Below are 141,362 nucleotides of genomic sequence, written 5' to 3'. Positions count from 1 at the left end.
AATTCTGGCCCAACTAAGCTAGCCCAATGGAACCTAATTGATTAAGGTTTGATCTCTGCTCCAGCCGCCAGTAATCACCACCGTCACCGCTTCCCTAGGGCCACGTCACCGCTTCCTTGCTGCCACTGCTCCGCCGCCTCAGGAGCTGCTGCCACCGCTTCAACAGAACGCTCCAGAAGATCCAGCTGCCCTCCACGCTACAACTCTATGGTGAGTCACACCATAGTCTGGTGACTCACCAAAGAGCCCTTTTGGACCGGTCTGAGGAGCCTCTCGACGAGGCCTATAAATGGCCACCATTTCCTGTAAAGAGAGGAAGAATCGGAGAGAACCAAAAACAGAGGGCAAACCACACAGACAGAAAGCAACGAAAATAACCGAGAGAAGAGTGAAGAGACTTACCAAGCGGCGTCGGAAACCAAACGTCGTCAAATCGCCGTTTAATCGAAGGTAAAAAACCCTCGGTTTATTTTAGATCTAGGGTTATCAGAGGTTATTAGGAAAATGGGGCTTGGATCTAGGACAAGGGAAATCGGGCTTCGATTTGGGTGGATTTTGTAATTTTCGGCCACCGTTCACGGTGGCGGCGGCGGCAATCGGTCGGAACACGACTGTCGGCAGGAACCGGAATCCATCCGGTGAAGAGAGAATCGAGAGAACGCTTCTCTCATTTTAGAGAGACAGAGGAAAGAAGAGATGAAGATGCTGGCCCTACGGGCCAGCCTTTGGGTATTATATACCCTTCGCCATACGGCGTCGTTTAGGAGAGGGGTGTGCGTGTAATTTTCATCAGGGGTAAACCCTGCCCGCAGCCATCCTAGTTTGTAATCCTTACCTTTTAGTCACTAAAATTGAATTTTGAACCTTTAATTCAACCTTCAAATTTTATTTTATTATGTTTTAGTCCTTACCTGTATTATCATATTTAGGTTAAATGCCTTATTTAGTCCTTCATAATTTTTATAATTTATTTTTTAACCCGAATTAATTAAATAAGGTTAAATTACATTATAGCATTAAGTTTTATTAATTCAAATTATGCCCTTTAATTTGATATTTACTTTTTTAGTCACCATATTTTGTTTCTTCATTTTGATCCTGATTGTTTTTATATATTTTGCAATTTAATATTATTGCTTTTAAATTTATTTTATATTATTTATTTTTAATATTAATTGTATTACTTTTATATTATTTATTTCATATTAGTCACATAAATAAATATATATACATATATATATTTTAAATAATAATGATATTTATTTTCAATATCAAGAAAATGGCAGTCTTAAACAACTGGATGTCCTATTCTGGTATTTTAAATAATTAAACATTATAAAATTATAATTTAGTTTTATTTAAATTATTAAAATTTTAATATTTATTTTTATTTATTATCTCGAAGAAAAGAGTTGTCTTAATGTCCTAGAAGCCCTTTTCTGATATTTTTGAATAAATAAATCTTACTATATTAAAAATTTATTTATTAATATCGAAAATGTTTTAGTCATTTATTTATTTTTTAATATCGAAGAAAAGAGCTGTCTTAAGGCACCTAGAAGTCCTTTTCTGACATTTCTAAATAAATAAATATATTTAAATTAATATATTTTCTTAAAAATTATAGTAATAAAATTTGAAATAACATAATTATAAATTAAATATATTTGAATTCTTAAAATTCTATTATTAAAGACAATTTATAATTAAAAAGTACCAATTTTGGGCGTTGTAGGGGTGCTAATCCTTCCCTAAACGTAACCGACCACGAATCCCTTTTATTAAAAAAAGAACGAATTTTGGTTATAAACGCAGATCAGTTCATCTTTTAACTGATGTTTTCTTAAAAACTCTTTTAAAGATAATTTTTAGGTATTTAACCTACCTGACCCAAAGGCCGATGGCGACTCCCAAAATTATTTATTATTCACATTATTTTCCCGCTAAGTATAAAAAATTCGTGCCCGGACGAAAACCGGTTACGACACTTGGTCAAAACTCTCTTGGTTATTGATAACTCCGTAAGGCTTTTTCACTTAAGTTATTATTTGTCAAGGGTTCATATCGGTCATTTTAGATTCATGTAGTTGCATTTGTGGGGTGTGTTATTTTACTTTGTTAAGGTGCTATATGATGGAAAGATGGTTGGTTAATGATGTGCAGGAAACAAGGAGCATAGGGCAAGTTGAAAAGAATGTTGTGGCATTACATGTTGCTGAAGTAGACTGCAATACCTTGGCATTTCTGGTGCAGAAAAAGACAAAGAGATATTTTCACAGAGGACAACTGTCAAACCATGTGCTGCTGCTAGTATCCATCTGAATGAGGTCCACTGCCACCTACAGAGATAAACTTTACATACAAGGAATGAATTTGGGGGTATGATGGATATTTTGAGTGTAAATTTCTCAATATACCCTTTGATATTTTATTTACAAGGACACCTCACAAGAGAGGAAAATCTTGGAAAATCATCATATCTTGATTTTCTCTACCTCCATTAACGCACAACAACTCTTCTTTTCTTCTTTCTCCATTTTTATTGGTGTTCCTCCATTGGTAAAGCTGGAGGGACTTGACTAGCATCCGAGAGGAGCTCAAGCTATAATCGTTCGTGGTGGCTTGAAGGAAGTGCTGTGTCGAGACGTTTCTTTGCCCGACGACGGAGAGTGCAAATAGTACACCTAAGGTGTAACTAGTCTCGAAAAAGTAAATGTTTATCTTCCTTGAATCGGATAAAACACTAAATTGTAGAGTCGCCACCAATCGTTTAATGTAATGAGATTGGTCAACAAAATGTTATATTATTCTAATAAAATTCTTGAGAATAATATTAAAATAATACAAAAAAGGGTTTGCTTACCAGAAAATGAGTTCGGGAGTCGGTTACGTGTGAGGAAGGATTAGCACCCTCATAGCGCCCAAAAAATTGGTACAGATGTTTATTAATTGATTTGTCTTTACAATAAATTAACAAATTTGTATTTAATTTAATCATACAAATGACAATTCTACTTAATATATCTATTATAAAAATAAATAATATTATTATAATATTAAAATAGATTAATAATAATAATTCAGAATAAAATAAGCACTAATAGTATAATTAATCCTATATTTATTTAAAAATTAATATATTTTAGGGTAAAATTATAACATATCTAAATTAATGATCCTTTCGAAAAGTTATGAGATATAGGTATTAATAATGTAATTTACCCAAATATTAATACAGAATTAAAATATAAATAATAAGATGTAAAGGACTAAATAGGTTATTTTACCCTAAAACATATATATATGATTAATGACTAATATAAAAATTAATAAAACTTGAAAACTAAATTAAATATACTAAACATGCTTTCTGTGACTAAATTACAAGATTACAAAGTTACAGGGACCCGGGGCATAATTTTCTTACCCAAAATTACACGTAGGCCCCTCCCCAAACGACGTCGTTTGGGAAGGGCATAAATAGGCCAAATTAGGCCTAAAATGCCTAAAGCCTCTCATTTCCTCTGTTTGCTTCTCTCTCTGAGTTCTCTCTAGATTTCCCTCGCTAGAGGGAAACCATCCACCGGTCGACAATCGTATACCGTCGTCAACCGCTGTCGCCGCCCACCACCCACGGTGGCCGAAAAACACAAGATACCCCAAAATATTCCTCTCTTTCCCCTAAAACTATATTCAGCCCTCGTTTTTCCTTAAAGAACCACACAACATCGTAGATCTGACTTATTTACCTTCGATGTTTCGTCTTTTCCGGTGGCGCATGAAGGCGCGTAGATACTCTGCTGACGTTTGGATCTCCGACGAAGGTAATACTTCTGTCACTCTTCTCTCGATATTTTACTGATTTTGGTGGCTGCCTTCTTACTTGTTCTTTCTTGTTCTCTTCTCTTGCAGGTTCAACCCTATTTATAGGGATCTTCGATGCACCCTTTGGTCCGGTTAAAATGTAAACCTCGGTGAGTCATCGGAGCTACGGTGGTGACTCACCCCAGGGGATAGTGAGATGTGCGGTGGAGGGACTGGGTGCATTAAATGCACCCAGATCTTGCAGATCCGGTGATGATGTGGCAGTGTCGTGGTATCTGATGGTTGAGGCAACGGCGGTGAGGGCATCATAAAACTATAACGGCGGGCAGAATAGCCCTAGGGTTATAATGAGAACCCTAGGGTTTCTACTAGTCACACTTGGGACCATTGGATCTCTCCAGATCCAACGGTGATGGTGCTAGCGGCACTGGAGATGAATGTGGAAACCTTAGTTGTGTTTGGGCTTTTTGGGCCTATTGGGCTTGAACCTGGGTCTGAACCGGGTTTAGATCTGCTGAAATTAGGCATTCAGGTTTTGTTACAATCGGCCTCCGTTGTAATTAGGTCTTCGGGTTTGGGCCTGTAATAAATTGTAATTACAAGTTATAATAATATAATTTAATAATATAATTATAATGAAACAAAACTTCGGACAAAAACAACTGTCGAAAGCTTCCCCTCTTTGCTTATTTTTGTGTTAACAAGAATAGAGCAAAGATAAAAGACAAGTAGTTTTCGTCCAATTAGCTTATGTTTTGATAAAAATTCGTTCCACTACTCTTCCGTGGAGATCAAACTTTTGATCTGATCTTGCTTCACTACTCTATTGTAAAGGTTGGATTTGTATTGTTTCACTACTCTTTTGTGAAGGTTGGGTTGCATGTCTTCACTCTTTTGTGAAGAATGAAAATGATTTGAGAAGAATCTGTTTCACTACTCTTTCGTGAAGATCAGATTCGAGGTTGATTTGCTTCCACTACTCTTCCGTGGAGATTGGATTGAATTAAAAAGAATCTGTTTCACTACTCTTCCGTGAAGATCAGATTCAAGGTTGATTTGATTCCACTACTCTTCCGTGAATACTATGCTTATCGCTCTTTAGATATCCCTCTTTTAGGGACTTTGAATTAATTACTCATTTCTTGGGTTCCAATATCTTGAACCTTCAGCTTTCTTTTGAACAATATGTTAGATGTTATATTATATTTGCTATCATGCATGTCATGATCCTATTTATGTCTAAAATGTGTGCAATGATAAAGTTTTAGGGTATTTCTTTTTCGAATGAGGACCCTCTTTTATTGTCCATTCTTGACTCAGTCTCATCATGGGTGCAGCAAACATAATCATTTTATCTCAGCTGACCACCTTGATCTTTTTTGGTCGAAGCTGAACCTATTTTTGTTCTTCTTGAATTCCACCAGTATAAATGACAAACCCTTCAATTAATGACAACTATTTCAGATCATTTTCAGGTGAAACCTCCTATGCACTTCACTGTTTCATATATCATGTCATCATATGTTAAAATCATTGTTAGCCTCAGAATATCAGTACTCTTCAAAAAAAACTTTTTGTACAACAATACACCACGTTTATGTACTTCAAGTTAAATTTCATGTTTTAAATTTTCAAAGCATATGCTTGCAAAAAGAAAAACAAAAAAATATTTCTTTTTATTCATGCAAAGAATTTATATGGAAAACTTTTACTTGTAAAAGACAAAGAGTAATCCTCAACACCAATAGCACAAATGCTTTTGAACTGGCATGCCGCAAAGTGATTCTTGCGTAGCTTATGTCAAAAGGATCTCGAAATTATGATGAAGGTATGAAGTTCCTTCTTATATCACCAGATTTCCAATATTGAAACTTATCATTAATCATATGGATGAACAACAAGATCTTAAATCCTTCTTCTATTTTATGCAAAATACCTTTTAACCATGTCAGAATTCACTGGGTAAGGTAATTCAGGTCTATCTATTTCCGTAAGGACTAAAGCTTCTCCAAAAAAACACTTTTTACAATATAAGGTCCTTCCAAATTTGGCATCCACTTTCCCCGGAAATCCTTTTGAAAAGGTAAATCCTTCTAAGTACGAGATCTCCTTCATAAAATTCTTGGAGGTGAACATTTTCTTTTGGTACGTCTGACCATTACATAACTTTCATTCTCTTTTCTACAATCAAATTTAAATGGTCATATCTGGTTTGTACCTAATCTACCTCATCTAGCTTTACTTCTGATAAAACTCGTAGTGAGGGAATTTCTACCTCAATAGGTAAGACTGCTTCCATCCCATAGGTTAATGAAAACGGAGTTGCCCCAGTCGATGTTCGTACTGAAGTTCGATAGGCTAACAGAAAATGGTAATTTCTCATGCCAATCCTATAAGTTTCAGTCATCTTCTCCATAAGCCTCTTGATATTCTTATTAGTTGCCTCAACCTCTCCATTCATCTTTGGGCGATAAGTGGTGGAATTATGATGCTTTATCTGGAATTGTTCACAGACTGATTTCATCATTTTGTTGTTTAAATTCAAAGCATTGTCAGTAATAATCCTTTCTGGTAGACCATATCGACAAAGATTTATTTTTCAAGAGTTTACAAACTGTGGATTGAGTGATGTTCACATAAGAAGCTGCTTCTACCCATTTGGTAAAATAGTCTATTGCTAACAAAATGAAGCGATGACAATTTAAGGCTTTGGGAAAAATTTGTCCAATAAAATCTATGCCCCATATAGAGAATGGTCAGGAGTCATCACAAGCAACGGATGAGGAGGAGTGTGCATCCTATCTCCATAAATTTGACACTTATGACATTTTCGGGCATAATTGATACAGTCAGTTATCATAGTTGACCAATAGTATCCAAATCTCAGTTTATCTAGCCATTGTATGCCTATTAGCATGAGTACTACATACTCCTTCATGCACTTCTTCTAGAATTGTTTAGTTTCTTTGGTATCCACATCTCAATAGGACTTGAACTAGGCTCTTTTTATACAAGATTTCTCCATCGAGTACATACCCTGATTCCATTCTTCGGATAGTTCTCTTATCATTTCGGTTGCTTGTTCAGGATAACTCTGATATCTGATATATTGCAATATATCATAATACCAGGGTTTCTCCTTCCTCTTATTCAATGTTAAAACAATGGGTTGGATATTCATAAGCATGTATTTCAATAGGCATCATGCTTGAATACTCACCTGCCTTAAATGTGGCTGCCAAGTTTGCCAAGGCATCTGTCATTTGATTTTCTTCTATGGAAAGGTACTTGAAAGTCTTCTTCAAATTTTTTTGATGAGTTCCAGAACCAATTTATGGTATTTTACAAGCTTGGAATCTTTTGTATCTCATTCTCCTCTGATTTGGTAAATTACTAAATGAAGCCCATATACCTTGAGCATTTTACTTTACATTCGATGGCAGCTCTAAATCCCAAAATGCATGCTTCATACTCATCCATATGTTGGTGCAATCTAAATTAAGTCGATTAGTAAATGGATAATGCTCTCCTTCTGGTGATATTAAAATTGCCCCAATTACATGTCCCAATGCATTTGAAGCACCACCAAAAGTCAACTTCCAATATTCATTAGTGGTGTAACTGATTCTTCCCTAAAATTACAATCAAACCCTCATCTAAAAAATCAAAATCTATTGGGCTCATTCTTGAGAAGTTCTACTTGCAATAATTCAGCTTGCACTCCATTTTACTAATAAATTCAGCTATTGCACTCCATTTTACTACTTTTTGACTGACATATTGAATATTGAATTCTGACAACAGAATTTGCCAACGAGCTAATCTTCCAGATAATGCGAGTACATCCATTAGATACTTCAAATGGTCAAATCTAGATATAAGCCAAGTAATGTGATATAACATGTACTGCCTAAGCCTTCGAGTGGTCCATACCAAAGCACATCAATTTTTCAATTAGAGAATATATTGTTTCATCCAGTGAACTTCTTACTGAGATAATAAATAGCTCTTTCTTTTTTCTCAGTTTGATCATGTTGTCCTAATACGCACCCCATTGAATTTTCCCAGACCGATAAATAAAGAATTAAGGTTTTCCTGGGATGGGTGGTACCAAGATTGGGGGGTACTTGATAGATATTATTAACTATCTCAAAGGCTTCTTGACATTCTTCATCCATGTCCCAGAATCACTCTTTCTAAGTAGGCGAAAAAAAATAGGATCACATTTCTCAGTTAGCTGTTAAATAAATCGCTATATAATTTAGTCTACCCAAAAATCCTTGAACCTCCTTTTGTGTTCGTGGGGGTGGAAAATCTTGAATAGCTTTAATTTTATCTAGGTCTATTTCAATTCCTTTTTGGCTCACAACAAATCCTAGGAGTTTACCATATGTCACCCTGAATGTGCATTTATTGGGGTTAACCTTTAACTGAGATTTCCTTAATCTTTGGAAAAGCTTTTTCAAATTCTCAATGTTCCTCCTCTGACTTAGCTTTGACAATCATATCATCGACATAAATTTCTATTTCTTTATACATCATGTCATGAAATAATGTTACCATATCCTTTTGATATGTTACCCTGCAATCTTTAGTCCAAATGACATTACTTTATAACAAAACGTTCCCTACAAGGTGTCAAACGTTATTTTTTTCCATAACATCAGGGTGCTTTATGATTGATTATAGCCAGAGAAACCGTCCATAAATGAGAATAAAGAATTCTTAGCAGTATTATCCACTAATGTATCTATATGTAGAAAAGGAAAGTTATCCTTCGGACTGGCTCTATTAAGATCTCAGTAATCAACACATACGGACTTTACCATTTTTCTTTGATACAGGGACAATATTTGCTACCCATTCAGGGTATTTGGCCACTTTAAGAAACCCAGCATCGAATTGCTTTTTTACTTCTTCTTTTATCTTGAGTAGAATTTTGGGTTTATTCTTCTCAACTTTTGCTGCACTGGCTTACATTCTGGTCTTATTGGTAACTTATGTACTACCAATTATGTATCCAATCCTAGCATGTCTTCATATGACCAAGTAAATACATCCTTGTATTTCTTGCAGTAATTCAATCAAATTTTGTCGTCCTTTATTAGATAAAGTAGTGCCAATTTTTATCTCCGTTTTGTCCATATTATACCCTAAATTTAAGATCTCAATAGGTTCCTTATGTGGTAGAATTTGTTTATCCTCCTTTTCACCATTCTTAACAACTCTGAAGGTAAGTCATATCCCTCACCATTATCATAACCCTCGACTTCCTCAGGACACCGCTGCTCGAACACAATTTTCGGGTCAGTATCATCAGCATTTATCATTGATATTTGAGTTCCTGAAAAATAATCAAGAGTATATATATATATATATATATATATATATATATATATATATATATATATATATATATATATATATATATATAATCACGAAAATGCACTTAAAAATTATTGCCATTTGGAACTAATACATCTTTTATTGAAAAGAAAAACACATAGTTTAACCCTTTACACAAAATCAAACTATTGCCCCAGGGTATAAGCAATAGTGAAAGTTATGGTGTATTACTCTAAAAAAGATTTGAAAACTACAGGTAATTCTTCCACAATCCAATTATTTAACTCAAAGTCTGATGATGCGGGAAATGCCTATAGCTTTCTTTTCTACAAATTCATCATCTGATATGACATTGATACTCATTTCTTTCGAAGCATCTTCAATAATCATCCCTTTGATTTGCTGATTTTCTTGGAAAAACCTCTAGACACAAAAGTATCATTCAATGGTGGAAAAATAATTGGTTCCCATGTAAAACCTTCTCCAGCTAACCTTGCCTTTCTCAGTTCTTAACTTTTTCTAATGCCCCTCTGTTTCTCTTTTATATCGACTGATATCCCAAACCAATCGATCTTTCTTGGAGATAGGAAGAATTGGATTAACTGGTCCTTGCAAATAACTTCCTAATCCTTTTTTATCTTTTTCTCCTTTTCCTAAGGTTAATCTGAGTCCCATTTTAGTGAAGTTTGAAATTTTAGGTTTAGGGATTTTTTCCCTTGGCTACAAATGTGTCATTGACAATTCCAATGATCTGAAAGAACACTCAATAGCTTCTTCATCCAACTCAACATATGGGCAGTGGTAGATACTGAAGCAATGATGTCTTCTTTAGCATTGAGACATATCAGCTTACCATCTATTACAAATTTTACCTTTCGGTGTAATGTGGATGGAACTTCCCTTGCTTGGTGAATCCATGGTCTCCAGTAAATAATTATAGGTGGGTATAATATCCATTACAAGGAATTCTATCTCATATGTAGCTGGACCAATAGTTAAAGGAATGTCGATTTTTCCCAATACATCTTTCTTGGTTCCATCAAAAGCTCGGACAATACTCTGACTATTTCTCATGAGTGTGCTGTTAATTGGTAATTTCTTCAAAGTCACTAATGACATTACATTCAAAGCTGAGCCATTATATACTAACACTCGAGATAAAATATGTCCTTTGCACTTAACCGTGATGTACAGAGCTTTAGGGCTACCACTCATCTCAGAAGGAATTTCATCTTCAGAAAAAGAAAGGAAATTGTCAGCTTGTAAGTTTGCGATTATCCTATCCAATTTGTTAACAGGTAATTCCTTTGGCACAAAAGTTTGATTTAACACTTTTAACAAAGCATTTCTATGTGCTGAGCTTAATAAAAGTGCTAAGACTGATATACGAGCTGGCAATTTGTGCAACTGTTCAACAATATTGTATTCACTGTGTTTGAGAAACTTCAAGAATTCTAGAGCTTCATTTTCAGTTACAGGTTCATTGATGATAGTTTCATCCTCTTTCAGTTGTAATTCAACATTTTTCCCTTTATCAATCGTAACTTCTCAGGTTCTTTTAAATAACACCTTCCACTTCTGGTAAATGTCCAACTTCATCTACCTCTTAATTTGCATTTTCTCCCATTTTACAATCATAATTCCATGGTACTTGCTTGTCATCTTTATAAGGGAACGGCGATGGAGAAGTGATGACCACCTTTGGAGCTTTTTTATCTGACATCTGAGTCCTTGGTGTGATAATTAGAGGATAATTAGAGTTGTAGACCTCTCTAAATGATCATTCAGAGGCACAAATATCCATTTCTTCCTCTTCTGGTATTGTTTTGGAAAATTCCATTTCCTTGTCATCCATCATCTATTGTACCAAGGCCCGAAAGGTGGACATTATTGTATAACATGTCCTTCACAACCATGATAATGACATACATTTCCACAGTTTAATTGTTCTGCTAGCAGATTGGATTTCAACAAACCAACTTTGATCATTGAGACCACTCCCAAAAATAGGTGATTTACTTCACTGACTTTCCTTATAACCAGCTTTCCTTTTTCCTCTACAACTGCATTGATTCCTGCTCCTGTGGTTTGGAAAATGGTTTTGAGACAAATTTGGTTGCTCTTTATCACCAAAATTTATGATATTCTTTTTTCTCAGGCTTTGAACAATTCTTTTGAATGCGATACAATTTTCAATAGAATGTCCTGAGCCCCTGCATGATATTCGCACTACAAGTTATCATTGTACCACTTAGGATATGGAGGTTGTATGGGTGATACATGATAGGGTGATATTATATACTTGTTATATAATATCTGGTATAACTCTTTGTATGTCATTGGAATTGGGTCAAACTGAAGTCTCTCTTTTCCATCCCTGGTTCCCTTGCTCCTTGTTTGGCAGAGTTTTGTGTAGAGGATCCATGTCCTGAGGTCGAGACGTAATATTATTGGATTCATATTTCCTTGCATCATTTACCTCGCTTTCTTTCTTTTTCATTAATGAGTTCTTGCTAGATTCACCACTTTCAAGTTTCCTATTCTTACCTGCCATTTCAATCGTTTCACCTGCTGTGACTATGTCAGCAAAGCTCTTAAAATAATTCCCTATGAGGAGTAAAGAAAGGAGCTTTTAAAGTGTTAACAAATAGCACATTTGTCTCCTCTTCTTCCATGGGTGGATGTACCTGTACAGCTATGTCCCTCTATCTCTGAGCATAATGCCTGAAACTTTCATTGGATTTTCTTTCCATGTTTTGCAACACCATTCAATTCGTCTTATATCCTTCACATGTTTATTTCTCAAGAAAAGATTTAGCCAAATCTTTCCAAGATTTAATATGAGCTCTAATTAATTGGTTGTACCATCGAATGGACAAACATGTTAAACTTTCTTGGAAACAATGGATCAGTAGTGATCATTCCCTATATAACCTCTCATCTTCTTACAAAACATTGTAATATGGGTAGAAGGACATTTCATGCCATCAAATTTTTCAAACTCTGAGATCTTGAACTTAGTGGTAATACCAATCAGGTACCAAACTCAACTCTTTAGCTTCAAGTCCATATACACTGGAGCCCACTTTCATGACCCTAACTTCTTCCATTAGTTGTTCCAGTTATTTGTTGGATTCTTTCTTTTCTTCTTGATCAAAATCTGGAACATTCTCAACTTGTTGCTCGTTTATATAAGCACTAGGTACATTTATATTTACTCTTCTGACTGAGCCTTAACATGAGATGTGAAAGGTCTAGGGGGTATAGGGGCTCTTCATTATTTTATCTTTTTGAAGATCTACTCTTGGTGTGAAGCCTGAAGGATAAGGGTACTTCAGTGAAAGTACCAACAGATGGGGTATTTATTTGGTCCATATTTCTTCTTTGTAACATACTTGCAAATTTTTCCATCATATCATTCTGGGATTTTATCAATTGTTCATGCATTTCTTCCTGAACGTTCTTAAATTTCTCTTGCATCTCAAGTTGATTCTTTTCAATTTGAGCGATCTTATCATCCATTACCCTTTTTCTGGTATTGTATGGATGCTTAGAGGTGTCCAAATACTTCGAAAAAGAAAAAAACCCCTTTTAATGAATATGGATGTTTATTAACAAGTATAAAAAATATAATGTCAAATGCACACTATGTAAAATGCAAGGTGTTGATATTGAGATGATTCCTTTTAGAATAACTTTTATACTAAAACAAAGTTTTATTATAAAACTTTAAACATAGTACAGATACATCTGAGCAACTTCTCCTAACTGTTGTATATGCTCTAGTAACTTGAATACCTTTTGAGCTTCTTCGGTTTCTAGCTCTAATTTCTCACTTAAAGTGGTAGCTTCGTATGTAAAGTCCACCATATTGTGCCACTCCCTGAGCTTGCTCCAGATACTTTGTAATAAGCTCGTCTGTTGTTTGACTTTCCATTGGGCACGTTCCCAGTAATAGCTCCATTGCAAATTCCTTCATAAGAGACAATAGGGAGTTGATTCGCCTTTCTATAAAGATCTTGAACCTTGGTTTCTAGTTCATTTACTTGCTTTTTCAAGCTTCTAACTTCCAAATTACCTTCTTGACTTTGCAATGTAGTTTCCAACCTTACGATTTTGCCTTTTAGTTTATGGTTTTGGGCTTGATTTTCCAACAATCGTTGCTCTAATGCTTCTTTTCTTTGGAAAGTATCTTGGCATGGTGTTTGCTTCGTTTGTGCTCCTCTTTACCTTCTTTAGGTTTTCTTTCAACCTGTCGACTTTTGTTTGCTGATCCTTCTGCAATCTGAGTCTTTACCATCTGCTGGTATGATGATCGAAGATCATTAAATCTAACCTGAGCTACTTTTTAACCTTCCTAACTTGATATGCTCGCCCTTTATGTATGTCTATTTCGATTCCTTTATGGTATACTTCCTCTTCTAGTTTTTGCAGAGTTCTTTTCCATTGCTTTATTTCAATCTCAAAGTCTTGCTTTGCCAGTTCTAACGGAGATTGTATAACTCTCAAAGGTTCTTTGATGGGTTTGAACATTCCTAAGATTAACCATTGGAAGTTGTCGTTAACTCGGCTAATTCTCCATTGCCCGTATTCTTGTGAAAGCTTTTGACTGAAAGTGAATAAATTTACTCGATGAATCCATTTCCAAGCCTCAGCGACCTTTCTGATTTTATCCTTGTACTGATCACTTCTAAATGCAAACTCTGATTCAAATAGACCCGATGTTGTAGGAATAAATTTCATGATCCATATTGCCTGGAAACCATCAAATGTGCATATCCTACGGATCCCCAAATATCGGGCAAAGGAACCCATCATACTCTCCACATTTATACAGTATATTTGAAGAAGTATTCCATGAGACTTGACATAACACGTCACTGTCTTCAAGATTTTGAAAGATGCTCATCCATTTTCTTCATCGTAACCTTCAGGCCATTTCTGAGAAAGGAAATCTTGCAAGGGTGAAAATCTTCCAGGAATACTCGGCCAAGTGCTTTTCCTCGTGCTTAAGATGATTCAGACTCCATACCAACAACAGAGCTCATTCATGAGTGCAGTGCTAAGTATATGAGGAAAAACATTAAACAAAAAAAAATGAACACCGTGTAAATTTATTCTAAAGACCCAAAATTAAATATACATATAAAAAAACAAGTTAGTAATTAATAAAATAATTAAGGAAAAAACTAAATTTAAAACAAATTTATAATTTTATTACAAAGACAGATAATTAATAAACTGGTGGTTTGACTCTTTTTTTAAATATCCCAGCGAAGTCTCCAAGTGTCAAGAAGTTTCTCTGCCCGGTGACGGAGAGTGCAAATAGTACACCTAAGGGTAACTAGTCTCAAAAAAGTAAGTGTTTATCTTCCTTGAATCAGATAAAAACACTAAATTGTAGAGTCGCCACCAATCTTTTAATGTGGTGAGTGGTCACCAAAATGTATATATTCTAAAAATCTTGAGAATAATATTAAAAATAATATAACAACGGGTTGCTTACCAGAAAATGAGTTCGGGAGTCATTACGTGTGAGGAATGATTAGCACCCTCACAGCGCCCAAAAATTGGTATCGGTGTTTTTAATTGATTTGCCTTTGCAATAAATTAACAAATTTGTATTTAATTTAATCATACAAATGACAATTCTACTTAATATATCATATTATAAAAATAAATAATATTATTATAATATTAAAATAGATTAATAATAATAATTCAGAATACAATATAAGCATTAATAGTATAATTAATCCTATATTTATTTAGAATATTGTTGAGTTAATCGAATGACGAAATTGGCCAAGAGGGGGGTGAATTGGCAATAAAAATTTTGTGGAAGCTTTTGCAGAAAATTGAAAGTAATTGCACAGCGATTTACAGTGGTTCGACTTTCTCAAACAAAGTCTACGTCCACTACCTTAGCTATCCACACTAAGGATTTTCCAACAAATTCACTAATTTGTTCTTTCTTTTGAGGCCAAAGAGATAACCTTACAATTCTCTCAAGAGTATACCCCAACTCTTGAGAACACTCTTTTCTCAAAGAGAAGATTACAAATTTGCAAACTTACAAGAAAACCTCACAAGGTAAGATGTTTGCACAATTCTAGAACAAAGAAAAGAACACTCAAAGATGAATACAATTGAGCACAAAAAGTGTTCTTGAAAGCAAAATGAATATTGAATGAAAATAGGCTTGAAATGCTCAAACTTGAGGTTTGATGCTTTCTCTTTGATTCTCTCTTGATTCTAGTTGCTTGATGTTTCTTTATTGATCAATGGCTTCTAAGCTTGCTTAAATACACCTTGGATCACTTCTGAACGTTGGGGATGATTAGAGAAGATATTATAGCCGTTTTAGTGTGAAAACATTTAATAAAACAGCTTGGAGCGTGGGGGAATCGGTTCCCCCTCATAGGGAATCGGTTCCCTAAGTGTAAAATTCAAATATTTCGACCGTTGAACAGGGGGAATCGGTACCCCTTGGGGGGGATCGGTTCCCTCCGAGCATACTGGAATTCTCGGAACAAAAATGTTTAGGGGGAATCAGTTCCTCCTATGGGGGAATCGGTTCCCTCCGAGCATTCTGGAAATCTCGGAGCCAAACCATTCAGGGGGGAATCGGTTCCTCCTATGGGGGAATGGTTCCCTCTGAGCAATCTGTAATTTTTGGCTTTGAATTGGTTCGAAATACTTTGTAAAATTATTTTGAAATTGTTTTATGATTAAAACTTAATTTTACACTTAAGTAAGGATTAAAATGATTTTTGAAATATTTGGAGTAATGTTTTGATATTCGAATAGTTATATCGAATATACTTATAAAATCATTTGGAAAATCTTAAAATCCATTTAACTTAATTTGTTATATCGAAATATTAAAATGTTTCAACAATCTCCCCCTTTTTGATATAACAAAACATTTTAGTAATTTTAAGATTTTTGAAATCAAGTTTTGAAATTACTCCCCCTTACTTTAACACTTCTTCAATTTATTATGTAGAACTCTTCTCCCCCTTTTTGTTAAATCAAAAAGACATTGTAAAACAAGGTTTTGAAATCATTTAGCCAATTGATTTATTAATTATAAGCTTAAGCTGCTAAGATCACAATCAAAAGAGAGGTTAGCCATCAATATTCATAAATAATGTGATATGGCAAAATTGGTCATATTGCTAATGATGATGTAAATGATGCAAAAATGAATAAAACACCAAACATATAAGTTCACACCATTCATAAATCCAAAATCCAACAATCCACAAAATCAAACAATCCAAAATATCCAAAATGTTGAAACAATATTCTTTTTGTTCAAAGTTTTAAAACTAAACACATAATCAAACATCCGGATCGGTAGGAGGAAAACGGGCTCGCATAGCGGCCATCTCGTGTGTGAGTTCATTGATACGAGCGTTGGTTGATTCATTGTTTGCACGCATCTCCCGAATAATCTCTAATTTTTGAGCTCCCATTGTGGATAAATGAGACTCTATAGAGGAAAAGCGCGTAGCGTATCGGAAATCGAATGTCTCCATAAAGGATTGAAAATATGGAGGCATTTGATGCGTTTGTTGTGCTTGCTCCTCGGGCTGCTCTTCGGGTTGTTCAGGTTCTTCTTCAGCTTCATCAATATCCCTCATTAATTGTTCAAACTCGGATCTTCGTCACTTCGGGTGAGCTTGTGAAGAACTAGCTCTCGGAGTAGAAGATCGAACCCATTCACCGGTTTCTTTGTTCTTTACCAATCCTGCTCTCGTTAAGAAAAGAAGATTGATTTGTTTCTTAAGAGGAAAAACAACATCTAGACCGACTCTAAGCCCAGCTTTGGAAAACAGATTACTCAAAAAGTAACCGTAAACTAGAGATGAACAGAGTTTCTTGTTAGGAACAAGATTTACGGTTTCAACAATTTCAGCAAAAATAATCTGAGGTAGGTTAATTTTAATACGGTTTTCGAAACAATGTAACCACCAAAGATCCAAAGCTCTAAGAGTAGAATAACAACCTCCGGATGGTCGAAACCACCAAGAAATCATTAGATGAAGAAAACGCTCATGTAGGTCTAAGACACTCGCACTATCTCTTCTTTTATAACGAGAACCTAAAATTTGTTTTTCATTTGAAATACCATCATTATCTAATCCAAATGTATTGACTATATATGCCGGGTCAATATATAAGAATTGTCCTAGAAGGTAGGAACGAATTCCTATGGTTTCGGTTTCATCTTGATTTTTAACACAAACGACATTAGAGTAGAATATACGAACAGTTGATGGTAAACGATGGGTTCAGATCAAATAGTTTATCAAATTTCCATTCTTGTAAAATGGGAAGATATTTAAAATCGATAGCTAACATAGCTTGACGAGAATGATACGTTCTTCCCGGATTTTGTAAGAATCGAAATATTGATAATACCAATATCGGTGATTTCTAGACCCAGGATGATTGAAACACGAATTTTGGATAGTCAAGTTGGGATCAGGATTTGGAATAGGAGGAGGATTTGGTTGACGACTAGAACGACTAGATGAAGACCTAGGACGTTTAGGATTGGACATGGTTTAGGAAATCGGAATAGAATTGATAACCTGCATTTTTAAAATCAAATGTATGCAATTCAATTAATCCCAAAACTCAAATGAGTCCTCAATATTTCAAGATTCTCTAAATCATCCTAAAAAGTTTTTGAAAAACTTTTGAAAAATATGGTTTTGACAACAATATATGTATAGTTTTTCATACAACAACATATTTATCAAAACACATAATTTGAAAATATATTTTTTTTTTTCGAAAATTTAAAAAATTTGAAAAATTCTTGTGTTTTTGATGAAATTAGTTGTAACATCTAGTTTCTAATCACTAAATAATCAATACCCGATCACTATTTCAACCTATAACTAATTAAACTAATCCTATGTTCAAAAACAATGAATAGAGAGTTTAGAAAAATTACCTTGAAAGATGAGATTGAGGGGATTTAGATGTTGTTTGCACGATTTTAATGATTCCAACAGTTTAGAAGATGATGTTTGATTCGAATTCCGATTAATATCGTTGATTTGAGGCAAGAAAGGAGATTTGAGAGATTTAGAGGAAAGAAACGCGAAGAGAGAAGAAGAGGGTTTTTGAGATTTGGGGGTTGTTCTCCCGATTTTAGCAGAACCCCAGGGGGGTATCGATTCCCCTGTGGGGGAATCGGTTCCCCTTCAAAGGGGGAATCGTTTCCCTCAAGGGGGGATCGATTCCCTCTGCACCAAAAGCTAAAGTCCGATTTTTAAGCACAAAATGCTAAATTAATCTTTTCTAGTGGTATTGGCAACTCATATATCAAAATTAATTATGTTCAAACAATAAATTAATCTTTAATCAATTTTTGAACATAAAATAATTTTCACTAAGAATCACAAACTCCCCCTAACTAATAGCAAGAATGCAATCAAAAATTATTATTATAAGCATTTTCAAGATTTATTAAAAGTGCTAAAATTATTTTAAACACTAAGTGAAGATAGGTTGGTCAACCTAATTCTCTCCTAAGTGTCCAAAATCTTTCCTTGTCTAAGGGTTTTGTAAAGATATCCGCTAATTGGTGCAAGTATCAACAAATTCTAGAACTACATCTTCCTTAGTGACATGGTCTCTAATGAAGTGATGTCTTATTTCAATGTGCTTAGTTCTAGAGTGTTGGATGGGATTTTTAGTGAGACAAATAGCACTAGTATTGTCACACTTGATAGGAATGGTACCTACTTCAATTCCATAATCAAAAAGTTGTTGTTTCATCCATAAACTTGTGCACACAACTGTCGGCTGAAATGTATTCCGCTTCAGTGGTAGATAATGCAACACAATTTTGTTTCTTTGAAAACCAATAAATCAGCATATTTCCAAGGAATTGGAAAGTACCGGAGGTGCTTTTCCTATCTATTTTGCATCCTCCATATCCATATCAGAAAAAGCAAGCTAAAACTAGAGTCTCTAGGATACCAAAGTCCTAAACTAGGAGTGTCCTTAAGGTATCTAAAGATTCTCTTAACAGCTAGTAATGTGATTCTTTAGGACATGATTGAAACCTAGCACACAAGCAACACTAAACATAATATCCGTCTACTTGCGGTTAGATAAAGCAAAGAGCCAATCATTGACCTATATAATTTAACATCTACACATTTACCTCCTTCATCTAAGTCAAGCTTTGTTGAAGAGCTCATTGGAGTGTTATGAGGTTTCCCATTTTCCAGTCCAAACTTCTTGAGCATATCTTTGATGTACTTAGCTTGATTAATGAAGATGCCATCTTTTCTTTGCTTGATTTGGAGTCCCAAGAAAAATGAGAGCTCCCCCATCATGCTCATCTCAAACTCACTTTGCATTAGCTTAGAAAATTCTTGACAAAGAACATCATTAGTAGAACCAAATATTATATCATCAACATAAGTTTGAACTACTAAATCTTTACCTTTTCTCTTTAAAAAACAATGTAGTGTCAACCTTTCCTTTTAAAAAACCTTTTTCAATTAAAAAATTTGACAATCTTTCATACCAAGCTCTAGGAGCTTGTTTTAAACCATAAAGAGCTTTTGTCAATTTTAAAACATGATCCAGAAAATTTGAATCTTCAAAACCTGGAGGTTGTTCCACGTACACTTCTTCTTTTATAAAACCATTTAAAAATGCACTTTTAACATCCATTTGATATAATTTAAATTCATGAAAACATGCAAATGCTAATAACATTCTAATTGCTTCCATCCTAGCTACAGGAGCATATGTTTCATCGTAGTCTATGCCTTCTTCTTGAGTATAGCCTTGAGCAACAAGTCTAGCCTTGTTCCTCACTATATTACCACTTTCATCAAGTTTATTTCTAAAAACCCATCTAGTACCTACAGTAGATTTATTACTAGGCCTTTCAACTAATGTACATACTTTACTTCTCTCAAATTGATTTAATTCTTCTTGCATAGCCATAATCCAATGTTCATCTTTTAATGCTTCTTTGATGTTCTTAGGCTCTATGCATGAAATAAATGCAACATAATTACAGATATTTCTAAGAGAAGATCGAGTAGTTACCCCTTTTGATGGATCACCTATAATTTCACCATCCTTGACATAGTTGTACTCTCTTGGAAAAGATACTTCCCTTTCTTCAATGGTTGGATTCTCGAGGGGATCATGAGTTTCCTCATCTTTTGTTTCTTCTTTTGATGATGATTCTCCAACGTCATGTCTAACGTCATTTGCTTGTACAATACCTACATCATCATTAACAGAAGAATCCTTCCTCGGAAGGGGATTATCATCGAAAACAACATATATAGACTCTTCTACAACTAAAGTTCTTTTATTAAATACACTATAAGCTTTAGAATTTAAGGAATAACCTAGAAAAATTCCTTCATCACTTTTAGCATCAAATTTACCAAGATTTTCTTTACCGTTGTTTAAAACAAAACTTTACATCCAAAAGGATGAAAATAACTAATGTTAGGCTTTTTATTTTTGAATTTCATATGGAGTTTTCTTTAAAATTGGCCTAATCATTACTCGATTTACAACATAACAAGCGGTATTTGTGGCTTCCGCCCAAAAATATTTTGGCAAATTATTTTCACAAAGCATGGTTCTAGCCATTTCTTCTAAAGTTCGATTTTTCCTCTCAACAACTCCATTTTGTTGAGGGGTTCTAGGTGCTGAAAAATTGTGGCTAATACCATTAGAATTACAAAACTCAATAAATCCAAGATTTTCAAATTCAGTTCCATGATCACTTCTAACACTAGTGATAGAGTAACCTTTTTCATTTTGGATTATTTTTGAAAATGTGATGAAATTTTCTAATGCTTCATCTTTAGTACTTAAGAATAGAACCCAAGTGTATCTAGAATAGTCATCTACCAAGACAAATGCATATTGTTTTCCTCCCAAGCTAGTAGTTCTAGTTGGCCTAAAAAGATCTAAATGGATCAATTGTAATACTCTACTAGTTGATACATCATTATAGATTTAAAAGAAACTCGTTTTTGTTTTCCTTTAGCACAAGCATCACAGATTTTATCATTATCAAATTTAAGCTTAGGCAACCCTCGAACTAAATTACCTTGAATTAGCCGTTGCAAAACACTCATACTAGCATGTCCTAGTCTCCTATGCCATAACCAACTATCATGTTCATCCTTAGCAACTAGGCATAAATTAGTCATATCAATAGAATCTAAATGCACCATGTAAATGTTTCCTATTCTATGACCAACAAGCATAATCCGATTAGATGCAATGTCAATGACTTTACAACCATTAATTTCAAATAAGACATTGAATCCTTTATCGCATAATTGACTAATACTCAATAGATTATGCTTTAATCCATTCACATATAAAACATTCTTAATTTGTATGGAATAGGTATTACCTATTGTACCAATACCTTCAATGTGACCTTTTGAATTATCACCAAAAGTCACTTCTCCTCCATTTTTGACGTTAAGCTCTATGAACCGGCTTTTGTCTCCGGTCATGTGTCTTGAGCATCCACTATCAAGGTACCATGAATTTGAATTTGTTTCCCGTTCCTTGTAGCAATGCTCCTTTCCCTACAAACATAGATTAATTTTTGATTTTTGGTACCCAAATTCTTTTGGGTTCATATTCATTAGTTTCCAAAATCCTAGTTCCCTTAGGTATCCATTTGTGTAGGATATCTTTATCTTTAGTAATGAGTCCTTTAGGAACCCATATACTTCTAAAGATTTTACCATTTAAGGTTCGTTGAGGATATCTATGATTGTAGTTTCTAAAATCTTTTCTAACAAAGTTGGATTTTGAATTTTCTCCTTTTTCAAAACGTTTTGTTCCAACTTTATCAAAAGAAGTTTTAAGATCATCAATTTTCTTTTGATGATCATCATTGACCTTTGAAAGTAAATTTTGCAAATCTAAATTTTTCTTTTCAAACTCTTCTAGTTTTATTTGCAAATCTTTGATTTTACTTTCAATATCATTGTTGGTTTTGGATATGAGTTTATTTTCATTTTTCAACTTTGAAACATCATTTTTATATTTTAAAAATAATTTCTCATAATCCGAAGCCAACCCATTATATTCCTCTAATAGCTCATCATAAGATAAATCATCAAAATCAGATGAGTTAGAGGTTACCTTAGAATCTTCCCCAAATGCCATTAAGCACAAGTTTGCTACTTCTTGTTCTTCTTCATCGGAACCTTCTTCATCGCTCCATGTAGCCACATGAGCCTTGTGCTTATTCTTTGATTGACCATTCTTCTTCAATTGTGGGCAATCATATTTGACATGCCCTGGTTTTTTGCATTCATAGCAAATGATCGGGTCCTTCTCTTTTGGTTCATCTTTGAGGCCTTCATTTCGTTTGAATTTTCTTTCTCGGTAAGGTCTCATCATTTTTCTGAACCGTTTGGCAAACAATGCCATTTCCTCGTCATCATCATCATCATTAGAATCACTCTCATCTTTTGTGGATTTGAGAGCAACTCCAATGTTTTTCTTCTTCTCCTTCTCCTTTGGTGTCTCTTCAACTTTATCAAGGTCCACCTCATCTTCAAGCATCATCTCATGAGTGAGGAGTGAACCGATAAGTTCTTCAAGAGTTAAGGACGATAGGTCCTTAGACTCGATGATTGCCGTCTTCTTTGATTGCCATGATTTTGGGAGGGAGTAGACTAACTTCCTCACAAGCTTTTCATTTGAGATGATCTCTCCATATGATTTGAGACCATTGACAATCGTTGAAAATCTATCCGTCATAGCTTTGATGTCTTCATTTGGTTTCATCCTGAAATTTTCATAGCTATGCGTTAGAATACTAATTTTTGATTTCTTTACCTCATCGGTACCTTCATGTGTGACTTGAAGCTTGTCCCATATTTCTTTGGCGGTTGTACACGATGAAACTCTTCCGTATTCATCTGGTCCAAGAGCACAAAAGATAATATGGATGGCTTTGGAGTTGAGCTGGAACATTTTTGTATCTCCTTCACTCCACAACCTTGGATGAGTGATAGGCTTAATATATCCTTCTTCTACAGCATTCCATGCTCCCATGTCACTTGCTTGAATGAAGTACATCATTCTATTCTTCCAATAGGCGTAGTTAGCTCCATTGAAGAAAGGAGGCTTGTTGACGGGCATCGAATCGAGACCGGAGTCGAAGTTTGAAGCGGAGGCCATTGATGACTTTAATAATCGATATAACTCTTCCCGAATCGACTCAAGAGGCGATAAAACCTTCAAATGAGTTAGGCTCTGATGCCAATTGTTGAGTTAATCGAATGACGAAATTGGCCAAGAGGGGGGTGAATTGGCAATAAAAATTTTGTGGAAGCTTTTGCAGAAAATTGAAAGTAATTGCACAGCGATTTACAGTGGTTCGACTTTCTCAAACAAAGTCTACGTCCACTACCTTAGCTATCCACACTAAGGATTTTCCAACAAATTCACTAATTTGTTCTTTCTTTTGAGGCCAAAGAGATAACCTTACAATTCCCTCAAGAGTATACCCCAACTCTTGAGAACACTCTTTTCTCAAAGAGAAGATTACAAATTTGCAAACTTACAAGAAAACCTCACAAGGTAAGATGTTTGCACAATTCTAGAACAAAGAAAAGAACACTCAAAGATGAATACAATTGAGCACAAAAAGTGTTCTTGAAAGCAAAATGAATATTGAATGAAAATAGGCTTGAAATGCTCAAACTTGAGGTTTGATGCTTTCTCTTTGATTCTCTCTTGATTCTAGTTGCTTGATGTTTCTTATTTTTGATCAATGGCTTCTAAGCTTGCTTAAATACACCTTGGATCACTTCTGAACGTTGGGGATGATTAGAGAAGATATTATAGCCGTTTTAGTGTGAAAACATTTAATAAAACAACTTGGAGTGTGGGGGGAATCGTTTCCCCTTGAAGGGAATTGGTTCCTAAGTGTAAAATTTCAAATATTTCGACCGTTGTACAAGGGGGGAATCGGTACCCCCTTGGGGGGAATCGGTTCCCTCCGAGCATACTGGAATTCTCGGAGCAAAACTGTTTAGGGGGGAATCGGTTCCCTCTGAGCAATCTGGAATTTTTGGCTTTGAATTGGTTCGAAATACTTTGTAAAATTATTTTGAAATTGTTTTATGATTAAAACTTAATTTTACACTTAAGTAAGGATTAAAATGATTTTTGAAATATTTGGAGTAATGTTTTGATATTCGAATAGTTATATCGAATATACTTAGAAAATCATTTGGAAAATCTTAAAATCCATTTAACTTAATTTGTTAATCGAAATATCAAAATGTTTCAACACATTGGTTTTGCAATAGTCGAAATATTTGAATTTTATACAGATAGTATCGATACCCCTATGAAGGAGTACTGATACCCATACGCTCCCAACTGCTTTTTGAAGTGGATATCACACCATAACGACTCGATTGACTCCATCAAGATCCCCAACGTCTGGAATTGATCTGAGCTGTATTTAAACAAGTTCTGAAGCCATTGATGATCAAGAATTACACAAGAATTGAGATAGAAATAAGAGATAAAGCATAAAACCTCAAGTTTGAGCAATTCAAGCCAAAATCCTTTCAATATTAATTTTACTTTCAAGAACACACTTTATGCTCAATTGTATTTATCTTTGAGTGTTATTTCTTTGTTCTAAAATTGTGTAAACATTCTACCTTGTGAGGTTTTTCTGTAAGTTTACAAAATTTGTAAGTTTCTCTTTGAGAGAGAGTGTTCTTAAGAATTTGGGGTATAATTCTTGAGGGATTTGTAAGGTTACTCTTTGTCCTCAAAAGAAAGAGTGAATTTGAGGAAAATCCTTAGTGTGATAGCTAAGGTAGTGGACGTAGACTTTGGTTGAGAAAGTTGAATCACTCTAAATCGCTATGCAATATTTTTAATTTTCTGTCAAAGCTTCCACCTCAATTTTAATTGCCAATTCACCCCCTCTTGATCGATTCATCCGATCGATTAACTCAACAAAAATGAAGGAAATTTTAGGTTTTTATATATATACAAAATGACATCGTTTTAGAAGAAAATTAGTTTTTTTTTCATAACGTCGTCGTTTGGATGTCGTGTGCCATGTCATAATGTCGTTAACTATTTAACGATAGAGTGACCAAAATAGGAACAATGTCAAAGTTCAGTGAGTGAATTGAAAAAAATTAAAAGTACAGTGAGTGAAATAGGAAAAAGAGTAAAGTTTAATGAGTAAATTTGTAATTTACCCTTTTTAATGCTTTAATGTAAGGGTAAATTACACTAATGATCCTTGATTATAGGACAATACTTTATTGAGTCTTTCAACTATTAAAAAGTTATAAAATATTTTTTTACTATAAAGCGTTACTCTGTCGAGTCCATTGACTATTAAAAATTATAAAATAATTATATGATTATTCATATGTTTTAAATTTATCCTTATTATTAAAAAAATTAATGATAATCTAAGCTGGATATTAACTTATTAATTGAGATATGATAGTCGTTTGAGACTTTAGAATCAAATTTTATCATACCACAATCAACATAGTAACGTCTAATTTATATTACCCTCACTTTTTAACAGAAAAGTATAATTTTAAAACGTATGAATAATCAAATGATCATTTTATAACTTAGAAAACTTAATTAAATAATATTATATAATCAAGATATCATTTTATAATTTTTAATATTTAAATGAGTAAAATAATGTATTACCATTTGTATTATATCCTTAATATAAAAGTACACTTGAACAAGATAATTGAAATTTTCTGTCCGGAATAATTTTTCATTATATACTATCATTCATATATACAAGCAGTGAGAATGCAGAGAAAATTACTTTAGTTTTACCCTCAACCCTCAAGCCTCAAGCCTCAAGCCTCAAGCTTTCCCCTTCTGCGTCCCTTTCTTTACCTGCCAACACTCCAAATCCGATTTCTTCATGGATTGGGTCGATAACCCGATATAACCCTAAGTTGAAAACTGCACTTGGCAGGAAAAGGCTTTTTGTCTCTCCTAGCTCGTTTTCTTTGGCGACACCTTGAAAATCGTAGAACATAACTGTTCACTATCGGAAATCATATACAAAAATGCAAGACATGAAGATCCTCACTCTCTCCGATTTACTCAGCCACGGTCGTTCCCACACTGGATCTTCAACTCCCGGCCCTCCGATCATCTCTGATCAAAACTCTCAACCGCCACGTGGATCTTCCTCTTCAAACCCTAACCAGGAACTTAAACCTCTGGTTCAGCTCGATTACCCGACTACTCTCGTCGGAACCTTAAGACTCCCTACCCTGACTCTTAATTGCCCGCACGAAAACTGCCTCCAATTCTCTGACGATTCAGTCGCCGTTTCCTGCGACATTGCAGGATTTGATCTCCGCGCCATTGATAAGAAAATCTACGTTCTTGCCTGTAATTTCATTATATCGGATCATCTTTCCGGTGGATTCTAGGAAATCTTTAAATGGGACTTGTCTGATTCGAGTCAAGGGCTCAGTCGATGTTCAAGCATGATTATAGTTTCGTTTCCTTTAGTTTCCAGTTCTATCGAACACGTACCTAAAACTAGCAATGCTAAGTCCTATCAAATTCACGGAATAATAGGAGCTGTTAGTCCTGTCTCTGCTGTTCCATGTTCAGTTGAAGACTCAAATTCAAGAAAAACAATGAATCTTCGAGGTTTTCAAGTGAAAATTATGATTTGTGAATGCAAATTGTGTTGTTCTATGTCAGTGTTTTACTTGGAGCAGCGGATTGTCATTCTTTTACAGTACCTGTGTGTGTACTTTTGTGGGCCTGCTTGGTGTTGGCTTCCTGTGCTGATTAAGCTCATTGGGAAGGTTGTTATGATTTCGGGTTTGATGAAGAAGTTGGCTATAATGGGGAAGCAAGAGTCTGTTTTGATGCTTGTTACTGCTGAGAACACTGTTCTCCATTTGCCGATATTATTGAAGAAAAGAAAGGTTGTACGTGATTCTTATGAAGGTACTGTCAAAAATGTTTATATGCAAGGAATGGTTGTTGAGCTGGACAAAGAAGTGTGGCTTTTATTAACAAATCAGTCACTCATGCCACCTCACGGTCTTAGGATTGGTGCTGTTGTGAGTAAAATATTCATTTGATTTATTCATTGTTTTATTATCATAATCTTATGCTTGTTCAGTGTGGCCTTGTTTATATTTTATCTATTTGCTTGTTTCTTATGAGCAGATTTCAATTAGAAATGTCCATTTTGTGGATCCACAATTTTCTTGGGCAACTTTCTTGTTCTCGGGGCTTGCTTCAATACCAGCGTCATAGTAAAATCATTCTCTCCATTAAATACAATGTATTACACATTCCTGAACTTATCATTCAATATTTCCTTTATTCACTTCTAGCAATGCTATATAACTTGTGTTATTCTTTTTAGAATTACTATAGAAACTGAATTTGAATTATTTTTCATATTTTTTAATTGATGAACCCGTTTAAATATTGTCTTTATTCACTTTTAGCAATGCTATATAACTAGTGCTATTCTTTTTAGAATTACTATAGAAACTGAATTTGAATTCTTCTTCATGTTTTTTAATTGATGAACCTATTTATAAGTTGGATCTGCCATTTCAATGATGGATGGTTTCATAGAGGGACGCGCTTAAGACCTGAAAGGATGACTGACATGACTGAATTGTAATTCAACTTTATGTTGCAGGTGTCTTATTTTGTCGTACTCACAAAGCCGACTGTGGGACTTTATTGAGACATTAGGTTTTCCTACGAGACTGTGGTATGGAAAGTTTTCTTGAGATATTCATGGTTTGGTTGTTTATGGTGCATAATTCTCTGTGTTAATCATTTATATAGATTTTGGGTTTCAGGATAGTACTACTTGTTTTGTGTTTCCAGAAAACATTTTTTGGTATTTTTTTCCAGAAAGAAGATTTTGGGATCAAGCCATGTAATTAACTTGCTTCCCTGTTTGTGAGATTTTTTTGACTGGAATGAAGTATTTTTATGAAATTTCTCTTTCTTATTCATCAATCAATATAATTATTTCTGTTGATCTGACCTTGGATAATTTTGAGCTATTTCCAGAACGACGGACTAGTTCAAAGGTTTGCTAACTCACATTTGCATTTGTCAGTATTTCAAGCATGAGTAAATCAGTAAACTCCTGTTGATTTTTTTATTACGTTTCTATTCTGGTCATTCCATTACAATCTTGTCATAACTTTGCTTTGGCAGCATGGTGTGCTAATGGAATTCAAGAAACATGAATCATGTTGCTCTGCTACTGAACCATATCATGGCCACCTGAAGTTGGTAATTCCAGGCCCTAGGTTTGTTGGAATATATATGAATTCTTGTAATTAAACTTTTTAAGTGTTCAATTGATTATACTTTTTGCTAGTTTAGTTTTCTTGTTAACCATTATCGTTTATGTCTTGTGGATTCTTTTAAGTGGTTGAAATATTTTCATGTCAAGTTTTTCGTGTGTGTTTTGGAATATCAGGGGCTTAGGGAGAAAAGAGAAAAAAAAGCGGTGAGAAGTTTGATTTTAAGGAGAAAGCCGTTTTTGGTGTTTATGCAGAAGACAAAATTGGAATCTGTGAATCAGGCTATATTAAGAAAGTTTGGTGGAAGAAAACTAAGAGGTTCATGTTCGTCCCATAGTCGCATGGATCGCGGTACGCTCTTGTACGGTAACGTGGAACGGATCGCAACTCGCTAGGTCCCTAATATTCGGTACGAGGGGGTAGACTTATTTCGGATCACTTCGGTACGATGTACCATGTAAATTGGTATGATGTACCAGTTTCTTAGGTTATTTTTCTACATCAAATTTTATAAGTAACTATAAATAGTAGGAATAAAATAAAAGAAATTAAAACTTCCTTAATAACTGAAATAACACATAAAAAAAGAACAAAGATTTAAACAGATATTTACCCTTAACCAAAAACATGAAAATGAGAAAAAGCCAAAACGATTGCATTTTTTTTTTAAACAAATTTTAGAGTCCATTTTATTCAAGACCAAACCTGTTCATATTACAAAATCACTATTTACCAGATAAATCCAATAAAAAGTGTTCATTACAAGAGTTTCTCAAAATAGCCCATTTATAGCCCAATATACTTGAATTTTAAAAATCAAAAAAATTGTCTTCTTTACCTTATTTCTGCTGCGGGTTTTGGCAGGTAAATGAGGTGGGACCCTTGCTTTTATGAAATTAATAATTTTGGTATTTTCTAGGATGGCAGCTCATCAAACCAAGTGAAGAAAACACAAATCAACTTGGACCATTGATGAGCTTTGATCCAAGGGCCCTTATTCCTAGCCACTTCATCCATCCAAGTCAAACAAACACAAATCACTTAGAGCCCTTGGTTGAAGGCTTGATCCTAAGGCTCCTGTCGCGCCACGTTATTGATCCATAGGAGAAAACACAAAGTGTTTTAAGCCATTAGATCTACTTTGATCCAAGGGTGGGAAGGTTGGATCATCATCATAAGCCAAAACATGCTTATTTTTATTTTGTTTCATTTCTTAGTTTTGAGAGAGAGGGAGATACAACCGGCGTCCAGATTCCGGTGGGTTTTCCGCCCATCATCAATGGCTGCCACCGTATGTCGGCGTCAGAATTAAAAGAGAGATGTCACCCGAATCGTTTCCTCACCCTTGTTTCAGATCCAAGGTTAGTTTCGCCCAAAAATGTGTCTATCAACGTAGATATACGAAGAAAGCTTCAACTTTTTTCGTCTCCGGCGATTTTGGAACGTGTTCGTACCGAATCGTATAAGCTTTCGTACTGAATCGTGATTTTGGAACGACCGGAAATAGTTCGTACCGCATTTTGGATCGCAGCGTTCAGTTCGTAGATCGTGGGCTATTGAGCGATTTATGTAACTATGGTTCGTCCCCTTTAGAAGGGGCAGCAGGAGGTTTACTTAATCTTTGGGATGAGAATTGTTTTGAGAGGGAGCAACAATTTATTTTCAGAAGGTTCACTGCAGTGAAGGGTAAAATTAAGGATAATGAAGAGGTTTGTTGTTTTGTTAATGTGTGTATAGTCCTAGGGTTGAATCAGAAAAGAAGAGTTTTTTTTAGGAACTTCTATGTTTCTTAGAACAGATGGACTATTCTCTATGTGTGTTGGGGGTATTTTAACTTATATTTGTACTCGGGGGAGAAACAAGGAAGATTACGTAATTCGCATTCTATGAGATTGCTTGGGGACTTTGTTCTTCATGCTAAACTAACATATCTTCCCCTATCTTGAGGGAATTTTACGTGGTAAAACAATAGGATTCTCCCACTTTTATCAGACTCGACCGATTCCTAGTGAATTCTAGATTCTTGAGCCTTTATCCAGATATGATTCAGATTCTTATCCCAAAATTGCTATCTGATCATAATGCGATAATACTAGAAAGGAGGGAGGTTAATTGGGGTCTGAAACCGTTCAGGCTTTTTAACTATACGATGGAGGAACACGGTTTTCAGGAAATGATGGAATCAACATTGGAAGAGATGAAAAAAGATAAAAGGAGAAAAGTTGCAAACATGCTAAATGAAGCGAAGAGAATTATTAGAAATTGGTCGAATAATAAACATTTATTGATTCTAGGTAGAATTATAGAGTTGGAGAATTCTATTTTTAACATGGAGGCAGGTATACAACAGGGTTTAAATCTAGTATCGTGGTATGCAATTGTGAAGGCAAAGATGCAATTGTGGGATCTGTACAAGAAAGAGGAATTAATTTGGTTCCAAAAGTCCAGTCATAAATGGATTATAGGTGGGGATAAAAATTCCAGATATTTTCACCAGTGTGCAACAAATGGGGGTAGGGCAAACGCCCTAAATGTTCTTAAAGTTAATGGCGATTGGATCTCAGAACCATATCAGATTAAATCATGTGTTCTTAATTTTATTAAAGAGGCCTATAATAGGAAGCCAATTGTGGGAGTGGATAAAGTGGACCTCGAGTTTGCTAGATTATCGAATGAGCAAAGTATGATGGTGGAAAGGTGCTTGAAGGAGGAGGAAATTTGGAAAGCAATTGCATCTTCGGATAGTAACAAGGCTCAAGGACCAGATGGGCTAAATATGGGTTTCTTTTCAAGAAATTCTTGCCGGTTATGAAGGATGAGATCTTTACTTTTTTGGATTTTTATTCAGGGAAGACTTGGGAGAATGGTGTGAATCATTGGTTCATATCTTTGATTCCCAAGAAAATGAATTCGGAGAGCTTTGAAGACTACAGTCCTATCAGTTTGGTAAGTGGCCAATACAAAATTTTGTCGAAAGTCCTTTCAAGAAGATTGAGGGCTTGTGTTGATACTCTTGTAGGTTCTAAACAGTTTGCTTTTGTACCTGGGATGCAGATTCTTGATTACTCCTTTATAGCGAATGAGGGGATCAATTTTTGGAGGAAAAAAGGTTTGAAAGGGGTGGCATTTAAAGTGGATTTCAGAAGAGCCTATGACTCAATAGACTGGTTGATATTGTAAAAGGTTATGGAATATATGGGGTGTGGGTAGCGATGGTGTTTCTGGATTTCAAACTGTTTATCGTCAGCTTCAATCTCAGTATTGTTGAATGGCTCTCCAATTGAGAAATTCAAGATGTCTAGGAGGTTACGTCAATGGTGTTCTTTATTAATGCTATTGTTTAATTTAGTGGGTGAGATCAGGGTTTCAAATCGCAGTCGCAGTCGCGTTTTCGGTTATTTCGGATTTACCGTGATTGCGGTCGTCGCGGGTAACTCGGACGGCGGCGAAACCGTTATATCGCGTCCGAAATCGCGATCAAGGGCCGTTTTTTAAAACCCTGGGTGAGATGTTAAGCTTGATGCTGTCTAAGGCGGTTAAATTGGGTCTTTTCAGTGGGTTTCAGATCGGCAACCCAATAAGGCGTTCCCACTATCTCATTTGCAGTTTGCCGATGATTTGTTATTTTTTTGTGGTGCTCGAAAGGACAGCTGAAGAATGTAAAAATAGTTTTGACTATATTTGAATTGTGCTCAGGGTTACAACTAAATTTGTCAAAAAGCATAATTTTCAGTATTAATGTTGATAAATCGGGCCTCAGAGCGTGGACAGATTTGATTGGATGGAACCTTTCCAATGGAGTATCTTGGTTTTCCCCTGGGTTTGACAAAGAACTAGGCTTCTATGTGGTAACCAGTAATCTAGAGATGTTACCCGAAGTTGTCAGGTTGGAAAACAAATACTCTTTCTATTATAGGGACAACATTATTGGTTAAGTCGGTCTTGAGCGCTTTGCCAGTCTATTTTATGTCATTGTTTTTAGAATGCCGAATAAGGTTGTAATGAAATTGAATTCTATTATGGAAAATTTCTTATGGGGGTTCATCACAGAAAAATCATATCCATTAGGTGAATTGGCAGACAGTGTGCAAACCTAAAGATCAAGGGGTTGGGGCTTATAGATTTAAATATTATGAACAAGGCTATCTTGGGGAAGTGGGCATGGAAATTTGCTTCGGAAAAGGAGTCTTGGTGGAAGAGTTTGGTGTGATGCAAGTATAGTTTGTATAATAGAGCAATATTGTTGGACAATGTGGTACCCTATAAGTCATCTTCGATGTGGAGGGGAGTTGTAAATAACTGTTGGGCGAATGATGAATTTGGTCAAGTTTTTCGAAATCATTTCCAATTGAGAGTCGGATGGGGGAAGGATTTATTGTTTTGTTTTGAAAGGTGGGTTAACAATGTCCCTCTTAGAGTGTTGTTTCCGAGGTTGTTTTCTCTTTCCTTGAATAAACAAGGAAAAATCTCCAAATTTGGTTTTTTTAATAGAGGAGAATGGTGTTGGGATATCCAGTTGAGAAGGGATTTATTGGATTGGGAAGTGGAGAAATGAATGGAGTTGTTGTCGTTATTAAATTGTGTTAGGATTCGGGAGGATGAGGATGATCTTTGTGTGTGGATGAGTAATGGGGAGGGTGTTTATTCGGCAAAAGCAAGTGTGAAATTAATGACGGGGTTCTATTGACAATACGGTTTGGTCAAAGATGGTTTGGATTGGTTATACGACACCAAGGCTGGAAACGTTTATGTAGCAAGTTTTGCATTAAAAATTGGTTGCTAAATTTGAATTAATAAAGAGGTGTTAGTGGGATAGAGAACTTGTTATGCCCTCTTTGTGGCATGTACCAAGAGACGGTTTCTCACTTGTTCTTTTCTTGTTCGATTGCGTGGGGTTTATGGGGGAGGTTTTTAAGCTTATGGAATATATCTACAGCTCTTCCAGTGTAAACTAATGTTTTTTATCATATTGGGGAAGTTTAGATCCAAACTCCATTATTTGAAACTTTATTCCGGGAGCCATCTTATAGACAGTATGGAAGTGTTGGAACCAAGTGGATTTCGAGAATGGATAATAGATCAGAATCAATTGTTTTTTATTTCTAGATATAGAGTGGTTGTGTGGTTTTCGTAGAAATTCCCTAAGTTTTCGATTCTCCTAGATTAAGACTTCTGAAGCATGTCCTAATGTGTTCTCATAGTTGGTTAAGGAAATCGTTAGTGTTGTAATGGAGTATAGGGTTATTATAAGATCAGTTAAAAGTGTTGTAAATTGGGAGGCTGACGGTTTGGCTAAGTCAGGTATAGGGTAATTGTTTAGTAAGTTTTTGGGTTGGGTTGTGTTTGTAGGGAGAGATGTGATTAAGTTGGGTGGTGTTTTGTAATATGTCTGTTGATGTATGATTTGTTATTTATTTATGGAATAAAATTTATAGGTATTCTTTTCCTCCTTTCAATGTCATTTGAGGTACTTATGTACAATGACGTGTATGAAGGTGTTTTTAATGAGGCCTAGTTTCTTATAAATAAATATTCAGTTTCATCCATTATTGTGAGATTTATGGATATAGGTACTGCTACCATCAGATAATAATCTTCATGTCTCATGCGTGGGCAAATATTATCAACAATAAAAAAGTAAGGCTTTTCAGAGTGAAGACTTCGGTATCATTTTGATTTAAATGTTAAAGGTTGGTAATTTAACTCTTATGCTCATATGGTGGCAAGTGAGGTCATTTAACTTTAAAGTGAATATGATGGAAAGAATGTTGTTAACTTGCTATGAAGATTTTTCATAGAGGATGAAAGGAAAACTAAGTACAGTTGTTTTATTAAAAATTATCTTTCAAGACCAACAATAAGTTGAGTAAGATTTTGATGTTTGATGAGGTGTTAAGGCCATAGTGTTCATGTTTAAGTATTTGTGATTTTTTATTATTTTCTTATAATATGCATTTGACAATTTCAGTCGTATATAAAATAAAAGGGAATGGTTGAAAGTGGTTTAAAGTTAAATTAGATATTGCTTTAGTTGTTGATCGTAACCATTTTTTATAGATTATATATGATGCAAGGGACCCTTTTTTGGATGAATTATGTTGTGTCATATCTTATACACTTTTTCAACTATCAAATTAATGTTAGTATCATAAAAGTTCATTCGAATAACATTTTTAGCAACTCATGTGTAGTCCTTTGATTCGTCACTGAAACATGAATGCAACTATCTTTTGTTCTATCATGAAATACATATTGATAAAGATCACCATAGTGTTCACGGCTCAAGCACATATCAGAAGAACCTTGGTTAAAATTGTGGACATCTATTATATCTCCACACATAGGTAAATTTTCTGGCAGGAAAGAGGTAACTATTAACAAGTGAACCTGAGTTCTTCGAGTCCAAAGAAAGACTAGAGTTCCCTAGGTTTGCATTTGGTTCATTTTGGCCATTTCCCATCTCCTTTGTATCAAGTTCTATTAGATTTGAAGAGACATGAAGATAAGTGTCTAAAACTGAACCACTGGCAACACCCAATACTTGATCTTTCATAAAGACTTCATTAAATAGAGAAGAATCATGCAATGATTTATCAGTGGTAAGAACCTCAGAGGAGAATGAAAGTCTTCGCAAATATGTTCGAGAATTAATAGGAACTTTAACACCTTTTAAACCAGAATCCTTAATATTACAGAGAGAACCTTCTTTATGGTGCTTCATTAAATGAAAACCACCAACTTGCAACAACTGAAATTGAATGGAAATGAACAAAATTGGTTTTCTTCTACGAATAAGATACTTGTACAAACAATCCATCATTTATGTGTTGTGTGAATAATAACATTAGAAAGGGAAAGTAGAAATTTAAAAGTACCTGATACTTCAAATTACTTTCTGATGCAAAAGCCAGAAAAATCTTCTTCGCACTTTCTTTAAAAAATTAGTTTTTGCATTGACCTTTATTCTATACAATGTCTCTGAACTTGTAAAGATAAAATTATTAACACATTGTATTATAGTTAATCATAGAAACTCATAAGAAAAGTTTGGTCTCATGCAACTCTGATAGTCACATGTTTCCCTTAAAGAAGTTCATTCCTCAAAACATACTATCAATATTATGTCTCTTACTGGAAGAATTATCCTCGAAACCTTATCTTGATGTATAATGGACACAATTATGACCTCTTAATAGAAGAATGATCTGAGGGGTTACCAATAGTACAATATATCAAAATCTTATCTTGATGTATAGTTCCCTCTTTTCCAGTTAGAAACAAATACCACGACATGACTATGGCCTCGGCAAAAACAACTCTCGGAATAAAGTTCAGGAGTCTGAATCCGTCTCTAAGATTAACTGACCCTTACCACACCATTCTGATTCCACAAACAACTCTAAACTAGTTTGAATGGCCTTCAATTCAGCTTGAATAGGAGGACCAGGACCTGAAGGATTCTCCGAATGCAGTTAAATGGATTAAGACTCTTGAAGCATATCCTAATGTGTTTTCACAACTGGTCAAGGAAATTGTTAGTGTTGTAATGGAGTATAGGTTATTATAAGATCAGTTAAAAGGGTTTTAAATTGGGAGGTTGACGGTTTGGCAAAGTTGGGTAATTGTTTAGTAAGTTTTTGGATTGGGTTGTGTGTTTGTAGTGAGGGATGTGATTAAGAAGTTGGGTGATGTTTTGTAATATGTTTGTTAATGTATGAGGTGTTATTTATATATAAAATAAAATTTATAGGCATTCTTTTCCTCCTTTCAATGTCCACTGAGGTACGTATGTACAGTGACGGGTATGAATGGGTTTTTAATGAGACCTAGTTTCTTATCAAAAAAAATATTCTGTTTCATCCATTATTGTGAGATTAATAGATAAAGGCACTGTTACAATCAAATAATAATCATCCTGTCACTTGCGTGAGCAAATATTATCAACGATAAAAAAAGAAGGCTTTTCAGAGTGAAAACTTGGATATCATTTTGGTTGGAATGTTAAAAGTTAGTAATTTAACTCTTATGCTCATATGGAGGCAAGTGGCGTTATTTAACTCTAAAGTGAATATGATGTAAGGTATGTTGGTAACTTGCTACGAAGATTCTTCATAAAGAAAGAAAGAAGAACTAAATACAATTGCTTTATTAAAAATTAACTTTCAAGACTAACAATAAGTAGAGTTTATTTTGAGAGTTGTTTGTGAATCCGAATGGTGTGGTAAGAGTCGGTTAATCTTAGAGACGAATTCAGACTCTTAAACTTTATTCCGAGTTGTGTTTGCCAAAGCCATAGTCATGTTGTGGTATTTGTTTCTAGCTGGAAAAGAGGAAACTATACATCAAGATAAGGTTTTGATATACTATACTATTGGTAACTCCACAGATCATTCTACTATTAAGAGGTCATCAGTTGGGTCTATTATACATCAAGATAAGCTTTCGAAGATAATTCTTCTAGTAAGAGGTAGAAGATTGATAGTATGTTTTGAATAATGAATTTCTTTAAGGGAAACATGTGACGATCAGAGTTGCATGAGACCAAGCTTTTCTAATGAGTTTCTATGCTTGTCTACAATACAAGGTGTTAATAATTTTATCTTTACAAGTTCAGGAACCTTTTATAGAATAAAGGCTAATGCAAAAACTAAAGTTTGTAAAGAAAGTGCGAAGAAGATTTTTCTGCTTTTGCATATGAAAGTAATTTGAAGTATCATGTACTTTTAAATTCCTATTTTCCCCTTTCTTATGTTTTTATTCACACAACACATAAATGATAGATTGTTTGTATAAATATCTTATTCGTAGAAAAAAATCAGCTTTGCTCATTTCCATTCAATTTCAGTTGGTGGTTTTCATTTAATAAAGCACCATAAAGAAGGTCCTCTCTGTAATATTAAGGATTCTAATTTAAAAGGTGTTAACATATTTGCGAAGACTTTCATTCTCCTCTGAGATTCTTACCACTGATAAATCATTGCATGATTCTTGTCTATTTAATGAAGTCTTTATGAAAGATCAAGTATTGGGTGTTGCCTGTGGTTCGGTTTTAGACATTTATCTTGTCTATTCAAGTCTAATAGAACTTGATACAAAGGGAATGGGGAATGATCAAAATGCAAACCTAGGGAACTCTAGTCTTTCTTTGGGCTCGAAGAACTCAGGTTCGCTTGTTCATAGTTCTTTTCCTACCAGAAAATTTACCTCTGTGTGGAGATATAATAGATGTTCACAGTTTTGACCAAGGTTTTTCTGATATGTGCTCGAGCCATGAGCACTATGGTGATCTTCATCAATATGTGTTTCGTGATAGAACAAAAAATAGTTGGATTCATGTTTCAGTGGCAAATCAAAGGACTATACATGAGTTGCTAAAGATGTTATTCAAATGAACCTTTATGATACTAACATTAATTGGATAGTTGGAAAAGTGTATAGGATATGACACAACATAATTCATCCAAAAAAAGTCCATTGCATCATATATAATCTATAAAAATGGTTACGATCAACAACTGAAGCAATATCTGATTGAACTTTAAACCACTTGGCACCATTCCCCTTTACTTTGTTTACGACTTAAATTGTCAAATGCATATTATAAGAAAATAATAAAGAAACACAAATATTCAAAAATAAACACTATGGCCTTAACACCTCATCAAAATCCTCTATGAAGAATCTTCGTAGCAAGTTAGCAACATTCCTTCCATCGTATTCACTTTAGAGTTAAATGACCTGACTTGCCTCCATATGAGCATAAAAGTTAAATTAATAACCTTTAACATTCCAACAAAAATGATACCCAAGTCTTCACTCTAAAAAGCCTTCGTTTTTTATCGTTGATAATATTTGCCTACGCATGAGCATGAGACATGAAGATTATTATCTGATGGTAATAATGTCTTTATCTATAAATCTCACAATAATGGATGAAATTGATAAATCTCACCATAAAGAAGGTCCTCTATGTAATATTAAGGATTCTGGTTTAAAAAATGTTAAAGTTCCTATTACTTCTCGAACATATTTACGAAGACTTTCATTCTCATCTGAGGTTCTTACCACTGATAAATCATTGCATGATTCTTGTCTATTTAATGAAGTCTTTATGAAAGATCAAGTATTAGGTGTCGCCAGTGGTTCAGTTTTAGACATTTATCTTGTTTCTTCAAGTCTAATAGAACTTGATACAAAGGAAATGGGGAATGACCAAAATGAACCAAATACAAGCCTAGGGAACTCCAGTCTTTCTTTGGGCTTGAAGAACTCAGGTTTGATTGTTCATAGTTGTCTCTTTCTTGCCAGAAAATTTACCTCTATGTGTGGAGATATAATAGATGTCCACAGTTTTGACCAAGGTTTTCTGATATGTACTTGAGCCGTGAGCATTATGGTAATCTTCATCAATATGTGTTTCGTGATAGAACAAAAAATAGTTACATTCATGTTTTAGTGGCGAATCAAACTGTAAATGCCTATTATATAATCCATATTCATCTCTTTTACTTCATTATCTTGAGTATTTAAGGGTTATCTTATTGCTAAATGTTTTTGTTTTAGGTGAAGATTTTTGGATTTGTTAACCAATAATTGTTTCCTACTGGGTTTGGGCCTGGCATAAATGCAACTTTCCATCAGATTCTTGATCTCCAGTATGAACTTTGGGACTCAACTAGTTTACTACCTTCAATCATGCACTGTTTCAGGATTCCTTTCTTGTTTTCTTTGGTCTTTTTCCCCCTTTTCTTAATGTCCAACAATGAAATTGACCCTTAAACTTGTTGCCATCTTTATTGTAACAGCCCAACCAGAAAACAAATTCGAGGTGCCATATTGATTTTTCAAATCTTTGACCTTTAAATAGTTGACAATAAAATTTTCTTTTGAATGGCATAACATTTTGATAAAAGATAAAGAGTACAACTTTCCAATTCAACTGAAAATATATAGTTCATTATTTACATAAATACCATAAAATTTACATTTACAAAAACTGGTCAGAGCATTTCCATTTAAACCAGGGATACATGCCAACAAAATGTACAAAACTTATAAACCTACTTTTTCAAATGGTTCTAATATCCTCGAGTCTCGAAATTGTGACTTGAGCGTCGATTACGTGAGTTAAGAAAGCTTCACAACCCCGATCTAACATCCTGTGCACCTTGATGGCCGAACACAATCCTGGTACACTTCGGCCTCTCACTAACCATCACTACCTTGGTTCCATCATTCCTTCTAAGTTTGATTTTTATAGCTCCGCATCTCAAACTTGCATCGTGCTTTGACAATCATTCCATGCCAAAGATCATGTCGAACTCTCTGAAGATAAGATCCATTAAATCGATCGGAAAGGTCTCACCTCATATCACTAAGAGACACTTACGGCAGACCTTGTCTACCAAGACATCTAATCCTAGTGGACTAGATACTCAGACACCTATCTCAAGGTCCTCTACTGAGATATTCCTCTCTCGTACTAGGTCATAACAGATATAGGAGTGTGTGGATATTGGGTCTATTAAAGTGGTGACTAGAATAAAAAACATCATAAAAGTACCTGAAATCACGTTAGCCGCATCACACTCTTCCTAGGCCTTGACTGCATACTGGCGTGAGGACTCTAGGCTCGACACCGGCCATTGAGCAAGTTGTTCCTCTACTAAACTACACGGATGTAGTACTCCCCCTATATGGGGTCCTCTACCCTTCTGCATCATCTGATTTGATCTCTAGGTTAGCACAGGTGTTGAACTTCGTGCCTCGGGGCAATCTCTATTGAAGTGGTCCAGGGAACCAGAACCAAAACATCCTTGGGATCCTCGCTAGCAAGCTCCCATATGGTTCCTCTTGTTGACTAAACAATCTGCTTGGGATAATGTCTTCCTTGAGTTATCGATGCTCTCCACAGAAACTGATGTCAAAGGCATCCTATGCTTAGATCCGCCTCATCTGCCTGTGCTCTGTCAGACCCTACTCGGCTAACCTTACGAAGCCTCCAATATACCTAAGAATCCCTGACCCTCTTGGCAAAAGGCTGAGAAGGCCTCGAAGACTCAACTACCCTCATGCTCTATTCAGAGTAGTGTCAGATGTTGTAGCTCTCATACCTAAAGCCCTCTATAACGTCATTACCTAGTGAACCAACTCAGTGAAAACTCTTGGCGGATCGACGGCTAGGTGGGTGAAGATGTCTAAGTGGAGGCCCTCCCTGAACCTTCTGTTGCGGTGGTACTCAAACGCCACCAACTCAGGTGCATAACGACTCAGACGGAGGAACTCCCTCTCGTACTCGAACACTAACCGGTCTCCTTACATCAAATGCAGAAACTGATCCCTTATATTGTCAGTGTAAGCCTCGCCTATGTACTTCTAATGAAACTCATCCAAGAAGTGCTCCTAAGTGGATTGCTCAGGCTCCATTGGCATCTCAATTGTCTCCCACCAGTCAATAGCGTCGCCCTTCAACAGGGCAGTGACACACTTTAGCATACCCTCAACGTAAGGTGTAACAGGCGTAGTGTCCTCAGAGTTTCCCTCAACTACTGGTCAACAACTGGAGGGACTGGAAGAGCTAGCTAGGTTGGTGGCATAACAAGCATCCTAGGAATAACTCATTATATACCGAAGGGAGAAAGTCAAGTCATAGAAGAAAGTCACCTCGTCAACTCACGCATCCCCGGGGACCTCGTATTCAGAATCTAGGATGAACGTTTCTCCGGTATCACCTACTAAAGAAGCTCTAATTTCATCCTTGCCCTCGTGGCTCAAAGCGGCACTATTGTTCATGTGTAAACTTTGAAATTAAGATAAAACAAAGAATCATTATCGTTATTCCAGACATGATAGTACTCTCGACTCCCTAGAGACGTGTATATTTATAAACTCTCACTAACTCTATCATGCAGATCATAGGAAAGATTGAACATGACGCTCTAATACCATTAAATTTAACACCCTAAACCAATACGATACATAGTCGACCAATTTAGAATACAACATGGGACCACTAGAGTGGCTAACCTAAAATTTTTCTTTAAATACTTTAGAGATCATAGATTAAAACCATTCAACCAAAGAAATCAACATAATTCAATATGAGGTTCACATCGAGAGCTCCCAAAATAAGTACATAAAAAATAATACAATCGAGTATTTAAAAAGAGAGTTATGACTCACATACAATAAGGTCTATGAATAATACATGCCCCCTAAAGAAGTGACTCGAGATGTACTCAGTTGCTCAAACTGTCTGGAACGTCCTCTATTCGACAGGCTCCCCGAATACTCCTCCTAACGACCTGTACACGGAAACAAATTCTGAATGCTGAGCTCACTAGACTAGTGCAACAATAACAACTAAATCATATTAAAAATGCTCGTTAAATGTTCATACTATCAAGTGCAATTGAAGGGTGAGTATACTCGTATACTACACATTATTCTCAGGTAAACATCATGGTGTGGTCAGAGGGTTACACATCTCGGGACTCACATTCCTCTAGTCTACCAAGGCTGTGGTTCGGGATCTCTACGTCGGACATGACACCCAACTAACCTACCCCTAGCGGGTGTTTGGGTCTCGCACCTTATTTAGTCTCAAAGTGTCTCGCGCACTACCTAAGGATATCTGAACATTCTATACTTTGTTTCTAATTTCCTCATCAAAAGTAACTCGGGTGTCCTAGTCATTTTCCCGAGTATCAACCAAGGTTAGTTTTATGTTGCCCTAATTGATATTGTTTCCAACTGTAATTGCATGTCAATTATGATTCTCACTTGTAGTCTTATTTGATGGTACATTAGTGTTCTAGGGTCCCTCAACTTTTCTTCTAATTCATATAGACTATTTGCCCAAAAATGTCTAATGGTACTGATACTCACCCCTTGGTATCGGTACTATAGGGTTAAAACTAGTATCAATACTTTGGGGCAGTATCGATACTCCAGAGCTTAGGGTATCGATATTCTTTGAGTATTGATACCAAAATTTCCTTCGATATTTTGAAAAATATATCTATATTGATACTCCTATGGGAAGTATCAATACTCTACACACGGTATCAATACTCAATGAAGGAGTATCGATACTTCTATACTAAATTTCCCTCATTATATTCCTCTCAAGAATAATATCAATATTGTTCTTTCAATACCGATACTCAAACACAGATCTTCCCTGTTTGGGAATGAATTTGACTCCCTAAGTTACTCAATATGCCCTAATGAGGTCCCCAAACATTATTAAGTATTATGTATAAAATAAGGGATCATAATAGGTCCTTAAACATGCCATAAACACTAAATTCGTGAATATACCATGAATACTCTACAACTCAAACTCTTTAGCTAGATGCATTCTAATGATTCACAAATGGTATGGAAGAGTTTTAAATGTGTTACCTTAACTTCATAGCTGTTGGAAATCTCCTCAAATCACCCAAGGGTCAATTTCTCCTTCCCTCTTGACTTGGAGCTTTCTCTAACATCTTCCACTAATCAAAAACAAGATAAATGAGTTATTAACTCATTTTGGAAGCTTGGATTGAAGTTTAGGATACTTTCTAACACTTAAATCCACCAAAAACAAGCTAGAAACATTTGGTTTCATAAAACCCCACTAAAACCCATCTATGGCTACAATGGCTCAAGTCTTGTGTTTGAAGGCTTAAATTGAAGCTATTGAGGTGGAGATTTCATTTCTTACCTTAGAACTCTTGAACAAAGCTTGTAGAACTAAAAGCTTCAACCTTTGTTCTAGTATTAGAGAGGAAAATATGGCGAGAAGAAAAGGGAGAAGACAAAGAGATGATGATGAAAAAGAGGAAGGAAACATACGTGATATCATCAAAAACTAAATGATTTTAGCTTTTGAAATTCTTAATGGTGAAATTGCCCTTTTAGTCTTTTCTTTTTTCACCCAAAATTAAAAATACCCTTTTTTAATATCAAATGGTCCCCAAACCAAGCCCAATCCAAACTCCAAATGGACTAAGCTCTCCTACAAGGCTATTGGGCTTGTCTAAACTGCCTCGGGTTAACCCATAACTCCTAACCTAGGTTTTGGGACATTACAGTTCATCAAAAGCGATGAAGTCTTAGTTCTCATATCAAATCATGCAAATATGCATCAAACATTCATCATAATTGCATTAGATCATTTTAATACATATCTCATATGACACGCATAACATCATAGCATATGACCTTTTCAAACAGGATCCGAGAAATCCATCTCAGTAGTGGATCAATCATCTTTTAATCATGACTAGATCTCCTTAACGAGAATGAGCAATGTCATCATCAAATTTGACGAGTAGAATATCACATATCTCTTCAACATAAAAGGAGCAATGTCGTTTACAAAACTAATTATCTCTAGAAAATCAGACTTCCTCAACACAAATGAACAATATTGTCTCTGTATGCACAATTATCCAAACACGACTAGATGTCCTCAACACATAGGAACAATATCGTCCACTGACTAGACCTCATCAACGCGAAGAAGCAATGTCATCATCATATTTGACATTGAGTAAATCACCCAAAAATGACCAAATCTATTTAACGCGAAGGAACAATGTTGTTTCCAAAGTCAAAATATCTTCAGGCAATCATATTTCCTCAACGCGAAAGAACAATGTTGTCTTTAGATGCACAGTATTTCTAATACGACTAGCCGTCCTCAACACGAAGGAATAATGTCATCAATAAACTCGACATTCTCAAATGAAATGTCAAATCATCAAACAATGATTAGACTTCCTCAACGCGAAGGAACATATCAATTGTATCCTTTGAGATTCCTTCTCTTGAAGCAAAATATTCATCTTGCTTATCACAGTTTCCCTTGAAATACAAAAACAAATTTTACCTCATTTTATCTCAAAAGAAAACTTTATCTCACATGAGATAATTTCTTTTGAAACTAATTTTGTCTCGCTCGAGACAAGGTCCTTTGAAATCCAAATCATTGACATTGTTTCCCTTGAAACAAATTTTGCCTTGCTTAAAATTTTTTTCGCTTGGAAGTGCAAGTTTTAACATTTTAAAATTCTACTCTTTTGAAAATGTTCCTCTTCGAAACTGAATTTTGAAAACATCTCCCTTGAGATAAAGATACTTTTTTAGTCTCTTAAGACAATGTCAAATTTCAATGCAAAAGGTGGAACCGAAAAACAACTCGTTGTCTTTTTATCTTTGTCCTATTATTTTTAACACAAGAATATATAAAAAAAAAGACAGCTGTAGACACCCGTTTTTGTTTGAATTTTAGTCGTTTTTTATTATTAAATATTAATATTATTTAATTTTATTAATTTTTGTAGGCCCAGATTACAACCTAATTAACCCAACATCTTCCAACTTGCCTAGACCTCAAACCTAAGCCCAAATATTAGCCAAGCCCACAACCTAAACTAACTCTAACCAAGCAAACCCTAGCAACCTGGACCTAGCTTCCTGTCGCCGCTGCCAACTGGGAAAGCCACCGTTGTCGATTCCAGTCGTCATCGTCGGTCTTGAATAAAAATAAAAAAGAATCCCGAATTTTTCGGGAAGCCCATACCCTGTCAAGCCATCATCATTCTCTAAACCTATCACCATAGCCACTGTTACCTTACCAAACTGAGCCACCATTAACCATTTTAAAATCAAGCATGCATGGAGAGATTTAGGGGGATCCAAGGTTTGAAAAAAGAGAGATAAAAAGGGAATTGAAAAAGGAAAAAGAGAGAAGAAATTCACCCTTTGCCGTTGGTTGTTGGTACTTTTCGGCGACCGAAGCCTTCTTTTGATACCCGAACGGTCAGCAACGAGATAATGATGAGGGTGGACACATAACTTGATCCCACGATGATCCAACAATAGAGGAATTAGATCACAGAGGTGAAGAGTCAAAAGATCTTTGGCCTTTTTCGTGGAGCTAGGGGCTATTTCTCACAAAACTAAGGCCGGATCTGAACTCCCTGAGTTAAGACAAACCTATCCTTGAAATTTGACACCGAACGACCACCAGAGAACGGTGGCAGACGACTATCCTTCTTTTCCGGCGAGAAGGTGGCAGAATGCTCTCCCTCTCTATATTTTTTTTATCTCTGGTAACAAATGATTTTTAGTTTTTATTTTTTTTAAGTTTCAAACATTAAGTGGCGTGAATATGGTCTAGGAGGTGGGAATGGTACCAATTTACTTGTTAAAAAATAAAGCTGAGGTTGCCCATGCTTTTACTATGTTTCACGCCATTGTTAAAAACCAATTTCAGTATAACATTGTAGCTCTGCAGACCGATGGTGGTGGTGATTTCCAGGCTTTAAAAGAATATCTTGCATCATCGGGTATTCAATATCGTTTTTCTTGCCCACACACCTCCCAACAGAACGAGGTTGTTGAGCACAAACATCGACACATCATAGACACAACCTTGACTCTTTTAGCTCAGCCAACGGTTCCTTTTAAGTTTTGGTCATATGCAGTTCTTACTGCGGTTTTCCTCACTAACAGGTTACCAACTAGTGTGAATGGAGGAATATCCCCTTTTCAAAAGATTTATGGGAAAGTGTCAGATTACAAGCAGTTCAAGGTGTTTGGAAGTCGATGTTATCCTTGTTTGTGAGACTTCGACAAACACAAGTTTGAATTCAGGTCCAGACCGTGTGTTTTTATTGGATACTCACCCCCAACATCATGGGTATCATTGTCTTGATGAATCTGATCAGGTCTCTGTGTCTCGTAATGTGAAATTTAATGAACATGTGTTTCTTTTTGTCAAGATTGTTGTTCAGGGTTCTTACAGCAAACCGCGTGAGGTGATTTCCATTAACTGGGCTCTTTCGTTTCCAGTTGTGCCTTCTGCTGGTGATGGTCTTCGACCTACTAGTTTCGGTGAACAGTTGTTGAATACTTCTATGTCTTCGTCATCACATGTTGTTGGAAATATGAGCGTGGATTATCCTCCTTCATTGGTTAATGATAACAATAATGTTGCTGATGTTGCAGGGCGTTCGCAGCATTGAATGGAGCAAGATTCTTCCATTGACCCGTCGGATGTTGTTGGTCAACCTGGTGCTGATGCTGCTGATAATGCTTCTGTTGGGCCCGTGGAAGTTGAGGATGTGCAGTCTGGGAACACACATCATATGGTTATGCACAGCAAGGCAGGCGTGTTCAAACCTAAGATATTCAACATTGTTGCTGATGACATTCCATTAACTGTGCAGGATACATTTCAGCATGAACATTGGCGTACTGCTGTTGAGTCGGTGTATAAGGCTCTCTTGGAGAATGGCACTTGGCAACTTGTTTCTCTGCCTGCTAATAGGAAGGCCATAGGATGTAAATGGCTCTTTCGTGTGAAGTATAATGCTTACGGGTCTATCAATCGGTACAAAGCTCGGCTTGTGGCTGAGGGCTTTTCTCAAGTACCTGGGTGTGATTTTACAGATATGTTCAGTCTTGTCATTCATTTTTTTACTGTTAACGTTTTATTGTCAGTTGCCGTTACTAATGGTTGGCAGGTTCGTCAAGTGGACGTTAATAATGCTTTCCTTAAAAGGGATCTTCGTGGGGATGTTTATATGAGGCAACCGGAAGGGTTTATGCATACTAGTCCTCATGGTGAGATGTTGGTCTGTAAACTTCAAAAGGCTCTTTATGGGCTTCGCTAGGCTCCGCGCAACTGGTTTAACAAGCTTCGTGATTACTTGAAATCTCTGGGGTTTTGTTTTTCCCAAGTTGACAATTTGTTGTTTATCTTTAAAAACAAGTATATTACGACTTACATTGTTGTTTATGTTGATGACATTTTAATTATTGGGTCCTCTGTCAATCATGTGAAGCAGGTTATTCAAGCTCTACATGACAAGTTTTCTCTTAAAGATCTTGGGTTACTTCAATATTTTCTTGGCGTGGAGGCTACTCATTCTGCTAGAGGCTTGTTCCCTAGTCAAAAAAAGTTTATTGGTGAACTGTTGACCAAATTCCACATACAGGCTGCTCGGCCTGTGGATACTCCAATTCTTGTTGCTCCTAAGCTTAGTAGGCTGCAGTGTGGTGAACTTGTTGATGCCAAATTATATCGCAGTGCTGTAGGGGCTCTTCTTTATGTTTGTCACACTCGCCCTGACATTTCATTTTCTGTTCACAGGGTTGCTCAGTTATGCAGTGTGAAGCAGATTTTTCGATATCTGAAGGGCACCTTAGATTACAACCTTTGGATTGCTCAGCCTAGTCTAGTTTTTTTCGGACGCTGACTGGGGAGCTGATTGTGATGATAGGTATTCTGTTTCTAGTAATTGTGTGTTTTGGGTCAGCAATTGTTATCATGGAGTTCTTGAAAGCAAGATCTGTGTCTCGGTCCACTGCGGAGGCTCAGTATAAAGTCTAGCAGATGCCACATCAGAGGTGGTGTGGGTCAAAGCTTTGCCTCAAGATATGCATTTGACTAGTGTGCATGTGGACCTTGATGTGCACTTTGTTTGATAAAAGGTTGCGGATGGTGTGTTGATGGTTAACTATGTTCCTGATAAGTTTCAACTTGCAGACGTGCTCACTAAACCTCTGCCGATTGGTTGATTCCAGGAGTTGCGCCACGGGTTAAAAGTGTGTTCGATGTCCCAGCTGAATGCTCGAAGCAAAGACTGTTGACTTGTTTCGTGTCTTGTTTTTGGGGTTAAAGAGTCCAAGAATCAGGGTGAATGTTAAAGCTGATCTTGGTTATGCCGGCTGGCATGGTTTTTAACCGATTCTTGTTAATCTGTTTTGCCCAGCTCATCACTTGTGGGTCAACTTTGTTATTGTTGACTTGCAAGATGAGGTTGGGCCATATTAAAAGGGCTTCAATGCTAAAAGGCTTGGATTATCTTTAGCCTACATTTCCTTCCTTCCTTTCTCATCTTTCTCAGTCGTTCTTTATTTTTCTAGGTTTTGCTCTCTACTGCGCGTCTCTCAATGGTGATATGAATCGCTTTGGGTAACGGAGGTTCTTGATCTTTTCCTCTTCAAGAGATCAAGTTGGTTATATGCTTTCCTCCTTTCTTCTCTATTATTGATATGGTTTTCTGTGTATTTCGACAAGCCCTTGTTTTCTTAATTATTGATGCTACTGGAAATTTCAACTTAATATTTTTTACAAAACACATTTTATTTTTATATTTAATTTTTTGTTTGCGATGATCATGATTATTTACAACACACAATAAGTACTTATTTCTTGAACATTGGATTTACCTACTTTGTTGGGATTTTAATTAATCATTGTAATGTTTTGTTCGTTTGATAAGGTTTCATTGTTCTCTTAATAAAATCACTGCCTTTCTGGGAGAAAATACATCAATATTTTATTTTTCTTCAACTGAGTCTTCGACGTTTGTAAATTTTGTTTAGGCTGCTCGAAAATAGTTTTCACTCTTTCTTCCTTCTCTGCCAATCTCTAATGTTTTGTTTATTAGATTTGTTCGGATTTGTTGATTTGCTTACAGCTATTTGATTTCGTATTTCTCTGATCATGATTCACTAACTCGAAATGAGAGTGAGTTTTAGTTGACATTAGAAATAAAATTTAGGTAAATTACATTTTTTCAATCAACTTTGTTTTTAATTTCGTTTGATCATTCATCTTTTCAACTATTGAATTTCATTTTTTGTTATTCGCTCGCTAAGTGTTCGACGCCATTTACCTGTTTTAGATAAATCTATGGGGGAATACTAAAAAAATTCAAATCTAGATTTGCGGGCTTCCTTTTATTCATCGATGCTATGGTAATTTTTTTAGAAGATAAAAATATATCTCAATTCTATGAGCATCGTATGGTGGAAATTACATATCAAACCAAAATAATATCAAAACTTTGATTAATTTGAAGAAAGGCAAATTTTAAATAATAAAATGAGAGAAATTACATATCAATACAAAAATGATATTGGCTACATCATAAGCGATGTCTATCGATAGTAAAATTATAAAAAAGAGAGTAAAATATTATATCAATTTTATAAGTAAAATAACTCAAAATATAATATTTCATAATTATTGTTAGACAACTAACATATGAGTGGTTAAAAATTGAAAAATTAAGATATAAAATCAAATGTTTTTAAAATGAACAAATAATATAAAAAATAAATTACCAAATATTTAGTTTACTCTCAAATATTAATTACTTAGAGTCAGTCTTGACTATTTTTGAACTCGGACGAAAATATAAAATGGATTTGTAATATAAAAATTTAAGAAATATGTAATATAAAGTTTTTTTTTAATTTTTTTATAAATTAAACAAATAATAAATTCATTACAATATAAAAATGTCAAAAAACATATTTAAGCATATAAATATTTATAAAAAATATTGTTTTAGAGCATTTCTTGATGTAAAATCATTGATGATAGTGTCAACATCAATGATTTCAACATATTTTCTCAATATATAACATAACATTTGAAAAAAAATAACTTATCTAGATTTGAAAATATAAAATCAAAGAATGAATTTGAAAACTTGATGTATCTAGAATTCTAAGAACAATCTTATTCAAGTAGGTGATAAATAATTGTGACTTTGTGTGTGTGAGAAATATAATATATTAAAAAAAAATAATAATTTATGGAGGAATCATGAAACATGAAAGAGAAAAGAAGCATACTAATTATTTAAATTTTTCCTCTTATTGAGTTTTGAAGGAAAAAATTAACGTTAATAAAAAATTTCATTTATATGGAAATTAGGAAATAGATTTGGTGAACTGATGATGGGAAGTTGGAAAGACCAAAATTAAAGATATTCAATTGAATTTTTATTGGATTTTAGGAAAGAAATATTTAATTAAATTTTTTTGGGAAGAATAGTTTATTAACGTTAACATAAAATTCAATGATGACAAGTGACACCTTAATAAATTTATGGACTCTATATTTATTAGGTAAATTACGCGTTTAGTACCTAAATTATTAATTTTGATTTGTTTTAATACCTAAACTCTCAAAACTATACCTAAAGTTTAGTTTTTGTTTCATTTTAGTACTCTCCATTAAAAACTTTAGTCTTTGTGTTCATTTAATACCCCATTCAAAATTTAAGTAAAATTAAAAAACTGAAATTTTAGGTATTAAAACAAACCAAAACTGATAGTTTAAGTAATAAGCACATTACGTTTAAAACGGCAAGTACTAAAATGAAATGAAAATTAAACATTAGGTATGATTTAAAAAAGTTTAGGTATTAAAAAATCAAAATTGATAGTTTAAATACTAAATACGTAGTTTATCTTATTTTATAATTTTTTTTAATTTATTATCAAAAAGTTAATAAAATATTATACCATTTTCAAATTTGTGGGTTCTGGGCGGAGTCTCTCCTGTCCTGACCCAGGGCCGGCCGTGATTACTCATTCAATGTTTAGGCTTAATTAAAATTTGTTTTATTTTTATTTGTACTTTAGTTTTTTTTTTTCCTTTGAATGAATAGGAGATCAACTGGCCAAGTACAAGAGGCTAAAGTCTTAGAAAGGTTGGACCATAAAGGTCTCTATGCATGCAGTCAATCACACGAAGAGGAAGAATCGAAATGTGATCAGTGGATCCATCAAGGTTTGGAGTCATCTTAATAACGAAGTCGGCAGCAAAGTTTGCTTCACGGTAAATATGGTTAAATTCTACCATCCAAGCCCTGGAGGTCATTGCAGTGATCGCTCTTAACATGGATATCGAACGAATGGGCGTCATTGGAAGAGATGATTTAGCACAGTCGGTTTGTCATTGAACACGTTCAAATCCAAGATCCCAAGCAGTGTGGAGACCGACGAGAATACCCCAGTTTTGCATGAAAAGGATGAGATATACCATTGATCTTGCAGAATCCAGCGAACCATTCACCATCGGAATTGCGGAGAAGACCGCCAATGACACCATGATGAGTTTCGAAGTTAAAAGCACCGTCAGTATTTAACGTGGTCCAACCAGATGGGGTAGGCTGCCTGAGATCTACTTTAGTTTTTTTTCTGAACATGAACCAGCAACAATTTGTCAACATTTTTTATTTTATTTGACACCGTTAATTGAACCGATGAAACGATTATCTTTTAGTTAATAGTAACTAAATAAAAAGGGTAAAATATATTAATGGTCTCTCAATTATAAGGTGGTGTTAATTGAAGGTGATAAAATTTGATATTAAAATTACTTTATATCATCAAGTCAATACTTCAAATATTATGTCATTGAATCAGAACTGAAAAAAAATGACGGTGTTAGCAGATATCATTAAAATATAATTTTTAACATATCTTTCCCATTATAATTTAGGGTAAAGTATAGCAATGGTCACTGAACTTTTCTAAATATTTCATTTAGGTCCCCTAACTTTTAAAACTTGTAATATAGTCCTTTAACATTTAGTCCGTTTGAATAATATGGTTCCTAACAGTTACGTCAAGGACCATATTACAAACGGACTAAATGTTGTGGGACCATATTGCAAATGAACTAAATATTGGGGGATTAATATGTTTTAAAAGTTAAGAGACCTAAATGAAAGCTTTAAAAAAATTTAGTGACCATTACTATACTTTACCCTAAAAGTAATTTTGAGAATAGGATTTTGGAAATGTATTGTTAATGATAAGGATATGATATTTTGTTTAATTTATTTGATAGTAATGTTTTTTATTGAAAATATATAAAATTATATAAAAATAAATTTTATCAAATTGAATCTATGGTTTATATTTTTTAGTTATTTAAATTTTTATATTAAATTAAAAATATTTACATAAAATTCATACAATTAATTTTATCATGTTATCTAAATGTTATAAAAAATATTATATTTACCATATTACTAATATAATTATTATATTAAATAACGTTAAAAATTTTACATAAATAAGTATTTTGTATTCAATTTGATATAGTATTAAATTGATTATTTTCATAATTAAAAACTTGTTTAAGTTAATAAATCATTAATGAGAGTGATAATCTCTATTTTAAATTAATAATTAATAATTTATGGTGAGCAATTCAGGGGAGTGAGAATGGAACAGATTTCAGCACCTATTACCGGTGCAGATCTGATCCTGCTACGCTTAGCAGCAATCAAAGGACCAGGAGCTATAGCCGCGGAACATACAATAGGATAGAAAGGCACTGCCAATCACCTTTTCTCGATCAAATCAGCATATGGGTTAAGACTTGGATATTATGGAAGACAATAAATTTAGGGGATTGCGAAGATTGAAATCTTCATATGGCTTGCATTTAAGAACAAAATCACGACGAACGCGGAATGAGTCCGTAAACACTTCACGACGACAGTAGATGTCCCGTTTGTGCAAAGGCCCCTGAAGACGTGAACCATGTGTTGCGCTGGTGCTCACAAGCGTTAATCATTTGGATGGCACTAGTTAAATCGGACAAAATATGGGAATTCTCTCCATAGAGATACAGCCCTGGGTTTAAACAACCTTTCCAACCCAAGCTATTTTGAACAGAACTGGAACATATTGTATGGATCGATTCTGTGGAATCTATGGATCAATAGGAATGCAATGGCGTTTGGCTCTCCAACGGAAGAAGCTGGGACAGTGCTTGAGAAAAGTCGCAGACTTCAAGCGTGGAGCATTAAAGATTATAACCCCGATGCAGCAGGTAAGAAAACACCACACCAAGCCCTTGGTCCCGACCACCGGCAGATTGGTTAAAGGCCAACACTGATGCAAGTCGGAGTTTGGTAGACTGCAGCTCATCATGTGGAGGCGTAATAAGAGACCACGATAGTAAATAGATATTAGGTTTTTACAAATACATTGGAATATGCTAAACTCTTGAAGCAGAGCTCTGGGGTATATATACCGGATGATTTGTGCCCGAAACCTGGATATCACACAGCTGGAGACAATCTTGACGCTATTAACCTACTGCAGAACAAGAAGGATCCGCAAGTTGTGCCGAGTATCACTCTACATATCCAGAAGTTGTGCAAGTATCCAATTGATGATTTGCCCAAGGTGACTGTTATTTCTAACATTGACGAATTCATTTATTTAAGATGTAAACATGAGCAACTATTTTTACATTCGTAAATGTCCTAAAACTGAAGTACTCATCTCCCAATAAATATATGTATTTTCCATAAATATGATCCGAGTTTGTGTTTTATGAGCATGCCAACAAGAATTTGCTAGTCTAAAGACCAGAATTTAGCACCATCTGAATTTTTTACGAGTCAAATATCTATAGTTTTTTTTATCATTTGAATCTGAATTTATAAAGGGATAAGATCTTGTTACACAGTGTAAAATTCTTTAGTTTTATATAGATTTTCACTCATCAAACGATCCTAAATATGTATAAAACTAAAGAGTTTTACATTGTGTAAGTAGATCCTAACCCATTATAAATTTATTTTTATTTATAAATCATTTAAATATTATTATTTAGGGTAAAGTATAGTAATGGTCACTAAACTTTTCTAAAGCTTTTATTTAGGTCCCCAACTTTTAAAACTTGCAATATAATCCCCTAACATTTAGTCCGTTTGCAATGTGGTCCCTCAACATTTAGTCCGTTTGCAATATGGTCCCCGACGTAACTGTTGGGGGACCATATTACAAATGGACTAAATGTTGGGGGACTGTATTGCAAGTTTTAAAAGTTGGGGGACCTAAATGAAAACTTTAGAAAAGTTCAATGACCATTACTATACTTTACCCTATAATTTATACTCAAACAAGAAAAAGTCGTATATATAATTACGCTTCATTATCATCTTTTCTCACATTTATTTAAATCATATAAAAAAATTAACATTTATCAATGAATTATATATTTTATATAATATTAATTTTAAAAATATATAACATGATTTAAATAAAATAACATATATTAACGTGACAGAAATGTTTAGTATAATCTTTTTACGCACTTTTATTTTTTAAATTATATTGTTAAATGAAATTTTATTTGTGTTTGTAAGATTAAGTTTAATTTTATTATAAGTAAAATTTAAATTATTTTAATGTGACTTTAAAACGGGTAACATTTATATAAATGCTTGAATTGGAAGTTCAAGTACTCGTCTTGAAGGATTCCCAATTTCTTTTTATATATAGTATACCCATTTATATTAGCCTAGCAATCACATTTATACATTTATCAATAATAGAATTTTATTTTATTTAAATTTATTTATATGAATAACGAATACAATATAACTATTGAATTATCTCCGCTCTTTGTATCAGATAACCGAGGAGATCCTGGAGAACAAGGAGTTGGAGTGTTATAAATGGGATGGTGACCTTTCCCAGCTGTTATAAAATGTAAAGGATAAGCTGAATAAAGTTGCTGAGGTAATATTCTTTGATTTGTTGCACAGTTTTCCCTTCTCTCTTTATTTTTAACAGTTGTAAATCTTATGAATAACACCTATATATTCACCTATGATGATTCAGAACTGGTCTAGAGATAACAAAGACCGTTGTTTGGAGGAAACCCAGAAATCATTCAAGTTTTACAGGGACATCCATCGACTCATTTTGTTATAATTCCTACCTGTTTCGTTTGCCGCGGTCTTCAAAGATCAAATATTAGCGCTACCCAGAAATGACATGTTAATCCCGATTAGACCATGTCCTTGAAAAACTCGAATAAATTTATGATACGTAATATCAATAAAATTTTCTGCCAGAAATGCTTTCATATTATCTGTCTAAATGGTTCTGTTTCGGTGTAAGTTCCGATAATTTAGACTCAACCTATGCTAATATGGACTTCCCACAAACGTAAAGCATTGGCATGTTCACAGAAGAAGCAAAACGAGTTACAAAAGAAGATCCTGAAATTTTCAGCTTACTTTTTTATCACACCAGTCATCAAATGTTCTCATAAATCCCACTAATAAAGTCAGGTATTCCATAACAATTGCCACGTAAAATCTCCATTCTACCATGCAACAAAGAATGCACCAACTGTATCAAGCTGGAATTGCTAATGATGCCACAGGATTCGTCAACGGAACAGTGGAATACTATGCGATTAATTAACTAAAATATAACTCTACTAAGATTTTTGATGGTGCGTTCGTATTTCGTAAGACACATAATAATTGGTGCATTAGGGCATGAGAAGTGCCTATATCTTAGAATATATATAGTGTTCTTTACATTCATCAATCTTAGGATTTGCAGACGACAAGAGAGGAAAACGACCAACTCATGCAGTCAGTAGTCCGCTCGGGTTTGGAACCACTACTGTTTCCATTTCTACAATTGGGAACGATGGGTTGAATGGTAGATAAGGCCCAGTACTAGATGTCAGTTATCTAGAAGTATTTTTTTTCACAATAATAATAAGATTCATTTCATAAAGAAAAGCAACAAATAAAATCAAGGCCCAATAAACCTAACAATAAATCCTAACTATATTACATAACAATTTTAGACAATACAAACCTTAATATAGTTGCTTTATCGCATTGTATGAATATTGTGATTCAACGATTTCAAAAACCGTTATAATTATGGACACAATTTAGCATGCGGCATAACATCTCCAAAACTGACGTGAATATTCCGCCTAAAACATCGCCAATGTCGTCAAAGTAACCACCACCCAATAGACGGCACAGATCAGATGCAAAGATATAAAAAATCTTATATATAAATAAAGATCCAAACCGACGAGAGACCAAGGCGATGAAAACGCCAACCAATAATAAACTCAAGGGAAAAAACCATAAATAGTATGTTTCACTGATGGTTGCACCACAAGAAGAAACAAAGGACAGAAAACGTGGGGACAAGACAAATCCCCTGAGCCAACTAAGACCAAACCTACCACCATCCCATCTGAGAAAGTGAACGCTCGGCGGACTCAGAAATAATTCCATCTTCAGTTTATTCGATTACAAAGAAAGGGATCAAAGGCTTCAAAATGGAAGTTATAAACAGGTACATTGCAATCAAGAACCACGCAAACGATGCGCCACAAGACTCTGATTTCAAGCTCAAGTCTTCACCACTTACTCTTTCCATGGACCCTGGCTCCGATGAATTCATTGTCCGAAATCTCTACGTTTCAATCGACCCTTTCCAGTTAAACCGCATGAAAAGCTATAGCTCCTCACAAGAGAGTTCAAAAAATGCAGTCGCCATTATTCCGGGTGAGGTAAAATTAGTCAAACCAACCCACTTCAGTTAAAACAATCTGCTCAACTATAAATCTCTGTGGACCATTATTTTCTTTTTTGGAACAGGCTATCAATACTTACGGTGATAGCAGAGTTGTGGCTTCTGAGAACTCGAAATTTGAAAAGGGTGACATTGTCACCGGCTTCCTCAACTGGGAAGAGTTCACGGTCGTAAAAGCCGGTGGCATGCTGAACAAGCTCGACCCCATGGGCTTTCCCTTGTCTTACCATGTTGGAATTTTGGGTAAACCACAATTTCTTTTTTTCTCATCTTTGATGTTGAATTATGTGTCATAACCATTTTTTTGTAAAACAATTAAATATTATTTTTAAAACGATTATGAATTTTATTTTGAAAAATTGAGTATTTTGGATTAATTTGGATTAAATTGAATAGAGTCGCCATCGACCTTTGGGTTAGGTAGGTCGAATACCTAAAAACGTCTTTTTAAAAGAAATTTAAGAAAAATCATTTTTTAGACAAAAATGGTCTACATTTACCAGAAATCAAATTTAACGGGTTCGGGAGTCGGTTACGTGTGGGGAAGGGTAAGCACCCCCACAGCGCCCAAAAATGGTACTGTGTCGCTTACACATTGTCGTAAATGATGGAAAGTATGAATCGAATATAAAATTAAATTATGATCCATTTATTGAATATTAATTTTCTTCAAATAATTATTAGGGAAAATTCTTTAACTTGAAAAGAAACATCGATATTAGCAATCCTCCGTCGGGAAAACTAACTCGAATATTTCTTATCAATTAAAGAATATTCCCTCCTCATTTATATTAAAAATGCAAATCGAATATAAATAAAAAAAAATGACATTTACATAAATTGATTAACTAAAAATGAATCATATATAAATTAACAAAATTGGAATTTACATTAACATAAAATAAAGTAAATTGTCACTTAAAATAACACGAATTGCATCATTTGAACAAATTAATTAGTAAAATATACTCGACTTATTTCAAGTTCCTATGTCGTTAAAATGTCGTACCGGATCGCACCACTTCGTCCAAATGGTACTTTCCACGCTCATTCTACGCATACATGTTCTTGAAAATAAAATCAAATATTTCGTACATACATAAGAATATAATGAGAATAAATGTAATTGGAAATACAAATATTTACATTAAGTGGAATTAAACACATTATTTACATAATACAAATAACCATGTAATATGTAAAATACATTCATATACAAATGACTAAAATAAAAATAAATAAACATTACAAACCAAAATAAAATACAAAAGTAAGTAATTAAGGGACTAAAACAAATTAAAACATAAATGCGTAAGGGCAAACAATAAATTTACCTAAAGTATTCATACTAAAACATTGACCATAATGTAAACAAAGTAAATTAAAAATACTAATTAAAATAAAGAAAGGTAACATTCAGTGACTGAAATGAAACACTTGTAAATATTAAAACCAGAATCGAACATAAACAAAAATATTATGATATATAGCATGAGGGACCGAACAATAATTAAACCAAATACCCAACAGTGACTAAAATGTAAAATACATAAATATCCTGTCCAAATTCAAACATTCACAAAATTACACAACACACGAAATTAGTGACTAAAATGAAACTATTACAAACATGGGACCAAAGTCAAATATCCACAAAAATGACATAACAACATTAATAGGACTAAATAAAATATTTATAAATGTGATGGCCAGATTCGAATATCAAAGAAACATACATGAATATTAAATCAGTGGCTAAGATGTAACATTTATAAATACTGAAACCAGAACCAAATATAAACAAAAATGTTATAATACCTAGGATAGTGACTAAAATGTAAAGTGAAAAGATAAAGGCTCAAATTGAAATAATGTAAACTTCATTCCATGGCTAAATCGTGCGGTTACAAAGTATCAGGGACCAAAAGCGTGGTTTACCCCTTTCATGCTAAACACGCAACCCTGAACCCTTTTACACGACGTCGTTTTGGGTCCATCATAACCCCAAAATAAGGGTTTCGAAACCCTTGTTCTCATTCTCAGCCGCTCTCATCTCTCAAAACAGAGAGAAAACAAAGCTCTCAAGGTTCCCTCCTTCTCCCTCGTCGCAACCACAAAACAGAGGCTCCCCGGCCACCGTATCGGTGGCCATGGGGAGCAAACCGACCCCTAAAGACCCTCAATCCTCTTTCTTCCTCATTTCCTTTGAAAGCCCAACCCTTCACCCCAAAAAAAACCGAGAACCCCTTTTAATCCAAACCTAGATTCAAGAAAAAAAAAGAACGTTTTACCTTCGATTCAGGGTTTTCAAGCTCTGGTGAGGTTGATAAGGGATAAATCTACAAGGGTAAGACTTTCTTTTTTTCTTTCTCTCTATGTTATTTTCTTTTTTCGAATGCTCTCTATATTTTTTTTTGTTATCACCGAATGCCTCATATATCCCCCTCTTTGGTCTTTTATCTTTCCTTTTTGCTTGTTGGATTTTTGTTGAGATGATGATGTCTAGAAAAGAATAGGATCAGTCCAGACTTAGGAATGGGTTTCTGATTTAGGGTGATAGGATCTCGGGTTTTCGGGATTATAGGGATTTTTTTATTTGATTTGGGTTGATTTGGGACTGATGGGGTTGCTGTGGTTTACTGTAGATGACTGTGGGGGCCTTCGGTCACTGTGGATGCAGGCAGCCGGCGTCAGAGGCTGTCGGCGAGGGGACGCTCGGCTTGAACGGCTGCTAGAGATGAGAAGTTGAAGGCGGCGGCTGAGCCTTTAGGGGATTAGGGTTGATGATGATTTAGGGTTTTGAAACCCTAATTTTGCATGATCTGGACCGTTGGATGGGTCCAGATCCAACGGCCAGAAATGAGGCGGCTGGACCATTGAGATGAAACCCTAGCTGGGTTGTCAAGTGGGCCTGGGATTGGTATTGGGCCTGAACCGGGTCTGCTCCAGCTTGTTGGGTATGCTGTGGGCTTAAGGATTAGGCCTGCAAAAATTTGTAAATGTAAATTAAATAATAATAATAATAATAATAATAATAATATAATAATAATAATAATAATAATAACGATAATAATATACAAAAAAAAAAGACCCGGACAAAAACGGGTGTCTACAGCTGCCCCTCTTTGCACATTCTTGTGTTAACAAGAATAGGGCAAAGACGACAATACAACACGTTTTTGTCTGGTTCTCTTTCATTTTCCTATAAATCGGATAATGTTGGTTGTTGGGGATGCCACTGCTCATACGTGATGAAGAGTTCGGGTCGTCTAAGGGTGACATGGTTCCTACGTGATGAGGAAATCTAGTCGAGGGTTGACACTGCTCATACGTGATGAAGAGTTCTGGCCATCTAAAGGTGATAACATGGTTCCTACGTGATGAGGACGGCTGGTTATCTAGGGTGACACGGCTCATACGTGATGAAGAGATCTGGTCAGGGAATGACACGGCTCATACGTGATGAAGAGTTCTGGCCATCTAAAGGTGATAACACGGTTCCTACGTGATGAGGACGGCTGGTTATCTAGGGTGACACGGCTCATACGTGATGAAGAGATCTGGTCTGGGGATGACACGATTCCTACGTGATGAGGACGGTTGGCCATCTAAAGGTGATAACACGGTTCCTACGTGATGAGGACGGCTGGTTATCTAGGGTGACACGGCTCATACGTGATGAAGAGATCTGGTCTGGGGATGACACGATTCCTACGTGATGAGGACGGTTGGCCATCTTAAGGAATTATGGTTTCAAGAGAAACCAAATTAAAGATTTGTTTCAAAAGAAACAAACCCAAAGATTCGTTTCAAGAAAAACAAACTCAAAGATGATGTGTTTCAAAAGCAACTGTCTCCAAAGAGACAAAATTTTGTTTCAAAGGAAACGACTCAAAGATTGTTTAAAGGAAAACTGTCTCAAATGAGACAAAATTCGTTTAAAGGGAAATGATCTCAAAGATGTTTGTTTTGTTTCAAAGGAAACAGACTCAAAGATGGTGAATTTTGTTCCCAAAGAAACAAACTCAAAGATTTTTCTCAAAAGAAACTGTTTTAAGGGATAAAACCTGGTTTCCAGAGAAACAAACTCAAAGATGATCTTGTTTTAAGAGAAAATGTTTCAAGAGACAAAATTCGTTTGAAGGGAAACGACTCAAAGATGTCATTGAAAGGAAACTGTCTCATGCGAGACAAAATTTGTTTTAATAGAAACGATATCAAATGTGGGTATTTTCAAAAGAAGTTGTCTAAACGATCTCAAAGGTGGGTATTTTCAAAAGAAGTTGTCTCGAGAGACAAAATTTTGTTTCAAAGGGAACAAACTCAAAGATTTTTTTTTTCAAAAGAAACAATCTCAAAGATTTTTTCACAAAATTGTCTCAAGAGAGACAAAACTTTGTTTCAAAGTAAATAGACTCAAAGATTTTTTCAAAAGAAATTGTCTTTAAGAGATAAAATTTTGTTTCAAAAGAAACAGACTCAAATGATGGATCTCATCTTAAGTGAGACCAAATTTGTTTCAAATGAAACACTCTCAAAAGTTAGTTTTTCATTAGAAACCGTCTCAAGAGAGACAACATTTGTTTTTAAAGAAATTGACTCAAAGATGATTTTGTTAAGAGAAACAAACTCAAAGATTTTCAAAATGAACATATTCAAAGATTTACTTCAAAAAGAAACGGTCTCAAGAGATACAAAATTCATTTTAAGAGAAACAGATTTAAAGATTTTTTTCAAAAGAAATTATCTTAAGAGAGACAAAATTTTGTTTCAAAAGAAACAAACTCAAAGATTTTTGTTTCAAAAGAAACTATCTTAAGAGAGAAAAAATTTTGTTTCCAAAGAAACAAACTCAAAGATTTTTCAAAAGAAACGACTCAAAGATATTTATTCAAAAGGAACAAACTCCAAGATTTTTATTCAAAAGGAACAAACTCAAAGATTTTTTTCAAGAGAAACTGTCTCAAGAGAGACAAAACTTTGTTTTAAAATAAATAGACTCAAAGATTTTTTCAAAAGAAACAACTCAAAGATATTTATTCAAAAGGAACAAACTCCAAGATTTTTATTCAAAAGGAAAAAACTCAAAGATTTTTCAAGAGAAACTGTCTCAAGAGACAAAAATCGTTTTAAAAAATATTGTCGATTTTGTTTATATGGAAATAATCTCAAGGGTGTTTTCAAAAGTGTTTATTTTGTTTCAAATGAAACAATTTCAGGATTTGTTAAAAGGGAAAACTGTCTCGTGCGAGACAAATCAGCTTTGAAAATCTCAAGTGATATTAATTTTGCTTTAAGTACAACAACCTTGAAATTTGTATTATGAGAGAAAATGATGTCTCAAGCGAGATGAAATTTGCTTTAAGATATAGTCTCAAATGAGACCAAATTTGTTTTTATAGAAATTGTCTCAAGCGAGACAAAGTTTGTTTTTGAGAAAACGATCTCAAGTGAGATCACTTTGTTTAATGTGAAACAAATTCGAAATTTGGATCTCAAAGGGAAAAGGTCTCAAGCGAGACAAAATTGTTTTGAAAGAAACAACAATCTAAGGTGAGATTAATTTTGTTTAAGTGAATCAAATTCAAAATTTGTATCTCAAAGGAAAAATGTCTCAAGCGAGACGCAATTTGTTTTAAAATTCTCAAAATTTGTGGAAAAATGTCTCAAGCGAGACGTAATTTGTTTTAAAGAGAATGTTGTCTCAAGCGAGACAAAATAAAATTTGTTTTTTAAAATTCTCAAAATTTGTGGGAAAATATCTCAAGTGAGACAAAAATTTTGTTTCAAGAAAAAAACCCTCAAAGGCGATAAAAAGTCTGTTTGTTCATGCATGTTGAGGAAATGTCTTGATTGTTGACTTCAGGAAGCCCAAATCATTGTTTCTGCAAGTTAGACATCTGGTCATTTCCGAGCTTTGATTTCCTGAGAGATCAAAATGATGCATTTTTGACTGACTATATTGGATGTTATGATGGATGTCAAGATGAAATTTATTTGATTTTTTTTATTGAATTTGTCCTCAAGAGAAAAATGTCTTTAATGCACCTGATGATAAATGTTTAATGCAACTATGCAAAAATCATGTAACATGCATGTATGTGTTGATGTATGTATATATGTATGTATGAGTTGATGTATGTATATATGTATGTATGAGTTGATGTATGTTTCTCAATCTGTAAGGAGGATGGTTGCGAGAGCAGTCTTCACTCTATCATTGATTCAGCTTGTCTGCATTTCCACTAGGGTGTACTCTTGCAAACTTAGACCTGAGACAATTTGTTTTCCTTGCCCCATCAAATTTTGCCCCAAAAATTTGGCTTTCTCTTGCCCCAGCTTCGATATTGAGCTTCAGATAGATATTTTTTGAATTCCAATATACGCCTCCAGAGAGATTATCTTGTTTGAAAATGTTTTAATTCTTCTTTTATTTTCAAAAGTCTGAAAATATCAATAGTTTTTAAAAAATGTTTAATCAAAAGTTTTGAAAATATTGCTCTTTTCAAGGTTTCATAATTGACAAATCATAAAACAATAGTTCATTGGATATCAAAGAATTAATTACTCTTTTAATCCTTCAATAAATTATAGCTATTTGACAAGTGTCAAGATCAATGCTATCTTTGAGAGATGGTTAAGTAAGGAAGGATAAAAAGTCTCAAGTGGTTATTTTGGTCAAAAGTATAGTGTTCTCATTTATTTGATGTTCTCTGATCTGATGGAGTAGTATGTACTCAGTTATTGGAAGTGTTCTCTGACTCCCAACTCTCATGTTCTCATTCATGTTGTGTGATGCCTCATCAAGGGATTTGAGCAATCGTCTCCTATGTAATAATCTTCATATTCGAGCCGCCCTTTCAGGTTTTCAACTCAAATCCTCCTTTGGTTTCAAGACGTTACTCAGAATTTTACGTCTTAACCCCCTTTGTTATTTTCTCTATCATGCATTAAAGATTTTAGAAAACCTTTTGAGTAAAATATTAATCCTGATAGGCGGGATGAAATATGAGGATAGTCTCTTCCGCTTAGAAATCCATGTATGATTAGAAGGGACTTGTAAGGCACGTAATGTAGGTCATGGTTCAGGGTTATGAAAGAAATGGATAAAAGGCCAAACATGTGTTTTAAGGGTATTGAACCAAGGATCAATTAACTCTGATGCCTTCGATCTTGTTTTGCTCAATTTGAATCTACTCGCATGTCTCTCTTGATGTTTTATGATCTTCGAGTCAAGTGATTCTAGAGTGATTGTGTTGATTAATCTCACGGTTTGAAGCTCAATGCGTCATTTAAGTCAGGAGACTTGTCTGTGTTCTTTGTCCTCTTTTGTTCTTTGCTTTTTCTTTGATTTTGCTTTGATTTTCTTTGCTCTTTGTTTTTTTCTTTGGTTTGATCTTTGCACTCTGCGTCTGGTTCACCTTTCGGTATCTCATTGGATCAATTTTCTTCACTCAGATTTCCTTCACATTGCCCCCCAGTGTGGAGGGTGATCCTTGGTTAGGGTTGAATCGAAAGAAAATATCATTCAGGCTCAAAGGGACACAAGGGATATTTTCTCCTTTTGTGAAGGGATAAAGAAAGAAAGCCGTTCATCATCTCATACACAGAAGTCCTTGCAGAAGAGGTATCCCTAGGGGGATAGATTTTCAATTAATTGTTTATTCACATGAAAAAAATGTAATTAATGCATGATAGAATTATTTTGAATGAGTTCTATTTTTTCTCTTCGCTTCTTGCTCTCAACATGTCTCAATTGCTCATGCTCGTCTTCAGAAAATTGATGCGAGATGCCCCACACTGTGTCTTCTTTGTAGGAAGATTTATGTTCAAAACATCTTGTACTCAATGTCTGTAGGTTTATGGTAGAAAATGTTGGTTTTACGTCTAAGAAGACGATGGTGACTTTATTGGCTCAAAGAAAGGTATGGGTATGACTTTTGTGTCTCAAAAAAAAATACAGTGTTTCAAGGTGGAAAGAATGTTTCAAGGTCTCAAAGAGAGGGAATGTTTCAAGGTCGAAAAGAATATTTCAAGGTCTCAAAGAGATAGAATGTCAAAAATTGGTTATTGGTAGTGACCAAGAATTATTTCGGGTAAAATCGAGAGATTTATTTTAGGGTTTTAGACAGGATAAAATAGGTCTAATCTTGCCATATGTCAAAAATATATAATCTTGAAGAATTAAAAGAATATGTAATTCATTCGATATTCAAGAACTAAAGATTAAAATTTGTTCAATTATTTAACCTTAGAAGGTAGCATTTCAGTCATCAAAGATTAAAAATATTTAAGCAAATATTGAAGAAAGAACAAAACGAGTTCAAACAAAACAATCTCTACGGATCCAAGTGGTTGATGCAATGACTTCTTGGCTTAGTATTAGGATACCCCTGAATAAAACATATTATGGATTTTGTGCTTTAGTGTCTTGCAGTGTCCGTGGTATGCCCCGAGCTCCCAACATGATAGCTGCATATGGCGTTAATATCATGGCCTTCAGGATATGGGGTCTCTCTTGGTTTGGATTGAACTCGAGTCACAAGGTTCCTCTCAACTAGCATTGGGAGCAATTCCTCATATGTCATTGGGATTGGATTGATGCGAAGGAAGGTCTTGTGAGGTTTGGTCCCCAGATTAGCTAGATAAGATCCTTCAATGTTAATCTCATCTCTTTCCTCTTTGTCGGAAAGACTAGTGCCTCCTATCTGGCCATTCTTGACTGCTCTTTCGATCATTTCTCCACACATGACAATGTCAAAGAAACTCTTAGTGGCAACCCCTATCATGTAGTCAATATATGGAGACTTCAATGTATCGATGAATAGAGTGATGAACTCTTTTTAGTCATTGGGATGCACTTGAGATGCAATATCCCTCCATCGTTGTGCGTACTGTCGAAAGCTCTCTAATTCTTCATCCCATATTCTGAAGCATTGTTCGATCGGGGCCATATCAATCATGTGCTTGTATTGGCCCAAAGAAGCACTAGCCAAATCCCTCCAGGAGCGGACTTGAGAATGACTCAGTTGGTGGTACCACCTTGAAGCGGGTCCAATCAAACTGTCTTGAAAGCAGTGGATCAACATCTGATCATTGTTAGTGTATCCAGTCATCTTTCGAATAAACATCGTGAGGTGGGCATTGGGGCAACTAGTTCCCCTGTACTTTTCAAACTCGGGCATCTTGAATTTGGGCGGGAGCACCAAGTCGGGAACTAGTACTAGTTCTGTTGCATCCATCCCGTTGTGAGAGGTTTGTCCTCTCATTCCCTGAAATGTCTCTCTGCACCACTGTTTCAAATTCTCTGGGATCTCGTTCTTGGCTCTTCTCGTCGCTGGTGACTAGGAATCCTTTTCTTGGTTGAGCTCAGCCATCTTTGCTACCATTTGGTCAACTAGGTCTTTTTGGTTTTGCAAGATATGATCCACGGCGGTCTTTTGCATCCTCCTACTCAACTTGCATCTTTTGCAAACTCTCGTTCAGCTCTTTCTTTAATTCCTCATATTTTTGCATCCATTCTCAGTACTGTGTGAATGCAATTGCACAGTTAGAAGTGCTTCCTCAAAGTTTCCAGCAGGGTATGATTAATGCATGTAAACATGCTTAAATGAATGTTATGCAAAATGCAACGATGCAAATGCAAATGCAGAAATGTTGATCCCAACAATGAATATTTTAGAACAATTTTCACCAGAAATAAAGTTTTCACATTACAAGACAGTCCACTTTACAGACTTGACTTCTCTTAGATGTTGAATCTGAAATGGGTCGCTGCTTCATCTTGGATCTTCATCCTTGAAAATGATGCCCCTCAAGCGTTTTGTAAACAGACTCTTTTAATGCCCCGGCGATGCTGAAGTCAATGCATCACTCTTCGATGAATAACGTCGGAACGATCGTAAATAATAATCTACTGCTGGATTAATCCCCAGATCTTCGAGGTCACTGCTTTGTCTCGGATCTTTGTATTTGGAACTAATGCCCCTAAAACATTCTGTAACCTAACTCTGTTAATGCCCCAGTGGTGCGGAAGTCAGTGTGCCGCTCCTTGATAAATAGCGATGAAATGATCGTAGATAAAAATCGCCGCTGGATCACTCATCGGATCAGTGGCTCATCATTTTATTCTCGAACGTTGCACGATCATCTTGAGCAAGTCTCCTTCTCGTACTCTGTGCATTTCTTTTTAGCCTTCGGTGCATGTCTGTGTACGCGACTGCTTGGTTGAAAACTTTTATCTCTTCTTGTGAAAATTTTCTCTCGAATATTCCCTTGCTGATCAACATTTTCGCATTATGTTATGATGATGCAATGTAAAGAAGAATGAAAAAAAACAAAAACAACAGAAAATAAATAAGTTAGTGCACACAAAGAAAATAGTTAGTACAGGTAAGACAATCGATGTAGATAAAAGTGTTATTAAAAGATGAATATAACACCTACCCATCATGATATCTACTGAGCATGCTTTAAATAGATAATAGTCCTGCCCGTACATGTTATCTACCCAAAATATATTTCAAAAAATTGGTCCTAACCGCATGGTATCTAGTTCGCATGCTTTTATTCAAAAAGAAAACAAATTCTACGAAATTAAAACAAAAGATAAGGGTTTAGAAACACTCCTCCTTTGTGTACACCTAGTTTGGGTACCTACTGACGGACAGAGGTTCGATATAACTATACCTAGGGTGATCGTTCGACGGTTCACTATATGCTTGGTTTCGGTTCTAACGAAAAAAGGGACTCGAATTGTCCTTGATGTCGGTGCCCCCTTGGGCTGCCAGACCCTCAATCCTTACCCATTACAGGTTTCAAACGGACCGAGTTCAATTCGAGGGGATTCACTGCCTTATACCCATACGAGGAATAAATTCCTACGAAGGTATAAGGTATGTATCCCATGGGTTATTTGCTAAAACTCATACGAAGAATAAATTCTTACGAGAGTAAAGCATTCACCCCAACTAATTTGGATCGAAGCTCGTGTCTAGAGCTTATGTTATGCTAATGCAAGTGATGTGTGTGAGGAGGAACATACCTACCTTCGACCCAAAAGGAAAACAAAACAAGGAAAAATGATAAAATCCTGACAAAGCTGAAAGCCAAAAATAAAATGTTAGTACGACAAAAAAAACGAAGCAATTAAAAATTTCAATAAACGGATCATAAATTAACTAAAAACTAGAAATCATAATTTCCACCAAGATGACAATATGTAAACGACATACAGCCTGACTCTCTAAAAAAAAGTCCCCAGCGGAGTCGCCAAGCTGTCATAACCATTTTTTTTGTAAAACAATTAAATATTATTTTTAAAACGATTATGAATTTTATTTTGAAAAATTGAGTATTTTGGATTAATTTGGATTAAATTGAATAGAGTCGCCATCGACCTTTGGGTTAGGTAGGTCGAATACCTAAAAACGTCTTTTTAAAAGAAATTTAAGAAAAATCATTTTTTAGACAAAAATGGTCTACATTTACCAGAAATCAAATTTAACGGGTTCGGGAGTCGGTTACGTGTGGGGAAGGGTAAGCACCCCCACAGCGCCCAAAAATGGTACTGTGTCGCTTACACATTGTCGTAAATGATGGAAAGTATGAATCGAATATAAAATTAAATTATGATCCATTTATTGAATATTAATTTTCTTCAAATAATTATTAGGGAAAATTCTTTAACTTGAAAAGAAACATCGATATTAGCAATCCTCCGTCGGGAAAACTAACTCGAATATTTCTTATCAATTAAAGAATTTCCCTCCTCATTTATATAAAAATGCAAATCGAATATAAATAAAAAAATGACATTTACATAAATTGATTAACTAAAAATGAATCATATATAAATTAACAAAATTGGAATTTACATTAACATAAAATAAAGTAAATTGTCACTTAAATAACACGAATTGCATCATTTGAACAAATTAATTAGTAAAATATACTCGACTTATTTCAAGTTCCTATGTCGTTAAAATGTCGTACGGATCGCACCACTTCGTCCAATGTACTTTCCACGCTCATTCTACGCATACATGTTCTTGAAAATAAAATCAAATATTTCGTACATACATAAGAATATAATGAGAATAAATGTAATTGGAAATACAAATATTTACATTAAGTGGAATTAAACACATTATTACATAATACAAATAACCATGTAATATGTAAAATACATTCATATACAAATGACTAAAATAAAAATAATAAACATTACAAACCAAAATAAAATACAAAGTAAGTAATTAAGGGACTAAAACAAATTAAAACATAAATTCGTAAGGGCAAACAATAAATTTACCTAAAGTATTCATACTAAAACATTGACCATAATGTAAACAAGTAAATTAAAAATACTAATTAAAATAAAGAAAGGTAACATTCAGTGACTGAAATGAAACACTTGTAAATATTAAAACCAGAATCGAACATAACAAAAATATGATATATAGCATGAGGGACCGAACAATAATTAAACCAAATACCCAACAGTGACTAAAATGTAAAATACATAAATATCCTGTCCAAATTCAAACATTCACAAAATTACACAACACACGAAATTAGTGACTAAAATGAAACTATTACAAACATTGGGACCAAAGTCAAATATCCACAAAATGACATAACATACATTAATAGGACTAAAATAAAATATTTATAAATGTGATGGCCAGATTCGAATATCAAAGAAACACATGAAATATTAAATCAGTGGCTAAGATGTAACATTTATAAATACAGAAACCAGAACCAAATATAAACAAAAATGTTATAATACCTAGGATAGTGACTAAAATGTAAAAGTGAAAAGATAAAGGCTCAAATTGAAATAATGTAAACTTCATTCCATGGCTAAATCGTGCGGTTACAAAGTATCAGGGACCAAAAGCGTGGTTTACCCCTTTCATGCTAAAACACGCAACCCTGAACCCTTTTACACGACGTCATTTGGGTCCATCATAACCCCAAAATAAGGGTTTCGAAACCCTTGTTCTCATTCTCAGCCGCTCTCATCTCTCAAAACAGAGAGAAAACAAAGCTCTCAAGGTTCCCTCCTTCTCCCTCGCCGCAACCACAAAACAGAGGCTCCCCGGCCACCGTATCGGTGGCCATGGGGAGCAAACCGACCCCTAAAGACCCTCAATCCTCTTTCTTCCTCATTTCCTTTGAAAGCCCAACCCTTCACCCCAAAAAAAACCGAGAACCCCTTTTAATCCAAACCTAGATTCAAGAAAAAAAAAAGAACGTTTTACCTTCGATTCAGGGTTTTCAAGCTCTAGTGAGGTTGATAAGGGATAAATCTACAAGGGTAAGACTTTCTTTTTTTCTTTCTCTCTATGTTATTTTCTTTTTTCGAATGCTCTCTATATTTTTTTTTTGTTATCACCGAATGCCCCATATATCCCCCTCTTTGATCTTTTATCTTTCCTTTTTGCTTGTTGGATTTTTGTTGAGATGATGATGTCTAGAAAAGAATAGGATCAGTCCAGACTTAGGAATGGGTTTCTGATTTAGGGTGATAGGATCCCGGGTTTTCGGGATTATAGGGATTTTTTTATTTGATTTGGGTTGATTTGGGACTGATGGGGTTGCTGTGGTTTACTGTAGATGACTGTGGGGGCCTTCGGTCACTGTGGATGCAGGCAGCCGGCGTCAGAGGCTGTCGGCGAGGGGATGCTCGGCTTGAACGGCGGCTAGAGATGAGAAGTTGAAGGCGGCGGCTGAGCCTTTAGGGGATTAGGGTTGATGATGATTTAGGGTTTTGAAACCCTAATTTTGCATGATCTGGACCGTTGGATGGGTCCAGATCCAACGGCCAGAAATGAGGCGGCTGGACCATTGAGATGAAACCCTAGCTGGGTTGTCAAGTGGGCCTGGGATTGGTATTGGGCCTGAACCGGGTCTGCTCCAGCTTGTTGGGTATGCTGTTGGGCTTAAGGATTAGGCCTGCAAAAATTTGTAAATGTAAATTAAATAATAATAATAATAATAATAATAATAATAATAATAATAATAATAACGATAATAATATACAAAAAAAAAAGACCCGGACAAAAACGGGTGTCTACATTATGCTTAATCCTCTTTGCAGCATGTTACGTTTTATATACCATCGGGTCATTACTACTTAATTCTCTGCTTTTGTTCAACTTCAAATGCATATTTCATGGGTTAGTGGACTGACAACCTATCATATTACTAAATTACGGCCGCAACGCAGCGTAACGCCCGCATCGGAACGTTTTTAAAGGTTATCGTGATGCAATATCGACGTAATGCGGTAAGGGAACAACATCACGATTGTTGCGGTAAAAAATCGTTACGTAAAACTGCAATACGCTATACAATGCGTCGCAACAAACATTAAATTGTCTGAAATATAAAATTACATATATGAATTTTTCTAATTTAATTATTAAAACTGAATTATAAATATATATCATTAATAATATCGTAATAGTTATGTTTAAAATTAGTTACTTAAATTTGAATTAATTAAATTATTTATTAACATTATTTTAAAATTAAATTAATTTAAATTTAAATTGAATTTTTCTCATATCTAAAATTGACGTGATTAATTTTAAATTAAATTTTTATATTAACATTAACTATAATAATTATATGTTTATTTATTATTATATAAATTTTGTATAAGAGAGGAATTTACTTTATAATACTATAATATTACATGTATTTTTATCTATTTACTATAAAAATATAAAATTTTATCTAATCTATAATATAAAGAATAAATAAATAACTAATATTATAAATAAAATAAAAAAGGAATATATTCCTTGACAAAATAAAAAAAATGATGGTGTGTACGTGTAGATGCAGAGGAGCAGAAAAGCAAATAATTGATAGGCATGTTACATAATTTGGGATCAACCATTGCAAATAAATAAATAAATAATATTATAAATGAAATAAAAAAAGAATATATTTCTTGATAGTGTGTAAGTGACAAAGCATTAAAGCAAATAATTGAGGGCACTAAAATTGATAGGCACGATTTCATCGACTTAGAGTCCAAAACCTTCTTGCTGTAATAGAGTTTCATGTTTACTAAGTTGTGGGAGTAATTCTCATCTTTGTTCTAAGAAAGTTTGTTCATTGGGAAAGAAACAGTTTCTATAGTGGTGGATTTTCTTTGAAGATCTTTTGATTAGTCTACTTAGTAGGAAAGTTGCTCTGTAGTGGAGTGACTCGCAGATTTTTTTTTCTGTAAGTAAGTTATTTTATTATTATTTTGTTTATTACTTAATTCAAAAATTAAACTTATCTTAAAAGTTGAATTTATGATTGTTATGAAAGAATTATTTTAAATATTTAATCAATAATCAGTTATGTTTATATTTTGTTATCTAAATATTTGTTTAATTTTTTAATATGTTTTATTGTTAGTTTTAAGTTTTATAATTATTATTTATTTTTGAATACTTTATTAGCTTATTTAATTATATGTAACTATAAGAAAAATGCCTCGTTCAAGAAGTAAATAAGGTGAAGCTCGTAGTAATAATTACGGTTGGAGTGGGGAGAACTTGTTGAAGGCAATCACAATAATGTTAAATGCAAATTCCGTGACAAAACTATCAAATGAGGAATAATAAGATTGCAAGAGCATTTGGCTTCAAAAAAAGGAAATGTAGCACATTGTCAAAATGTATCAGCTAAAGTTAGGAAAAATATTGCTCAACAACTTAAGGAATATCATAATGAAAAAGCTGAAGAGAAAAGAAGAATTGGAGGAAATAATAAAATTAGGAGATCTTGGAAACTTTGGTAATAATGATTCGGATGACGAGGAGTTAGATATTGCAAGACAAGAAAGTATAAGATCCAAAATTGAATGGGAAGAAAGACAACGCCAAAAACCAAGAACTGGTTAAGATTCAGTTTATGAACTTGGGGTAGGTAGTACTACTGAGACTCGAGACTTTAGAAGATCATTTAGTATTGTTGATTCAAGAAGAAGTGGGAGGGAACATCAATGGAGTAATTTTGACTCTCCTGGAGCTAGATTAGCAAATATGGTTCCCGTTCTTGAAAAATCAATGAGTTCAAAGCAACTGAAGCTACATCATGACAAGGGAACCACATCACGATTGTTGCGGTCAAAAACCGTTACGTAAGACCGCAACACGCTATAAATTGTGCCGCACGCCGCAACAAAAATTAAATTATCTGAAATATAAAATTATATAGATGAATTGTTCTAATTTAATTCTTAAAATTAAAATTTTCTCATATCTAAAATTGACATGATTAATTTTAAATTAAATTTTTATATTAACATTAAGTATCATAATTATATGTTTATTTATTATTATATAAATTTTGTATAAGAGAGGAATTCACTTTGTAATACTATAATATTATATGTATTATATCTATTTACTATGTGTTAAAAACATTTTGATGTTTCGATATAACAAATTAAGTGTTATTGAATTTTAAGATTTTATAATCATTTTTAAAGTATATTAGATTAAATTATTCGAATATCAAAATATTACTCCAAGCTTTTCAAAGCTCAATTTCAATCCTTACTAAAGTGTAAAATTGTGTTTTAATCTTAAAATATTTTTGAAACAATTTCTACAAATATTTCAAACAACAATCGAGCCAAAAATATAGATTATAAAGGGATGTACCGAAACACTCATTGATGTATCGGTGCACACCCTAATTCGAATGCTTTTTGTGTACTGATGCACAAACATGCATCGATGCACTCTTGATTTTATTTAAACATCGAAAGTATTTTATATATCGATGCACAAACCATGCATCGATGCACTCCTGGCTCTTTTGAAACATCAAATGTAATTAGTGTACCGATGTACCCCTAGTGTACCGATGTACCCCTAGTTTACCGATGCAATAAGTCTTATAACGGTCGAAATATTTGGATTTTACACATAGTGTACCGATGCACCTTGATGGTGTACCGATGCACACACGCTCCCAACTGATTTATTTAATGTTATTCACACTATAATGACTCTATTGACTTCACCAATGATCCCCAACGTTCAGAAGTGATTAAAGGTGTATTTAAACAAGTTTAGGAGCCATTGATCAATAACAAAAAAATAAAAATTGTGAGAGAATCAAAGAGAAAGCCTTGAACTTATCGTTTGAGCATTTTCAAGCCTATTTTCATTCAATATTAATTTTTGCTTTCAAGAACACCCTTTGTACTCAATTGTATTATTTTTAGTATTCTTTTTTTTTGTTATAGAATTGTGCAAACATATTGCCTTGTGAGGTTTTTCTGTAAGTTTGCGAAACTTGTAATCTTCTCTTTGGGAGAGAGTGTTCTCAAGAATTTGCAGTATAATTCTTGAGGGAGTTGTAAGGTTACTCTTTGTCCTTAAAAGAAAGAACAAATTAGTGAATTTTTTGGAAAATCCTTAATGTGGATAGATAAGGTAATGGACGTAGACTTTGGTTGAGAAAGTCTAACCACTCTAAATCGTTGTGCAATTATTTTCTATTTTCTGTAAAAGCTTCCACCAAATATTTTATTGCCAATTCACCCCCTCTTGGATTTTTCGTCAATTGATTAACTCAACAATTGGTATCAGAGCCTCACTCATTTGAAGGTTTAATCGCTTCTTGAGTCGATTCAGGAGGAGTTATATCGATATTCAAGTCATCAATGACATCCACTTCAAATTTCGACCTTGGTCTTGATTCAATGCCCGTCAACAAGCCTCCTTTCTTCAATGTAGCTAATTATGTTTATTGGAAGAATAGAATGATATACTTCATTCAAGCAAGTGACATGGGAGCATGGAATATCATAGAAGAAGGATACTTTATTCCTTCCACTCATTCAAGATTATGGAGTGAAGCAGAAATAAGAATGTTCCAGCTCAACTCAAAGGCTATCCATATTATTTTTTGTGCTCTTAGACCAGATGAATACGAGAGAGTTTCATCTTGTACAACCGCCAAGGAGATATGAGATAAACTATAAGTCACTCATGAAGGCACAAACGAGGTAAAAGAATCTAAAATTAGTCTTCTAACTCATAACTATGAAAATTTCAGGATGAAAACATCAATGCTATGACAGATAGATTTTCTGTGATTGTCAATGGTCTCAAATCATATAGAGAGATCATTCCAAACGATAAGCTTGTGAGGAAGTTAGTTTATTCTTTTCCAAAAGCTTGGCAATCAAAGAAGACAACTATTATCGAAGCTAAGAATCTAAAATCTTTAACCCTCGATGAGCTAATCGGTTCTCTCCTCTCGCATGAAATGATGCTTCAAGATGAGGAAGACCTCGAGAAAAAGGTACAACCAAAGAAGGAGACTGAGAAGAAGAAAAACGTTGGAGTTGCTCTCAAATCCACAAAAGATGGGAGTGATCTGATGAAGATGACGATGACGAGGAAATTGCATTATTTTCCAAACAGTTCAGAAAATTGATGAAGCCCAACCGAGGAAGAAAATTCAAACGTAATGAAGGCTTCAAGAATGAACCAAAGGAGAAAGACCCGATCATTTGCTACGAATGCAAAAAGCCGGGGCATGTCAAATATGATTTCCCAAAATTAAAGAAGAAGGGGCAATCCAAGAAAAAACAGAAAGGGCGCGTGGCTACATGGAGCGATGAAGAAGCTTCCGATGAAGAGGAACAAGAAGTAGCAAACTTGTGCTTGATGGCCATCGGGGAAAGCTCTCAGGTAACCTCTAACTCATCTAATTTTGAAGATTATTCTTTTGATGAGCTATTAGAGGAATATACTGGGTTGGCTTCGGATTATGAGAAATTATTTTTAAAATACAAAAATGATATTTCAAAATTGAAAAATGAAAATAATCTCATATCCAAGACCAACATTAATCTTGAAAGTAAGGTCAAAGAATTGCAAATCAAATTAGATGAATTTGAAAAAAAATACTGATTTGCATAACCTACTTTCAAGAGTGAATGATGATCATCAAAAGAAAATTGATGATCTTAAAGCTTCTTTTGATAAAGTTGGAACAAAACGTTTTGAAAATGGAGAAAGTTCAAAATCCAACTTTGTTAGAAAAAGTTTTAAAAACTACAGTCATAGAGGTCCCCAAGAACCTCTAATAGAAAAATCGTTAAAAGTATATGGGTTCCTAAAGAACTCATTACTACTAAAGATAAGGATATCCTACACAAATGGATACCCAAGGGGACTAGGATTTTAGAGACTAATGAATATGGACCCAAAAGAATTTGGGTACCAAAATTCAAAAATTAATCTATATTTGTAGGGAAAGGAGCATTGTTACAAGGCACGTGAAACAAATTCAAACTCATGGTACCTTGATAGTGGATGCTCAAGACACATAATCGGAGACAAGAGCCGATTCATAGAGCTAAACGATAAAAATGGAGGAGGGGTAACTTTTGGTGATAATTCAAAAGGTCACATTAAAAGTATAGGTACAATAGGTAATACCTCTTCCATACAAATTAAAAATGTTTTATATGTGAATGGATTAAAGCATAATCTATTGAGTATTAGTTAATTATGTGATAAGGGATACAATTTCATATTTGAAACTAATGGTTGTAAAGTCATTGACATTGCATCTAATCGGATTATGCTTATTGGTCATAGAATAGGAAACATTTACATGGTGCATTTAAATTCCATAAATATGATTAATTTATGCCTAGTTGCTAAGGATGAACATGATAGTTGGTTATGGCATAGGAGACTAGGACATGCTAGCATGAGTGTTTTACAATGAATAATTCAAGGAGATTTAGTTCGAGGGTTGCCAAAACTTAAATTTGATAATGATAAAATATGTGATGCATGTGCTAAAGGAAAACATACAAGAGCTTCCTATAAGTCAATTAATGACGTATCCACTAGTAGAGTATTATAACTGATCCATATAGATATTTTTAGGCCAACTATGACCACTAGCTTGGGTGGAAAACAATATGCATTTGTCTTGGTAGATGACTATTCTAGATATACTTGGGTTATATTCTTAACTACTAAAGATGAAACATTAAAAAATTCATCACGTTTTCAAAAGTAATCCAAAAAGAAAAAGTTTACTCCATAACTAGTGTTATGAGTGATAATGACACTGAATTTGAAAATCTTGGATTTACTGAATTTTGTAACTCTAACGGTATTAGCCATAATTTTTCAGCACCTAGAACCCCTCAACAAAATGGAGTTATTGGGAGGAAAAATCAAACTTTAGAAGAAATGGCTAGAACCATGCTTTGTGAAAACAATTCACCAAAATATTTTTTGGTAGAAGCCACAAATACCGCTTGTTATGTTATAAATCGAGTAATGATTAGACCTATTTTGAAGAAAACTCCATATGAACTTTTCAAAACTAAAAAGCCTAACATTAGCTATTTTCATCCATTTGGATGTAAATGTTTTGTTTTAAATAACGGTAAAGAAAATCTTGGTAAATTTGATGCTAAAAGTGATGAAGGAATTTTTCTGGGCTATTCCTTAAATTCTGAAGTTTATCAGGTATTTAATAAAGAATTTTAGTGGTAGAAGAGTCTATACATGTTGTTTTTGTTGATAATACCCTTCTGAGGAAGGATTCTTGTGTTGATGATGATGTAGGAATTGTAAAAGCAAATGACGTTAGACATGACTTTGGAGAACTATCATCAAAGGAAGAAATGAAAGATGAGGAAACTCACGATGTTCTTGAGAATCCAACCATTGAAGAAAGAGAAGTATCTTACCCAAGAGAGTACAACTATGTCAAGGATGGTGAAATAATAGGTTATCCATCCAAAGGGTAACAACTAGATCTTTTATTAGAAATATTTGTAATTATGTTGCATTTATCTCATGCATAGAGCCTAAGAACATTAAAGAAGCATTAAATGATGAACATTGGATTATGGCTATGCAAGAAGAGTTAAATCAATTTGAGAGAAGTAAAGTATGTACATTAGTTCAAAGGCCTAGTAATAAATCTACTGTAGGTACTAGATACGTATTTAGGAACAAGCTCGATGAAAGTGGTAATATAGTGAGGAACAAGGTTAGACTTGTTGCTCAAGGGTATACTCAAGAAGAGGGCATAGACTATGATGAAACATACACTCCCGTAGCTAGGATGGAAGAAATTAGAATGTTATTAGCATTTGCATGTTTCAATGAATTTAAATTATATCAAATAGATGTTAAAAGTGCATTTTTAAATGGTTTTATAAAAGAATAAGTGTATGTGGAACAACTTCCGGGTTTTGAAGATTCAAAATTTCTAGATCATATTTTTAAATTGACAAAAGCTCTTTATGGTTTAAAACAAGCTCCTAGAGCTTGGTATGAAAGATTGTCAAACTTTTTAATCGAAAAAGGTTTTTCAAAAGGGAAGGTTGACACTATATTGTTTTTAAAGCATAAAGGTAAAGATTTATTAGTAATACAAATTTATGTTGATGATATAATATTTGGTTTTACTAATGATGTTCTTTGCCAAGAATTTTCTAAGCTAATGCAGAGTGAATTCGAGATGAGCATGATGGGGGAGCTCTCATGTTTCTTGGGACTCCAAATCAAGCAAAGAAAAGATGACATCTTTATCAATCAAGTAAAATACGTCAAGGATATGCTCAGAAAGTTTGGATTGGAAAATGGGAAACCTCATGCCACTCCAATAAGCTCATCTATAAAGCTTGACAAATATGAAGGTGGTAAATGTGTGGATGTCAAATTATATAGGCCAATGATTGGTTCTTTACTTTATCTAACTGCAAGTAGACGAGACATTATGTTTAGTGTTTGCTTATGTGCTAGATTTCAATCATGCCCTAAGGAATCACATTTACTAGCTGCTAAGAGAATCTTTAGATACCTTAAGGACACTCCTTGTTTAGGACTTTGGTATCCTAGAGACTCTAGCTTTAGCTTGAATGCCTTCTCTGATGCGGATTATGGAGGATGCAAAATAGATAGGAAAATCACCTCCGTTACTTGCCAATTCCTAGGAAATATTCTGATTTCATGGTTTTTAAAGAAACAAAATTGTGTTGCATTATCTACCACTGAAGCAGAATACATTTTAGCCGGTAGTTGTTGCGTACAAGTTTTATGGATGAAACAACAACTTTTAGATTATGGAATTGAAGTTAGTACCAGTCTTATCAAGTGTGACAATACTAGTGATATTTGTCTCACTAAAAATCCCATCCAACACTCTAGAACTAAGCACATTGAAATTAGACATCATTTCAATAGAGATCATGTCATTAAAGGAGATATAGTTATAGATTATGTTGATACTTTGCATCAATTAGCGGATATTTTTACAAAAACTTTAGACAAAGAAAGATTTTGGACACTTAGGAGAGAATTAGGTTTAACTGAACTATCTTCACTGAGTGTTTAAAATAATTTTAGTACTTTTAAATTAGAATTGAAAAATGCTTATAAAAAATAATATTTTTTATTGCATTCTTTGCTATTAGTTAGGGGGTTTTGATTCTTAGTGAAAATTAATTATATGTTCAAATAAAATTTAAGGATAGTTTTATTTGATTGAATATAGTTAATTTTCGATATATGAGTTGCCAATACCACTAGAGCTGATTAATTTAGCATTTTAAGTGTTTAAAACATATTTTTGACTTTTTTGTGCAACATGCATCGATACATTATGAAGTGCACCGATGAATTCCTTGAATATGCATCGATAAACTATGAAGTGCACCGATGCATTCCTTGAATTGCATCGATACACTATGCAGTGCATCGATACACTCGTCGGGTTTTGGGTACTAAATTCCTAAAATTCTTCATTCTCTCAAAACCTAAACTAAAACTCTCCTCACGCCGTCGTCCCTCCTTTTCACCATACACTCAATTCTTGCTCAAATCCAACTTTTCAAGTCGGAATCAATTTTTTTTTCAATGTACAATCCTGCTACTATCATTAAATCCTTGCAAACATCATCTTTTCTCACTCAAATCCGAAAATTTCAAGGTAAACTTTTCTAAAAACGTTTTATTAAATTTTGAACTTAAGACTAGATTTGATTAGTTCTAGGATAAAATGTATATCGGGCATTGATTATATAATGTTTATAAACTAGATTCTACAACTAATTTCATAACAAACACAAGATTTTTCAAAATTTTCTGAAAAATTTGAAATAAATAAATAAAACATTATTTCAAAAATCATTGTTTTGATTTGATGTTTTTGATTTAATTATGTTGTATTCATGAAAACTATATGTATTATGATTTTTCAAAAATTATTTTCAAAATAGTTTTCAAAATTTTGCCCATTAGGATTCGGTTTAGAGAACCTTGGATATTGCAGACTCTTATTGAGTTTTGAAATTGATTATATTGCATACATGTGTTTCAAATTTACAGGTTATCTTACCCATTCCGACCCTTAACCATGTCTAATCCTAAACGGCCTAGGTTGTCATCGAGTCGTTCAAGTCAAAATCGACCTCCCATTCCACCTCTACCTCAAAATCCAAACCCAAACGAACCCGAATGACCATTCTTAATTCTTTCTTCAACCAACCTAGTCGTCATCGAGAAGAACTCTATCATAGGTTCATTGATTCTTTCCAATCATACAAAATCTGGGAAGAACATATCCCATCCATTCAAGCAATGATCGATATGAACTTCAAATCTTCCTATCATTTATTGCTAGAAGTTTGATAAACTGTTTCAAATTCAGCCATCGTTTATCACCAATTAGTCCGCATTTTCTACTCTAATGCAGTCTGTGTCCAAATATGCGTCAAACCGAAACATAGGAATTGGATCCTATCTATTAGGTGAATTCATTTTTATCGACTTCGACACAATTGCTAATGCCTTTGGTTTAGATAACATGGGTCTAGATAATGAAAGAGATCTTGTGGCTACTCCATATCAAGTTAAGGGTAGTGTAAGTACCTTAAGAACTCATCACGAGCGATTCCTTCATTTAATCATCTCTTGGTGGTTTAGACCATCTGAAGGTAGGTACTCCTCTCTTAGAGTCATAGATTTATGGTGGATACATTATATCCAACATAAAAAGAAAATAAATTTGCCACAGATTATCTTCGGTGAATTAGTAGATACCGTAAATGTTGTCCCATCCAAGAATGTAGAAACTTTAGTTTATGGTTGTCGCATTAGTAACCTGTTTATCAAACTTGGGCTTAAGGTTTCCCTTGATATTCTCATCCCTCTCTAGAACCAAATAAATCTCACATCCTTAAAGAAATCGGTATGGAAAAAGGAAGGTAATCAATGGGTTCAAACATCTGAGAAAACAACGGGAGCTAGCTCTTCACGAGCTCCACGACTCCGACACCAGCAACGGATGATGATCCAAAACTTCAAGAACTATTTCAAATATTGACGATATCGATGATGAGCCGACACAGCAAGAAGCCAAATACCTCCATACTTCCAATCATTTATGGAGATAATGGATATGAGGTTTGCATCTTTAGAGTTTCACTTGACTGCTATGGGGACTCAATAATTAGAGAATCAACAAGAGATTCGAGCTAACCACGAAGTAATGAATAATCGATTCAATGCTATGGACGATAGACTCGATGCGCTTACACGAGATGTGGCTAATATATGGACACATCTATCTCCTCCCGATCCCCTACGAATGATTAACCTTTCTTGCTTTAGTTTCTTGGAATTAACTTAAAACTTATTGTTTTAACATTTTGATGTTTTGGATTGATATTTTGGATGTTTGAATATAGATGTTTGGATGTTTGAACTTGACTACTTATATTTATATATTTGGTTTGGTTAAATTTTTAATTTAAGCTTCATGTTTATTCATTTTTGCATCATTTTACGTTTTAGATAAATATGACCAATTTATCATCTCACATTTGTTTATGAATATTGATTTATGAAACTAATGGCTAACCTTCTCTTGATTGTGATCTTAGCAGCTTAAGCTTTAAATTTCTAAATATCAATTGGCTAAGTTTTCAAAAACATTGTTTAAAAACGGTATTAGAGTCTTTTTGATTAAATAAAAAGGGGGAGAATATAGTAAGAGTAAGGGGGAGTAATTTTCAAAATTGATTTCAAAAATGGGTTTCAAAGAAAATCTTAAAATTACTCAAATGTTTTGTTATATCAAAAAGGGGGAGATTGTTGAAAACATTTTGATGTTTCGATAAAACAAATTAAGAGTTATTGAATTTTAAGATTTTATAATAATTTTTTAAAGTATATTCGATTAAATTATTCGAATATCAAAATATTACTCCAAGCTTTTCAAAGATCAATTTCAATCCTTACTAAAGTGTAAAATTGTGTTTTAATCTTAAAATATTTTTGAAACAATTTCTATAAAGTATTTCGAACCAAAATCGAGCCAAAAATATATATATTATAAAGGGATGTACCAAAGCACTCATTGATGTATCGGTGCACACCCTAATTCGAATGCTTTTTGTGTACCTATGCACAGACATGCATCGATGCACTCTTGATTTATTTAAACATCGAAATCTTTTATGTATCGATGCACAGACCATGCATCGATGCACTCCTGGCTCTTTTGAAACATCGAATGTAATTAGTGTACCGATGTACCCCTAATGTACCGATGTACCCCTAGTGTACCGATGCACTAAGTCTTATAACAATTGAAATATTTTAATTTTACACACAGTGTACCGATGCACCTTGATGGTGTACCGATGCACACACGCTCCCAATTGTTTTATATAATGTTTTTCACACTATAACGGCTCTATTGACTTCACCAATGATCCCCAACGTTTAGAAGTGATTCAAGGTGTATTTAAACAAGCTTAGGAGCCATTGATCAATAACAAAAAATCAACAATTGTGAGAGAATCAAAGAGAAAGCGTTGAACTTATCGTTTGAGCATTTTCAAGCCTATTTTCATTCAATATTAATTTTTTCTTTCAAGAATACCCTTTGTACTCAAATGTATTATTTTTTAGTGTTCTTTCTTTATTCTAGAATTGTGCAAACATATTGCCTTGTGAGGTTTTTCTGTAAGTTTGCGAAATTTGTAATATTTTCTTTGGGAGAGAGTGTTCTCAAGAATTTGGGGTATAATTCTTGAGGGAGTTGTAAGGTTACTATTTGTCCCTAATAGAAAGAACAAATTAGTGAATTTGTTGGAAAAGCCTTAGTGTGGATAGCTAAGGTAGTGGACGTAGACTTTTGTTGAGAAAGTCGAACCACTATAAATCGCTGTGCAATTATTTTCTATTTTCTGCAATAGCTTCCACCAAAATATTTATTGCCAATTCACCCCCTCTTGGCTATTTCATTAATCGATTAACTCAACACTATGAAACTATAAAATTTTATCTAATCTATAATATAAAGAATAAATAATATTATAAATAAAATAAAAAAGGAATATATTCATTGACAAAATAAAAAAATGATAATATGTGTGTATAGATGTAGAGGCGTAGAAAAATAAATAATTGATAGGCATGGTTGCATAATTTGAGACCATATCATTTCAAATAAATAAATAAACAATATTATAAATAAAATAAATAAAAGGAATATATTTCTTGATAGTGTGTGTGTAAGAGACAAAGCACTAAAGAAAATAATTGAGGGCACTAAAATTGATAGGCACAATTTCATTCACATAAGGTCTAAAACCTTCCTGCTGTAATAGAGTTTCATGTTTACTGAGTTGTGGGAGTACTTCTCATCTTTGCTCTAAGAGCGTTTGTTCATTGGGGTTCAACCAAAGAAACAATTTCTATGGTGGTGGATTTTCTTTGAAGATCTTTCGATTAGTCTACTTAGTAGGAAATGTGCTCTGTAGTGGAATGACTTGTAGATTTTTTTTTCTGCAAGTATTTTATTTTATTATTATTTTGTTTATTACTAAATTCAAATATTAAACTTATCTTAAAAGTTGAATTTATGATTGTTATATGATTGTTATGAAATAATTATTTTAAATATTTAATTAATAATCAGTTACATTCATATTTTGTTATATAAATATTTTTTTTATTTTTTATTATTTTATTGTTAGTTTTAAGTTTTATAAATATTTTTTTTGAATACTTTATTAGCTTATTTAATTATATGCAGCTATAAGAAAAATGCCATGTTCAAAAAGTAAACAAGGTGAAGCTCGTAGTGATAATTGCGGTTGGAGGTGGGGAGAACCTATTGAAGGTAATCACAATAATGTCAAATGAAAATTCTGTGAAAAAATTATCAAATGAGGAATATCAAGATTGAAAGAGCATTTGGCTACAAAAAAAGGAAATTTAGCACCTTGTCAAAATGTCTCGGCTAAAGTTAGGAAAAACATTGCTCAACAACTTAAGGAATATCATAATGAAAAAACTGAAGAGAAAAGAAGAATTGGAGGAAAGAATAAGATTAGGAGATCATGAAAACTATGGTAATAGTGATTCGGATGACGAGGAGTTAGCTATTGCAAGACCAGAAAGTATAAGATCCAAATTGAATGCAAGAAAGACAACGCCGAAGACCAAGAACTGGTCAAGATTCAGTTTATGAACCTGGGGGAGGTAGTACTACTGAGAATCAAGACTTTATAAGATCATTTAGTATTGTTGATTCAAGAAGAAATGGGAGGGAACATCAGTGGAGTAATTTTGACCCTCCTAGAGCTAGATTAGCAAATATGTATCCCATTCTTGAAAAATCAAAGAGTTCAAAGAAACCAAAATCGCTGAAATATTTCTAAAAATTGCAATAAAAAAAGATAGGGAAAGCAATTTCAAAGTAAATATTGCATGAAGCTTTACCAACAAGAATTGTAGACTCTCCATTTCTACAGTTTGTACTTCAAGATGTAGCTGAAGTTGGAAAATCAGTTGGGGTCCTTCAGCTTATAAAGTAACATGAGTGTATTTGGATGAAGAGTACAAAAAAGTACAAGAATGGGTGAATACTTTAAGTCTATTTGAGAAGAAAGAGGTGTGATCATTATGTGTGATGGTGGAAAGTGATTAGAAATCAACATATAATCAATTTCTTGATTTATAGTCCTAGAGGTACCATATTTAAAAAATCAATTGATGCTACCAATGTTACCTATCATATTGATGAGTATTATTTTAATATAATGGAAAAAATAGTGGATGAAATCGGTGAATAGTTTATTGTTCAATTTGTTACGGACAATGAATCAACAATCAAAACTGGTGGTAAAATGTTAATGCAAAAGATAAGACACCAGTATTGGTCAGTATGTTATGCACATTGCTTGGATCTTATTTTAGAAGAAATTGGTAACAAAAAAAAGTGTGAAAAGTGTCTTAGATCAAGCAAAAAAGACCACTTCCTTTATATAGAATCATACATGGACGATTGATTATATGAAGAGGTATACCAAAGGTATAGAAATCTTACATCTTGGGATCAATAGATTTCCTACCAATTTCATTGATTTGGAGAGCATTGTTAGAAACAAACAAACACTTAAAGAAATAGTGATTTCTTCATAATAGAAAAGGTCCACATATGCAAGAAAACCAGCTGGATTATAGATGATAAAAGTCACTAACTCCACACAATTTTGGAAAAAAGCAAGTGATGTCTTAAAGATCCAAGAACCGTTGGTTAAAGTATTAAGGATATGTGATGACGATGAAAAACCAACTATGAGTTTTATTTATAAAGCCATTGACAGAGCAAAATTTGCGATTCAAAGGGATTGACGCTATTATCAGAAATATTGGGAAAAATTGATAGACGATGAAGTAAACAACTTCATAATGATTTACATTTTGTTGGTACATTATAAAACTTTTAAATTTAAATTGTGATATATTGTTTAGATATTTATTATGTTATTTTTTTTGTAGAATATTTTCTAAATCCACAATTTCTATACTGAGGCAATTCCACAAGTGAAGTGATTCGTGAAACTATAAATGGAGTTAGAAATGTCATACAGAGGATAAAACCCAACTTGAATGATCAAATTCTTGCAATGAATCAGGTATGTATGTTATATACTTAAATTTTTTTTAAAAACTCATAAATTATCATGTTTAAACTACTAATTCATTTATTTTTAGTTGTTGCTATATTGAGACAAAATGAATTCTTTTGGAACACCATTAGCTCAAGCTGCAATTTTGAAGACTAACCTTGGTAAACAAAAAGAATTTATCCTCTATAATTTTGTAGATAATAAAGATATTTGTATAATTACTTTATGAATTATATCTTAATATTTATGTTTTTGTAGTTGAATGGTGGATTAATTACGGAAATTGTGCACCGCAACTTCAACGCGTCGTTGTCAAAGTTTTAAGTCAAACAACTTCATCTTCAAATTGTGAGCGTAATTGGAGTACTTTTAGTTTGATCCATAGAAAGAAGAGAAATAAACTCAATCATAAAAAGCTTCAAAAATTGGCTTATGTCCATTATAATATGAGGTTAAAGCCGAAACACATGCAAAGAAAAAGTGCATAAGAATTAGAAATGAGTTTTAATTTGATTAATCTTGAAAATGTTTTTGAAGAAGATGACATACTAGATACATGGATTGAAGAGAGAGAGAATGCTACAAGTGATAGTGAACAAAATTTCTCATGGTTGCCTGAGGAGTTACTTAATGAAACTGATGAAGAAACTCAAGGTGAAGATATGAATAATTCACCTACTCCATCTAATGAGGAAAATGTTCAACTATCGACGTCAAGTTATGATGATGATAACGACGACGACGACGACGATGGTGGTGATAATGAAGGTACGTACCAACCAAAATATGGACACATTTATTATACTACTTTTCATGGATATCAAGGTACGTTCAGATATCCTTACGATGATAATTATGGTTTGTATAGAACAAATGCATCACAAAATAGAAGAGATGATGACGATAGAATTCATAGGAGGATGAAAGAACACTTTTATGATTCATTTGCAGATTCATCATCATATTGTTCAGCTACAAATGATAATGTAATTAGTGAATCATCTCATGGTTCTCATTCTTACCAACCAAATTCATGTTATCCAACAATCCACCTTACATTGAACAAAATTCAAGTTATGTATTTTTTTTTCATCATTTATCTTACAACATGTTTGCTACCAATGATGCATCTTATGATGCACATAATGTGATGTCTTCTTCACATGTAATAGGAAGGAATCAAAACCAAGACAACGACGAAGATGAAAATGCTTTAGATCCGTCACACCATTCATTTTGGTGGTGAACTGTAAGATATATTATTTTTATATTTGTAGTTATGTATTTTTTTCTTTCTAAGTTATGTAAAATGAACATTTTTATGTTACAATATAAAAATTTGATATGATTTAGTGATATTATTATATGTTATTCATTCACATTATAATTGTTATTATCCATTATCTAGTATGATAACACTTATATGGTTTATATTTGTTTTTAATAATTTTTTATCTATGAAATTAATTTTTTTCAAAATAAAATATTAAAAGAGTATATTAATATTAGTATATTAAAAGATAACTCTAAAATGTATAAATATAATATTTTAGATGTATTGTATTTTTGAGGAAGAGATCACGCCCGTGACAGCCACAATACGTTAGTAACGTCCGCAACATCCGCAACCGCGATACCGCAATTGCATCCGCATCCGCAACAAAATCCGCAACATCAATTTGGTACTATGCGGCCTATGCTGGATTCTACGAGATATGTAAGCCAAAGAAGGGGGAGAAAGTGTTTGTTTCTGCTGCTTTGGGATCAGTTGGGAACTTGGTTGGTCAGTTTGCAAAATCATTAGGCTGTTATGTGTTATGAAGTGCTGGTAGCAAAGAAAAGGTTTCATCCTTCATGTTTTAGTTGGTTTGGAGAATCTTAACTCAAAGATGTAACATTAAAATGTTTTATACCAAATTTTGTTTCTGGTGGCATTGCTTAGAGAAAATCTTGGCTTTGATGGTGCATTCAATACAAGGAAGAAACTGATTTTTAGTCAACTCTCAAGAGGTATTTCCCTTGTTATGGGGGATTTTCTCAGGAAAGGCGATTAATATACGGCTAATATACGACATTACCGGATATATTAAAAGATATTTAACAAATTCAGTTTAGCGCTACCTATTATGTTGACAGACTAATAACGTTTTAGGTAGAAAACATGAAAAACTATTAAAAAATTTGGTAATCGGTAAACTTTGGTTATCGGTAAGTATCGATACATATATATAAGTGTCCATACTTATTTCACTGTGGAAAACATTAATTTAAGGTTATTTTTTTAGTGAGTTTTAAGATATTAATTTAGTAATTATATACGTCTAATGGTTTATTTTTATGTTACGGTATATATTATTATTAAATTAAAAATAATAAATATAGATATTACATATTTATTATTATCTTTGGTTAAAATTGTTAAATTCAAATTCTAGATAATATTTTATAAAATATCAAAACAATCAAATAATTTTTTGTGTAAATGAAATTATTAAATTAATATTGTAGGTGGAAAACATGAAGCACTATTAAAAAATTTTGAAATATAAATTACATAACTTTCAACAAAGTTTCGATACATTTTTATAAAAAGTATCTATACTTTCAACATATCAGGTAAATTTTACCGGTTTTATCATAATGTTACCTAATATGTTGAAAGTATCGATCATTTTTTATAAAAAGGATCGATACTTTATAATATAACAAGTAAAAATATGATGTAATAGGTAGCGCTTATATAATGTAATAGGTAGCGCTTATATAATAAAATAGGTTAATTACTGGAAACATTATCAAGCACAATAACATATTAGGTACCACTTATATAATGTAATAGGTGGCGCTTATATAATGTAATAGGTAGCACTTATATAATGTAATAGGTAGCACTTATATAATGTAATAGGTAGCGCTTATATAATAAAATAGGTTAATTATTGGAAGTATTATCAAACACAATAACATATTAGGTACCGCTTATATAATGTAATAGTTAGCGCTTATATAATAAAATAAGCTAATTACTGAAAACATTATCAAGCACAAAACATATTAGGTAGCACTTATATAACGTAATAGATAGCGCTTATATAATAAAATAGGTTAATTATTTAATTTATTATTACAATATATTAGGTAAACGCCTAAAATATTACCAATGATAACATAACCAGTTATTTACTGTAAACATTATTAAGTATAATAATGTAAACGGTAAAAAAATAGGCGATACATATTACATTAAACTACCTACCGGATATGTTGAAAGTATTGATTCCATTTAAATAAGTATCGACACTTTTGGAATTAAAAAGAAAAACAGTAATAGCGCCTATAAACATCAAATACAATAAAACAATATTATTTATTAACAAATAATAATATTATTTTTAAAATATTAGAATAATTTATTTAATATTATTATGTAAATATTATATCTATAATTTTATAAATAAAAAATTATGATTATTATATTTTATTAAAATAAAATTATTATAAATTATATTTATTATTTTTTATAATAAGAATAATATCATTAATTATATTATAATGAGAGAATAATTAAACATATGTGTCGATACATTTTCTAAAAGTATCGACACATATGTTATAATTATAATATAATAGGTAAATTTAAAATGTAACCGATATACAACAATAACAAAAACAGGTAAAATTACCGAAAACATCATTATTTTAACAAAACAGGTAAAGCGCTACCGATTTTGTTATTTTTTACCAGTTTTGTTATTGTTGGGTATTTTACCGGAAATGTTAAAAAACATTGATGTTTTAGGTAGAAATAATAATGTTTTAGGTAATGTTTACCGGTTTTGTTATGCCCAACAATAACAAAACCGGTAAAAATAGACTTTTTAATGATAAAATTAAGAGAAAATCGCCTCAGTGACCAAAAAAAAGTTATAATATACGATTTTAACCAACTTTTTTTGGATTTGCCAAAATGACCAACAAAATCGCAACGCGAAATAAAAATCGCAACGCGATCCCCAGAATCGCAAATCAGTTTCCAAAATCACAACGCGATTCTTGAAAATCGCAATGCGATAGTACAAATTCGCATTGCGATTTTCCAAAATCGCAACGCGAATATGAAAATCGCAACGCGAACACATAAATCGCAACGCGTATCCGTAAATCGCAACGTGTATCCGTAAATCGCAACGCGTATGGGTAAATCGCAATGCGTATCCGTATATCGCAACGCGTATCCGTAAATCGCAACGATAATACATAAAATCGCAACGCGTATCCGTAAATCGCAACGCGATATTTAAAGCGCCATTATAATCGCTACGCGTATTTTATTTTCAAATTACAAAAAGAATATTAAGACAAAATCCCGTAATCGCAACTCATAACCTAAAACCTAAAATCACAACTCAGTCCCATCTCCATCTCTCACTCTCTACGGCGAAGAAATCCGTCCCCATCTCCGAAGATTTCCGTCCCCATCTCCGGCGAAATCCCTCACAACCATTCACGGTCAGAAATCCCTCACAATATTCAGAAATGGAAAATCAACCTCCGAGGGTTAATTTTTTAATTATTTTATTTTGAAATGTTTGCATTATTGTAGGTTTTTCATATTGAAACTGATGATAAGTTTACTGGTCATTTCAATAATAGATTAACCATTTCACTTAGATTTCATTTCGCGTTACGATTCTGTCGTTGCGATTTTCATTTCGCGTTGCTATTCTCTCGTTCCGATTTTCAAGTTAGTATTTGTCTTTGTCTTTGTTCTGTCTTTTGGTTGAAGTAATGCAATCCATTCAAGTTTCAATTTGCAGAAGAGTCGCAACGAGATAAATGAAAATCGCAACGAGAGAATGACTGTCGCAACGAGAGAAATGAAAAGCGCAACGAGAGAATCGCAACGCGAAATGAAAATCGCAACGAGAGAATCGCAACGCGAAACCAAAATCGCATTGCGATTTTCATTTCGCGTTGCGATTCTCTCGTTGCGATTTTCATTTCGCGTTGCGATTCTCTCGTTGCGATTGTCATCTCGCGTTGCGATTCTCTCGTTGCGATTTTCATTTCAACCAAAAGACAAAACAGTGTTGCAAATTTTAGTTTCAAGAATAAACTACTACTTTTTATGTTTATTGTTTTTGGTATATCTTCACAGTGTAGTTTTTGGTATATCTAACTTGGTATGTTTATTGTTTTTGTAGAAATTTTTTTCGGCTCAATTGACCTTGAGAAATAAAGTCGGCCTGGCCACTACAATTGCAAAGAAGCTTTCACCTGCTCAAAGACAATTGTTTGAGGAAACCTGCTTCGGGCCATGGCTGAGAGTACAGCATCCGGGTGGAGATGCTAATTTGACCCATTTGTGGCTTCAGACCATGACATCAAATCTACCCGACAGTATACAACGTGGTGAGGAAGAGATATGGTTTCATTTTCCACCAGCGTATACTTGTTTTGGGCGGAAGGAGTTCTGCTTAATCACTGGTCTACGATTCGGACACGATGATGTAGGCCGGTACACTCGTCATATCGCCCGCCCATCATGGTTATCCCGGGTTTTTCCGGATGAGTCAATGGAGAAGCCGAACCTACATGTCGACGACCTGAAGAAATTGTTTAATAAGAAAGCTGGTTTCACTCGGATGGATGACGTCGATGTTGTCCGAGTATGCCTTCTACTACTTGTGTATGCCGGCTTTTTAGGCAGAGAGGCCAGACAACCTATTCATCGGGAGCTAATAATATTGGTAGAGGACCTGAATGCATGGAATCTGTTTCCGTGGGGTTCGTATATATGGAAAGCTACCTGGACTAAGTTGTCGTCTGCCTTTGATGACCGCAAAAGTTTGCGGGGCGATGGGTCCAAATACACTTTGTCAGGCTTTGTTTGGGCCTTTAAGGTAAGAATTTCTATATAATGTTTCTAAAATTATAATTAATTATTTAACAATTACTAATTTTGTTATTATATTGTTTGTAGATTTGGATATTCGAGGCTTTCCCCAGCATGCGTACATATGCAATAAAAACGTCAAATGATATTCCCAGGGCTATTTCCTGGAAGAGGAAAACTCTGTTGGATTGGGAAGACTTAATACCATATGCCACAATAAATAATGTAAGTTAACACAAATACTTTCATATATATATAAACAAGTTATTAATAGTAGACGTTTAACTTTGTTTGAGTTTTTATATTTTAGGAGGCTAACATTCCATTACAAAGACTGACACCCACGGAGGAAGAGCTTGCCACTGATTGGTGGCAAGCTAGTCAGAATTTTTTTGATGGCACGGATGATGAGCAGCATCCACTTCCTCCAATTCGAGAGCCATCACCTCACCTAGAGCCATCACCCGATCGACCCGACTATACACCTCTAGAACGAGAGCCATCACCTATCCCGTCACATCATCGAGCCTCTTCTCCACCATCACCTCATGATAGGCGACCGGCAAAGATGCCACGACTCCTATCTCCCTGTTCTCCACCTCCACCTCAACGGGATGAGTCAAGGGAGTTACGTGATGAGGTCAATGCCTTGCGTGAGGAGATCGGTACTCTACGCGATAACGATGGTGCATGGCGTGTGGAGGTGTCAACTTTACGTGGTGAGGTTGCCGCTCTACGTGAGATGATAGTATCGTTGCAGAATGAGGTTCATACTCTACGCAACGAGGTAAGTTTAAGATTTTCCATATTTAACTTAATGATAAATTTACTCGTAATTTCACTTAGATTAGCCATTTCACTTAGATTGCTTAGTAAATTTATTCGGTTGCTGCCAATTCTGCTAAACTGTGTATTCTTTAACACTGTGAAATAGTATTTGTCTTTGTTTTGTCTTTTGGTTAAAAGTAAATTTGTTCGGTTGCTGCCAATTCTGCTAAACTGTGTATTCTTTAACACTGTGAAATAGTATTTGTCTTTGTTTTGTCTTTTGGTTGAAAGTAAATTTGTTCGGTTGCTGCCAATTCTGCTAAACTGTGTATTCTTTAACACTGTGAAATAGTATTTGTCTTTGTTTTGTCTTTTGGTTGAAAGTAAATTTGTTCGGTTGCTGCCAATTCTGCTAAACTGTGTATTCTATAACACTGTGAAATAGTATTTGTCTTTGTTTTGTCTTTTGGTTGAAAGTAAATTTGTTCGGTTGCTGCCAATTCTGCTAAACTGTGTATTCTTTAACACTGTGAAATAGTATTTGTCTTTGTTTTGTCTTTTGGTTGAAAGTAAATTTATCCATTCAAGTTTCAATTTGCAGAAGAAGAAATAGTTTACTTTCGCAACACGAAACTTAAAATCGCAACGCGAAACCAAAATCGCAACGCGAAATGAAAATCGCAACGACAGAATCGCAACGCGAAACCAAAATCGCAACGACAAGATCGCAACGCGAAACCAAAATCGCATTGCGATTTTCATTTCGCGTTGCGATTCTTTCGTTGCGATTTTCATTTCGCATTGCGATTCTGTCGTTGCGATTTTCATTTCGCGTTGCGATTTTGGTTTCGCGTTGCGATTTTAAGTTTCGTGTTGCGAAAGTAAACTATTTCTTCTTCTGCAAATTGAAACTTGAATGGATAAATTTACTTTCAACCAAAAGACAAAACAAAGACAAATACTAACTTCAGGGTATTAGTTTGAAACATATTTTTCTTTGTTATCTGATGCATTTTGTGAACAATGATAGAATAATGACTTGGGTGAATACAATGCAAGTTTGAAACATATTGTCTTTGTTTTCACTGTTTAAATATCATGTCTGTTTATTTACTGATTTTTGTATTTAATTATTTAGCGGCCCGATAGAGTGGATGCTTTACGTCGGGTTATGCTTGCACGACGGAGTTCACGCATCAGACAGCGTGCACGTGCTATTAAGTCTCCGTACACCCCAATAGTGCGAAGACACCGCAAGAAGAAGCCCGACTCGCCTGTCATCCCTCAAGAGTCCACTCCTATCGTTGAAGAGGCCCCCCCTATCATTCCTCGAGAGTCCCCTCCCACCGTTCAAGAGGCCACTGTCATCATTGAAGAGGTCCCTCCCACCATTCAAGAGCCCGATTCACATGGCGTCATATGTAGGCTTCTTGAGAAACCCTCTGACGTGCCGGACATGATGGATTCAAGTTGGCTCTCGTATGAGTTACGGCCAGTACCATACCGGTATCTGAAGAGGAGAGGGAACAACTACCGGACACAATTTTGGATAACACCCTTTGGGCTAAGACCGCAGTTGATTTTTATCTACATGAGCGGAGCAAGGGGTGTTTCACTGACATATGCAAGCTCACCGATGATATCTATTTGTTGCTTGAACGGCCTTGGTGGGGCGTATTATTAGGGGTCGAAGACAATGGCTATTTCGATGGGGGGGTAAGTCTTATATTTTTCTTATATTTCAATTTGATTAATTTTTTTTTAAATTTATGTAAGTCACTAATATATGTCTTTTTTTGTAAAACAGCATATCGATGCGTGGGTGACACGTCTTCTAATAATAAGAAAACTTAAGAAAAATAAAATATACGATATACAATTATGCCGACGTCTTTTCACGCCGTTCACTTGAAGAATGCACGAGATGAATCATTTGATTTGGGCAATGGACAAGCTAAACTTTATCCTACATGGTGGGAGGTCGATAAGGTTAGTATTTATTTTAGATTGAGTTTAAAGGTTTTATGAAATAAGTGCGCAAATGAATGAATTATTACTTATGATTGCAGGTGTTTATCCCTGTTTTGGAACGTAAACATTGGATTCTCGTCGAGCTTCAGCTCCCATCCCTTAAGACAATAGTGTATGACAGCATGATAAATTACATATCATTGGCTGATTTAAGAGATGTTATTAAGGGATGGAGCTCTCATTTGGCTAAATTCTTGGATGCGATCAATTATTGGACTCGTTCTGGAAACAAGAAGCCAAAGAAGCTCAATATTACAGTTATTAGAGACGAGACCGCGCCACAACAAACGAGCGGAGCCAGAGGAGATTGTGGTCCTCTCGTATGCTTGGCGTTGGAGCGTTTGACGACGGGAAGCATCAAGTATCTACCTCCCACCGATAGAGATAAAGCTGCAGTAGGCTTGTGGTTTCGGCATTATATGGCTAAATCGATATATACGAGACGCTGCCTACCTGCATCCGCGTTATAAAAAATGTCCATAAACAATTGGTAAGTTTATATACTTTTGGTTTGAAAATGTTGGTTAAGTACCTAGAATTCAATAATTTGCTGTTTGTAGGTTTTAGATGTGTAGAAAGTGTTGTTTGAACAAATGTTTGGTTTCTGCAGGTTAATCTCAGAAGTGAACTGCGTGAAAATGATGTCGAGCTGCAAAAGTTGATTCAATAGTTTAATTGATTGTTTTTTGATTGTTTAATTGATTTGTAAAAGTTGATTCAATAGTAGATGATCGGAATAAGAATTATTGCTTATTTTTTGATTGTTTAATTGATTTGTAAAAGATGATTTGTAAAAGTTGATTTGTGTAATTGATGCGAATATAATTCTTATTTGTGCTTGTTTAATTGATTGAAATGTAATGGTTGATTTGTTGATTTCAATCTGCATTATGTTGAAGGCAAAATTGACTATCGCAATGCGAAATGAAAATCGCAATGCGAAATGAAAATCGCAACGAGAGAATCGCAATGCGAAATGAAAATCGCAATGCGGAAATGAAAATCGCAATGGGAGAATCGCAATGCGATTTTAATTTCGCATTGCGATTATCTCGTTGCGATTTTCATTTCGCATTGCGATTTTCATTTCGCATTGCGATTCTCTCGTTGCGATTTTCATTTCGCATTGCGATTCTCTCGTTGCGATTTTCATTTCCGCATTGCGAAATGTAATGGTTGATTTTGTTGATTTCAATCTGCATTATGTTGAAGGCAAAATTGACTATCGCAATGAGAAATGAAAATCGCAATGCGAAATGAAAATCGCAACGAGAGAATCGCAATGCGAAATGAAAATCGCAATGCGGAAATGAAAATCGCAACGAGAGAATCGCAATGCGATTTTCATTTCGCATTGCGATTCTCTCGTTGCGATTGTAATTTCCGTGTTGCGATAGTCAAATGCATGCCTAATAGTGATAACAACTGAATAACAAGAGTTGGTTAAGTCAAAATGGTTGGCCTGAGTCATTAATTCAACTGAAAATGTTAAAAGTTCACACATAAAATCCACATAATACAACGTTTGCATTTAAAAATCACCTAAGTTAACAGTCCCAAAAGGTGAAGCCAATTGTGATTGGGATTTTAAAGATGGTTGCCTTTTGCTTGACACCATATGAGCTTTGGATTTTGATGAGGATCCATATTTTGGTAGAGGAAAAGATGATTTTGATGGCACTGGTGATCCACATGTCAACCTTGTATGACCACTTTCCTTGCACCGACTACATGTCGATCTCTTCTTCTCTTCACCCTTAGACGGTATACGATCGTGACTTTTTGGTCGGCCAGGTAGCTTCTGTCCATGGCTGGTGGCAAAACTGTTTGTAAGTCATCTGGTATGTCCCACTCAGAAAGATGTGGAATAGGGTAGACAATCTCGGCATAAGTCTGTCGATAAACTTCTGTAGTGTAGCAATCCATAGCGTATGCGCTTGAATCATCTTGGTTTAAATGAAGAGCAACTTTTATAACATGGCCACACGGATAACCAGATGTTTGCCATTTCATACAACTATACGTCTTTGCATTTAGATCGACTAGCCCATTTAAGTTATTATCCAGTACTTGAAACAAAGTGTTTGAACATGGTTCAACTCTCCATGACGTTGACTTCACAACACGTTTCGTTATCTTTTTTCAGTCCATGGTGTAACACGATGTTCCAATGTTCCTGTAAATTTAAATAAACAATACTTAGTAAAATATATAAATATGATAAGTTACGAATTCAAAGAAATAATACCTGCATGGTTTCTTTTCTTGTAGTACCACTGTTGAATAGAGGCTCGAAAAAACTCCATTAACATAGTAATGGGTAATTTCCGGGAATGACGACTTAGAGCGTTGATTGATTCTGCACTATTAGACGTCATGAAACCATATCTTGCTCCAAGTTGATGTACTCTTGACCATCTTTCAAACCCGACATCTTCTAGTGTTTGAGCACACTGAGGCAAAACACGTCTTAAACAATTTATATGCTTATTGAAATCCACTTCCCGATAAGCTTTTACAGCCTTCCAGTATGTCCATTTGTGCTTTTTTATACCAGCAGACCTTGATTTTAGATTTCTATACAAATGAACACCACAAAGTCCATGAAAAGCATCTGGGAAACACCTTCTAACAGCGTTGTCAATTGAGTTTGCCCTATCGGATATGATTGTCAGATTGCTAATAGGACCTATGCAATCCCTAAGATGCCCCATAAACCATGTCCATGAATCAAAGGTTTCAGATTTGCCAACCCCGTAAGCTATTGGCAATATCCCATTGTTAGCATCCATGGCTACTGCTAATAAGTTTACTCCAAGGTATCGACCTTTCAAATGTGCTCCGTCAACTATAATAACTGGGCGCATGCAAGTAATAAACGAACGAATCTACAAAATAATATACACAAGAAATATAATCATTTAAATGTGAAATGCATGTAACTAACAAAAATGAGTCAACAAAATTATATTGATTTACTAACCGTAGCACCAATGGCGATAAACAGCAACTCAAAGCGTCCATCTCTATCTGTTTTGATATGAGTTACCGACCCAGGATTTTTCAGCTTTAAATTGTGACAATAAGCCGGCAGTTGGGCAAACGATGCTTCTGGCGACCCCCTCAACAATTCCAAGGCATAACATTTGGCTCTCCAAGCTTGAGAATATGATATACTAATCTTGAACCGAGCATTCATGTCAGTCATAATTTCATGTCCCCGATATACCCTACCATTCAAAACATTAACTCAGCCAGAAAACCACCCAACACCTTTTTGTTTGCCTGTCTATGGTGAGGAAAAACTTGGGTTCTTGAACATGTATGTTTATCAATAAAAGTCCTAACTTGAAACATTTTGCAATCTTTATTCTCTTTGCAATCATACGCCACGTACAGTTTTTGTCAATCATACACCTTGTTTCGAAACGATCTTTGCTTGATTTGTTAACTTTTAGTTGATAGCCATCTTCCACACATTTCATATACAAAGCTATCTTCAAGTCTTCCTTTGTATCAAAACAATCATCTTTCTTGACACAAATAACTTTTGTGTAACAATCAACTGCTTTCTTTGCCAACTCTTCTTCCGGTAACTGAAGTAATTCTGGCATATTCCAGTTATACTCCCGTGGCATTTTCTTTTCTTCGGGGACTTTTTCTTCTTCTTTTTCTTCTTCAGGATTATATGAATTACAGAATGGATGTTCAACATGTTCATTCACAGTCGTAACTTCCTCCTCATTATCATCAACAACATCTTCCTCGGCAACGGGTGTTTCATCATCAAAATTCGGGTATTGACCAATATGAAAATCATTACACACATGGTCTGTTTCTTCTTCTGAAACATCATCAAAATCCGTGTATTGACCAATATCAAAGTCCGGATATTGACCAAGACCAAATTTCGAATACTGACTAGTACTCACAATTTTTTCTGTTGGCTCATCATCGTCTAACTGGTCAATACGAAAACCGGAATTTGGTGCTGAAAGTTGATTGGGATTTGGATTAGAGAAAGGTTGTGGGTTTTGAGAAAAACTTAGTTGATTACTACCCGCTACTGACCCAACAATACTACTTCTAGGTTCAACAACATACAATGTAACATCATCTTGTGAAACACTAATGTAAGCAATGAATCGTTCAACATCTTCATTGTCGGTTAACAAATAAACTTTACCATTTCTCTGATAAGATAGCCTAAATCCACTTAGGGGCTCTAAATTCAATTTATTTGAAACACGTAGCATTAGAGTTTCATAAGTTAACTTTTGTAAAGACAATTTTAGTTGAAGATTCATGGGTAAAGGCATATATTGTAAAACACCATGAACATTATCCCATGACCCTCCAAAACACAAATCTATCCAAACATGATCAACATTAGATGATTTCATGGTTGTAAATTAATTTACTAAACAGACGAGCTGCGAAACTAAAACCTGTTGCCGGATTGGGAAGGATGTCGTTGGATATAGGAACGGATGTCGCCGGAGAGAGTGATAGATGGAGATGGAATGAGTTGCGATTTAGGGATTTAGTTTATGATTTCAGTGTTATATACCCAAAATTTCAGTGTTGTGATTTACAGATTCTCGTTGCGATTTACGGATTATCGTTGCGATTTACAGATTCTCGTTGCGATTTACGGATTATCGTTGCGATTTACAGATTCTCGTTGCGATTTACGGATACGCGTTGCGATATACGGATACGCATTGCGATTTACCCATACGCGTTGCGATTTACGGATACGCATTGCGATTTACGGATACGCGTTGCGATTTATGTGTTCGCGTTGCGATTTTCATATTCGCGTTGCGATTTTGGAAAATCGCAATGCGAATTTGTACTATCGCATTGCGATTTTCAAGAATCGCGTTGCGATTTTGGAAACTGATTTGCGATTCTGGGGATCGCGTTGCGATTTTTATTTCGCGTTGCGATTTTGTTGGTCATTTTGGCAAATCCAAAAAAAGTTGGTTAAAATCGTATATTATAACTTTTTTTTGGTCACTGAGGCGATTTTCTCTAAAATTAATAAACACAAATTATACAAATTAATTTTAATTTTTTTGTTTGTAAGTTACCACAATATAACTAATGAAAAAAAAGACACGGTTCTATTTCCATATTAGCTTTCAAATAAAAAAATTATATATAATTATAATATAATTTTAAAAAATAATCATAATGAAGTGATGAAAAATAATTATAATTACAATATAATTATAAACATCAAATAAAATAAAATAATATTATTTATTAACAAAATAATAATATTATTTTTAAAATATTAGAATAATTTATTTAATATTATTTATGTCAATATTATTATTAAAATATTATATCTATAATTTTATAAATAAAAAATTATGATTATTATATTTTATTAAAATAAAATTATTATAAATTATATTTATTATTTATTATAATAAGAATAATATATCATTAATTATATTATATTGAGAGAATAATTAAACATATGTGTCGATACATTTTCTAAAAGTATCGACACATATGTTATATCGAAACCGATAATTATAATATAATAGGTAAATTTACAATGTAACCAATATAAATATACTGGTTTTATGAGAGAATAAGTCTACATAATGTATCGACACAAATTTAAAAAGTGTCGATACATTTTGTCCAGAATGAATGCCAAACGAGGTGCACACATAAAGTGTCGATACATTTATTAAAAGTATCGATCCCAAAAATATTGAAACCGATAATTACAATGTAATAGGTAAATTTGCAATGTACTCGGTAGAAATATATCGGTTTTATGAGAAAATATGTCTACATAATGTATCGACACATTTTAAGTTTGTGTCGATACTTTTTTCCAGAATGAATATCCAACGAGGTGCATACATAAAGTGTCGATAAATTTATTAAAAGTATCTATCCCAAAAAATAGAAACCGATAATTACAATGTATTAGGTAAATTTATAATGTACCGGTAGAAATATACCGGGTTTATGAAAAAATAAGTCTACATAATGTATCTACACGTTTTAAGTTTGTGTCAATACTTTTTTCCAGAATGAATGTCCAACGAGGAGCACGCATAAAGTGTCGATACATTTAAAATTGTATCGATCCCAAAAACATCGAAACCGATAATTATAATGTAATAGGTAAATTTGCAATGTTACCGGTATAAATATATCTGTTTTATGATAGAATAGATCAATATAAGCGCTACCTATTATATTATATAAACGTTACCTAGTATGTTATTGTGCTTAATAATATTTCCAGTAATTAACCTATTTTATTATATAAGCGCTACCTATTACATTATATAAACGCTACCTAATATGTTATTATGCTTGATAATGTTTTCAGTAATTAACCTATTTTATTATATAAGCGCTACCTATTACATTATATAAACGCTACGTAATTTATTATTTTACTTGATAATATTTCCGATTAAATGATATAACATAACATGTCTAAATTTTAACCGGTCACTCAATTTTTTAACATCCGCACAGCAGAACTACCCTTGTATGATATATAATATACATATAAACTTATCTCTGTTTTGTTGAATAATAAAGAATTTAATGTAAGGCGTGGTAAAAAACTGTTTCAGTCCCTATAATTTCATATATAAACCTTAGTTATACTTATTTCTCAATCCCCATACTATTTGGACATTTGGAATTTAGTCCCTTTCAGGTATCAGCTTGTCTTATTTTTTATATTTTATTTGAATATATAAATTATCTTTTAAATATTAAAATTATATAGGAACATAACCATTACAAATTTACATTTTTAAATAAATTATAACTTATTTATACGAATGTAAATAAATTAATAAAAATATTTATTATATATGCATAAGTATTAGTTATTTAAAATTATATACGAACATAATAATTATAAATTCATAATAAATTTGAATAAATCACAACTTATTTGAATAATACTTTTGCGGTCGTGTTGGTGTTTCTACAAATATCCTCGTGGCATTTGTTTTCTGATTGGTTTGTCGGTGATCACGTATTGTCAAATCCACTCTTTTGTAAATGGTTGTTTGCCGATATAATCAGAATTGTATATCGAATCAGCCTATCAAATTGTTTGGTTCACTCATCACTCCTTTATCACATCATAAAGCGTCTCGTTCGACAGAGACAAAGAGTTTTTAGAAGGTTACTAAATTGTTTTGATGTTTGAAAAATTTCAATCTCTTCGTATATTTAGGTTTTATATTTTTATTTTTTGTATGAGTTTTTAGTGACTATAATGTCTAATTTTTTCTTTGAATGTGTTGTAATTTTGATTCTTTCATTTTTATTAATGAAATTCAGTTGACATCGTTTAAAGAAAAAGTTAAAAAACAAGCATATACATGTAAAAGCATTAATCTACTAAAATTATATATCGACATATCAGCTATCACAATAAATTATAAATTAACTCATATCAGTATATGAGTTATGAGTTGGGGTAAAAATGAAATTCCACTCTTAAAGTAAGTTTTGTGGTGCAAAAGCCTAGAATATGTGGCTTTTTGGTTTGATGAAAAATCAATTTTCTACGGCGTTGCTTCTGTTGCTGATAAGATGTTTTGAGGCAGAGAAGTATGCCAAACGCACACCAATAGAAGTATAGAACGCTGGGTGGACTCTCCGCAAAAATTCCATCTTTAGTTTATTCAATTATAAAGATTCGGAAGCACAAAAGAAAGGGCTCAAAGGCTTCAAAATGGAAATTATCAACAGATACATTGCAATCAAGAACCACGTAAACGATGCACCACAAGACTGATTTCAAGCTCAAGTCTTCACCACTTACTCTTTCCATGGACCCTGGCTCCGATGAAGTCATTGTCCAAAATCTCTACGTTTCAATCGACCCTTACCAGTTAAACCGCATGAAAAGCTATAGCTCCTCACAAGAGAGAGCAGCGTATGCAATCGCCATTTCTCCCGGTGAGGTAAAATATTAGTCAAACCAATCCCCTTCAGCTAAAACAATCCGTTGAAATATAAATCTCTGTGGACCATTATTTTCTTTTTTCGGAACAGGCTATCAATACTTACGGTGTTGGCAGAGTTGTGGCTTCTACGAACCCAAAATTTGAGAAGGGTGACATTGTTGCCGGCCTCCCCAACTGGGGAGAGTTCACGCTCGTAAAAGCCGGTGGCATGCTGAACAAGCTCGACTCCATTGGCTTTCCCTTGTCTTACCATATTGGAATTTTGGGTAAACCTCAAAAAAAAAATCTTTTTCTTTCTCATAATTGATGTTGAATTATGCTTAATCCTCTTTGCAGCATGTTACGTTTTATATGCCATCGGGTCATTACCACTTAATTCTCCGCTTTTGTTCAACTTCAAATGCATATTTCAGGGGTTAGTGGACTCTCAAAAGAAACTGATTTAAAGTCAACTCTCAAAAGGTATTTCCCTTGTATGGCATAATATATATAGAAACTCATCTCTGTTGGGTTAAATAATAAAGAATTAAGTAAAATTTTGAATTCGGATCTTACAATTAATGGCACTTGCATAATAAACTTATCTTAGTTGGGTTGAATAATAAACGTATCTCTTGAAGCTATTCTAATATAAAATTAATGGCAGTTGCATTAAATTGTAAAGGTATTTCACAGATGGAATCGACATATATTTCGACAATGTGGGGGCAGAGATGCAAGCAGAAGCAGTAAGTAACATGAACATGAATGGTCGAGTAGCTGTTTGTGGGATGATATCGGAGTATACGGATGACAGAAATCGAGCGACACCCAGTATGATGGATGTTATTTACAAGAGAATCCTTTCCACAACTTGCGGTCTCCTTCGCACTGGTAAAATTTTGGTATTGGCAGACATCTCCGATGGGGTTGAGACTATCCCTTCTGCTTTCATCGATCTCTTTACAGGCCAAAACATTGGAATTAAAATTGTACAAGAGCGAGTGGCTCTGTGGAATTAGCATATATGTGGCTATCTAAGAATTATGTTGGGCTTTTACATAATTGAATTTTTTGGGCTACCTTTTTGCTTAATTCCAACTTCTATTGATAGAGTTATCACCAAACAAATATTTTTAAAGTAAATTATGCATTTATCACTTAAATTATTTATTTTAGTCTCTTTTAGTATATAAATTTTTAGTTTTTTGAAAATCATACTTAAAGTTTAATTTTTATTTCATCTTGGTACCTACTTTTAAACACTTAATGCGTTTAGTATCTAAACTATAAATTTTGATTTGTTTTAGTATCTAATCTTTCATTTTTTTTCAAAAACCAACGTTAAATTTTAGACGATGTACTAAAATAAAACAAAAACTAAATTTTAAGTATGATTTTAAAAAATTAAAATTTTAAATACTAAAATAGACCATAATTAATAACTTAAGTACTAAACGTGTAATTTACTTATATTTGTAATATAATAAAATAAACACGCAAATAATAATAACAATAATAATTTGTTCATTTTCAAGTTATCGCCAAAGAATAATTTATCCCAGTATTAAACAGAAAATGAAAGACATGCTAAAATGTTGTTTCAGTCCCTATAACTTTGCTCTAAATCCCCGTACTCTTTGGACTTTTGGAATTGAGTCCCTTCTTAGGTATATCAATTTATCATATTATAAAATTCGAATATGTAACACTGTTTTGATTCAGTTTTAACCCCAAAAAACCGTTTTACACGTTTGTCGCCGTGATGATTATGTTGGCAACTTCCTTGATGACCATTTTCATGGCTTTTTGGAGTCCAGAACCGAGGGTTTAGCCCAATGTTTGTTTGATTATACGTGGCTTTTTTCAAGGCTTCTGCCCCCAGTAATAGCGGGGTTCAGACGCCAAATTCTAACTTGCAGACGAAGCTTCATTTTATTATTTTTTAGATCGAACAGTGTATGGGGACGTGGACTCTTTATCTGTTGAACCACCATTTGTGGCTAACAAGTATTGGGTGAAATTGTGAGACCTGCCAAAATTAATCCTTCAAACACGCCATGACTTTGACGTCAACTTCAAAAACATTAATTATCAAAACTAAGAGAGAATATTCTTTTTAATAATATGGAATTATTATTTATTTAGAGAAAAATTATGTTGTTTTTCATATTTATTTATTTAAGATGTTCCATTGATAATTTTAATAAACCATGTATGCTAAATTTAAATTTATTTAGACAAAAATTATGTTTTTTTTTCATTTTATTAAAAATAAAATTTTAAAATTTTGTACTGGATTTATATCGGTTTTGAGATTTATATATTCTCTAATGACGTGTAGTGCTGATAGGGATGACAAACGGGTACAATTTCGTAGATTCCGCACCGCATCCACTCTAATTGGGGCAGGGATGGGTATAATTTTAGCGGGTAGTGGGCGGGTGTGGATTTAGAAAGTGGTACCCGTCGCGGGAAGTGGGCCGGTAATGAGTTTGACACCTTACCCACCCCGTATCCGCCCGCCCAGCTAAATATCGATTACATTTTGGACCATTATGAATTTAGCTGTAATTTTAGAGACTAATTTATAAATCCTAATATTGTATAAGATATAACTTGTTATTTAACCAAATATTAGGGATAAGTTAAGTTTATGCATGATTTTTTTTCCTTTCAAACCTCTCATTAGTCATTACTGCGCCGATCTTCAAAGGCATTCTGGGTTCTACGTATATCTCAGTTTCATCGTTACTATCAAGTTTCTGTCGATCTTCAAATGATGTTGGAGTTTGTGGTGTTTTTTGTATAAAGGATTCACTGTCTTAGGATATTGGAATGGATTGCATAATAAAATACTCGTTTTTTTAGTTAAAATGTCGAAATCTTATATCAATCTGCATGCATTGATACTGGTTGGAACATATCAAAACTTATCGAAACTATGGAAACATACTGAAATTTGGATTGGAATGGAGCTTAGACTACTTGATATCAGTTTAAGGCAAAATGTGTAAGTACTAGTTTTATTTATGTGTTTGTTGCTTATGTATAACTTAAGTTTGCTGTCAAGCGGGTCTAGCCGGATACATCTCTAGTTGGGTAGTGGGTGTGGGGATGGATTTGAGAATGTACCCGCGTGGGCGGGTGTGGATTTGAAAATTTTTACCCATCATGGGTGGTGGGCGGGTGGTGGATTGAAAAATATTAGATGGGTATGGGGATGGGGGAGGGGGTATCCGCACCCGACCCGCCCGTTTGCCATCCCTAGTGCCAAACACATTGTATCTACCTTCGATGGAAGAGACAAAGGTTGAGCCGTTTGGTATCAAAGAAAGCCGGTTGTTATTAGTTGCAACGAGTCGTGGCATTGTTTACTTTGAAACAATCAGTCTTGTATATTTTTTTAACAAGAACTATTTGTCCATCCCTCCTGCTGCCTTGAAATTTCTTCCTTGAAATGCACATGGAAGAGCCGCAAGGAAGATAAGAGTAAAATCTTCAAGAAAGAAATGAGCGAGACTAGACATGCTTCTCTTGCCACAAAGTTTGATCTTTTGGAACATCTAACATAAAGCTTAACCTAATAAAGTTTGAGGTATCAATGCTAAGTTCAACAAAATATACCACGAATGAAAATAGCATATCAAAAATTGTGTACGCTACAGGAAGCATAGGCAAATAGGTAAATACTTCACATGCATCAATAATCTCTTAAACATAGTAACTCACCCAATATAAAGCAAGCAAGTGGAATATCAATAATTAGAAGTCTAGATTGCATATTTGATTTTAAGTCATCACATTTCCTATTGCTCTTCTCTAGAACTGGCACATGAACAGCAACAACCTGCAACAAAATTGAACAGATAGATCAATATGAGCATCGGCTACCTTATTTATGACCTATGGCCAACAATAAGTTAAACTAGGAGCCACATTTAAATGAGACCCTTATTGACATCTGAGCTGTGTGTTTCATTGACTAACCTTATTGAATTTATCACAATACTGGATTCGGATGTTAACACCAATGTACTTGGGACCCTGGGCCTGGACCCAAGATATATCAATAAAATCACTATATAGTACGAGGTGTAAGTTAAAGAAAACAATTTAGGTCTAACAAGCATGTCAAATAATGAATGATTTAAGTGCATGAATAATTGGAATATCAGAATAACCATATTTACTGGGGCATATTATTGTCAAAAAGTGACCTGATTCGATTGATTGATTCATAGAAATTTTAAATTGATTCTTATAGATCTAATAAGCCTAAGTTATGAAACCCTAAACTAGGAAAGATACTGATTCTAGGAATATTTGACCTAGAATAAATCCCTTAAAGTTAGGGACTGCAATCACTAACATATTTATATAATATCCTAGTTAATACAACTAGTATTCTCTATTTAGGAAACTTGAATTTGACACTCCCCTCAAGTTGAGAAGTGGATATCATCCATTCTCAACTTGCTCACTAACTTCTGAAAAATCTTCCCAAGCAATCCTTTGGTAAGTATATCTTCTAGTTAACCATCAGTGGACGCATAAGGAGTACAAATTAGGCCACTGTCAAGTTTCTCCTTTATAAAATATCTTTCAACTTCAATGTGCTTTGTACGATCATGTTGCACTGGATTGTGGGCAATACGATGGCTGACTTATTATCACAATACACTTTCATTGGACATTCCCACTTGATTTTTAAATCTTGCAAAATGATTTTTAGCGATAACAACTCACAAATTCCAAGTGACATTGCCCTAAATTCAACTTCTGCATTATATATAGTGACAACATTATGTTTCTTACTTCTCCAAGTCACAAGGTTTCCCCTAGGAAAGTACAATAGCTCGAGGTTGATCTTCTGTCAACTTTAGACCTTGTATAATCTGAATCACTGTAGGCCTCAAGATCTAGCTTCTCCCATTTCTTAAATAAGATTCCCCTTCCTGGTGTGCACTTTAAGTACTGTAGGATCTAGTACATAACCCTAAGATATGACTCATTGGGGTTGTGCATGAATTTACTTACTACACTAACTGCATAAGAAACATCCGACCTAGTATGTGACAAGTATATGAGTTTTCCCACTAGCCTCTGATAGGAACTTTTATCAATAGATGCTTCTTCTAATGAATCTCCAAGTCTATGGTCGACCTCTATAGGAGTCTATACTGGTTTGCATCCCAACTTGTCTATTTCTGACAACAAGTAAACAATGTATTTTTGCTTAGATATTAAGGTTTCTTCCTGAGAATCTGCTACCTCGATGCCTAAGAAGTATTTCAACTTACCTAGTTCTTTGACTTCAAATTCCTTTATTAGGCATTTCTTCAAATCTTCCATTCCTTTGAAATCATATTCTGTCACTATAGTTTCATCCACATAACTAACAAGGCTATCACTCCCCTTAAAAATGAGTGTTTTACAAACAGAGTATGATTACCTTGGCTCTATTTATACCCCAACTTGAGCATTTCCTTGGTAAACCTCCCAAACCAAGCTTTCGGGGACTGGTTCAGTCCATATAAAGCCTTTTTTAGCATACATACCACATGTCCAGTATTTAGACTAAACCCTGGTGGGACATCCATGTAGACTTCCTCCTTAAGCTCTTCATGTAAAAAGACATTTTTGATGTCAAATTGATATAATTTCTATCCTCGATTAGCAGTTAGTGACAACAATACTCTCACAGTGTGCATCTTCGCAACATGGGCAAATGTTTCAAGGTAGTCTATTCCATACATTTGAGTGTACCCATTAGCAACTAGCTTTGCTATGTACCTCTCCATAGAACCATTAGATTTGTACTTCACCGTGAACACCCATTGACATCCCATTCTTTTCTTTCCTTTTAACAACCCCACCAAGTCCCATGTCTTATTCTTCTCAAGTGCTTCCATTTCAACTTTCATGGCACTTTTCCAATTCTCATCATTTAAAGCCTCAGATACAATTTTGGGAATGGGAATAAATTTTAGATTAGTAGGAAAGACTTTATGATTGGGGGATTCGTTTTTGTATGACATGAATAAGTATAAAGGATATTTTGTGCAAGCCCTAGTTCCTTTTCTAATAGCAATGAAAAAATCATTTAAATCAATATTTTTAGTGGCAGTGGTATTGTCATTATTGGGATTAGGTTCAGCAGTAATTACCTCGGGTTGTATAGGAGAAGATGATGATTGAACTTGCTCTTGTGCCTTTATTCTTGAGTAAACCAATAGAGGGTGAGTAGTATCATGAATCCTTTGTTGTTTTGGGGTATAAGGTTCTGTATTGGGTTGTATGGCTTCAACTTGGGATGGTTCAGGTTGGTTTGCAAGTTGGTGTGTAATAATGGGTTGATGGTTAGATGTTGTAGGTTCCAAAAAATCGAGGAAGAGATCTTTTTCCTTACCTTCTGTGAATGAGATATTGTTGAGTTAATCGATTGATGGAATCAGCCAAGAGGGGGGTGAATTGGCAATTAAAATTTTGGAGGAAGCTTTTGCAGAAAATTGAAAGTAATTGCACAGCGATTTAGAGTGGTTCGACTTTCTCAACCAAAGTCTACGTCCATTACCTTAGCTATCCACACTTAGGATTTTCCAACAAATTCACTAATTTGTTCTTTTTTTGAGGCCAAAGAGATAACCTTACAACTCCCTCAAGAATATACCCCAATTCTTAAGAACACTCTTTCTCAAAGAGAAGATTACAAATTTGCAAACTTACAAGGAAATCCTCACAAGGTAGATTGTTTGTACAATTCTAGAACAAAGAAAGAACACGCAAGAATGAATAAAATTGAGTACAATAAGTGTTCTTGAAAGCAAAATGAATATTGAATAAAAAATAGGCTTGAAATGCTCAAACAAAGAGTTTGATGCTTTCTCTTTGATTCTCTCTTGATTCTTGTTGATTGTTTTTTCTTGTTATTGATAAATGGCTTCTAAGCTTGTTTAAATACTCCTTCAATTGATTCTGAACGTTGGGGATGATTAGTGGAGTCAATAGAGCCGTTTAAGTGTGAAAACAATTAATAAAATCAGTTGGGAGCGTCAGTGCATCAATGCATACACAAGGTGCATCGATGCATCAAGTGTAAGATTCAAATATTTTTGACCGTTGGAACACTTAGTGCATCAGTGAACTAAGTGTGCATCGATGCATACAATGCATTCGATGTTTCAAAATAGCCTGAGTGCATCGATGCATGTATTGTGCATCGATACATCAAATGCATTCAATGTTTTCATAAAAACCTGAGTGCATCGATGTATGGAGAGTGCATCGTTGCATGAATTGCAATCGATGTATGAATTGCATTCGATGTTCAATTTATTAATTGGTGCATCGGTGCATTCCTTTGAAAAATTGATTTTAGGCTTAATTTTGGTTCAAAATACTTTGTGAAAATTGTTTAAAAAATATATTAAGTATAAAACACAATTTTACACATTTAGTAAGGTTTGAAATTGATCTTGAAAGACTTGGAGTAATAATTTGATATTCGATTAATTGAATCGAATATACTTATAAAAATCTTTGTAAAATCTTAAAATTTATTTATACTTAATTTGTTATATCGAAACATCAAAATGTTTTCGACAATCTCCCCATTTTTATATAACAAAACACTTGAGTAATTTTAAGATTTTTTTTAAAAAATTTATTTTGAAATCAATTTGAAAAGTTAAAAATTACTCCCCCTTACTATGATACATTTCTCACCCTTTTTGTTAAATCAAAAAGACTCTAAAAAAGTTAGCCAATTTATAATAAGAATAAGCTGCTAAGATCACAATCAAAAGAGAGATTAGCCATTAGTTTCATAATTAATATTCATATCGAATGTGAAATGGTAAATTGGTCATATATGTGTAATGATGCAAAAATAAGAATATTCAAACCAATCTAAACATATATGTATTAAGTTCTATAGCCAAAACAACCAAAACACTAATCCAAACATTCAATCATCCAAAATAAACAATCCAGAAACATTAAAATCAATCCAAGTTTAAAATCCAAGAAAGCATAAAAAGGAAAAATCTACTCCATCGGAGGATCGAGAGGAGAAGGAAATTGTTCTTACATATCAAAAGAGAGAGCATCCATACGTGCAAGCATCTTCCATTGAAACTCCATTTGTTGAGCTTCCAAAGTGTCTAAACGATGATTCACCGCTTCATTGTTAGCAGTCAAATAGGATTCGATGGAAGCAAACCGTAGATCAAATGTCTCAAAAAACGAACGAAAATATGGAGGCACTTGATCCTCTTGTGGTGTCGGCGCATTGTTGGGATCGTCAATGCCTTGAAATAATCCTTGAAGCTCGGGATCATCATCTGTAGCCGGTGCCGGAGGAGGAGCACGAGAAGAGCTAGAAGCAGGAGGTGCTCGTGAAGAACTCGCTCCCGGAGTTTGCTTAGAGGGCGATAAACCCATTGACCAGTTGCCTCATCCTGTTTCCAATCAGCTTTCTTCAAGGAGGTGAGATTGATTTGGTTATGGAGAGGGATGAGATTGTCAAGAGAGACGTTAAGACTGAGTTTGATAAAAAGATTACTAGAAGACATCCATATACTAATGTTTCGACATGTTTTTGAAGGAATAATGTTTATGGTATCCACTAGCTCACTAAATATAATGTGTAGCAAATTTATTTTGTTCTTATTCTTGATACAGTGCATCCACCATAAATCCCTAATATGAAGAGTGGAGTACCTACCTCCGGATGGTCTAAACCACCAAGAGATCATCAAATGAAGAAGACGATCGTGATGAGATCGTAGAGTACCAACACTAGCATTTGGAACATAGGGATATTCCACAGTTTCTTTCTCATTATATAAACCATCGTCATCTATCCCAAAATATGAAGCTATCATCTCAGAGTCAATATTAATATATTGTCCTAAAAGGTAGGATCTGATTACTATAGTCCCACATTGAGTATGGTTTTGAATACATAACACATTAGAGTAGAAAATGTGGACTAACTGATGATAGACGATATGTTTTAGGTGAAGTAGTTTATCAAACTTCCATGTTTTGAGAATCGGAAGGTATTCAAAGTTAATATCAATCATGGCTTGAACAGAAGGAATACGCTCTTCCCGGATTCTATAAGATTGGAAAGAATTCATGTACCTATGGTACAATTCTTCTCTACAACATTCAGGCATATTAAAACAGGATCATATAAGATTTGTAGGTGGAGGAATGGGATTATGAGGTCGGGTAGAATGACTATAAGAGGTCCTAGGGCGTTTAGGATTTGACATGGTTTAAGGAATCAGAATAAGGAATGTAACCTGCAATTTGAAAAAATATGTATGCAATTTAATCAATTCCAAAACTCAATTGAGTCCGCAATAATTCAAGGTTCTCTAAACTAAATCCTAATGGGCAAGGTTTCAAAAACTTATTTGAAAATAATTTTTGAAAAATTATAATATGTATAATTTTCATCAAAAACAACATAATTGAGTCAAAAACATCTAAATAAATCAGAAGATTTTTAATTTTTTTATTTCGAATTTCAAAGAAAATTTTGAAATACTGTGTGTTTTAGACGAAATTTGTTGTAAAATCTTGTTTTTAATCACCAAACAATCAATGTCCGTTATAGTGTTCATCCTAGAACTAATCTAAACTAGTTCTAAAATCAAAATATAATAAAATAGAGGTTTTAGAAAAGATACCTTGAAAATTTCGGATTGATGAGAATGAGAAGTTGTTTTGCACAATTTAATGATGTTAGCATGATATGAAGATGAAAAGCTTGAAGATTCCTACTATTTTCATTGATTTTGAGCAAAAAGAGAATTTAGAGAGGGAGAGAGGCGAACGACTAGAGAGTGTTTAGTTTTAGGGTTTGAAACAAATAAGAAAATAAGCCTTTTAAACTCAAAACCCGACGGATGCATCGATGCATGGCTTTGTCATCGATGCACATTCAAGGAGTGCATAGGTGCACCTTCATGGTGTATTGATGCACATTCAAGGGGATGCATCGATGCACTGTGCAGTGTATCGATGCATTAAGTACAAAAATGTCAAAAATCCATTTTATACATTCAAAATGCTAAATTAATAAACTCTAGTGGTATTTGGCAACTCATATATTGAAAATTAATCATTTTCAATCAATCAATCAAATTAATCCTTAAACTACATTTGAACATAAAATTAATTTTCACTAAGAATCATAAACTCCCCCTAACTAATAGCAAAGAATGCAATAAAAATTATTATTATTATAAGCATTTTTCATTTATTCTTAAAAGTGCTAAAATTAATTTAAACACTAAGTGAAGATAGATCAGTTAAACCTAATTCTCTCCTAAGTGTCTAAAATCTTTCTTTGTCTAAAGGTTTTGTAAAGATATCCGCTAATTGGTGCAAAGTATTAACAAATTTTAGAACTATATCTTCCTTAGTGACATGGTCTCTAATTAAGTGATGTCTTATTTCAATATGCTTAGTTCTAGAGTGTTGGATGAGAGTTTTAGTGAGACAAATAGCACTAGTATTGTCACACTTGATAGGAATGGTACCTACTTCAACTCCTTAATCAAAAAGTTGTTGTTTCATCCATAAAATTTGTACACAACAACTACCAGCTGAAATGTATTCCGCTTCAGTGGTAGATAATGCAACACAATTTTGTTTCTTTGAAAACCAATAAATCAGAATATTTCCAAGGAATTGGCAAGTACCGGAGGTGCTTTTCCTATCTAATTTTCATCATTCATAATCCGCATCACAGAATGTATGCAAGCTAAAGCTAGAGTCTCTAGGATACCAAAGTCCTATACTAGGAGTGTTCTTAAGATATCTAAAGATTCTCTTAACATCTAGTAAATGTGATTCCTTAGGACATGATTGAAATCTAGCACATAAACAAACACTAAACATAATGTCCGGTCTACTTGTAGTTAGATAAAGCAAAAAGCCAATCATTGACCTATATAATTTAACATCCACACATTTACCTCCTTCATCTATGTCAAGCTTTGTTGATGAGCTCATTGGAGTGTTATGTGGTTTTCCATTTTCTAGTCTAAACTTCTTGAGCATATCTTGAGCAAAGATGCCATCTTTTCTTTGCTTGATTTGGAGTCCCAAGAAAAATGAGAGCTCCCCCATCATGCTCATCTCAAATTCACTTTCCATTAGCTTAGAAAATTCTTGGCAAAGAACATCATTAGTAAAACTAAATATTATATCATCAACATAAATTTGAACTACTAATAAATATTTACCTTTGTGCTTTAAAAATAATGTAGTGTCAACCTTCCCTTTTGAAATACATTTTTCATCCTATAACATTCTAATTGCTTTCATTCTAGCTACGGGAGCGTATGTTTCATCATAGTCTATGCCATCTTCTTGAGTATACCCTTGAGCAACAAGTCTAGCCTTGTTTCTCACTATATTATCACTTTCATCAAGTTTATTCCTAAATACCCATCTAGTACATACAGTAGATTTATTACTAGGCCTTTTAACTAATGTCCATACTTTACTTCTCTCAAATTGATTTAACTCTTTTTGCATAGCCGTAATCCAATGTTCATCATTTAATGCTTCTCTAATATTCTTAGGCTCTATGCATGAGATAAATGCAACAAAATTACAAATATTTCTAAGAGAAGATCGAGTTTTTACCCCTTTGGATGGATCACCTATAATCTCACCATCCTTGACATAGTTGTACTCTCTTGGGTAAGACACTTCCCTTTCTTCAATGGATGGATTCTCAAGGGGATCATGAATTTCCTCATTTTTCGTTTCTTCCTTTTATGATGAATCTCCAACGTCATGTGTAACGTCATTTGCTTGTACAATACATACATCATCATTAACACAAGAATCCTTCCTCGAAAGGGAATTATCATCGAAAACAACATGTATAGACTCTTCTACAACTAAAGTTCTTTTATTAAAAACTCGATAAGCTTTATAATTTAAGGAATAACCCATAAAAATTCCTTCATCACTTTTAGAATCAAATTTTCCAAGGTTTTCTTTACCGTTGTTTAAAACAAAACATTTAAATCCAAAAGGATGAAAATACATAATGTTAGGCTTTTTATTTTTGAAAATTTCATATGGAGTTTTGTTTAAAATTGGCCTAATCATTACTCGATTTACAATATAACAAGCGGTATTTGTGGCTTTCGCCCAAAAATATTTTGGCAAATTATTTTCACAAAGCATGGTTCTAGCCATTTCTTCTAAAGTTCGATTTTTCGTCTCAACAACTTCATTTTGTTGAGGGGTTCCAGATGCTGAAAAATTATGGCTAATACCATTAGAATTACAAAACTTAGTAAATCCAAGATTTGCAAATTCAGTGCCATGATCACTCCTAACACTAGTTATAGAGTAACCTTTTTCGTTTTGGATTATTTTTGAAAATGTGATGAAATGTTCTAATGCTTCATCTTTAGTACTTAAAAATAGAACCCAAGTATATCTAGAATAGTCATATACCAAGACAAATGTATATTGTTTTCCACCCAAGCTAGTAGTTCTAGTTTGCCCAAAAAGATCTATATGGATCAATTGTAATACTCTACTAGTTGATACATCATTAATGGATTTAAAAGAAACTCTCTTTTGTTTTCCTTTAGCACAAGCATAACAGATTTTATCATTATAAAATTTTAGTTTAGGCAACCCTCTTACTAAATCTCCTTGAATTAGCCGTTGCAAAACACTTATACTAGCATGTCCTAGTCTCCTATGCATAACCAACTATCATGTTCATCCTTAGCAACTAGGCATAAATTAGTCATATCTATAGAATCTAAATGCACCATGTAAATGTTTCCTATTCTATGACCAACAAGCATAATCCGATTAGATGCAATGTCAATAACTTTACAACCATTAGTTTCAAACATGACATTGAATCCCTTATCACAAAATTGATTAATACTCAAAAGATTATACTTTAATCCATTCACATATAAAACATTCTTAATTTGTATGGAAGAGGTATTACCTATAGTGCCTATACCTTCAATATGACCTTTTAAGTCATCACCAAAAGTCACCTCTCCTCCATTTTTGGCTTTGAGCTCTATGAACCGGCTTTTGTGTCCGGTCATATATCTTGAGCATCCACTATCAAGGTACCATGAGTTTGAGTTTGTTTCCCGTGCCTTGTAGCAATGCTTCTTTTCCTACAAACATAGATTAATTTCTAATTTTTGGTACCCAAATTATTTTGGGTCCATATTCATTAGTTTCCAAAATCCTAGTCCCCTTAGGTATCCATTTGTGTAGGATATCCTTATCTTTAGTAGTAACGAGTCCTTTAGGAACCCATATACTTTTAACGATTTTTTCATTAGAGGTTCTTCGGGGACCTCTATGATTGTAGTTTTTAAAACTTTTTCTAACAAAGTTGGTTTTTGAATTTTCTCATTTTTCAAAACGTTTTGTTACTACTTTATCAAAAGAAGTTTTAAGATCATCAATTTTCTTTTGATGATCATCATTGACCTTTGAAAGTAAATTTTGCAAATATGAATTTTTCTTTTCAAACTCTTCTAGTTTGATTTGCAAATCACTGATTTTACTTTCAAGATCATTGTTGGTCTTGAATATGAGATTGTTTTCATTTTTCAATTTCAAAATATCATTTTTATATTTTAAAAACAATTTCTCATAATCCGAAGCTAACCCAGTATATTCCTCTAATAACTCATCATAAGATAAATCATCTAAATCAAATGAGTTAGAGGTTACCTTAGAATCTTCCCCGAATGCCATCAAGCACAAGTTTGCTACTTCTTGTTCTTCTTCATTGGAACCTTCTTCATGCTCCATGTAGCCACATGAGCCTTGTGCTTATTCTTTGATTGACCTTTCTCTTCAATTGTGGGCAATCATATTTGACATGCCCCGACTTTTTGCATTTATAGCAAATGATTGGGTTCTTCTCTTTTGGTTCATTTTTGAAGTCTTCATTTCGTTTGAATTTTCTTCCTCAGTAAGGTCTCATAATTTTTCTGAACCGTTTGGCAAACAATTCTATTTCCTCGTCATCGTCATCTTCATCCAAATCACTCTCATCTTTTGTGGATTTGAGAGCAACTCCAATGTTTTTCTTCTTATCCTTCTCCTTTGGTGTCTCGTCAATCTTATCGAGGTCCAAGTTATCTTCAAGCATTATTTCATGAGTGAGAAGGGTACCGATTAGCTCTTCAAGAGTTAAGGATTTTAGGTTCTTAGCCTTGATGATTGTCGTCTTCTTTGATTGCCATGATTTTAGAAGTGAGTAAACTAACTTCCTCACAAGCTTTTCATTTGAAATGATATCTCCATATGATTTGGGACCATTGACAATCGTTGAAAATCTATCAATCATAGCTTTGATGTCTTTATTTGGTTTCATCTTGAAATTTTCATAGCTATGTGTTAGAAGACTAATTTTAGATTCTTTTACCTCGTCGGTGCCTTCATGAGTGACTTGTAGTTTATCCCATACTTCTGTGGTGGTTGTACAAGATGAAACTCTTCCATATTCATCTGGTTCAAGAGCACAAAATATGATATGGATGGCTTTGGAGTTGAGCTGGAACATTCTCGTCTCTCATTTACTCCACAATCTTGGATGAGTGAGAGGCTTGATATATCCGTCTTCTATAATATTCCATACTCCCATGTCACTTTCTTGAATGAAATACATCATCCTATTCTTCTAATAGGCATAGTTAGCTCCGTTGAAGAAAGGAGGCTCGTTGACGGGCATCGAATCGAGACCGGAGTCGAAGTTTGAAGTGGAGGCCATTGATGACTTGATTATCGATGTAACACTTCCCGAATCGACTCAAGAGGCGATTAAACCTTCAAATGAGTGAGGCTCTGATACCAATTGTTGAGTTAATCGATCGATGGAATCAGCCAAGAGGGGGGTGAATTGGCAATTAAAAATTTGATGGAAGCTTTTGCAGAAAATTGAAAGTAATTGCACAACGATTTAAAGTGGTTCGACTTTCTCAACCAAAGTCTACGTCCACTACTTTAGTTATCCACAATAAGGATTTTCCAACAAATTCACTAATTTGTTCTTTCTTTTGAGGTCAAAGAGATAACCTTACAACTCCCTCAAGAATATGCCCCAATTCTTGAGAACACTCTTTCTCAAAGAGAAGATTACAAATTTGCAAACTTACAAGGAAATCCTCACAAGGTAGATTGTTTGCACAATTCTAGAACAAAGAAAGAACACTCAAGAATGAATACAATTCAGTACAAGAAGTGTTATTGAAAGAAAAATGAATTATGAATGAAAAATATGCTTGAAATGCTCAAACAATGAGTTTGATGATTTCTCTTTGATTCTCTCTTGATTCTTGTTGATTGTTGTTTCTTGTTATTGATCAATGACTTCTAAGCTTGTTTAAATACTCCTTCAATTGATTTTGAACGTTGGGGATAATTAGTGGAGCAATTGAGCCGTTTAAGTGTGAAAACAATTAATAAAATCAGTTGGGAGCGTTAGTGCATCGATGCATACACAATGTGCATCGGTGCATCAAGTGTAAGATTCAAATATTTTGACCGTTGGAACACTTAGTGCATCAGTGCACTAAGTGTGCATCGATGCATACAATACATTTGATGTTTCAAAATAGCTTGAGTGCATCGAGGCATGTATTGTGCATCGATGCATCAAATGCATTCGATGTTTTCATAAAAACCTAAGTGTATCGATGCATAGAGAGTGCATCGATACATGAACTGCATTCGATGTTTAATTTATTCATTGGTGCATCGATGCATAGATTGGTGCATCGGTGCATTCTTTTGAAAAATTGATTTTAGGCTTGATTTTGGTTCAAAATACTTTGTGAAAATTGTTTCAAAAATATATTAAGTATAAAACATAATTTTACACATTTAGTAAGGTTTGAAATTGATCTTGAAAGACTTGGAGTAATAATTTGATATTCGATTAATTGAAACGAATATACTTATAAAAATCTTTGTAAAATCTTAAAATTCATTTATACTTAATTTGTTATATCGAAACATCAAAATGTTTTCAACAGATATCCCCTGAAGATCCAACGGGTAAAGTAATTTTCTCCTTCTGCAAAAGTAACATCATCAGATACAAAATGTTTTTTGTGGAATATGGTAACACTTGTATCCCTTTTGCATGGAGGAATAACCAAGAAAGACATATTTGATTACCCGTGGATCAAGTTTCCCCCTGTTTTGAGAACGTACATAGACAAAGGCCACACAACTGAATTTTTTTGGGGTAAGGTTGTTTGAGGCATTGAAATTAGGAAATAACGTTGCTAGAACATGCATAGGGATTTAAGACTCAAAGACCTTTTTGAGCAACCTATTTATCATACAAGTAGCATTTAGGACAGTCTCTCCCCAATATTGTTTAGGAACATTTTTTTGGAATAAGAGGACTTTTGTAATAGCTAAAATATGCTCATTTTTCTTTCGGCTACACCGTTTCGTTGGGGTGTGCTAACGCACGATGATTCATGTATGATGCCTTTTTTTAGTAAGTATGTTGAGAAAAATTTATTGAAATTATCTTTGGCATTGTCTGACTGAAACCTTTTAATTTCAACACCAAATTGGGTCTTGATCATATTGTAGAAAGTTAAAAAGGTAAAGCTTACATTAGATTTTTGTTTAAAAAGGAATATCCAAGATACACGGGTACAATCATCAGTAAAGGATACAAACCACCGAGCCCTATAAATATTAGGAATAGAGGATAGTCACCATACATCACTTTGAATAAGAGTAAAAGGAGATGAAGTTCTTTTATTGTTTACTGAAAAAAAGTATGTTTATGTTTTGCAAGTTCACAAACATCACAATGAAAGTTTTCAACTATTGACTCTTTTAACAACAAAGGAAACATGATTTTAAGGACTCTAAAGGACGGATGGCCATGGAGAAGGTGATGGAGCTAAATTTTCTCTTTATTGGTTTTAACAGATTAGAAGAGGAAAGATAATGGTGAAGAGTTCATAACACTAACTTGCCCACTTGATTCTTCGAAATAATATAGCCCATTTATTTCCTTAAAATGTCCAATCATCCTCCTAATACCATGTTCCTGAAAAACACATTGAGTGGGATAAAACACCACATTGCATTTAGAATATTTGATAATTTTCTGGATATAAAAAAGATTAGTAAACAACTTTGGAACATGGAGGATAATTTTAAAAGTGAGGGTTTCGGTTACAACAACATCTTCCTGACCAGCCACTGTAATTATCGAACCATCAGCAACAATATTTTTTATTACTAGGACAAGGTGTATTTAAGATAAAGTTTTGTAAGGAGTGGGTCATATGGTATGTGGCTCATGAGTCAATGATCTAAAAACTTTTGGTGGGTATATTCAAGACTTTAGAAGTTTGAGAATAAGATATACCTGAAAAAGCTAAACTACAAGTACCTGTTGAAGATGGTTTTTCCAGTGATCATAACTGGCTTTTTAGCTTCTCAATCTCCTCTCTATTCAACTCAACAGGCAATTCTTAAGAATTGCTCTCCTCAATCTGTTGTTTCACAGTGCATGTCTGCCCTTGCCGTTTTGGTTGTTCATTTTTAGATAAAACAATTCTATTTGTTATTTATAGTCTTCCATGGAGTTTCCAAAATTTCTCCTTAGTATGGCGAAGTGTTTTGCAATATGAGCACCAAAGATAATCTTTGTTGAGTGGCCTTGTGAATTTGGTTTGTCTACTATCTTTATTGGTTGGTTGTTACAGGCCCCCAAACCCTTTTTTATTTACAACCTTTATAACGAAGATTGACCTTTCCGCCTGATTATTCTCAATCATAACTCCTATTCTTCATTCCTCAGTCTGAACAATTATTATTGTCCCATTTAGTGATGGTAGGCCCTCCTTTCCAAGTATTTGAACCCTTACTACATCAAACACAATATTTAGTCCCGTAAGAAAATCATTAATTTGATCCTTTTCAATGAACCTTTTAAGATGTGATTCATCTTTACTACATCTCATTTGGATGCAATGGTAATGGTCTATTTCTTGCAATAGGTTGGAATATTCAGTGATCGAATGACTTCCTTGCTTGGTAGACGAAATCTTAGTCACGACTTCATAGATTTGTGTAACATCTCGGACCTTTGAATATGTCTATTTCGCTGCTGTTCATATCTCTTTGGTTGTGTTAAGGAATATACAGGTGTCACTGATTTCGAGCACTATAGAATTCCACAGCCAAGACATCACCAACGAATTCTGCTCATCCCAGTCTCGAATTTAAGATCTCCTTCTTCGGGTCTATTTACGAGTAGATGACTCAATTTTCCTCTCCCCTTCAAGAACATGCGAACCAGTTGAGACCACTTTAGGTTGTTATACCCATTTAGTCTATAGGTTGCATGGATATATTGCAAATCACTTGCTAAATTTGAGTGATTTCCTCCATTAGTCAAGACTTCTGAGGTAGCCTTAATGTTGCTAGTTTCAATACAACCATGTCCTTTTTGAAAAGATTCTATTGGTTCGAAGGTAAGTTGGGAGAGAAGGGACTGCTAACAAAATCGAGTGAAAAATCTCCCAAAATCGAGCTAAAAAAATCTGATACCATGTTAAAAAGTGATCTGATTCGATTAAAATTTTACATTGGTTCTTATAGACCTAATAAGCCTAAGTTAGGGAACTCTAAACTAGGAAAGAGACTGATTCTAGGAATATTAGACCTAGAATAAATCCCTTAAAGTTAGGGATTACAATCACTAACATATTTACAGAATATCCTAGTTAATACAACCAATATTCGAAGAAACTAGAATCTGCCAACTATAGTTATCTTTGCAACCAGTATCAAGTTAAAAAGATGAAATTAATCTCATTTAAGGAATGGTAGAGTCTGAAACAACACAAATTAATGTTGATAATATAATTCCAAGAAAATAAATGCATAATTAACATCTTCAGTATCATGCTAAAATCCCACAATCAATTATTCTAGTCGTATTTCAAAACTAAATTCTTTTTTTTGGTACAAAACTGACAAATACAAAAGTCTAAAGTCTAAAGTATTTAACACCCTTCACATCAGCCATGAACAGAGGAACTAAACCGGTAGGAGGGTCATTTGGGAAACACACGTCATGCTCCCTTACTATCTCAACACTCTCTTTGACAGATAATCCATACACTTATTTCCCTCTCTCCAGATGTATCTAATTTCTTCAATCCAGCTTTCACATAATAATTTGAAGTAGTCTTTCAAGAGAGAAAATTTTTCTTGCCCGCTTCGACTAGAAGATCTTCCATAACTTTCACAATCCATTTAGTGTCAGCCTCAACAATGAATTTTTTAATGCCTAAGTTTTTACAAACAATATCCCTTGCTTAATTCCCCATAGTTCAGCATTCTCACAATTTGTTGCCTCGATTCAAATCAAAAATAATTTTTTTAATACCTAAGCTTTTTGCAAACAATATCCCTTGCTTAATTCCCCATAGTTCAATATTCTCCATTTAGATTTTACAAAACTAAATTCTTATAAACCGAATAAATCCCAAAACTTTATTCTCAGATATCAAATGTGTGTATCTCAATTAAATACATAAAATTTATGAAAAAATAAAAATAAAATTTCTATAATCAGAGAGCATGTCCACATTAATCAAAACAAAATAGGAATACTAGTTGCCTTTACCATAATTCATTAGCTAATTACATTCAGATTTTATTGATAAAGAATATAAAGATGGCAACAAGTTTAAGGGTCAATTTCGTTGTTGGACATTAAGAAAAAGGGGAATAAAGACCAAAGAAAACATGAAAGGAATCCTGAAACAGTGCAGGATTAAAGGAAGTAAACTAGTTGAGTCCCAAAGTTCATACCGGAGATCAAAAATCTGATGGAAAGTTGCATTTATGCCAAGCCCAAACCCAACAGGGAACAAATAATGGTTAACAAATCCAAAAATCTTTACCTAAAATAATAACATTTAGCAATAAGATAACCCATAAATACTCCGCATAATGAAGTAAAAGAGATGAACATGGATTATATAATAGGCATTTACAGTTTGATTTGCCACTGAAACATGAATGCAACTATTTTTTGTTTTATCACGAAACATATATTGATGAAGATCACTATAGTGCTCACGGCTCGAGCACATATCAAAAGAACCTTGGTCAAAACTATGGACAACTATTATATCTCTACATATAGAGGTAAATTTTCTGGCAGGAAAGAGACAACTATGACCAAGCGAACATGAGTTCTTCGAGCCAAAAGAAAGACTAGGGTTCCCTAGGTTTGCATTTGATTCATTTTGGTCATTCCCCAGTTCCTTTGTATCAAGTTCTATTAGACTTGAAGAGACATGAAGATAAATGTCTAAAACTAAACCTTTGGTAATACTCAATACTTGATTTTTCATAAAGACTTCATTAAATAAAAAAGAATCATGCAATGATTTATAAGTGATAAGAACCTCAGAGGAGAATGAAAATCTTTGCAAATATGTTTGAGAAATAATAGGAACTTTAACACCTTTTAAACATGAATCCTTAATATTACAGAGAGGACCTTCTTTATTCTGCTTCATTAAATGAAAACCACCAAACTGCAACAACTGAAATTGAATGGAAATGAACAAAACTGGTTTTCTTCTACGAATAAGATACTTGTACAAACAATCCATCATTTATGGTTATGTGAATAATAACATAAGAAGGGGAAAGTAGGAATTTAAAGATACCTGATACTTCAAATCACTTTCAGATGCGAAAACCAGAAAAATCTTCTTCGCACTTTCTTTACAAACTTTAGTTTTTTGTATTGGCCTTTATTCTATACAAGGTCCTTGAACTTGTAAAGATAAAATTATTAACACCTTGCATTGTAGTCAAGCATAGAAACTCATGAGAAAATCTTGGTCTCATACAACTCTGATCATCACATGTTTCCCTTAAAGAAGTTCATTCCTCAAAACATACTATCAATCTTCTCCCTCTTACTAGAAGAATTGTCCTTGAAACCTTATCTTGATGTATAATAGACCCAACTGATAGCCTCTTAATAGAAGAATGATCTAGGGGTTACCAATAGTACAACATATCAAAACCTTATCTTGATATATACTTCCCTATTTTCCAGCTAGAAACAAATACCACGACATGACTATGGTCTCGGCAAACACAACTCATGGAATAAAGTTCAGGAGTCTGAATCCTTGTCTAAGATTAACCACACTTACCACACCATTTTGATTCCACAAACAACTCTAAACTAGTTTGAATGGCCTTCAATTCAGCTTGAATAGGAGGACCAGGACCCGAAGGTTTCTCCGAATGCAGTCAAATGGATTAAGACTCCTGAAGCATGTTCTAATGTGTTCTCACAGCTGGTCAAGGAAATTATTAGTGTTGTAATGGAGTATAGGTGATATGATCTCGATTAAGAGTTTTGAATCACATATATGATTGCCCGATCATGATTCTAGTAAGAAATTAAATTGCTTGCTTTGAACGGAAGATGATGGAAGTTGTAGTTTAGATGTAATGAAAGTATGGCGAAGGTATGGGTTGGTAATAGCGTGGAATATGAAAGATGGATTGAAAAGAAAATGGATTGTGATTCAAAAAGCGTTGGAAAGCTAAGAGATAGAGGAATAATTTCAAATTGATTTCTAGAACCAAACACATCTGTATCGCATCCAGAATTGGAAGACATTCTGACTGACATTCTTGCATATGATGAAACCAATCAACTTCTCTCATGCACCTAGACACAAATGTGAACTTTATTTAATATTTAATTGAAAACATGCATGAAACAATTAAGAGTTAATTTAATAAATGAACTAGTTTGATGAATGAACTAGTTTAATTAATGAACTACTTCCCTAAATGAAATAAATGATTTAAATACAATGCATGCTTAAATAAACAACACACTTATTAAATGCAATGAATGTTATGCAAACTTTAAATTCTCATGCAATTCATGCATAAGCAACGTAAAGTGTTCCTCCTTTATTATTCCTCCTTCATCACGTACTAAACTTGATGTAAACATACTCTCCATGGCTTCTTGAAACCCCTTAGCCCTTGCTCATGTGATGGGTCTCTTGGGTACTTCTCTGGGTCTTTGCTATTGGCGATCATAACAGTCCCACCCTCTTTAAGGCGATTTGTCCCCAAATCGTCACCTATAGCATAAGGAGACAAGTCAACAACATTGAAGGTTGCACTGACATTAAACTCACCTGGAAGATCTAATTGATAGGCGTTTTCATTGATCTTCTTGACTATTCAGAATGGTCCATCTCCCCGAGGCATTAATTTGGGCTTTCATTGAGTCGAAAACCTTTTTTTCCTCATGTACAACCACACCCAATCCCCAGGCTCAAAAGTAATTCACTTATGACCCTTATTTGGTTGCTGCTCGTATTGGTTAGTTCGCTTTTCAATGTTCTCCCTCACTTATTGATGAAGCTTATTAACAAACTCATCTTTGTTAAGTCCATATTTATTCACAATTTGATCAGCGGGTAATCGTAACAAGTCTATAAGTGTTAATGGATTGAACCCATACACCACTTTGAAAGGTGTACGCCCCGTAGTAGTATGGATTGAACGGTTGTATGCAAACTCCACATGTGGTAAATTCTCCTCCCACGTTCTCAAATTCTTTCGAATGATGGATCGAAGTAACATGGAAAGTACTCGATTCACCACTTCAGTTTGACCATCCATTTGAGGGTGGCAAGTGGTGGAGAATAGTAGCTTAGTTCCAATCTTACTCTATAGGGCTCTCCAAAAGTGGCTTAAGAACTTCACATCCCGATTAGATGCAATAGTTCTAGGTATACCATGTAGCCTTAAAATTTCCCTGAAAAACAAAGTAGCAATATGTGAGGCATCATTAGGTTTGTCAAAGGGAATGAAATGAGCCATTTTGGAAAATCGATCAACAACTACAAAGATGGAGTCTTTGTTGTTCTTTGTGCGAGGAAGCCCTAGCATAAAATCCATTGAAATATCCATCCATGGTGCTTCCGGTATGGGTAGTGGTGTGTAAAGTCCATGTTGCATTACTTTAGATTTGGTATTTCTGTAAGTAATGCAATTCTCTCATAACCTTTCCACATCTCATTTCATTTTGGGCCAATATAGATGTTCTTGAAGTATAGCCAAAGTCTTTGCTATCTCAAAATGTCACATTAATCCTCCTCCATGGGCTTCCTTAGTGAGCAATTATCGCATGGAACCTTGAGAGACGCATAGTCTCCCTTCCTTGAATAGAAAACCATCATGCTTAAAGTATTTATCAATCGTCCCTTTCTCACAAGCTTTGTAAATTTCTCTAAAATCAAAGTCAGAAACATATAAGTCTTTAATAAAAGTAAAACCCAACAACTTAGATTCCAAAGTGTTTAAAAGAATATACCTTCGTGACAATACATCGGCAACTATATTCTCCTTACCTTTCTTGTACTTGATAACATATCGAAAAGTTTCAATAAACTCTACCCATTTGGTATGCCTTTTGTCGAGTTTATGCTGCCCCCGAATATGTTTCAATGCCTCATGATTGATGTGAATGATGAACTCCTTCGGCCAAAGGTAGTGTTACCATGTTTCCATTGATCTCATAAGAGTATACATCTCTTTGTCGTAGGTATGATAGTTCAGCGTAGATCCACTTAATTTCTCACTAAAATAGGCTATAGGACGGCCACCTTGAGATAAGATTGCTCCAATTCCTACACCTGATGTATCACATTCAATTTCAAAATTAAAATTAAAATCAGGTAGAGCAAGTAAAGGGGCATGAATTAAACAATCTTTAATGTTATTAAAGGACTTCTCTTGATCACCCCCCAAAAGAATTTAGAATTCTTCTTAATAACACTTGTTAGTGGGGCAGCTATTGTGCTGAAGTTTGGGATGAATCTTCGATAAAAAACTTGCAAGTCCATGGAAGCTCTTAACTTGAGAAATGCTTGCTGGTCATGGCTACTCTTCAATGGTTTTAACCTTCTCTTTGTCAACCTCCAAACCTTCAGAACTCACAGCGAACCTAGGAAAACAACCCTGTCAGTACAAAACGTACATTTTTTAAATTAGCAAACAATTTTTCCTTCCTCAAAACAAGTAAAATTGACCTCAAATGTTGAACATGTTCCTCCATGATTTTACTATATATTAGGATGTCATCAAAATAAACCACAAAAAACTTACCCAAGAATGGCCTAAGAACATAATTTATTAACCTCATAAATGTGCTTGGTGCATTAGTTAAGCCAAAAGGCATAACCAACCACTCATAAAGACCTTGCTTCGTTTTGAATGTTGTTTTCCACTCATCACCTTCCCGAATTCGTATTTGATGGTAACCACTCTTAAGATCAATCTTGGAAAATAGGTTAGAACCACTAAGCTCATCTAACATGTCATCTAAGCGAGGAATAGGGTGATGATACTTTACTGTAATTTTGTTTACCGCTCGACAATCCACACACATGCGCCAAGTTCCATCCTTCTTTGGCACAAGTAAAACCGGCACGACAGATGGGCTAAGGTTTTCCCTCACGTAGCCTTTTGCCATTAACTCAGATATTTACCTTTGCAATTCCTTAGTTTCTTTGGGGTTGCTTCAGTAAGTTGGTCAGTTTGGAATGACGACTCTAGGAACAAAGTATATTTGATATATTATGCCACAAATAGGTGGCAACCCACTTGGCATATCTTCCGAAAATAGGTCATCAAACTCCTGCAATAAAGACACAACAAAAGCAGGAAAATTTTGATCAAGGTAGTTAGTGTTCAAAAACTTTTCCTTGTACATGAGCACAAGTGCTTCCTTTTCCGTCATTAAACACTTTTTCAACTCTCTATTTAGAAAGAATGATGATTTTCCTTCCCTCATTTTGATCACACTCGTTTTATTTTACCTCTAATTTGCTCTCTCTCTCTCTGGCTCTTTTAAATTTTCCTCTCAATTGAATTTAGTCTTAATATATTTGCTTTGGTGAAAGTGGAGCTAAAGTGATCTTCCTTGCCCCATGGGTGAATGTATACCGGTTAGCATAATCATCATGGATCACTCGCCTATCAAATTGCCAAGGCCTTTCAAGTAGTAAATGGCTTGCGTGCATTGGAACGACATCACATAACATCTCGTCTTTGTACTTCCCAATGGAGAAAACAATTCGAACTTGCTTGGTCACCTTGAGTTCTCCTCCATCGTTAAGTCATTACAATTTATAAGGTTGTGGATGCTTTGTTGTTGCCAAGCCAAGTGTATCTACCATTAAGGTACTAGCAACATTAGTGCAACTACCTCAATCAATAATAACAAAGCATACATTTCCTCTCACTTGGCAGCGAGTATGGAAGATATTTTCACGTTGTTCATCTCCTCCATTGGATTGCACGTTTAGGCTCCTTTTGACAACAAGAACCTCTCCTTCCACGACATGCTCTAATTCTTCCATATCAATGGTAACAACTTTATTCTCATACTCTTCTTGTTCTGATTCAACTTCTCCATCATCTTGAAGAAGCATGGTATTGCGATTTGGACATTGGCTTGCAATGTGTCCACGCCCCAAACACTTAAAACATTGAATGTCACAGGAACGATTTGGAGTGGCGGCAGTCTTACCCTTGATGGTTTTGGTAATGGGCTTATTTTCTTTGGGTGATCCCCCTCTTTCATGGGATGACAATGGATGAGTCTTCTTGTATGAACTTTGCCCCCATTTTAAAGTTGCACTCCCATAAGATCATGTTTCACCCTTTCTTTTGAGTTGCTTTTTCACCTTTATGGCCATATGCACCATGTCTTCCATCTCCACATAATGTTGCAACTCAACCACGTTCGTAATGTTTGGATTAAGTCCCGCTAGGAATCTTTCCATTGTGGCTTCTAGATCCTCATCGATGTTGGCTCGAATCATGGCCACCTCCATCTCTTTGTGATAATCTTTAACACTTCGGTTACCTTGTGAAAGGTTTTGAAGATGGTTGACTAACTCCCGATGGTAGTGGGTTGGAATGAATCGCCTTTGCATCACTACTTTCATTTCATACCATGTAGTGATAGGATGTTCTCCATTGTGTCTCATACTTGATGTCAATTAATCCCACAATATCAATGCATAATCCATAAACTCAAGGGCAACAGATTTTACCTTCTTGAGTTTGGAATAATCATGACACCCGAAGATGTACTTTACCTTCTTTTCCCATGCTAGGTAAGACTTGGGATCCGTCTTTCCTTGGAATGGTTAAATGGAAATCTTGATATTAACAAGATTATCATCCATTAATGGAAGAAACCTTTGGGGTCTTATACCTTGATTTCCCATTCTTTGTTGTGATGCACAATCTTCTGCTCTTTCCACTTCTTCATTTCCTCCTTGATGGGCATCTTCTTGCTCTTAGAATCCTTGAGTACACTCCTCTTCAATACGATCAATACGTTCATGGAGAGGTTCCAACTCTTCCATCAAAATCTTGGTCAATTCACGCACCATGGCTTACATTTGTAGGTTTGGTTCAACGTTACCTGTAACTTGAGAATTGTCTCTCGAATGATGAGCCATAATTAGTAATAAAAAATAACCTAAAAAAAACCTCACCAAACACTCCAAGAAAGGTCACTCCCACTCGTGTTTCACTCGGGATGTCTTTTACCCTTAATGATCACTCTTGCCTTTTACTACTCGTGCTTTGATTTCAAGTCCTTTTGGGAACTTCCTCAATGCTTACAAGGTCTAGTAGACTTTGGCTAAAACAATTGTGGCTTGGTAGTAAGGATAGTGAAAAGAAATTGTGTACAAGGAAAAGAGATGGTAAGTAAAGGTAACAAAATTGAATAATTGAATATAAAGATGAAGTAAATATTTTGTTTCTTTAAAGATGAAAAAATTACTCCCTCCCTCTTTAAGCTTCTTTTTCTTTTCTTTTTTATTTTTTATATTTTTTTACTAAACTAGGAGAGATAAAATTAAATAATACGCTTATTGAATCGGCTTCTGATGCCAAATGATATGATATCGATTAAGAGTTCGAATCATATATATGATTGCGCGATCGTGATTCTAGTAAGAATTGAATTGCTTGCTTTGAATGGAAGATATGAAAGTTGTAGTTTGGTTGTAATGAAAGTATGGCGAAGGTACGGGTTGGTAATGGCATGGAATATGAAAGAAGGATTGAAAAGAAAATGGATTGTGACCCTCTAACTATATGGAGTTAGGAACCTGCAATATAAATAGATGGAATCGAAGCGGAAGTAGATGGAACGTGACCCACTAGTTATAGATGAGCTAGGAACCAACGCTATAACAAAAGGAAATGGATGAAGACAACAAGACTATCTTGAAGCCGATAAAGTTCTACAAGAGAACAAGAATGAAAGCAACCTCTCAAAGATGTTTTATATATTCAAATGTGTCTACAAATGATCCCCAAATGTGCCTATTTATAGTGTTTCTAAGCAGCATATGAAAAGACTCAAAAGATGAAAACATTCTCATCAATTTAGCAATAAAATGCACTTGAATGCTTTGTCTTCTTATCTTCAAGGTTTGCTGAATATTCTAGATCATTTTGGGGATGAATCTAGACAATTTGAAGCTGAATCTGACCTTAATTTCGTCCAAGGGGTAGAAGACTCTTGCTATTCCATGCTGAAAATTGTCTTAACAAGTGAACTAAATCACCCTTCATTGCACGCTCCCTTGAATGCCTTGAATGGGTGAATTAAGAGTTCTTCAATGGCTTGTCACTTGGCTGAAGTTGAAAAGACTCTCCCTTGGCTCAAACTCATCCAAATTATCCATGCATAAAATCCCCGTAACAAAATTCCAGCCTGCACTGTCTTCAATAAATCAATCATATCTCAAGCTCCCGATATCGGATTAAGGTGATTCAAAAGGCGTTGGAAAGATAAGAGATAGAGGAATAATTTCAAATTGATTTCTAGAACCAAACACATCTGTATCGCATCCAGAATTGGAAGACATTCTGGCTGACATTCTTGCATATGATGAAACCATTCAACTTCCCTAATGCACCTAGACTCAAAGGTGAACTTTATTCAATATTTAATTGAAAACATGCATGAAACAATTAAGAGTTAATTTAATAAATGAACTAGTTTGATGAATGAACTAGTTTAATTAATGAACTACTTCCCTAAATGAACTAGATGATTTAAATACAATGCATGCTTAAATGAACAACACACTTACTAAATGCAATGAATGTTATGCAAACTTTAAATTCTCATGCAAATTCATGCATAAGAAACTTAAAGTGTTCCTCCCTTATTATTCCTCCTTCATCACGATCCAAACTTGATGTAAACATACTCTCCATGGCTGCTTGAAACTCCTTAGCCCTTGCTCGTGTGATGGGGCCACTTGGGTACTTCTCCGGGTCTTTTCTATTGGCAATCATATCAATAGGGTTATTATAAGATCAGTTAAAAGGGTTATAAATTGGGAGGCTGACGATTTGGCTAAGTCAGGTAATTGTTTAGTAAGTTTTTGGGTTGGGTTGTGTGTTTGTAGGGAGGGATGTGATTAAGAAGTTGGGTGGTGTTTTGTAATATGTTTGTTGATGTATGAGGTGCTATTTATTTATGGACTAAAATTTATAGGCACTCTTTTCCTTATTTCAATGTCCGCTTATGTACTATGTACAGTGACGGGTATTAATGGGTTTTTAATGAGGTTTAGTTTCTTATAAAGATAATATCCAGTTTCATCCATTATTGTGAGAATTTATGGATAAAGGCACTTCTACCATCATATAATAATCTTTTTGTCTCATGCGCGGGCAAATATTATCAACGATAAAAAATGAAGGCTTTTTCAGAGTGAAGACTTGGGTATCATTTTGGTTGAAATGTTAAAGGTTAGTAATTTAACTCTTATGCTCATATGGAGGCAAGTGAGATCATTTAACTATAAAGTGAATATGATGGACGGAATGTTGCTAACTTGCTACGAAGATTCTTCATAGAGGAGGAAAGGAGAACTAAATGCAGTTGCTTTATTAAAAATTATCTTTTAAGAACAACAATAAGTTGAGTAGGATTTTGATGTTTGATGAGGTGTTAAGGTAATAGTGTTCATGTTTGAGTATTTGTGTTTCTTTATTATTTTATTGTAGTATGCATTTGACAATTTAAGTCATACACAAAGTAAACGGAATGGTCACAAGTGATTTAAAGTTCAATTAGATCTTGTTCAGTTGTTGATCGCAACCATTTTTATAGATTATATATGATGCAAAAGACCTTTTTCTAGATTAATTATGCTTTGTGTCATATCCCAAACTCTTTTCCAACTATCAAATTAATGTTAGTATCATAAAGGTTCATTCAAATAAAATCTTTAGCAACTCATGTATATTCTTTTTCGAATGTCAACAAAAAATTATACATGAGTTGCTTAAGATGTTATTTGAATGAACCTTTATGATACTAGCATTAATTGGATAGTTGGAAAAGAGTGTGGGATATGACACAAAGTATAATTCATCCAAAAAAGGGTCCCTTGCATAATATATAATCTATAAAAATGGTTGCAATCAACAACTGAAGCAAGATCTAATTGAACTTTAAACCACTTGCGACCATTCCCGTTTACTTTGTTTATGACTTAAATTGTCAAATGCATACTACAAGAAAATAATAAAGAAACACAAATACTCAAACATGAACACTATGACCTTAACACTTCATCAAACATCAAAATCCTACTTAACTTATTGTTGTTCTTGAAAGATAATTTTTAATAAAGCAACTGTATTTAGTTCTCCTTTCCTCCTCTATGAAGAATCTTCGTAGCAAGTTAGCAACATACATTCCATCATATTTACTTTATAGTTAAATGATCTCACTTGCCTCCTTATGAGCATAAGAGTTAAATTACTAACCTTTAAGATTTCAACCAAAATGATACCCAAGTCTTCACTCTGAAAAGCCTTTATTTTTATCGTTGATAATATTTGCCCACGCATGAGACAAGAAGATTATTATCTGATGGTAACAGTGCCTTTATCCATAAAATCTCACAATAATTGATGAAACTTGATATTTTTTTTGATAAAAACTAGGCCTCATTAAAAACCCTTCATACCCGTCACTGTACATAAGTACCTTAGCGGACATTGAAAGGAGGAAAAGAGTGCCTATAAAATTTTATTCCATAAATAAATAACAACTCATACATCAACATGCATATTACAAAACACCACCCAATTTAATTACATCCCTCCCTACAAACACACAACCCAACCCAAAAACTTACTAAACAATTACCCTATACCTGACTTAGCCAAACCGTCAGCCTCCTAATTTACAACCCTTTTAACTGATCTTATATTAACCCTATACTCCATTACAATACTAAAGATCTCCTTAACCAGCTGTGAGAACACATTAGGACATGCTTCAGGAGTTTTAATCTAGGAGAACCGAAAACTTAGGGAACTTCTCCGAAAACCACACAACCACTCTATATTTAGAAATAAAAAACAATTGATTCTGATCTATACATCCCTTCTCGAAAACCACTTGGTTCCGACACTTCATTACTGACCATAAGACAGCTCCCAGAATAAAGTTCCAAATAGTAGACTTTGGAGCTAGACATCCCCAACATGATAAAAAACATTAGGTTACACCAGAAGAGCTGCAGATATATTCCATAAGCTTCAAAACCTCCCCCATAAACCCCACGCAATCGAACAATAAAAGAACAAGTGATAAACTGTCTCTTCGTACATGCCACAAAAAGGGGATAACAAGTTATCTATCCTACTAACACCTCTCTTTATTAATTCAGATTTAACAACCAATTTTTGATGCAAAACCTACCACATAAACGTTTCCACTCTTGGAGTCGTAAAATCAATCCAAACCATCTTCGACCAAACCATATCGTCAATAGAACTCCCTGCCATTAATTTCACACATGATTTTGCCGAATAAACACACTCCCTATTACCCATCCAAACAAAAAGATCATCCTCATCCTCCCGAATCCTAACACAATTTAATAACGAAAACAACTTCATCCATTGCTACACTTCCCAATCCAATAAATCCCTTCCCAAATGGATATCCCAACACCATTCCCCTCTATTAAAAAAACCAAATTTGGATATTTTTCCTTGTTTATTCAAGGAAAGAGAAAACAACCTCGGAAACAACACTCTAAGAGGGACATTGTTAACCCACCTTTCAAAACAAAACAATAAATCCTTCCCCCTTCCGACTCTCAATTGAAAATGATTCCGAAAAATGACCAAATTCATCATTCGCCCAACAGTTGTTCACAACTCCCCTCCATATCCAAGATGACTTATAGGGTACCACATTGTCCATAATATTGCTCTATTATCCAAACTATACTTGCAACACACCAAACTCTTACACCAAAACTCCTTTTTCGAAGCAAATTTCCATGCCCACTTTCCCAAGATAACCCTGTTCATAATGTTTAAATCTATAAGCCCTAACCTCCTTGATCTTTAAGTCTGCACACTGTCTGCCAATTCACCCAATGGATACAATTTTTCTGTGATGAACCCCCATAAGAAATTTTCCAGAATAGAATTTAATTTCATTATAACCTTATTCGACATTTTAAACAATGACATAAAATAAACCGGCAAAGTGCTCAAGATCGACTTAACCAATATTGCTCTCCCTACAATAGAAAGAGTATTTGTTTTCCAACCTGACAACTTCAGGTAATACCTCTAGATTATTGGTTACCATATAGAAGCCGAGTTCTTTGTCAAACCCAGGGGAAAACCAAGATACTTCGTTGGATAGGTTCCATCCAAACATCCAATCGAATATGCCCACGCTATGAGGCACGATTCATCAACATTAATACCGAAAATTCTGCTATTTGACAAATTTAGTTATAACCCTGAGCATAGTTCAAATATAGTCAAAACTCTCTTTAAATTCTTCAGCTACCCTTTCAAAGCACCACAAAAAATTAACAAATCATCAACGAACTGCAAATGAGATAGTGGGAACGCCTTATTGGGTTGTCAATCTGAAACCCACTGAAAAGACCTAATTTAACCACCTTAGACATCATCAAGCTTAACATCTCACCCACTAAATTAAACAAAAGTAGTGATAAAAAAACATCCTTGACGTAACCCCCTAGACATCTTGAATTTCTCAGTTGGAGAACCATTCACTAATATTGAGATTGAAGCTGACGATAAACATTTTGAAATCCAGGAACACCATCGTTGTCCAAACCCCATATATTCCATAACCTTTTGCAATATCAACCAGTCTATTGAGTCATAGGTCATTCTGAAATCCACTTTAAATGCCACCTCTTTCAAACCTTTTTTCCTCCAAAAATTGATCCCCCTCATTCGCTATAAAGGAGCAATCAAAAATCTACCTCCAAGGTACAAAAGCAAACTGTGCATGACCTATAACCAAACTGATAGGACTGTAGTCTTCAAAGCTCTCTGAATTCAATTTCTTGGGAATCAAAGATATGAATGAATGATTCACACCATTCTCCCACCTCTTCCCTAAATAAAAATCCAAAAAAAAAAGTAAAGATCTTATCATTCATAACCTGCAAGAATTTCTTAAAAAAAATCCATATTTAGCCCATCCGGTCCTGGAGCCTTGTTGTTATCTGAGGATGCAATTGCTTCCCAAATTTCCTCCTCCTTCAAGCACCTTTCCACCATCGTACTTTACTCATCCGATAATCTAGCAAACTCGAGGTTCACTTCATCCACTCCCACAATTGGCTTCCTATTATAGGCCTCTTTAATAAAATTAAGAACATAAGATTTAATCTGATATGGTTCCAAGATCCAATCGCCATGAACTTTAAGAACCTTTAGGGCGTTTACCCTACCCCTATTTGTTGCACACTGGTGAAAATATCTGGAATTTCTATCCCTACCTGCAATCCACTTGTTTTTACTTTTGAAACCAAATTAATTCATCTTTCTTGTACAAATCCCACAATTCCATCTTTGCCTTCACAATTGCATCCCACGATATTGGATTTAAACCCTGTTGTATACCCGCCTCCATGTTAAAAATAAAATTCTCTAACTCTACAATTCTACCCGGAATCAATAGATGTTTATTATTCGACCAATTTCTAATAATTCTCATCGTTTCATTTAGCATGCTTGCAACTTTTCTCCTCTTATCTTTTTTTCATCTCTTCCAATGTTGATTCCATCATTTCCTGAAAGATGTGTTCCTCCATCGTATAGTTAAAAAACCTGAACGGTTTTAGACCCCAATTAACCTCCCTCCTTTCTAGTATTATTGCATTATGATCAGATAGAAATTTTGGGATAAGAATCTAAACCACATCTCGATAAAGGCTCAAGAATCTGGAATTCACTAGGAATCGGTCAAGTCTGACAAAAGTGGGAGACTCCTATTTTTGCACCACGTAAAACTCCCTCCAGATAGGGGAAGATATGTTAGTTTAGCATAAAGAACAAAGTCCCCAAGCAATCTCATAGAATGTGAATTATGTAATCTCCTTTGCTTCTCCCCCGAGTACAAATATGAGTTAAAATCCCCCTACACACATAGAGAACAGTCCATCTGTTCTAAGAAACATAGAAGTTCCTCAAAAAACTCTCCTTTTCTGATTCAACCCTAGGTCCATGTACACATTAACAAAACAATAAACCTCTTCATTATCCTTAATTTTACCCTTCACTGCAGTGATCCTTCTGAAAAAAATTGTTGCTCCCTCTCAAACCAATTCTCATCCCAAAGATTAAGTAAACCTTCTGTTGCCCCTTCTGAAGGGGACGAACATGAACCTCTTAGTTTTCTTTCACCCAACTTTCTTAATATAGCCTGATTCACAAATTCAAATTTTGTCTTCTGCAGAAACACTAAAAATGGTTTTCTCCTTAAAATCAAACTTCTCACCGCTTTTTTTCTCTCTTTTCGTTCCAGGCCCCTGATATTCCAAGACACGCACGAAAAACTTGACATGAAAATATTTCAACCACCTAAAAGTAGCCACAAGACATAAAAGATAATGGTTAACAAGAAAACTAAATTACCAAAAAGTATAATCAGCTGAACACTTAAAAAGTTTAATTACACTAATTCATATATATTCCAACAAACGTAGGGCCTGGAATTACCAACTTCAGGTGGCCATGATATGGTTCAGTAACAGAGCAACATGATTCATGTTTCTTGAATTCCATTAGCACACCATGCTGCCAAAGCAAATTTATGACAAGATTGTAATGGAATGACCAGAATAGAAACGTAATAAAAAAATCAACAGGAGTTTACTAATTTACTCGTTCTCGAAACACTGGCAAATGCAAATGTGAGTTAACAAACCTTTGAACTAGTCCGTCGTTCTTGAAATACCTCAAAATTATCCAAGGTCAGATCAGAAGAAATAATTATATTGATTGCTGAATAAAAAAGAGAAATTTCATAAAAATACTTCATTCCAGTCAAAAAAAATCTCACAAATAGGGAAGCAAGTTAATTACATGGCTTGATCCCAAAATCTTCTTTCTGGAAAAAAATACCAAAAAATGTTTTCTGGAAACACGAAACAAGATGTAGTATCCTGAAACCCAAAATCTATATAAGTGATTAACACAGAGAATTATGCACCATAACCAACCAAACCATGAATATCTCAAGAAAACATTCCATAGCACAGTCTCGTAGGAAAACCTAATGTCTCAATGAAGTCCCCCAGTCGGCTTTGTGAGTACGACAAAATAAGACACCTGCAACAAAAAGTTGAATTACAATTCATGCATGTCAGTCATCCTTTCAAGTCTTAAGCGCGTCCCTCCATGAAACCATCCATCATTGGACTGGCAGAGCCAACTTATAAATAGGTTCATCAATTAAAAAATATGAAAAAGAATTCAAATTCAGTTTCTATAGTAATTCTAGAAAGAATAACACTAGTTATATAGCATTGCTAAAAGTGAATAAAGGCAATATTTAAACGGGTTCATCAATTAAAAATATGAAAAAGAATTCAAATTCAGTTTCTATAGTAATTCTAAAAAGAATAACACTAGTTATATAGGATTGCTAGAAGTGAATAAAGGAAATATTGAATGATAAGTTCAGGAATGTGTAATACCTTGTATTTAATGGCGATAATGATTTTACTATGATGCTGGTATTGAAGCAAGCCCCGAGAACAAGAAGCGTAGCCCAAGAAAATTGTGGATCCACAAAATGGACATTTCTAATCGAAATCTGCTCATAAGAAACAAGCAAATAGATAAAATATAAACAAGGCCACACTGAACAAGCAGAAGATTATGATAATAAAACAATGAATGAATCAAATGAATATTTTACTCACAACAGCACCAATCCTAAGACCGTGAGGTGGCATGAGTGACTGATTTGTTAATAAAAGCCACACTTCTTTGTCCAGCTCAACAACCATTCCTTGCATATAAACATTTTTGACAGTACCTTCATAAGAATCACGTACAACCTTTCTTTTCTTCAATAATCTCGGCAAATAGAGAACAGTGTTCTCAGCAGTAACAAGCATCAAAACAGACTCCTGCTTCCCCATTATAGCCAACTTCTTCATAAAACCCGAAATCGTAGCAACCTTCCCAATGAGCTTAATCAGCACAGAATGCCAACACCAAGCAGGCCCACAAAAGTACACATACAGAGGTACTGTAAAAGAATGACAATCCGCTGCTCCAAATAAAACACTGACAGACACTTTAGAACAACACAATTTGCATTCACAAATCATAATTTTCACTTGAAAACCTCGAATATTCATTGATTTACTTGAATTTGAGCCTTCAACTGAACATGGAACAGCAGACAGGACTAACAGCTCCTATTATTCCGTGAATTCGATTGGACTTAGCATTGCTAGTTTTAGGTACGTGTTCGATAGAATTGGAAACTAAAGGAAACGAACCTATAATCATGCTTGAACATCGACTGAGCCCGTGACTCGAATCAGAAAAGTCCCATTTAAAGATTTCCTAGAATCCACCGGAAAGATGATCCGATATAATGAAATTCTAGGTAAGAACGTAGATTTTCTTACCAATGGCGCGGAGATCAAATCCTGCAATGTCGCAGCAAACGGCGACTGAATCTTCAGAGAATTGGAGGCAGTTTTCGTGCGGCCAATTAAGAGTCAGGGTAGGGAGTCTTAATGTTCCGACGAGAGTAGTCGGGTAATCGAGCTGAGCCAGATGTTTAAGTTCCTGGTTAGGATTTGAAGTGGAAGATCCACGCGGCGGTTGAGAGTTTTGATCAGAGATGATTGGAGGGCCGGGAGTTGAAGATCCAGTGTGGGAACGACCGTAGCTGAGTAAATTGTTGAGAGTGAGGATCTTCACGTCTTGCATTTTTGCATATGATTTCCGATAGTGAACAGTTATGTTCTACGATTTTCAAGGTGTCGCCAAAGCAAACGAGCGAGGAGATACAAAAAGCCTTTTCCCGCCAAGTGCAGTTTTCAACTTAGGGTTATATCAGGTTATCGACCCAATCCATGAAGAAATCTGATTGGAGTGTTGGCAGGTAATGAAAAGGACGCATAAGGGGAAAGGTTGAGGCTTGAAAAAAACTAGGGGATTGGTTTTAATTTAGTCCAAGTAAAAAATTAGGGAGTTTGTAAATGTTACTCTTTATCTTTAAAAAAAAAAAAGAACAAATTAATAGACTTGTTGGAAAATCCTAAATGAAGAGCTTAGGTAGTAGATGCAGATTTTGTTTGAGAAAGTCAAGTCACTATAAATCTTTGTGCAACAATTTTTATGCCCTTTCATACTCCTTACTCCCTGAATTTCTCAAAAAGCCATTTTCCCCCTTGTTTCAATTTTCGGTTGTCAAATTTACGCTTCATAAATCCTAACAACAATTATGCATTAGGAACCAGATTTCAAGTTAGGAATCAAATTTCAGGTTGGAAATCAGATTTCAGGTTGGAAACTAGTTTTTTAGGTTGGAAACTGGATTTTAGGTTGGGAATCAAATCTTTAAGGGTAAGTTTTTTATGAGCTTATTGTGAGAATTATGTGATAAATTTAACTAATGTAAGTATAAGATAAGTTCCCTACTAGAAATATATGTTAAATTTTACTGGTGTAAACCTGTTTAAGTCAGTGTTGGGATTACATGTTACTCTCAATGATGTAAATATGTGGTATCTCTTAATTGGTTATATTAGAGTAATACAAGGTAAATAAATAAGAATACTCGTTAAGAATAACATTGAATGGAGATTGTTGAAAGATTTAAAATACCCTATATATAGTAAATGTTTTATGGACTTTATAAATGATTAAAATATGTATTTTGTGATGAATAAATGATTGCCATGTTGTATAACTTGGTGCATAATACTGAGAAGGCTTAAGGCAAGTCGACCGTTCTTTATTATGATGATGCATGATAATAGGCTTAAGGTAGGTTATCCTGATTATTCCTATTGATGGTTGATTATACTCAGGTGAGTACATTACATGCTTTCTGATACTATTATTGCCCAAGTAAATTAGTTAGAGGTTGTTGGTACAATGGCATGCCTAGGGTCGAGCAACTGCATTTTGGTTTCTCGAGACCGTTCACATTATCGTAGCACTTCGGTGCATTTAGACCGTCGGGTTCGTCTGCTATAGTTTAGCGGTTCCACATTAGTATAAGATTTTGGCTCGCGTCATCTACAAAGACCATTATTAGAGTTTACTTTAGGCGTTTGATGATTACATGCTTGATATACGTGTGCCTGTTGTTTAAGATTATATGCATGATATTCATGTGCTTTCAAATAATGATTATAAGCATGATCTTTTACCCATGTTGATGATAGAAATAAATACATTATTCGGGATAAGACAATTATCATATAAATACATAATGAAGAGACTAATATGATGGAACTACTTCATTGAATTAGAGGAATATCCTAGATTGAATAATTATTGTGCCTAGTACATAATGAACTTAGAGTTACTAAGATCACGAATATGATAGGACATGTAAGGTAATTTGATGAGAAAATACATGGTATCCTTTAAACCTTGGGTAAGTATAATGAACCTGGCTGATAATGATAAGACTATGATAATCATCAATTAATGGCTTAGGTTCACAAATGGCTAGCATGTTGACTTTATGAAACTTGAGAAATATAGTAGGGTTGATGTGTACTCATTGGGCTTAATAACTCACCCTTTTAATTATTACCTCTACAGATTTAGGTTTCAAGGAACACAATGGGACAACGATATCATAAGAGGAGTCTTAGTAGGATACCAAAGTGCAAAGATGAAGACTTAGTGGGCATGTAGAGATTATGATTTTATTTGAGTCTGTTGTAAATTGTTTATTTAAGTATTTTGGTTTTCAAATAAAGGAGCTTTGCCTATAATAAATGTTTATTTTTTATATTTTGTCCTTATTGGATTTTAACTTTTAAGTAAATTGTATTCTTCTAAGTCTTGATTTGTAGGATCACTTCAGTGGTTCAATGTGACATCGTCGATTTATATTTGATTTTCGGGTTGGGTTTAGGATGTTTACATGCATATTGCTCACACTCGATGTGACTCAAGTACCTTGCATTCTCATTTATCATATATTGGGCTATGATTTATATGAAATTTAAAAGTACAAGGTGATTGGCTCAATTGAAAGTAAATCTTTCATTGAGTCTTCTGATTTGGTTATATGTTATATATATATGATCGGTTGTTTTACGTGTTATTTGATAAGGAAAAGACTTTGAAAAGTCTGTTTTACATGTTTATACATTATTATATGATAGTTACAATATGTTATTATTTATACGATATTTTATGTTTCTATATGCCTTACTTTATTTATGATAATGCCTCACTAAGTGTATACTTAGCGATTGATAATT

The 141,362-nt window shown here is 34.3% G+C and overlaps 2 protein-coding genes and 1 pseudogene across 2 annotated transcripts; all 3 read left to right on the top strand.

Moving 5' to 3' along the window:
- Positions 1-26,070: 26,070 nt before the first annotated feature.
- LOC120149246 lies at positions 26,071-34,114 on the top strand (annotated as a pseudogene).
- Positions 34,115-56,478: 22,364 nt separating this feature from the next.
- Positions 56,479-87,558, top strand: LOC120149230 (2-alkenal reductase (NADP(+)-dependent)-like). Its single transcript, XM_039162091.1, has 3 exons — positions 56,479-56,712; positions 56,801-57,011; positions 87,428-87,558. The coding sequence occupies exons 1-3, from the start codon at positions 56,479-56,481 to the stop codon at positions 87,556-87,558; spliced, it is 576 nt and encodes a 191-aa protein (XP_039018022.1).
- Positions 87,559-102,123: 14,565 nt separating this feature from the next.
- Positions 102,124-103,409, top strand: LOC120149245 (2-alkenal reductase (NADP(+)-dependent)-like). The gene is made up of 4 exons (XM_039162099.1): positions 102,124-102,405; positions 102,497-102,674; positions 102,822-102,870; positions 103,073-103,409. Exons 1-4 carry the CDS (start codon positions 102,220-102,222, stop codon positions 103,407-103,409), a joined length of 750 nt encoding a protein of 249 aa, XP_039018030.1. The 5' UTR covers positions 102,124-102,219.
- The last annotated feature ends 37,953 nt before the right edge of the window (positions 103,410-141,362 follow it).

This window comes from Hibiscus syriacus, unplaced genomic scaffold (assembly GCF_006381635.1).
Source record: "Hibiscus syriacus cultivar Baekdansim isolate YM2019G1 unplaced genomic scaffold, ASM638163v2 tig00110998_pilon, whole genome shotgun sequence".
Lineage (NCBI taxonomy): Eukaryota > Viridiplantae > Streptophyta > Magnoliopsida > Malvales > Malvaceae > Hibiscus > Hibiscus syriacus.
This window is presented reverse-complemented; position numbering and strand designations above follow the sequence as displayed.

Excerpts from the sequence above, each read along its gene's own strand:
- LOC120149245 (XM_039162099.1), top strand. The coding sequence starts at position 102,220 with ATGCACCACAAGACTGATTTCAAGCTCAAGTCTTCACCACTTACTCTT. Across the intron at positions 102,406-102,496 it reads TCGCCATTTCTCCCGGTGAG|GCTATCAATACTTACGGTGT; the intron begins GTAAAATATTAG and ends TTTTCGGAACAG. Across the intron at positions 102,871-103,072 it reads TTAAAGTCAACTCTCAAAAG|GTATTTCACAGATGGAATCG; the intron begins GTATTTCCCTTG and ends TAAATTGTAAAG.
- LOC120149230 (XM_039162091.1), top strand. The coding sequence starts at position 56,479 with ATGGAAGTTATAAACAGGTACATTGCAATCAAGAACCACGCAAACGAT. Across the intron at positions 56,713-56,800 it reads TCGCCATTATTCCGGGTGAG|GCTATCAATACTTACGGTGA; the intron begins GTAAAATTAGTC and ends TTTTTGGAACAG. Across the intron at positions 57,012-87,427 it reads TCTTTTTTTCTCATCTTTGA|CGGCCTATGCTGGATTCTAC; the intron begins TGTTGAATTATG and ends TTTGGTACTATG.